We start from the raw sequence: 140,372 nt of genomic DNA, 5'->3' as shown, positions 1-140,372 counted from the left end.
AGCAGCACATCTATCTGTCTTCCAGGCTATCTCTGTGTCCATTTGTCTACCTATTTTTCTTCCACTTACTTCTGATCCTCCGAGAAAGAGAGAGGAGTTGATCTGAGTGTGCAAAGGTTTTTCTGTGGGGGTTCAGCTCCCCAAAGACCTGTCTTCTGTGTGGTGCACACGGTCTCTGTTCTGCATCCGGACATGAAGGGCTTTTTGTTCCTCGCCTTGTTCCTCCGCTCAGTGTGTCCAAAGCTCAGCGATGACACGAGGTCTCCAGAGTGTGCAAGGAGTATCTCTGACTATCTGTCTGGGGCTGCAAAGAATTCTCTTCTCCTGCATTCCTCGCACCCTGCTAGTGTCGGTATGTTGGGGTCGAACCTTGACCCGGCCCCACACGGGGAGCACAGCTCTCGGCTCCTGTCTGAACTGAAGAACCTGTTTATTTCATCCTTGGGGTGGAATTCTGACAGCGTGTCAGCAGAAGGGACTGCGGGGCGGGCGATGGGACAACGTACGGGGGTCCGATTGGTCCGGAGTTTGCAACAGTAAGAATCGCCACCTCCTTTTTCTCCCCCACACCAAACAGGCAGACACCCAGGGTCCAACTCCCTGCTGGCATAGTCATGCAGCTTTCCATGGAATGATGCCAACCAAGAGAGAGAGAGCGAAAAAAAATAACCAAGAGATAGAAAGACAGAAGGAGACTGTATGGATCAATGGACAAAAGAAACTCATAAATGCAAAAGCAGAGAGAGAGAGAGAGGGAGGGAGAGAGAGAGAGAGAGAGAGAGAGAGAGAGAGAGAAAGAGAGAGAGAGAGAGAACTGGGAAGAAAATGAGCAGTCAAGAGAGGGACGACCAGACCCACCTCTTGTTCATCATCAGTTTATTTATATAGACCACTTTTCCAGAAAAATTCTGTTCACAACATACCAATTGAACAATAATAAATACAATTAATATGTATCTACAAATATATGAATCATGTGTATTCATAGGACTATAAATACAGAAATCCATGCAGCATGATATAAAACATTACATAAAACAATACAAAAAGGTGTAGCCTAACTTATCAGCTCAGGAGAAAGGATGTCCATCACAAAAATAAACTTGATAGCACAGTGGGTACCTCAGTTTTCGAATGTAGTCCTTTCCGGAAGACCATCTGAGTTCCAAAATGTTCGAAAACTGAAAACTCAGTACGGAAGCCTCAATACGGAAAACTCAATATGGAAGCCACATGGCATGTTCAACTTCCGGGGCAAGTTCAAAAACCAAAGCATTTACTTCCGGGTTTACGGCTTTCGAAAACCAAGGTATCACTGTATACAAAATGGAGGGTTGGGTGCAGGTCACTCTCCCCAAAGGACATTAGATCTGTTCCTGCATCAAGGTAAGTGGCTGGGAACAGATGGCCTTTCTGTATTAACAATGGATTTTCATTTCTACCTCTAATTCATAGTCCCACCCATAAAATAAACATTTCTGACCTTTTTTTTGCCTGCCTAGTTTAAGAGAATTTAGGGATTAGCGATTCAGCCAGGGTCTACTTTGTCATAGATGTCATACTTTCTTGTCCTTTCCTCCCCAAAACGCTTTGTTTGGATTTCTGGAATAAGGATGTTTTGTTCACCATCATGAAATAGGGAGAACTTCAACAACAAGTCCTCAGCATAGTAGAATGCCTTATTATTGATTTGCTACTTAAATATATTTCAGACTTCTCCTTCAGCTTATCAGGAGCCCCACTCTTCACCATGCATAAAGGCTGTCAAAGTAAGAAGATGAGCTGTGGTTTTTAGATCCCTGAATATCCACCAAGTGAGCCTTCACCAACCTGGTGAAGGTCATGCAACCCCTACGAGCAGGTAGTGGGACCCATGGGGCTGCAAGAGAGAGGAGAGGAAGAAAAAGTCCTATTGCATGAGATGCCTGTTCCACTGGTGGATAGACACTGTTGGATGTCACCTACGGTCTGGATTTTCTGGCTGCTAATGTAACTTATTATTTATGATTGTGTAAGTCACCTGGTATGTGTTATGCCCTAAAAGGAAGGCTGCAGTAAGTACTGCGGTTATTAAAATTGTGCATATGGAAGCAATAGGATGACTAAAACCCTATTCTTCTTGGAATAAAAATTGTCCAGACCAAAAATATGGTTCCAAAGCTTTACTAACAGAACTTGTTCCAAAACAGACTTACAACAATTAGGATACATCCAAATAGTTGCCTAAAATCATGTGCTTGTCCAAGCATAGGCAGAACATCTTAAAAATATAAAATTACTTCAAACAGAACTGAAAGCAAAGTTCTTTCTCTCCGCACAGACTCCATTCAACCTGACTGTATTCTCTCCAGAAAAAACACCATTAGCACATCCTTCGTCTTTGGTGGCTTGAGAACAAAGACTTGGCTCACACAAAATGGTGATTTGCAACTGAATACCCCTCTCATGTGATTTAAGTTAAACACCACGTGAGAGAGTAGCAAAGATACATTCTCAGTTAATTATCCCTTTATTAGGAACTCAGAGAGTCTCACTTAGCTTCAGTGGACTTTTCTATGGTCCCTTTAGCCATACACATACAGAGTTATTTCCCTTTTAAATGTATAATTAAACAGTCATACTTAATGAGTGTATGTGTGTGTGTGTCACTGAACATTTATGCAATTTGACCTTTCATGAGGCTGCATATATCCTCTGAAACAGGGACACGTGTCTATTAGCCCTATTATTATGCCCAGAATCACTGCCTGATTCTGCTTCTCTCACTTTCACATTGTACCACTTAATGCAGGCATAGGGAACCTTTGACCCAATAGGTGGTGTTGACTTACAACACTCAACAACCAGCCAGGCTGGTTGGGGTTGATGGGAGGTGTAGTTTAGCAACATCTGATCTAAGGTATGCTATATCCATTTACTCTGCAATAAGCTGTGCTCAACTAAAACGGTGTGGGTTCCTTTTGTTTAAAGATATACTGGGGAAATGTTACTGGTCTGCAATATAGCTAATATGTCAATTTCTGTTTCTCTCCGTTTCTCATTTTTCCAATCGTAAATTTGATTTTCCACATTTCCAAGTCAGTTTGTGTTGTGTTTTTTTTTAAGTCTTCATGAAATTTCATAAGCAAATGTGCATTTTTTGCATTCAGTCTTGCCTAATATGCACATTTCCCCCCAAAGCTATTTCCTTAATATAATAGACACACCTCAACAGCTGCAATGTGTGAAAAGGTTTTCTGTATGTTGCATGATGCTTTAGTGCTCATGTGCAGGCATACACATGCTTTTGCATGACAGGCAAGACACACGAACAAGCACACTCCAAACAGATTCAGAGATTTAACTTCTAGAGATTCTGCGGAGGCAGCTGAACCCTGCAGAATGACATCTGTATTGTCTCCAGTGTACAAAATCCCTACACTGTGGTATTCTTCTTTATTTTATGGGAAATCATCTTAAAAGGTTTTACCTTAACCAAAAGGTAATAATTTATCATTATTGTGAACAATATAGGTGAACAATAATTGTTTTTTAACAACCGCATGTGACCTTTTTTTTTGCAGGAAACCAATCTGATTAAAAATCCACTTATGGGGACTGCAGAGTATTTATCAACGGGGATGCAAGCAGAAAATTCAATTGAATGCTGTCTCAAAGTCTTTAACTTTGGTTAAAATCACAGTCTGTACATCTTCAGGTACAAACAGTGCATTAATGTATGGATTTACTACACTGGAGACAATACAGATAGTAATTTTGCCATGGAAGGCAATGACTAACAGCCTAGTACTAAATAGATTTTTCATGGAATTTTCATTCTGTTTTGCCTCCCTTTCTCTGCATTCGGGCACCCCCACTGGCAGAGTCAGTATTCAAGTCTTCTGTGTTTACTGGTGTTGGGGAGAGAAGAGAGGCTGAACTCGGATGTCTTCCAGGACTTCTGCTCTGGAAGAACGCTCTGAGTAATTTTCGGGAAAAATCCCACTGAGATGAAAGGAAAGGCAACAGCAAAAGAAAGTCCCAGCTCCCGTGCACAAGCACATTTGCTGACTCCCCCCCTCCTGACTCATTCAGATTGCCCCCACGCAATTATCATCCACCGTCCAGAAAATGTCATGGTAAAGAAGGCTTCACCTATTGAATTTGCGCCTGCTACATCAAGAAGTCTCCATCAGAAAATAATAATAGGGGAGGAGTTATGCTTCGAATAACAAAGCACTTTGGACGTACTCACAGTAATGCCTCTCTATGTTATTACACCCTATATATATGTTATATCTCTCTCTCTCTCACACACACACACACACACACACACACACACACACACATATTCACATGTCGTTGTGGTGGGAATTATAAAATATAGCAGCAAAGGATTCTGGGAGTTTGGTTCAGTGTAGAGCTAAGAACCTCAAGGACCACCTCTATCCATATAAACCTATCTGGACCCTGAGGTCATCTTCTGAGGACCTTCCTCGTGTGTCTCCTCCTTGAGGCAACTATTTGGATGTATCCTAATTGTCCAAATGGTGGCAACATGAGAACGGGCCTTCTCTGCCGTGGCTCCCCCTCTGTGGAATGCTCTCCCCAGTGAAGTTCACCTGGTGCCTTCATTATACACCTTCAGGTGCCAGGCAAAAATGTTCCTTTTTAACCAGAACTTTCATTGATTCGATTGACATCCGGTGCCCTTTTAAAATGTGGTTCTTTTGGGGGGTTGTTATTAAGTTGTTTTTATTTTGATTATATATACTGTGGTTTTATATTTTGATTTTGTTCTGTGAACTGCCCTGAGACTTCCAGGTGTATAAATTCTAACAACAACAACTACTACTGGAGTGCCATGGTATTCTGGTCTAATCTGTCAAAAGACTTCATTTCTCCTGTGAAGACACTGTATATTTAACAAGGCAATGTCCGTGAGCAGTGATATGTCTCTAGCTTGTGAACGTGCTATTATACACATGTGAAATGCTTGTGCAACCTGAATGAATCCACAGGCGGTCTTTGCCGAGTTGCCTTTCTGAGGTGTATTTGTACATCATTCTGTCAGGCATTTGTGGCTGTGTGGCTTGAATGCGTGTGTGCTTTATCTGCCGAATCTACTGTTCAGAAATGTGTTGTTGTTGCTATTATTATTATTAGGGAACGAACACGACTCAATAGACTGTTATCATGCCATGTGCCCCTCTTGAGTGTACCCCTGTTTCATATAATATCTGTACCATTTATGAGGTGCCCTCTCCTCCATTCGTGCTGATGGCAGAGCCTCGCCCCACCCTTCTTCCCCTGCCCTCAGATGTCCCCCATGCACCTTGCTGTCAGTCTCTGCCTTCTCCTACCCTCAACCCCGTCTTAGGCTGGTCACCAGCTTGGCTTGAAAGGAGGTTATTCCTGGCTTGAGTTGTGTGGATTATACTGAGGGAGGGGGGAAGCATATGGAGGGGGATTCCTCGCCAGCAAGCCACAGCCTCAGCCAAAGCAAACTAGGTTGGCGCTGCTGGGTTTGTCTAACCTTGTGACCCTCCGGCGCGCAGTGTTCCCTGGGAGGGAAATGGGGAATCTAACAGATTCAAGCAAGAAGCCAGGCAGAACCTATCAAGAAAGGTAGTTTGGGCCCTGGGCAGGGCCTGAGTCACAGCTCAAAAACCTATCAAGCAGTAATAGAGAGCTTGTGCAGAGTGCATTTTGCCCATCAATGGTGGGTCGCAACAGGAGCCCTATCCTACCCTCCAAGTGTCCCGATTTCCCAGGGACAGACCCAGAATTACAGAAGTTGTTCCAGTTTGGGGTTTGATCCTGGAATGTCCTGGTTTTCCCTTTTCCTCCCCTCCACATCTCGGGGAACAATTAAAAGTGGTGGGGAGAGCTGACCCCGCCCCACTCATGTCCTTTTTGGAATAGGAGCCTCTGTGTCTGCGTGTGTGTGTGTGTAGGTGCAAAAACAGGGTCCTGTTTATACTGAAAATAAAATACCTGTACCACATGAAGGAAATTGTGACGCTGGCATACAAAGCCCTTCCTATAATTTTGAAGGAAAATGTAACCAATCTCCACTTTAAGTATTTTAATTACAGTGCCTCAGCAGCCAACAATTTTTAAGGAAACCTGTGGAGTGTTTATTCCTTCATTGTAAACTGAACCTTACACTGCAAGCCTTTACAGAAGTAAGTCCCACTGTGTTCTAATTTGCATCCATACATGTAAATTATCATATGCAAGGTTTACTGCTGGTCATCTCCCAATTCTAGCTCCACCTCTGAGTCATTGAGTTTTAAAAACACAAGAAGGGTCTAGCTGGGTCAGGCCTAAGGCCCATCTAGTCCAGAATTTTGTTCTTGTAGTAGCCAATCAGATGCCCTTTATGGGAGGGCCAAAAGCAGAACACGAGCTCTTCACCTCCGTGCCCCGAGGGATCCATATTCTTAAAATGAAAACGTGGCACAATGCTAAACCTGTTGGCCCGTTTAAGGGACTTGCTATTTTATGGTTCCTGCTAGAAAAATGGATGTTAAGTCTCTCAGGTTTCATTTTTTGAACCCCACACCCCATTTTGGAGTGTTTAAGCAGCTGGCCCCTGAAGACTGCTTGCATGATTCATCCTCCTCAGTTGTTTTTCATGCTTACAGCTCTCTCTTTTTGGCCCTTCTAGGAGGAAACCATCAAAGGCTGCTCAATTCATAGCGCCAAGTAGACACCTCCCTAAGCATGGTCAGCTACACTTTGGAGCACAAGAAGAGCTCTGTTTGGCCAGGCAAAAGGTATTTCTTGTTCAGAAGCCACAGTGGCCAGCCAAATGCCTCCAGGATGCCCTCTCCAAACCCTAGTTGCTCCTCAGCAACGGGCATTCAGTGGCCCTGCACCTGAACATGGATGCACCACATAGCTTCCAATAGCCACGGAAAGATCTATCCTCCATTAATTTGTATAATTTGTATAATCCCTCCCCTCTCACAGTGAACCCAGCTGGCAAGTGCCAGCAGGACTATAGCCAAAGTGGACCCACTGAGGAACAAGAGGGTGCGTTTGGAGAAAACCCAAAATTTGCAAAACTACACAAAAAAATCTGAGAGAAAAAAACCCCAAGAGGCCACTCAAAAGAGCCATATAAGGAGCAAGCATGCTCAGTGGCCATAGAATATTGAATGTCTTCTTTGGACAAGGGATGGAAAATGGAAGGGAAGAGAGGAAGGCTTGAGCAATTTGCAATGCAACATTTTAGCTCCTTTCAGGCGTTACCTGAAGGAGCGTCTCCACCCCCAGTGTTCAACCCGGACACTGAGATCCAGCTCTGAGGACCTTCTGGTGGTTCCCTCACTGCGAGAAGCGAGGTTACAGGGAACCAGGCAGAGGGCCTTCTCGGTAGTGGCGCCCTCCCTGTGGAATGCCCTCCCATCAGATGTCAAAGAGATAAACAACTACCTGACCTTTAGAAGACATCTGTTTAGGCAGCCCTGTTTAGGGAAGTTTTAATGTGTTTTTAATCTTTTGTTGGAAGCTGCCCAGAGTGGCTGGGGACACTCAGCCAGATGGGCGGGGTAGAAATAATAAATACTACTATTATTATTATTAATAATAATAATAATAATAATAATAATAATAATAATAATACAGCTCCCATGTGATTCTACACAGGAGCTGGGAGTGGAGACACACCAAACAGCCCTTCCCCCGGCATCTGCACAAAGAGCATGGAAAATTGTGGGGATGAAGCCTTTCCGTGTCCAGCATCTGCCTCTCTCTAGCCAACGGTAGGGCTGGCCCCAAGAAATCTGAGCATCCCATAGTTCCCCTGGTCAGGACATCAGCCTTGTCCAGAGTGCAGATAGACAAAAAAAAAAAACCTGGTCTTGAACTGAAATCACTGTGTGGCTCCCTAGTTTACCTACCTAGGATCCTGGGGTTGCACCTAACTTTGGCTGTATACACACTATACCTTCAAAGCATATTTGCTCTGGTTCGCCAGAAGCAGCTTAGTCCTGCTGGCCACATGTCCAGGAAGCTATACGCCGGCTCCCTCAGCCAGTAAAGCAAGATGAGCGCCGCAACCCCAGAGTCGGCCACGACTGGACCTAATGGTCAGGGGTCCCTTTACTTTTACGCCCCTCAAAGAATTCTGGGCACTGTAGTTTAGTAAAGGCCGCTGGGAATTATAACTCTGTGAGGGTAAACCAGAATTCTTCAAGGGAAAGGATGCGCTTCAAAGGTGTGGTGTGCACACAGCCTTTCTACTCAGAGTAAACCCATTGAAATGAATAGACCCACATTAGTAATGGCCAGTGGGCCTGCTCTGGGGGTGACTAACACTGGACACACAGCCTCCTGACTCCCAGTTATCCCCTTCCTTGTTCTTGTGAATTATTTTCCGATATCAAACCTGCGGTGCCTGGCACCTCGCAGAAGGTGTGCTTGAGCTACAGGAAAGGAGGAGACATGGATAACTTTCCTGCTTTCTTCCCTTGCCCATTCTCTCTCCACCTGGAAGCCAGACACAGTTTTGGGGGGTTTTTTTGTTTTGTTTTTTTTTGAGGGGAGACGGGGTAGTTGCAGACGGGGGTGGGGAGCAGAGAGAGGGATGCCTAGGGAACAGCTCATGTCATCCCTTGGCCGCCATTTCCCAAACCGGAGCCTGAGGACAGCGGGGGGCTCCCAGCCACCATGCCTGAATTCTGCACCAGCGCCAGCAACTCACAGGAAAAATAAACCAAGAGGGAACAGCAGCACTGGCACCAGATGTGGGGCAAGAAGCCCCAAACCTCCGCTAACAAATACTCAGCTTTAGAAAGACCAGGAATTCTGGATTTCAAACTGGTCCAGCCTTGGGGGGAGGGGACGGGACCATGATGGTAGTCAGCTGCCTGCCTGGTATCATCCTGCTGCAATTTTTTTAATAACACCAACTCAGACCATTGGTCCAACTGGCCAAGTATTGCTGGCAGCTTGCTCCACAGAATTTCAGGCAGGGAGTCTCTCCCAGACCTCCATGAAAATGCTAGAGCAGGGGTAGGCAAACTAAGGCCTGGGGGCCGGATGCGGCCCAATCGCCTTCTCAATCTGGCCCACGGACGGTCCGAGAATCAGTGTGTTTTTACATGAGTAGAATGTGTCCTTTTATTTAAAATGCATCTCTGGGTTATTTGTGGGGCCTAGGAATTTGTTCATTCTTTTTTTTTCCAAAATATAGTCCGGCCCACCACAAGGCCTGAGGGACGGTGGACCCGCCCACAGCTGAAAAAGGTTGCTGACCCCTGTGCTAGAGGTTGCATATATGTGGTGTAGTGGTTAAGAGCGGTAGACTTGTAATCTGGGGAACCAGGTTCGCGTCTCCGCTCCTCCACATGCAGCTGCTGGGTGACCTTGGGCCAGTCACACTTCTCTGAAGTCTCTCAGCCTCACTCACCTCACAGAGTGTTTGTTGTGGAGGAGGAAGGGAAAGGAGAATGTTAGCCGCTTTGAGACTCCTTTGGGTAGTGATAAAGCGGGATATCAAATCCAAACTCTTACAAGTATGCACCATCTTTCCTCCCCCTTTTATACTCACAACCAGTGGCGTCGCAAGGTGGGTGCGGGGGGGGGGGGGTGCGCCCGGGGTTCAATGTTTGGGAGGGTGACACAAAGGCACACTGTGGGGTGCTTGCACTGCCACCCTGGCCCTGGCAAGGCGGCGTGAGCAGCCATTGTGCCGCTGCAGACAGATGTGGAGGATCTTGTGGCTGCAGCTGCGAGCAGAGGACCCCACCACTGTCCGTGTGTCATTCGAGCAACGGCGGTGGCAAACCGCTACGTACAATGCATGTGTGGTGTCGCATGCATGCGCTGTACATAGCGGCACCACACATGTGCTGTACATAGTGGTTTGCCACCGGCGCCACATGAGCGCCATACGGACGATGGTGGGATGCCTCCGTCGCTGGCAGGAGCCGCTTACGGTGAGCCGGGGGCCTCCCAGCCTCCCTCTCTCCCCGGCTCGCCGTAAGCGGCTCCCGCTTTGCTGCTTTACAGCGAGCTGGGAAGGGAGGGAGGGGGACGGATGGGAGCCGTGGCTCCTGAGAGGACACAGCTTTGCCAGTGCCCTGGCAAAGCGGCATAGCTGCCCCCCTTCCCCCGACAGCTCGGGGTACTTGGGAGTCATGGGGCTGGGGGCGCAGAGGCGTAGGAAGGGGGGCAGACATTCAGTGTCCACCCGCGACTCCCAAGCCTACCCCGAGCTGTTGATGGGGGTAGGGTGACAAAAAATAAATAAATTGCACCAGATACCACCTGGACTTGCCACGCCTCTGCTCACAACAACCCTGTGAGGTGGGTTAAGCCAAGGGATGTTGACCGGCCCAAGGTCACCTGGTGAGCTTCATGGGGATGTGTGAGGATTTGAACCCGGGTCTCTCAGGTTCTAATCCAAAACACTCTAATTGCTACACCATGCCTATGCAGAGGAGACTCGCTGAAGCTAAGTTAGCCATGTGTATTAACTTCAGCAGGTCTGCTCTGAGTAGGTCTAGCATGGAATTTGGTGACTAATTCCACCCCAGTGATTGATCCTAAGACCTTTTTCATGCAACCACGGAGCATGTTCCTGGATTTGTGGCCCTCCCACTCTCACCTTTCAGGATATTTAATATGCAAGGCAATACACAACAGCCCTGTGCAGGGCCCGATTTAGGTTTGATGAGGCCCTAATCTACTGAAGGTAATGGGGCCCTTTATATGTCCAGCTGTCCTTTGTCAACAACAAATTGTCACTGTTTTTGTGTGTTGAATATATGCTATATGGTAATTTGTGGACCTAACAGGTATCTAAAGCCATTTGCACGTAACAAAATATGTATTTTATCAAAGTAACTTTTGAACTGAAATACAATTAAGAAGTATATTGGGGGCAGGAGAGTGGGGTCCTAAGCAAATAATAATAATAATAATAATAATAATAATAATAATAATTTATTTATACCCCGCCCATCTGGCTGAGTTTCCCCAGCCACTCCGGGCGGCTTCCACTCAAATGTTAAAAACAATACAGCATTAAATATTAAAAACTTCCCTAAACAGCTTGTTTAGCTTATATGTACGTAAATTCAGCACTGGCCCTGTGCGGATCTGGATGACAAAGCGAGGACTTGACCAAGGCCTGTCTTGCAAATACAGGCATGGTTTTCAACTCAGGACTCTCAAATGTACAGCTGATCAGAGTCCACACTGTACCATTTTGGCATTCAGACTGGCAGTGGACAAATTTAAATTTATATATGCCAATGAGGTATTTACATCAACACATACAAATATTAAACTGCAAGCCCCGTTCCTCCAGAAGAGGTTCCTCCCTTGAGAAACCCTTTACGGCAGCATGAATCAGACGCCTTGGCCAGACCCAGGCCAGAGAACCGGTTTTGGATTAAATGTGCTCTGGCTGGCCTCACCCGCTGTGAAAAGGCCTTGGCCTCTCTCGCCAGCCTGTGAACATGAGAGGGACCTTTGTTCATGGGCAGAGTTTGTTTTGCCACCTGTGTGTGACAAGCGCTTTGAGGTGAGGCAAGGGGAGTCTGGAAGACGGCTTTGATTTCACCTTGGTGTGGGCAGAAGGGGAAGCAGTATTTGCTGACAGGCCGAGGTGGGATGGGGGGGGAGGCAGATGCTGGCACCCAGATGTGTATTCAGAGGAATGGTGTGAGTGTCTGTGAGGGGCTGGGGAGGGAGGCAGACAAACTGCTGAAGCTGCACTCCTTCTTGTGTGGGGGCAAGTGGGGAGGGATTTACTTCCTCACAAGACAAACTGTAAGAGCTCCTTGTCAGAGCAATATTATATCATGTTGAAGAGTCATGGCTTTCTCCAAAGAATCAGTTTGTTAAGGGCGCTGATATTTGTTAAGAGACCCCCTGTCCCCCTCATAGAGCTACTATTTAGCTCTATGAGGTTTAACAGTTCATAGAATCATAGAGTTGGAAGAGACCACAAGGGCCATCGAGTCCAACCCCCTGCCAAGCAGGAAACACCATCAGAGCACTCCTGACATATGGTTGTCAAGCCTCTGCTTAAAGCCCTCCAAAGAAGGAGACTCCACCACACTCTTTGGCAGCAAATTCCACTGTCGAACAGCTCTTACTGTCAGGAAGTTCTTCCTAATGTTTAGGTGGAATCTTCTTTCTTGTAGTTTGGATCCATTGCTCCGTGTCCGCTTCTCTGGAGCAGCAGAAAACAACCTTTCTCCCTCCTCTATGTGACATCCTTTTATATATTTGAACATGGCTATCATATCACCCCTTAACCTCCTCTTCTCCAGGCTAAACATGCCCAGCTCCCTTAGCTGTTCCTCATAAGGCATCGTTTCCAGGCCTTTGACCATTTTGGTTGCTCTCCTCTGGACACGTTTTAGTTTGTCAGTGTCCTTCTTGAACTGTGGTGCCCAGAACTGGACACAGTACTCCAGGTGAGGTCTGACCAGAGCAGAATACAGTGGCACTATTACTTCCCTTGATCTAGATGCTATACTCCATTGATGCAGCCCAGAATTGCATTGGCTTTTTTAGCTGCCGCGTCACACTGTTGGCTCATGTCAAGTTTGTGATCAACCAAGACTCCTAGATCCTTTTCACATGTACTGCTCTCAAGCCAGGTGTCACCCATCTTGTATTTGTGCCTCTCATTTTTTTTGCCCAAGTGCAATACTTTACATTTCTCCCTGTTAAAATTCATCTTGTTTGTTTTGGCCCAGTTCTCTAATCTGTCAAGGTCGTTTTGAAGTGTGATCCTGTCTTCTGGGGTGTTAGCCACCCCTCCCAGTTTGGAGTCATCTGCAAATTTGATCAGGATGCCCTTGAGTCCATCATCCAAGTCGTTGATAAAGATGTTGAATAAGACAGGGCCCAAGAGAGAACCCTGTGGCACCCCACTAGTCACTCTTCTCCAGGATGAAGAGGAACCATTGATGAGCACCCTTTGGGCTCGGTCAGTCAGCCAGTTACAAATCCACTGAGTGCTAGCATAGTCAAGACCGCATTTTACCAGCTTCTTTACAAGAATATCATGGGGCACCTTGTCAAATGCCTTGCTGAAATCAAGGTAGGCTACATCCACTGCGTTCCCTTCATCTACCAGGCTTGTAATTCTGTCAAAAAACGAGATCAGGTTAGTCTGACATGACTTATTTTTCAGAAATCCATGCTGACTATTGGTGATCACAGTATTCCTTTCTAGGTGCTCACAGACTGTTTGCTTAATGATCTGCTCCAGAATCTTCCCTGGTATTGATGTCAGACTGACTGGGCGGTAATTATTTGGGTCCTCTCTTTTCCCCTTTTTGAAAATAGGGGAAATAGTTGATCCCTCGTCCCAGGGAATTCTGGGAACTGTAGCTCTGTGAGGGGAGCAAGGGTTTCCTAACAATTCTCACATACCCTCCAACATTTCTCCAATGAAAATAGGGACGTCCCATTCCATAATGATAATTTCACTATTTTATACCCCACACACATCTTACTGGTTTGCCCCAGCCACTTCGGGTGGCTTCCAACATATAAAAAAAATAATAAAACATTAAACATTTAAAAAACTTCCCTACACACTCATACCTCGGGTTACAGATCCTTTGGGCTGTATGATTTCGGGTTGCGCACCGTGCCGAACCCGGAAGTACCAGAACGGGTTACTTCCGGGTTTCAGTGCTTGCGCATGCACAAAAGCACTAAATCGTGTTTTGTGTATGCGCAGAAGTGCCGAATCGTGACTCACATGTGCCGACGTGGCGCTGTGGGTTGGGAACGCTGCAGGTTGTGAACGTGCTTCCCACACGGATCACATTCGCAACCCGAGCGTCCACTGTACAGGATTTCCTTCAGACAGCTCAGGGGTTGGAGAGCACAATTCTCAACTACAGTTCCCTGCATTCCTTGGGGAAAACCATGACTGCATCTGACCTTGAAGAGTTTGTGAGTAAATCATTTTTAACGTAGCAAATGTGTGGTCTTTTTCTATGCTAGGGGACATAGGAAACTTTGGAAATAAACTTTTTAAGGAACCTTTTGCAACTCACTTGAAAGGGCACTTTTTAAGATTCTACAGCTGTTGTAAACAAAAATTGCCCTTTTCCCTTATGGGGTATCCAAGAGCCCATATAGAGTCCTTACATAGGTTCCCTATTGGTAGGAGAAAATAACAGAGGCCAACCAGAGAATATTGAGAAGCAAAGCAGCTAGTAAGCTTGATCTTTATTGATCTGTTGCAACAGGGTGCTCCCCTCACCCACAGGAGAGGAGGAGGAACCCAGAACAATGGCGCGCAAGGCCTTATAAAGACTTTTGAAATTGCCACCCTGTAGATCAAGACCACCCCCAGAAACATTATACATACATCACAGAAGGGGTGTAACCTAAGACCACCCCCCAGATACATCATACCCACATCACAGAAAAGGCGGTCTAAAACAGAAATTTGAATGTTGTTTTGTAGCACCCTGCTTGTGGTTAACACTTAGCTGGAATGAAATATTCAACACAGCAATAGAGAAATTAAAATAATAATTTATTTGTCAGACAAATAAATATGAGGCACAGTGGTATATGGTTACCAAGCTCTGGCCTGGCCTCTTGCCATTCTGGCCAGCACTTATATTTCCTTAATCCAGCCCCCTTGCTCCTCCTGTGGCTGCCTCTGTCCAATCAGCCTGGTTGAAATTCCTATTGGTTGTTTGCTAGAACCAATCACAAAAGATACACCCATTTCCTATTGCCCTTTTTTGGGACACAAAGAGCTATCTATAAATGACAAATAAGTAGTAATATATCTTACATGTGTCTCAACAAGGAATCTTAATTACCAGCTCACCTCTTGCCCTCCTTGCCCTATTGCCTTCCAAAACAGATGGTTAATCTTGAATTTTTATCTTAAACATATGTCAAGGATTTTGAGTTCACATCAACATTGAGAGATCTCCTTCATTTGAAGGTTTCTAAACAAAAGGCCTGACAACCATATATCAGGAGTGCTCGATGGCGTCTCCTGTCTGGCAGGAGGGTGGTGGCTGATGGCTGACTTAATTTCAGGATAGTTACAACTCTTACAACTATATGAAATAAGAATCTAGCATTTCTTAAATCCTTTGCATAATTATATTTAAACTAATATATTTAATACATAAATAACCTTTTAAAAGGAAAAGAAATCTTAAAAGGATCTTAGTTTAAGAAAGAAACAGCTTTAGAAAAGACTTCCCAAAAATGTTCTCTTTCTGCCAGCCAGACCAGTTGCTTTTTCACTGCTCTTGACCTTTTTAACCTTAGGAAGAAGATATGGCTCATTTTACTATTTATCAACCCTTAATTTGTTGGGTCAGTGTAACCTTGGCTGTCAGCCTGTAATTCCCTTTTTACGACTTTGAGAATTGTTTTCTGCTATAAATCAGGGGGCCCCCTTGTCTAGGAGAAAAACATTTTGCCAAGGTTCTTCTAGGCAGCTGGTCTTCTGCCTGGCATAAAACATTTGAAAATCTTTAAGCTCATTTTAAAATACAAGCCCTGATTAAACATATAAGCTTTAATAAAAATGCAGGCTTATGATTAGATGCCTCAGTTTTTCTTCTGTTGTTGTTTATCTCCTGTCTGGCAGGTTACTTGATTGGATTGCCTGGGGAGCCTGGCCAGTCTTTTGTAATGATAAATACTTAGTTCCTGGGCCAGCTCACAGGCTCAAACCCTATTCATATCTTAAATGTGCCCTTAAGACAGGATTTGTGAGGAAAGAGACAATGGGGAGGTCTCCCACTTTGACCTTGCAGAGAAAACATTTGCTCAGTTTAGGAATCAAAATGGTTCCAGGTCGGTCTTCCTGTGCTGATCTATGTATGTGCTTGGTTGGTACACTTATGAACATTACCATATACCGTATTTTTCGTCCTATAGGGCGCACTGGCCCATGGGACGCACCTAGTTTTTTTGGGGGGAAATTAAAAAAAAAATTATTTCCTCCCCCCCAGCCGCGGGGCTGGGGCGGGGGAAGCCCGAGCTTCCCCTGACCCCAGCCCCCAGAACAGGCTGCTGCCCGCAAGGCTTGCGTGCCCGGCGGGACCTTCCACTGGGCGTGCAAGGCTTGCGGACCTCTGCCCGAAGCACGGGGCGTGCTCCGGAGCACGCCCCGTGCTTCGGGCTGCAGGCTGCTGCCCGCAAGCCTTGGGAGCTCGGCGGGCATGCCCACCGGGCTCCCAAGGCTTGCGGATAGCTTCCTGAAGCCTGGAGAGTGAGAGGGGTCGGTGCGCACCGACGCCTCTCGCTCTCCAGGCTTCAGCGAAAGCCTGCATTCGCCCCATAGGACTCACACACATTTCCCCTTCATTTTTGGAGGGGAAAAAGTGTGGCCTATAGGGCGAAAAATACGATATCCAAGACCTCAAAATTCCTATCACACTACCCACTTTCTTCATGCCATGCATAATTTTATAAACTTCTATCTTGTCACTTTTTGCTGACCTTTTCTCTAAACTAAAAACTCCCAAACACTGCATCCTTTGCTCACATCCCCTCTATCTTATCCTCCTGTTTTCATTTTTTTGCAAGCCTCAGGCCTGCATTTTGCCATCATTATGAGTAATTGCTTTGTAATTGCTTGTATTATCGTGGCGACTCCAGCTCAGAGGGTTAAGATGAAGGGGAGGGAAAGCGGTTGCATTCTTTTGCGCCCGGAAACTCAAAACTCCCCGCCATAGATGGCATCTCCACAGTGCCTCAAGTGCCCAGAGACCATTGAAGCCTGTGACATCTGTAATTGGTGAAGACAGCAATAACAGCCACATCCCAGCAGCAAGTATTTGCTAATTGGGAGGCTGCTGCTGCTGGACTCAAGAGTTGGATCTTACAAAGGAAGCGGGCAGAACAAACAGGACGAGGAGAAAAGGGAGGCAAAAAATCATGTGATGAGTGTGACAGAAAAGAATTGGATATAGATTTACTATATCTCAGAACAGAGGCTGTGCGAGGAGGATTTTACGTGGAAGAAAGCCAAAAAGATAGTTCAGATGAGTAGATAATTTTATTATGATGATGAGTTATTAAATTTATATACTGCCCTTCATCCAACAATCACAGGTCGGTTTACAGGAGAAGTAATTTAAGGTTGTTCATAACTTGAAAGCTTTAAAAGGTAGCGCACCCAGCTCTGTACAGATTAGGGTTGCCAACATTTCCCCCTAGTCTTCAGCCTGTGTCCTTAAGAACAGCCCAACATGAGGAAATTACCAGGCCATATCCAGGACATGATGTGGAGGCGCACGAGGCGGCAGCATTACTGATGCTAAGCAGGTCTGGGTCTGGTCAGTGCCAGGGGAACTGACCAGCTGTGAATCCCTAATACATGCTTTTGGAAATCGTAGAAAAAGGCAGCAACACACACACATGTAACAAATAAACAAATAAAGTTTTGGTAAAATGCTTGTTGGGATTGAGAAGGAGTGAGACTGGGATAGGAGAGAAGGAAACCTGCAGGTAGTGAGTTAATTAAGTCAGCACTCACGGCCCAGTGACATCAAGGAGGCGCCTTCACTGCTCTCTTTTCAATGCCTGCTATAAGCATTGTTGTTCAGGCAAGCCTATCCAGACCTGTTGACATGTAAATTAAACTGGTTTTTAGCTTATCATGAACTTAAATTATGTTTGGATTGTTGTTTTGTTTGGTTGGTCCCCCCCCCCTTTTTTAATTTATTTCGTTCTTCTTGTAAACCAGTTTGAAATACTTTTTTTTTTTTTTTAACAATCAATCAGTATACAATTTTTATGAATTAAATAATTAATTAGCAAACAAATGGTAGCTTACCCTAAACAGAGCTGCAGTTCCCAGAACCCTTAACAAACTACAGTTCCAAGGATTCTTGGGGTGGGGGTAGGAATGCACTTACATTCCATATGATTACATTACATATGATTTGTACGCAGCCTCAGAAGTGATTTGGGGTCTTCAAGGCTGCAGACATCGCTCAGCCTTGAATCTGGAAGAACGTGTATATGCTGAGATGACGGTTTCCAACCTTCCCATTTCCTCTGACAGATTTCTTAACTACCGTTCTTCAGCAGTGCTCATGATCTACCTTGAGTTGCGATGCCCTCGACAGCACAATGCTATGCGTGTCAGTTGAGAGGTAAATCCCATTGTTTTCGATGGGGATTACTCCTTAGGTAAGTGTGTACAGTATAGGACTGCAGTCTCACTGTACAACTCTACAATGTATGTTAAAGGCATTATAACGCAAGGTATAGGCAAATATAATCCAAGTACAGTGGTACCTTGGTTCTCAAATGCCTTGGTACTCAAACGCCTTGGTTCCTAAATGCCAAAAACCTGGAAGTAAGTGTTCCAGTTTTCGAACGTTTTTCGGAAGCCGAGCGTCTGATGCGGCTGTTGGCTATTGTTTCCGGGGCGCCTGCACCAATCAGAAGCTGTGCCTTGGTTTTTGATCTTTCGGAAGTCAAATGAACTTCCGGAACAGATTAAGTTTGGCACTTTTGTTTTTGCTATTAATTTAGCATTTTTGTTTTTGAGGCTTTTGCAGTTAATTTGTTTTTGTGACTATCATCAGTGCAGGTAAATTTTTTTTTTTTTTTTTATCATCTACGATACTGTCTTATTTATTTTATAGTACAGTACATTGATTATTGCTTTCATTTTATGGATCAACGGTCTCGTTAGATAGTAAAATTCATGTTAAATTACTGTTTTAAGGGTTTTTTAAAGTCTGGAACGGATGAATCCGTTTTGCATTACTTTCTATGGGAAAGCGCGCCTTGGTTTTGGATCGCCTTGGTTTTGGAACGGACTTCCGGAACAGATTAAGTTTGAGAACCAAGGTACCACTGTATCTGATGTTACGGCAAAATCTGGGTGCGAGGCTGCTCTGCCACCCAGCTCATCGGACTAAGTCCGTGGGTCCCTGCGGAGGAAAATGAGCTCAGCCGGAGACAGGAGCAAACAGCAGAAGATCCAAGTTTATTGCGCAACAGGTTCAAGGCAAGATTGAACCCCGAGAATGGGGCGACATAAACTTTTAAAAGTTCCCTCCAAGTCCCAGAATACAGTGCAGAAAAACGTCACGAATACATCACAAGAGGTGGGGTTACACAGATCAGCACTTCAGGAAGGTGGGTGGGGGTTTACACAGATCATCACTTCAGTAAGGTAGGGGTCGCACAGATCAGCACTTCAGTAAGGTAGGGGTTGCATAGATCATCACATCAGTAAGGTAGGGGTTGCATAGATCAGCACTTCAGTAAGGTGGGGAGGGGGTTGCACAGATCAGCACTTCAGGAAGGGAGGGGAAATATGCAGAGCTGGAGATATGCACAGATAAACACTTCCCGGGGATGAGAAAACAATGGTCTCAAATATGCATAGTCTGTCACCTGACATTGCCTGGAGGAAAGGCTGATCAGAGCCATTTGACAGGATTAGGGTCTTAACACCTTGCTTGAGGGATTATGCTGGACAGGGGAGGTGTGATGGAGTCCTAGAGAAATTGAGCAAACTGGCACGTTGATTTTCTATGAATTTTATAGATTTTAGTCCCTTTTGACATTGACAATTGGAAATAAATTGATATATTGTAGCGAAGAAGAAGGTGAAGAAGACATGCCCCCCCCTTCCGTATCACTGAGTAAACCTTGTTCCCTGCTGTCTCGCCTGAGCTAGCACCCCCACCTCACCCCAACTAGAGGAAGAAAAACCAAATGTGTCTTTCTTTACTAACAACCAATAAATTTCCCACAGGGATTAATTTCAACCTGGTGCCTGGTAGTGGCCATGATTTTCCTTAAGGTGAGGGAGGGGAGGTGGAGAGGGAAAGGGGTGGAGTTCTTAAGCATCTTTATCCGTCTCTGTGCTGGGTACCAATCTCAAAGCAGGCAGTCCTCGGACAAGAGGGAGAAGAAATAGATGCAGTTGGGAACAAAAGGAGTTTGTTGGGAGCTGTCTTGGGGTGGTGGATGGAAGGACAGACAGACAGACAGGCATTCAGGGAGTCAGAGAGAAGATTGCCAAGCGCTGATGCCTTTACTTGGAACTCAGCTTCTCAGATCTCTTCATCTAAGAACAGGTATGTGGAATTAGGAGCAGATCTGGAAGGTACTTCATTTAAATGGGGGCAACCGCTACTTATTCTGTTCATATGTGTACATATGTTGTCGAAAACTGTGTGAAGACTCGATCTGCCAAGAAGCGGGGAGGGGGGAAAGAGGGTGCCAAATCTACCCCAAGCCAAAAAAACACTACCCAGGACTTGAAGTAAGGACTGAAATCTCTTGAGGACTATTTTGTATCATTCCTTCTATTTCCAATATTCAGGATGTGAGAACAAATCCTTATGCAGCCCAAATAGCACAAGAGAGAGGTACCAATGGGCTCAGGGGGACCCAACATTTAAAGACATGCAATTGTTTTTCATGAAAAAGGTCTGTTGGGGTGAACCTACCAAAATTGCCCAGTGAGGACTGTGTGTGTTCAGAGGCAAGGAATGCTGGCAGGCTGTTAGGTGAGGGTCAGAGGGAAACTGAATGAAGCAGTTGGCATCCTGAATGCTGCACTCCATCGCCACTTTTTGTTGCAGGTCCCATTTGTGTTTTGCTAATCTAGAAATTAACGGTCACTTTTAAACCCTCAGCCAAAATAGGTTCCTAGTCCTTTCCTGGTTCCTTAAGGTGCAGATACAGCCTGGATAAGGACATGCGGTCTGAACAGCTCTATACCCGGAATAAATTCTGCACCATCTGAAATCACACGTCCAGCGGTACATTTGCAGACTAATTGCAAGTAAGGAAGCAATGCTATGCACAAGAAGCTGGTGTAAGTCAAGGCAGTGTCAGTTTAGTCAGGGTAGAGCCAAACCCTGTTCAGCTGCATCTTTGTTTTGCTGTTCACATGTGAGAGATGGAAGAGATGAATATACCTTTAAGGCTTTTCTTATAGCTTTGAACCCCGAAATTTGGGATCCAGCAATGTTGCATTTTTGAGTGTTAACTATGAATCCCAGTTTGATGTATCTGTTTGGGGGGGGTCTGCAAAACACGGGGCACAGCTTTGCAAAGCTTTGGCACAGGTTTGGAGGGGATCCCAAATTTTGGGGTTCATAGTTCATGAAGCTCTTCTAGCTTAGTGATTGCGAGGAGATAGGGAGAGAAAGGAGTGACATTTTAGGTGATCCTGTCTTGACTTAATGCTTCCAGAAGAGGTCTCTCTTGTTTCTATTTCAAATTTCACTAGGGATAAGGAAGGACGACAGAGATTTGCAGTGAAGGAGACAGGGATGGATGGGTTTAGCAAGAGATGTTGCAACTCAGTTTACTTGAAAAAAAAACATGCCATGACTAGGCTCCTCTAATGGGGGTTCTCTTCTCCCACCTCTCCAGGCCCAATCAGAGCTTCCTTCGCAGGTGCAGGCTACCATAGCAAAAGCGGGACTTTGCAGGAAGCGCTTCGTATCAACTCCTAACAAAACTGAGAATGCCACATGGCAGCCCCCTCTCTCAGCCTTCCGTGGCGCCTCCACGGCCCCTGACTTCATACGAGCGCGGGAGGGATCTGTGCACCTTTGTGTCAACAGCAGCATCCCACGTCATGCGCACCTTGCAGAGACCCTGCAGGAGCCGGCCCGGCAAGAGGAAAGTGAACCACCGGAGGTTCCTACAGAACCAGATTTGCAGGTAGGACATATGAAGGACATAAGAGGAGCCCTGATGGACCAGGCCAGTGGCCCATGCTGTTCTCGCCATCCATGGCCAACCAGAGGCCTGTGGGAAGCCTGTGAGCAGCACTGGAGGACAAGAACACTCTCCCCTCCCATGTTTCCAGCCACAGATATTCAGAAGCATTGCTGCCTCTGAACTCAACAGCTACCATCTATGTTCTCCCCACCACCCTATGCTTCTCACTCTAGAGTTTATTTGGGAGAAGGGAAGAGGAGTCTTGGGCAAGATGCCCTGAGTGGTCCATCTCCTCCTTGCTGATGTTCCTTCTGCCCGTTGACTTTCTCTCCCCCTCAGGGCTCAGTACATATAACCACCCAGAGGGCAAGTGAAGGATTCTGCTCTGTCCCTTCCCGCATGCTCAGAGAGGGCAGGGGAACAGGCAGTGATAGCACAGCAAGGGGGGGGGGGAGAGGAGCAGAGCCTGGAGGCTTGGGGAAAGGAAGGGCAACAGTGAGGGGGCCTTGGCAAATGCCTGGCGTTGCCTACCTCTCTCTGACAATGGCTCTGCTCTCTCTCCACCAAATGCCAAACCGGTGCCTATAAGCAGATTCAGAGGGCTGTTGTGGGAAAATATGAGATTTTTTGGGTGATAAGCACCGGATTGCTCAGTTGGTTAAAGCGTGCTGATAACACCAAGGTTGCAGGCTTGATCCCCGTGAGGGACAGCTGCATATTCCTGCATTGCAAATGGTTGGACTAGATCAGACTATGATCTACTCACAGTTAAAAACTGGCAGTGATCTACCCCATTTTTGGGGGTTCAGGTCAAAGTTGTTGAGCTTTTTTTTTAGGAAGGAAAGCCCCTTCTAACTCCATGGTAATAAAATAAAATAATAATAATAATAATAATAATAATAATAATAATAATAATAGTGCATCCCTGAGATAGAGGCATGCTTACAAACTGTGCTATAAGGCATGGTGAGAAACTCTGATGTATCCAGTGCTTTTTTTCCTGGGGGCGTGCAGCGATACACATTCCCCTAAACATAATCACAGAGCCTAGGGCTTGCCGATAGGAAGGTCGGCGGTTTGAATCCCCGCGACGGGGTGAGCTCCTGTTGCTCGGTCCCTGCTCCTGCCAACCTAGCAGTTCGAAAGCACGTCAAAGTGCAAGTAGACAAATAGGTACCGCTCCGGCGGGAAGGTAAACGGCATTTCCATGTGCTGCTCTGGTTTGCCAGAAGCGGCTTAGTCATGCTGGCCACATGATCCAGAAATACTGTCTGTGGTCAAATGTTGGCTCCCTTGGCCAGTAAAGCGAGATGAGCACCGCAACCCCAGAGTTGTTTGTGACTGGACTTAACTGTCAAGGGTCGTTTACCTTTACCTTTAAGTTTGGCCTCATTGAGAGGCAGTATTTCAATATGAGCAGGAAAATGAGAGTACCCCTAAACATTTTTTTTAATAATAAAAAGGCACTGGGTGTATCCCATAGTGCACTGCTTCAGGTAAACCCATGGCAGCCTGCAGGAAAACTCACAGCCTTTTCTTTTCTCCCCCAGGAGTTTCTCAGACATTGAGGCTGCTACTCGCCGCTTGGCCTCCTCCATCCTTTCCCAGGAGGCTCAGACACCCCCTGCAGCATCTCAGCAAATGAATCCTCCCAAGCCCAACATCCCAGCCCCAGCCCGGGCTCCTCCTGGCTCCTTTCTGGGCACAGCAGAAGCATTTGTGGCTCCCGACCCCAGCCCCTGCTGGGCGCTCTCCCTTGACGCCCTGATGTCAGGACCAGATGAACTTTTTGAGCCCATCACCGAGGAGATGGAACCGGCAAGCAACACCTTGTCTCTGTGTGGTCCCGATCCCTTAGAGTTGTGCCTGCTGGGATGTAATAATGCGCCATCCAGCCTGCCGTCCAGTGGAGAAGGTTCTGCAGCCTGTGGAGCTTGCCCAGTAGCTTCAGACCAGTGCTTTCCGGGGGCATCTCAATGCCCCATCCCTGTCTCCAATCCAGGGGCTCTGGTGGTTTCTGACTATGACAACTGCATGCCCTTCTGGGAGCTGGAAACATGGTGACTTGACCTCCAGTTTTTTGTTGTTGTTGTTGTTTTTCAAAAAAATTATTAATTTTCACAAAATTATAAACAAACAAAACACACAAACAAACAAACATAAATCATAACCTTGTTAAAATTACACTTATTAACATTGTTAGGTGACTTCCTCGCTTCCCCTTGGTTGAATTTCCATGGATATCCTTCTAACGGCTTTCCAAGTCCTAATTCTTATAAACCTAACTTTGTTCATTAACATCCTTATATCTTTTCAAAGACCTCCAGTTTTAACATCCATCTCAATGTCCTGTTTGGTCCAAGGTGGAGGGTTCATACACACATTTGTGTTCATTTATCCTCATCTTTTTGCCTAATGGATACTTGTTTGCAAGCCAGTTCCCGCAGTGCCATGCATCCTCCTTGTACATCATATTCATTAATATTTGCATTTTTGTATGCACCTTTCCCAAATAAGTACTTCAACATCTCTGTGCTGTGCTGTCCATTTAATGTTTCATAGAGTGAGTTGGGAAACTGGAAAAGTCTAGAGGAACCATTTCCTCTTTTCTCTCCTCTCAGCCATTTCTTTCCCATTTGAACCCTCTCCTTTCCTTCCTCTCAGGTAATCTACTGTACTCAATGGTTCTGAAAGAGGAACAAAACAACTTAATTAAATCATTTGTTGGCTTTATACATTGATCACCAAGTATTTTCTTCTTATGCTCAAGGTATGTAAATGTAAACTATGCTGGGCTGTTTAACTGATTCAACTGAAGAGCAGAAAGTTAATTATTGCTCTGCCTAAAACCGCTAATAATGTCCCTCTCTGAATTTTGTGCACCTGATTCAATGATGTGACTATTAAATGTTTGTTTCTTACTGCCACCTAGTGGACTGTTCGATTATTATTCATATCTTGCGCATCATGTATTCCCCACATTTAATCCCTTTAAGTGACTACAAGGGCCATGTGGCATGTCATTGTGCCACGAGAGAGACTGCCCCATCATGGCATCTGCTGCTGGGGCCTCCAAATGATGTTGGACTACAACTCCCATCATCCCTAAGCGTTGACTGCTGGCTGTGGCTAATGGGAATTGTAGTCCAACATCATCTGGTGAGCCACTGGTTCCCCATTCTTGTATTTCAAGTGATACCCCAGGCCCTAGGCTTTCATGGCTTCTAGAGCAAGTTAGTGGCTTTGCAAGGAAGGCTGTATGAGAGAGCGTGTGGTGTGGTTTTGATAGAGATAGATAGATAGATAGATGGATGGATATTAAAAAAGAGATCGCTTCGGTGAGATTTCTGTGTGCCTGCATAGCACAAATGCTAAAGTTGCAATGCATTCATGTATATCTACAACAACTCTGCAAAGGTACATGAGGTTGAGAAGGAGAAACTCCCTCACTGCCACCACTTCAAAAGAGTAGAACCCAGGAATTTCATAAATATTCTTCACATCCTGGCTGTGATGTCATACCCTGCTTTCAGTATACCAGCTGCTGCTATGTTTATTATAAAAAGGTAAAGGGACTCCTGACCATTAGGTCCAGTCACGATTGACTCTGGGGTTGCGGTGCTCATCTCGCTTTACTGGCCGAGGGAGCCGGCATACAACTTCTAGGTCATGTGGCCAGCATGACAAAGCCGCTTCTGGCAAACCAGAGCAGCGCACGGAGATGCCGTTTACCTTCCTGCCGGAGCGGTACCTATTTATCTACTTGCACTGGCGTGCTTTTGAACTGCTAGGTTGGCAGGAGCAGGGACCGAGCAACAAGAGCTCACCCCGACCCCGTCATGCGGATTCGAACCGCCAACCTTCTGATCAGCAAGCCCTAGGCTCTGTGGTTTAGACCACAGCGCCACCCACGTCCCTATGCTTATTATACAAGTGGGCAATTTTAAAATCTGGGAGAATGGAAATAAAACTAAGCTGAACTCCCATTTCCCGAAAGCATGTAAATTTTCTCCCATAAATACATTTTCTTGTGACTTAAGCTGTAACTCTCCACAAAGATCCCTTGATGTGAGTTATGTACATTTATTGCATGCACAGGTTAAACAAGGTGTGATCCTGTGTAGTTTTGTAATGCTTTCTTTTGCTTGGTTTTTTATTGTTGCTATGGCTTTTTAAAAAAGCATTCCTTCAGAGGAGGCAAAGGACTGCTTTTTTAAAAATAAAAAAATGCATCTTATTTGAAATGGAATGCAAATGCATTAATTTCACTCAAGTTAGAAAATTATATGAGGACCATGAAAGGGGATTAAGGCATTAACACAAGTAACAAAACATAGAAAGTCACTAGACTGCATTGCATCCATCCTATGTCTTCAGTCTAAAACAGGGGGAGACAACATGGAGTCTTCCAATATGCTGCTGGACTACAACTCCCATCCTCCTTGGTTGGCCATTGACCATGCTGGCTGTGGCTGATGGGAACGGGAACCCAAAAACATCTGGCGATAACTGTGCCCTAAAGTGTACTTTATGAGACTGTAAGGGCAAGAGATGTATTGCAAAGAGATGTGTGGAACATGCCAAAATTGCCAATTTGCAAAAGGATTTAATGATATTAGAGGGTAACTTAAAGTTGGCTTAATAACAGAAGTTTCAGCTATTGCTTATCTGTATTATGATTTATGGATTCTGCTCTTAGTTCATTTACCATTCATCTGTGGGCAGAGGCACTGGCCTCTTTATAGCCATTTAGTGTCCTCTATGTTCCATATACTTCAACATATTATATCTGCTATCCCCTTTCAAATATAAAATAAATAGCAAACAATGTGAAGATGTGGGAAGGGGGGAAGTTCAAAGAGAAAACAACTTTTAATAAAAAAAATTCTCATGTTCCAGTGCTAGACAATAGAAACTAATCAAATCAATAGTGGCTTAAGGGGAACTAATGGGTTACCTTAAAAATGTTGTGGGTTCCTTAGGGGACCAGGCCTTAAGCATCACAATAAAGAAAAGAAAAGGGGAAAAGACAAGTATGTTTTAGAAATTTTCTACGCCGTACAACTGAGGGCCTTTCTGTGCGAGGCAACTTCTCTCTGGGCCCAAAGTGAATGAATGAATGTGTTACTTGGCCCAGCTCGAAGCGCTTTTGCGCGCCACCGGCCACTCCGGAGACGGCGGGTCCCCCACCAGCGGGGCGCAGACCCCCCCGAGATTGGCCCGGCGCGTTTCTCGGGCCCCCGATCGCCGCGAGAAGTTTTTAATTTAGCCGAAAAGGGCCCAGATTTCCCGGCGCCAGGCGCGCCGAGCGGGACTTGGCCGCGCTTCGGCCTGGTTTCCCCGTGCGCGCCGCCTCCCCGGCCCGCGAGGCGGCCGGGCTCGGAGAGAGAGGCTCCCGCGGGTCCGTTTCGCCCGGGGCCCGGCGCGCTGCGAGGCGGCGACGCGGCGATTTGGGCCCTTTTGTGGCACTCAAGAAACACAAAGTTGCAGCGGGGACAGGAGCCATTTCTGGCTGCGGAGGAGAGCGCGGGGTCTGCGAGCGCACCAATCAGCGCGCAGCTCCGCCCCTATAAATAGCAGGCAGCTCCGGGGCCGCACTTCAGACTTTACTTTTCGGTTCCGAGAGGTTCTAGCCCGCCGCCTCCGCCTCTGCCTCCTCCTCCTTCAGCATCAGCCCCAGCGGAAAGCCGTCGCGAGCCGAGGCGACCATGTCGGAGACTGCTCCCGAAGCGCCCGTGGCCGCGGCGCCGGCCGCCAAGGCGCCGGCCAAGAAAGCCAAGAAGCCGGCGGGAGCCGCCAAGGCGCCGCGCAAGGCGTCGGGCCCCAGCGTGACGGAGCTGCTGACCAAGGCGGTGGCCGCGTCCAAGGAGCGCAACGGGGTGTCCCTGGCGGCGCTCAAGAAGGCGCTGGCGGCCGCCGGCTACGACGTGGACAAGAACAACAGCCGCATCAAGCTGGGCCTCAAGAGCCTCGTCAGCAAAGGCACCTTGGTGCAGACCAAAGGCACGGGCGCCTCGGGCTCCTTCAAGCTCAACAAGAAGCAGCTGCACGACACGGCCCGGGACAAGGCGGCGGCGGCGGCGGCGGCGGCCGGGGCCAAGAAGAAGCCGGCCGCCGGGCGCACCAAGAAGGCGGCGCCCAAGAAGCCCGCCTCCGGCTCGGCCAAGAAGCCCAAGAAGCCGGCCGCCAAGAAGAGCCCCAAGAAGGCGGCCGCCGCCAAGAAGCCGGCGGCGGGCGCCAAGAAAGCGGCGGCCAAGAGCCCCAAGAAGGCCAAGGCCGCCAAGCCCAAGAAGGCGGCGCCCAAGAGCCCCGCCAAGGCCAAGGCCGTCAAGGCCAAGGCTAAAGCCAAGCCCAAGACGCCCAAGGCCAGAGTGGCCAAGCCCAAGAAGGCGGCGCCCAAGAAGAAGTGAAGAGGCCACGCCATGCCCGCCCGCCCGCCCGCCAGCAGCCCTCGCCATCCCAAAGGCTCTTTTAAGAGCCACCCACTTCCTCACCCGGAAAGAGCTGACTTACGCACCACACGTTCTCCACGTACTTTGAAACTCACACACCCCTCTCGCCCGCTTCTTCATAAATCCCTGCGCGCACTTACACCCTACTAGTCTGCGCTAGCACTTCGGTGCAGCTACGCACAGGCTTGAGTGGTTCGCCTCTTTAGCCGTAGGGTTTGGGGTACCTCGTTTTACAGAGCTGTACCAGGCATCATAAGGGTCACGAGAGGTTTACCGTACTTGGGTGTTTGGAAAGTCACACGTCTCCCGCACGCCTCCTTTTTAATAAAATCAAAAATAAAGGGACGCTGCAATCCCTGCGCGCACTTACACAGTACAGTCGGCGCTAGCAGCTCGCCGCACGTCAACCCATCTGGCTTCAGGTGTGCCAGCTTTGCCCCGCGACCGTGGGCCCTAGCAGCGAAATTGTTGGGTGCCCATTCATGGGAAATTGTGTGGGTGCTCGGGAACGCAGGGAGTTGCCACCTATGCCTGGGTTCCGGGACTGGCGTTTGGATAGTCTGCCCGCACCCCAACCGCTGTTTAATAGGAGCGCACTCACTGACACTACCATAAGACAGCGCTGGCACTTCTGACAACTATGCACAGCTTCGTGGCTGTGGGTACCTGAGTGTGAAAGGCCGTGGCTTGTTTGAGCGGGATTACTGCAGCGCCATCAACTAAGCATGCATTTTTTAAAAGTATTAGAATTATCGATTCTTAAGACGCGGAGGACCTGTCTTGTTCCCACCAAATGCCCATCTAAGCTAACATCCTCCTTTAATAGTGGCCAAGAGTTCTGCGAGCGGGTCCCGAGTGCTAGAAACCTTGGTGTACGAGTTCCAGGGGTGTAGACACAATTTCCCGCTCACTGTGTTTCCCACTCCTTTCAAAAAAGCGATTAAGGAAGGGGGAGGGGCTGTGCGGCGAGTGTAAGTGATAGATGTTGGGACCAACGTATGGAGTAGTGCTAAACATTAGCAACTTTACTTGGGTTCACAGAAACAGAAGCGAGTCCCAGCTCTTCCGGAGGAGAATGTGGTGGCTCTCAAAAGAGCCTTTGGGGTAATGACGAGGCGCAAGGGGGTGCGGGGGGCTACGAAGTAGCAGGTGCTGCCTCACGCTCTTTCCCCGCGAATGCGCCTGGCGAGCTGGATGTCTTTGGGCATGATGGTCACCCGCTTGGCGTGGATGGCGCACAGGTTCGTGTCTTCGAACAGGCCCACCAGGTAAGCCTCGCTCGCCTCCTGAAGAGCCATCACCGCAGAGCTCTGGAAACGAAGGTCCGTCTTGAAGTCCTGCGCGATCTCGCGCACCAGCCGCTGGAAGGGCAGCTTGCGGATCAGAAGCTCCGTAGACTTCTGGTAGCGCCGGATCTCGCGCAGCGCCACTGTGCCCGGGCGGTAGCGGTGAGGCTTCTTCACGCCCCCCGTGGCCGGAGCGCTTTTACGCGCAGCCTTCGTGGCCAGCTGCTTGCGCGGCGCTTTGCCGCCGGTAGATTTGCGGGCGGTCTGCTTGGTCCGGGCCATTCTCTCGCCAGCAGCAAATAGACGGGACAAAGCAATACAGGTCTAAGACTGAAATGAATGAGCAAACAGAGCAGAATCGCGGATATTTATAGAAACCTCCTCTTGACCTGATTGGTTGAAAGAGCCATGATACATATTTTTTAAGTTGCCGGGCTACACCATGATTGGACAAAAGCTGCTCCTCTTCTATTCGTCAGAGCTTTTTCGTCATTGATTCTCATTGGAGCTAATGATACTTCCTTTCCATGATCTCGTTTCTGTAGCGAAAAAGCATCAGAAGATTGAGCGGCGCTGAGCTTTCTGTAACTTGTAACACTTAGGGAACAGGCCGTGAGATCCACATTATGTATCTTTTAAAGCGAGGCTTCCTCGGAGTGCTGTGGTGGTGAATATTAAGAGGGGCTCTGTGTGGCTTCTCCTAGATAGGAAAGTACGATTAAGGAACATTCGAGCATTTTGACATCCGTGTGTCTCGATCGGCGTCGGATATTACACTGAAGTGAGCCGCTGGGAAAAGAAAGCAGTTAATACTAGAACGGCATTTTAATAAATCATTTCCTCGACTCGGCTATTATTTAAAGCGGGCGATTAAAGTGGTACCAACCGATTTCTTGCCTCGCCACTATTACTCCTGGGGCTGATACCCACTTACTGGGTGGTACGTAAAAAATTGCCCCTTAAAAGCAAAATGCACAAACCTGAATAGAACAATTTCCCTGTATGAATTGCATATAATTTCGCCTGCTAAGCATCTTTTACTGAGGCTCCAAGCATACCCAAATAACGTGAAATAAGAGAAAAATCTGATTGGTCAGATTCAAACCCTCGCGGCTTGATTGGTGAAGAAGCCGAGCTACTATGACGAACGAGCTGACGGAAAAGGGGCGTGGTGAAATCAGAACACGCCCCCTTTGTGCGGGTTTCACTCAGGTCGGGCTCAGTGCTATATATACCCGTGCCGTTGCTCCCGCAGCTTCATTCCTTTTTTCTTCGTCTGAGAGGCAGGGACTCGCTCAGCAGAGATGTCTGGTCGCGGAAAGGGTGGCAAAGGCCTTGGAAAGGGAGGCGCCAAGCGGCACCGCAAAGTGCTTCGCGATAACATCCAAGGCATCACCAAGCCTGCTATCCGCCGCTTGGCTCGCCGCGGAGGCGTGAAGCGTATTTCTGGCTTGATCTACGAAGAGACCCGAGGCGTCCTCAAAGTCTTCCTGGAGAACGTGATTCGCGATGCTGTGACCTACACCGAGCACGCCAAGAGGAAGACCGTGACTGCCATGGACGTCGTCTACGCTCTGAAGCGCCAGGGTCGTACTCTGTACGGTTTTGGTGGCTAAACTTTTCAAAACCCTTCATATACTTAAGAACCCAAAAGGCCCTTATAAGGGCCACCCACGCTTTCATAAAAAGAGCTGCGCTCGCTTGTATCTTAAAAAAGCAACGTTGTGATAAAATGGATGTGTTGCGATTTTTCGGTAGCAATGTAGCCTTGTGCTTGTAGACTTAGGTTGCCTAAAGAAACATGATTACAGTTTCGGAACTTGGGCCGGTTTCCTGAATTTGATATTTTCTTGTCACATTTGCGCTACTTTTGTAGTGACCGACTGAGGTTTCCTCTTAAAACTCAATACTGTACGTAGTGGGAGCTTGCGAGCTTACTATTGCCTGGGTTAAAATCCCCACCCCCGGTTTCCCGTCTTTGTTGAATTTTTAAGCCCCATGTAGAACGCTAAAAAAAGGAGTAATACTGGTCGCCATTTCCTTTCTCAAGGCTTTTTATAGCAGATCTCGCAGCTACTTCCCCCAGATCTACGCGTCTGCAAATAGGTTTTCCGTTTTCATCTTAAAAAGTTCTGTATCCTGCCTCGTGTGTTTCTTAACATAACACCCCTTTTAACGCGTGATTTAATCGTCGATTTAGCTATACTGCAATTTGGGGAGTGGGAGGCGCATTTATATATGAACAAAGGAACCAGAAATGGCATAGAAAAAACGCGGGATTTCTAGTAGCTATCCAATTGCAGAGCAACGCGGGGATTTTAGATTGGTTCCACTCTAACGCGTCACAAATCACGTGATTTCATTCTTATCTCCTTTTGCCCCGCCTTCCGTGCTGACTACGCAGATGCAAAGCGTCGCTTTGTATGCTGGACGGAGCATATAAGAAAGTAATTGAGCTGGCCCCTTAACTCTGAAAAAAAATGTTGGGGAAAATGATGTACCGGTAGCTTGTTGGTGCCTTAGGACAGGTGAGCGGTTGCTGAGCAATACCTTTTCATGAGTACCAGTTATTGAAATCAGAAAGACAAAGCTGTTGAGTTCATCAGAACTCTATCAAGAACCAGCTGTTAACAGTTTCCTCATGCACACACATAGAGCCTATTTAAGTTAGAGAGCAAAAGTAAAGAGAAATACAAGTAAAGTGTATATTGATTTTAGTTGGTTACACCAGGTATACAAATATATTCCTGTTTATGTAGTGATAATTAGTGGTTTGGCTTGAGTAGCAATAAAAATAGTATCAGAGCCTTGCCTGTTTACTTTCACTGCAGATTCTTAGAGACAGGAGAAACAAAATGGACAAAGTACATATTAGGACACTTTTTTGGTGATGCTAAAAATTGTCATGATTCCAAAATACATCTTGTTATGTACTGAGTTGAATAGGATCCAAAATGCAGCAGTCTGATTGGTCCTAGAACAATATGATCCAGAATGCAGCAGTCTGATTGGTCCACAGGAGCCACCCAATCCAGCTCCAGGAGGAAGTGAATCTGCAGCCTGATTGGCCTACAGGAGAATCCTAGAATTAGCCAATCATGTGGGGCCCATTGTGTAAATAATGTATATAAAACAGACATTCTGGTGGCACTTCCATTCCTCCTCACTACTCTGAGCTGAAATCCACTCTTGACTCTGAGTATATTTCACTGGCAACAATGATGGGATCCTGCCAAGCTGATTGCCACACACAGCACTGCAGCACCACCACCTGCTGCACCGCTGCCTCGCACTGTGTATCCAGGCTGTCGCACCATTGCCTTGCACCATGTATCCAGGCTTCAGCTCCAGGCCCCAAGGAACTCAGAATGGCAACTGACAGCAGCTTCTCGCCATTCAACCCAGCATCTGGAGACTGGGAAGCATATGCCTCCCGTTTCACCTTCCTCTTAGAAGCCAAAGGGGTCACCAATGAAGAAGATGCCAAGAAAAGGGCGATATTCTTCAGCGTCTGCGGAGAGGAGACGTTCGAAATTGCCCGGGCTCTCCTTGTGCCTGAAGACGTCGCTACTGTTCCTTACAAAACAATAATGGAACAGCTGAAGGGGCACTTTTCGCCGCAGCCCTCTGTGGTGGCTCATCGAAATGCCTTCTATGCAAAGCGGCAAGCCCCTGGGGAAACCATAACTGGGTTTGTGACCTCCCTCCGCCAAGCTGCCCGGTTCTGCAACTTCTCAGAGTTGGAGAACATGCTTCGTGACCGCCTCGTCGGTGGCTTGAAGGATGAGAAGCTGCAACGACGCCTCTATGCCAAGAAGGACCTAACGTTCCAGGTTGCTCTGGAGGAGGCCCTGGCAACTGAAGCTGCCGAGAGGTCGATGCAAGAGGCACGGCCGAGCTTGCCGCCCCAACCGAGGGTCCGCCACAAAGACCTCACCGACGACTCAGGATCCAGCAGGGAGGAGGTGCACCGAGTACAGCAGCGCACTCAAGCAGCCCACAGACCATACCTGCTTTGACGAGAATACACTGATTCACCACCCTGGGAAGGCGATGGGCCATGCGGACGCCCTAAGCAGGCTACCACTACCCAAAACAGGGCCTGACCCAGCCCCTGTGCAAGAGGTTATGAGCCTGGAGTTGCTTCCCAACCGCCCCATTCAGGCACAAGAAGTTGCGCACCATTCCAAGAAAGATAAGGCCATCTCCTGGGTCCTGGACTGGGTGTGGAGGGGATGGCCCAGCAGCAGCCCCGGACCAGAATTCGCAGGCTACACAACCCATAAACCTGAACTGTCAGCCCACAAGGGGTGCCTGTTATGGGAAGCAGGGTCATTATTCCCCATCCCCTCCACAAAAAGGTCCTCACATCCCTACATGAGACACCCAGGGGTAGTGAGAATGAAGGCCTTCTCCAGGAGTTATGCGTGGTGGCCGGGGATTGACAAGAGTGATAGAGGCCTGGGTCAAACACTGCCAGGCCTGCCAAGATTCCCGCCCATATCCCCCAAGGGCCCCAATCCAGTCCTGGGAGTCCGCCCGAGCACCATGGTCACGCCTGCATATGGACTTTGCTGCATGTGGACCTTCAGGGGAAAACATTCTTCATAGTGATGGACTCCTACACCAAATGGCTGGAAGTCGCACTGGTACTGCCCACTTCAACCCAGCCATCTGGGTACTACGTGGGCTGTTTGCAACCCATGGGCTCCCTGACACTCTCGTCTCAGACAACGGAACCGCATTTATGTGCAGAGTGCATGGTGCGGACCATGAAGGACACCCTCTGCCGCATGATGCAAGGGGATTGGGAGTACTGCCTTGCCATATTCCTTCTAGCACAGCACAGCACCCCCAGCTCAACTACTGGCCAGAGCCCCGCTGCACTACTAATGGGCTGGTGCCTTGCAACCAGACAGAGCTCAGGATGAGGTAGTGGCAGGGGAAGGCAGGAACCCCCAGACCTTCGTGGCCCAGGACCCAGTGTACGCAAAGAATTTTGGGGCAGGCCCGGCATGGGTACCTGCCACAGTCTCCAGGGTCACTGGCCCTGTATCGTGCGAAGTGGTAATGGGGGGGGGGGCAATGCTGGCACCACCACTGCGACCAGATACGGCGACGATTACCAGGAGGACAGGTTAGAGGAGTCCCAAGGGAACAGTGGGGCAGTGAGGCCCGACCCGTAGAGCAGGAGGGGCCAGCAGGGGAGGCAGAATCAGTAAATACAGAGAGGACCCGCGAGACCGAAAGGACACCGGAACTAGAGCCACAACTGAGCAAGCCAGTTGCGCCAGACCAGGCCGCAACGCACATGTAGGCAGCCGGCTACCTTGAGGACTATGAATGCAACCTCCCGGGCAGCACTGGAACTTAGAGGGGAGGGGTGTTATGTACTGAGTTGAATAGAATCCAAAAGGCAGCAGTCTGATTGATCCACAGGATGTGAATCCACAATCTGATTGACCTACAGGGGAACACCAGAATTAGCCAATCACATGGGACCCATTGTGTAAATAATGTATATAAAGCAGACATTTGGGGGGAACTTCCATTCCTCCTCACCTCTATGAGCTGAATAAAGAGCATAAAATCCACTCTCGACTCTGAGTTAATTTCACATCTAATGGATGTTGGTGTGGGCAAATGGAAGTTGATTAGATGTGCTTGTTGTTATTACATCAACAAGCTCTGTTCAGGCACCCAGAATAATGTCAGTGAGCATCAAGTGTGTAGAGGAAGCTCCTGCTGAATCCCACCAGGAAGCCCCCCCCCCCTTTCCTGAGGATAAAATGGGAGAGCAATTCATGCTGGCCACTTTCAGTTCCTGGGAGGAAAGGTGGGGTAGACAAGGGGATAAAAAATAATAATCAGTGGTGACAGGGGCTGATGGAACACAACCATTTATTTGGGGTGGTGGTTGGGGGTAGGGAACAGGTTCCTCATCCCTGTCCTACACAGTTTATATGCCTGTGAAAATCTTATTGAATACATGAGGAGGGCAGTTCACAGAGTATAAAAGGGCAAGTCTGCCCCTCATGCAGAGAGCATGTCCCAGCTGTGGTTTCTAGCCCATCAGCCCCAGCTGATGAAGTGACTCAACTGCAGTGGCAAAATGTTGGCATAAACAGCTGAGCACACAGCAGAGTTGAAAATCACTTGTGCCACTGAGAAGTGGGGAGGAGTGTGCATTTGGTTAATGTATTAGGTAAAAAGAACCCCTGACCATTAGGTCCAGTCGTAACCGGCTCTGGGGTTGCAGCGCTCATCTCGCTTTATTGGCTGAGGGAGCCGACATACAGCTTCCGGGTCATGTGGCCAGCATGACTAAGCCGCTTCTGGCGAACCAGAGCAGCACACGGAAACGCCATTTACCTTCCTGCCAGAGCGGTACCTATTTATCTGCTTGCACTTTACTTTGATGTGCTTTCGAACTGCTAGGTTGGCAGGAGCTGGGACTGAGCAACAGGAGCTCACCCTGTCGCGGGGATTCGAACTGCTGACCACCTGATTGGCAAGCCCTAGGCTCTGTGGTTTAACCCACAGCGCCAACCACATCCCCCTGCTTAATGTATTACTCATCCTCTAAAGCAGTGGGCAGCACATTTCACTGTCAGTGGGCCACACTCCTTTGTGGGCAGCCCACTGGGGGCCACATGCAAGGGATAAGTTGGGGCAGAATTAAAAAGTGGGTGGAGCAATAGGTGTGGCTGACCTTCTAGGCTACCTTCTAGCCATGCAAATGTCAGAAATCCCTACATGTACACACATGCGCGCACACAAGCATCTCCCTCCATGCAAGCAAGTTGTATCTATTCCAACCAAGCAAAAGCACAAAGGCGCCCTAGTGACCAATGTGGCCTGGGGAGAGTCCCTAGGGTTGGTCGGAGACCTGAAGGCCTGCATTTGACCCCATGCCAGAGTAGGGGATTATTAACTGCACATTTAAATGAATAATTTCATGGATTTTAATACATTATGTATGTATTGCCTTATCGAATCATAGAGTTGGAAGGAATGCTTTAGTCCAACCCCCTGCAGTGCAGGAATATGCAGCTGTCTCTTACCAGGATAGAATCTGCAAGCTTGACATTATCAGCACCACACTCTTAGCATTGAGATGGTACTGCACCACCCCCCCCCCCCACCTTTTTTGGCTGTGCTGAAATACTAGGAACTTTAGACTCCTCTCCAAATTTTTCAATTCCTCCTCTTTACTACAAAATTTTGTTACTACAGTGCATGATCTTGTTTTCCCCTCTTCCATCTGCATATTTGGTGTTCCTTCTCTTAAAAAATGGGCCACCTTTTTCTGCTGAAAGGTGAGATAAAAATCATTTTTTGGGGAAGGGGAAATATACGCTTGTCAGTTTGATATGAATTACCTCGACGATATAATAGGGATTAAATGTGCCACTGACAAGTTCTATAATTAGGGAGCAATCCTAGCTCCACTTAACAAGGGAGTAATTTCCATGGAGCTAGTTCTGCCCCACCCCCTCTGAGTGTGCTTAGGTTTTGCAGCTCTAATAAAATGAATGCTAAGGTTATTCATGTTGAATAACAAGGGAGAATGCGCACCGGAGGGAATTCCTCCTTGCGCTATGATTCCTCAGCACAACACAGCAGCCGTGCGCGTTCTTTCCGCGTGTGAATCTGTGAATCGTTGCGGGATGTGACTGGGCATGGCATGTTTACTGCTAGAAAGCGAGAGGCGGCCCGGAGGGTCCTCACTCCAGAGAACAAAGACTGGGCGTGCGAGAAGGAGGATCAACCAATCGGAAAGCTTTTCCATCACTGGTCCAACCAGGGCAGAGCCCGGGATATTCAAACTTTTTCAACGGCTGCGTTGCGGACCTCAGCCAATAGGACCACGAGGATTCGGCTATAAATACCCGCCAGCCCAGCCGCTGCCTTCATTGTTTCGAAGTACTGCAGAGAGGTTAACTTTGTTGCTGACTTCCTTGGAGAGATGGCCCGGACCAAGCAGACCGCCCGCAAATCTACCGGCGGCAAAGCGCCGCGCAAGCAGCTGGCCACGAAGGCTGCACGTAAAAGCGCTCCGGCCACGGGGGGCGTGAAGAAGCCTCACCGCTACCGCCCGGGCACAGTGGCGCTGCGCGAGATCCGGCGCTACCAGAAGTCTACGGAGCTTCTGATCCGCAAGCTGCCCTTCCAGCGGCTGGTGCGCGAGATCGCGCAGGACTTCAAGACGGACCTTCGTTTCCAGAGCTCTGCGGTGATGGCTCTTCAGGAGGCGAGCGAGGCTTACCTGGTGGGTCTGTTCGAAGACACGAACCTGTGCGCCATCCACGCCAAGCGGGTGACCATCATGCCCAAAGACATCCAGCTCGCCAGGCGCATCCGCGGGGAAAGGGCTTAAAAAACTACAGAATTACAATTCATTTCGGCAAACTCGTAACAACCCAAAGGCTCTTTTAAGAGCCACCCACTCCTTCACTTAAAGAGCTGGTCGCTGCTGCAGCATTTTATCGGGGAGAAAATCTGATCTGTATATTAATACTGTCCAAAATACATAACGGGCTATCCTTGGTATGGCTTCTGCATTTGTATCTTTAAATAGGCTTACTTTAAACAAAACCCGTTTTTTTAGAAGCTGAAGTAATGGGCTACGATTTCAAGCTTTGGTGTGGCGTAACCACGTAAACATTTTAGGAAAGATAAAAAGTGAAAAGATTGGAGGGCGGAATGGGCACTGGTGGGTGCATGGCGGATAGGGTTTAGCAGAATATGGCAAAGGGGGCCTCACTACCCTATTCTCTTGAGTTTATACCGGAGTCAAGCACTGAATTATTGACAAGGGTGGCGGCAGCTCCTTCAGGCTGCAGATGTGGGGGATTTAAGGATCTGGGAAAACCTGACTAGTGATGACTGGCGCAAGCGCGTAATGGAATTTCAGCGTTCATTCTTGTGGGCGGAGTAAGGAATATACCTAGCGGGAAATTGTGTATCTACACCCCAGGAACTCGTATACCAAACTTTGTTGCACTCGAGTCCCCCTCGCGAAACTGTTGGCCACTCTCTGAACCAGCGAAGACTTTTATTAAAATGCCCTCAATTTCCGCTTAGCTGACAACACAGGAGTTAGGCACAAGAGTAATCCCGTTCAAGCAAACTACAGTACACTACTGCCCTGTAAAACGAGGTACCCCAAACCCTACGGCTAAAGAGGCGAACCACTCAACCCTGTGCGTAGCTGCGCCGAAGTGCTAGCGCAGACTAGGAGGGTGTAAGTGCGCACAGGGATTTATGAAGAAGCGGGCAAGAGGGGTGTGTGAGTTTCAAAGTACGTGGAGAACGTGTGGTGCGTAAGTCAGCTCTTTCCGGTTGAGGAAGTGGGTGGCTCTTAAAAGAGCCTTTGGGATGGCGAGGGCTGCTGGCGGGCGGGCGGGCATGGCGTGGCCTCTTCACTTCTTCTTGGGCGCCGCCTTCTTGGGCTTGGCCACTCTGGCCTTGGGCGTCTTGGGCTTGGCTTTAGCCTTGGCCTTGACGGCCTTGGCCTTGGCGGGGCTCTTGGGCGCCGCCTTCTTGGGCTTGGCGGCCTTGGCCTTCTTGGGGCTCTTGGCCGCCGCTTTCTTGGCGCCCGCCGCCGGCTTCTTGGCGGCGGCCGCCTTCTTGGGGCTCTTCTTGGCGGCCGGCTTCTTGGGCTTCTTGGCCGAGCCGGAGGCGGGCTTCTTGGGCGCCGCCTTCTTGGTGCGCCCGGCGGCCGGCTTCTTCTTGGCCCCGGCCGCCGCCGCCGCCGCCGCCGCCTTGTCCCGGGCCGTGTCGTGCAGCTGCTTCTTGTTGAGCTTGAAGGAGCCCGAGGCGCCCGTGCCTTTGGTCTGCACCAAGGTGCCTTTGCTGACGAGGCTCTTGAGGCCCAGCTTGATGCGGCTGTTGTTCTTGTCCACGTCGTAGCCGGCGGCCGCCAGCGCCTTCTTGAGCGCCGCCAGGGACACCCCGTTGCGCTCCTTGGACGCGGCCACCGCCTTGGTCAGCAGCTCCGTCACGCTGGGGCCCGACGCCTTGCGCGGCGCCTTGGCGGCTCCCGCCGGCTTCTTGGCTTTCTTGGCCGGCGCCTTGGCGGCCGGCGCCGCGGCCACGGGCGCTTCGGGAGCAGTCTCCGACATGGTCGCCTCGGCTCGCGACGGCTTTCCGCTGGGGCTGATGCTGAAGGAGGAGGAGGAGGCAGAGGCGGAGGCGGCGGGCTAGAACCTCTCGGAACCGAAAAGTAAAGTCTGAAGTGCGGCCCCGGAGCTGCCTGCTATTTATAGGGGCGGAGCTGCGCGCTGATTGGTGCGCTCGCAGACCCCGCGCTCTCCTCCGCAGCCAGAAATGGCTCCTGTCTCCGCTGCAACTTTGTGTTTCTTGAGTGCCACAAAAGGGCCCAAATCGCCGCGTCGCCGCCTCGCAGCGCGCCGGGCCCCGGGCGAAACGGACCCGCGGGAGCCTCTCTCTCCGAGCCCGGCCGCCTCGCGGGCCGGGGAGGCGGCGCGCACGGGGAAACCAGGCCGAAGCGCGGCCAAGTCCCGCTCGGCGCGCCTGGCGCCGGGAAATCTGGGCCCTTTTCGGCTAAATTAAAAACTTCTCGCGGCGATCGGGGGCCCGAGAAACGCGCCGGGCCAATCTCGGGGGGGTCTGCGCCCCGCTGGTGGGGGACCCGCCGTCTCCGGAGTGGCCGGTGGCGCGCAAAAGCGCTTCGAGCTGGGCCAAGTAACACATTCATTCATTCACTTTGGGCCCAGAGAGAAGTTGCCTCGCACAGAAAGGCCCTCAGTTGTACGGCGTAGAAAAATTATTTCTTTATTTATTTTAAATTATCTCACTCCTTTTCATGGCCTGACAATATATATTGATCCTAACATATAGTTCTGAAACCACCCGTGGCATTTTATGGCGCTAGCATTCTACCTGCCACACTAATGGGTGCTGGAGGTTTTTAAGTGTCTAAGGACTGGCTCACCTTCTCGGAAGTATCCTATGCCTTCTTTTCACTCCATTCTGCAGAGTTTCATTTGTATATGATGTGCAATGAGACAGCCTGATTTCTGACCCAGGTACCTAATTGGGAAATTGCAATAGCAATTTATTAAATGCAAATAGAGCATATCTTGATCAAAGGGCACTGGCGGAGGAAGGGAGTGTGGATTTCGCAAAACTCGGTTGCTAGAATACAAACAATCCTCTTGAATTCAGAGTATAACAATGGCAGAACAATCTGAAATGGCTGGAAGGAGTCAGTTTGAGTTGATGGCAACTTTATAAATTCATAAAGCGTTAAGAAGCCCACTGGGCACAACCTGACTTGATGCTGAATAAACGTATATAGGACTGCACTGGTCATCGATGCTCGTACATTTTCTCCATCTCAAAGTTCTCCTCTGTGGCACCAGCTTTCAAATTCAAGCAAAGGATGTGATGCCCCAGCAGACACTGGTCAGTTTTCAGTGGACCACTAGGTATCAGCTGCTGTTTGCTGTGATTTCTGCCAATGAGTGGACCAGGGCTTGATTTTGCAAGGAGTGTCCACATATAAATCAACCCAGGGACTTTTCATTGATATGACTCAAGACTTTTAGGTCACACTTTCTGATGCCAGATGCAAGTATCCTGAGCTGCTCAGTTTGTGTTGGGTTTTTTTTTAGGCTGCACACACACAGAACATTTAATGCACATGGCTCCCTGCAAAGAATCTTGGAACTGTAGTTTTTTAGGGTGTTTGGAGCTGTAGCCCTGTGAGGGTGAACCACAGTTCCCACAATTCTTTGGGTGAAGCCATGAGTGCCAGATGAAGCGATTCCACCACATATGAAGTAGTGTTCCAGTAGAACCACAGCCTCTCCTTTTCTGATTTTAGATAAACAGTGGAGTCCAATGCCATCTCAATAGCCTTTTTAGAGTGGCTTCTTTTTAATGGGGACAGCAACATCTCCCAGTCATGTACCCCAGTTGCTCTCCCAAACTAGTCTCAGTCCATGGGATGAGCCACATTCTATATTGAGTAGAAATTTGTATTATTTGAAGCTTGGCCACTTCAACTGGAGATTGCATGTGAACAAAAAGGTTTTTTTAAAAAAGTTGAGGAACGGAGCCCTTCTCCTTTATGGAGTAGGACTTGGACAAATGAACTTACTTGAGTTGGAGTCTGTTATAGGGAGACATGTTTTATTTTATCCTTAAGCAAATTTTCTGCAATAGGTCAACCTTTGGACAAAATCTCTTTTCATTTTATGGATTCCTCTTTTTCTGCACAATAGGAACTGGTGATACCTATCATCAAAGCAAAGGCCAGTTGATCCAAAATAGGAGTTAAAGGTAATGACAAATGAGCTAAGTGCAACTGCCATTCACACCCTGTTCAGAAGCTCTGCTGTAGAAGCAGATTACTTATTTTGCTATTGTCAGCCCATGATGTTTTCAGGAAAGATAAGGCATTAAAAGAGGGTTGTGAGGATTCCAAGTTCGATTTTGACTGATGGATTTAAAGCTGAGTTATTAATCACATGTGTCAACAATTTTAATTGCAAAACCTCATAATGCTGCTTAAGATTTGGGGCACCAAGAGCTCCCTTAGTTCTCGGTCGATACAGGGTTAGTCAGTTCATCCTGCTTCTTTTACCTCCTGAAATAAAAATATTAATAATCAAATGTTGCCATCCATCCAGTTGAGGATGAGGGATATGTATGGGCAGTTTCAGAAAGAAAAATAGAAATTTAAGAAGCATTCACATCTTCACTGCTGCAATGTGGCCTAACCAACTTAAGTTTAATTTAAATGCTTCCAAGAGCAGAGCTCTTCTGTGGTCTTTTTATGGAGATTCCCTAAATTTCTTTGACAGAGTACCTTCCTTTGGTATAATTACATCAAGATACCTAAATAATCCATATAACACTTTGGGATGGTATCTTTGAGTCCCCTCCAAGCAGGCAGTTTTGTATTTGTGGGGTGGGATTCTGTAGCAGAAGGCAATCAGGCTAGTCCTTTTAAGCACCCCTTTTTTACATATCTAAAGATTTAGTCAAATACAGTGGTACCTTGGTTCCCAAATGCCGAAAACCCAGAAGTGTTCCAGCTTTTGAATGGTTTTCAGAAGGTGAACGCCCGATGCAGTTGTCAGCTATTGTTTCCAGGGCGCTTGCACCAATCAGAAGCTGCACCTTGGTTTTCGAACATTTTGGAAGTCAAACGGACTGGATAAAAGATCCAAACAATGACTATCATCAGTGCAGGTAAGTTTTTTTTTTAATCATCGACAATACTGTCTTATTTATTTTATAGTAAAGCACATTGATTATTGCTTTCATTTTATGGATCAATGGTCTCATTAGATAGTAAAATTCATGTTAAATTGCTGTTTTAGGGGTTGTTTTTAAAAGTCTGGAACGGATTGAGCTGTTTTGCATTACTTTCTATGGGAAAGTGCGGCTTGGTTTTGGAACGCTTTGGTTTTGGAATGGACGGATTCACTTTGAGAACCAAGGTACCACTGTACAGCTATGTTGCCATAGAAACAACTAGCAAGTGATACCTCCAGAAGGAGGGGATAGCAGGGCTTCCCCACCACATCATTCTAGGGATAGGAGGGTAGGAGAGCAATAGGTCATGTGAAAAGTCTTTAAGATAATGCAAGGCTATCTTTAAAAACCAAAAAACAACCCATTTACTTAGCTGTGTACTGGAGCTTGTTTATCTCACTAGGCTCTTGCAAGGAAAATTAATATGTAGCTGATGAATTATATCCACCTGGGCAAGTGGAAACACTTCTTGGTCAAGCATGGCAGGGCATCCAATTTTTGCTGACTCCCTCCACCCCTCTGCAGTCCCTCTTTGCCATATCCCATCCCAAATTACTCTGGAATATTCTCCAACTCTCAGGATCAGCTCTTCCGGGTCAGCATGGCTCTACAGGGGACAGTGGGCACCACACACACAACACAAATACATACTTGAAATGTTAAGAACCTTTATAACAAAGGGGCCATGACATAAGACATTCAACGAACTACAACTTTCAAAAGAACACACAATATCTGGTTTGTTTGTTTGTTTTTTTAAAAAAGGGGTGTTTCATGAAATTGGGATCACCAACACACAGCCCAGCAAGAATATATTGATGCTAGTTAGTTAATCAAAACACACAGCAAGCCGTCTGTGTTCCAGTTTTAAGAACATAAGATCATAGCTGTGAACATTTCCCTTTTTTAAAGGGAAATTCCCTTATTCCGAATCAGTGGCGTAGCGTGGGGGGTGCAGGGGGGGGGCCCGGCCGCACCAGGCGCAACATCTGGGGGTTAGGGTTAGGGGGCGCAAATCCACAGGTTAGGGGGCGCAAATCCACAGGTTAGGGGGCGCAAATTACTTGCCTTGCCCCGGGTGCTGACAACCCACGCTACGCCACTGTTCCGAATAGGATTCCTCGCAAGAAAAGGGAAGTTGACAGCTATGCATAAGATCAACCAATGGGTTCCGTGTTTCAGCAACACCTGAGCACAACAGAACTCCCCTCTCCGTGCAGTTTCCAGCAACTGACATTACTGCCTCTGATCAGGGCTAGTAGTTTTCTTACATAACATCATTTTTAGCCCTTTTCTTTCTTGGTGGTTGGGTTCTTTCTGGGTTTTGTTTTGGGTTTTTTTTTTAAGCAAACGAGCTTCTTGCAATTTTTGCTGCCATCAGGTGGCAGTTTACACTCATTGCAGAAACGCCAGTTTTAACTCATGCGAGATTTTGAATTTCCCGCGCCGCCGAGTCGTTGTGGCGGGGAATTAAACCACGCCCTTCCACCTCCATCTGCTTCTCTTTGTTCTCCGGCCAGCATGGCGGAAGCCAGTGCAGCATTCAAATCTCACGTTTTTTATCTAAGAGTAGGTTTAAGCACAGCTGAAGATTTAAAAGAGTGCTTAGGAAGAACCAGAAAAAACCACTTGAGGGGAGGCTATATTCCCCAAGCGCAGAAGCACCAATTATTTTCCTGAAAGAAAATGGCGACCGCTTTCTCTCAGAAGGCGCTCGAGGGTGGAATTGCATGTTAAATGGCATAAATCATTCGCAGGTAGCAAACAAAGCGGTAGGGTTAAACCAGAACTTTTATAAAGCGGTTTAAAGTTACTCTTAATAAAGGAAGCCAATCCTAGGTCGGCTGCAACGCTCGACTCACTTTTATGAGAAATCCTTTTCATTTACCTGTGAAACGATAACGAAGGTAACAAAGTAACTCAGAATTATTTCCACATGCAATGTATCAATATCATAGATTAGGTGGTTCAGCACTTTTCAAGGAAAAGTGGGTGGCCCTGAAAAGGGCCTTTGGGGTTTTTTGTTTTGTTTTAAGTGGTTTCAAGAACGAAGAAATCCCCTTAGCCACCAAAACCGTACAGAGTACGACCCTGGCGCTTCAGAGCGTAGACGACGTCCATGGCAGTCACGGTCTTCCTCTTGGCGTGCTCGGTGTAGGTCACAGCATCGCGAATCACGTTCTCCAGGAAGACTTTGAGGACGCCTCGGGTCTCTTCGTAGATCAAGCCAGAAATACGCTTCACGCCTCCGCGGCGAGCCAAGCGGCGGATAGCAGGCTTGGTGATGCCCTGGATATTATCGCGAAGCACTTTGCGGTGGCGCTTGGCGCCTCCCTTTCCAAGGCCTTTTCCTCCCTTTCCACGTCCAGACATCTTCTCAGCAGAGCAGAAACCAAACTGTACCGCGAAAGAGAAGCTGCCTGCAACTTTTATAGTCTGGTATCGGACCAGAGTGGAAACCTGCACGAGAATTATATAGGCTCCGCCTCCCACTTGTTCCCAGCATGTTGTAAACGCCCATGAATTCTCAGTAACCAATCAACAGAACCATGGAAGCTGTCCAATCAGACCTCGTGGAGAAGTATCCAATCAGAGCTCGAGCCAGGGGAAAGACTTATTCATGCTTGGTTATTGCGGGCTTAGATTCCAAAAGCGTCGCTCAGCTCAATGAATGGGGCGAATGCAGCCTCCAGTGTGCTTCCTAACAGCTCAGTTGCACGGCATGTGTTCAGTGGGGTTTACAGTCAGGTAAGGATTGCAGCCTAGAGATAGAGGAGCCTGCCTTCTCGTCTTCGGCCTGGAAACTCCAAGAAACTACGTGGCTTAATTCTCCCACGCGTCTGACATACATACCGGCTAACGCGGCAACGAAGCTCCAGCCCCGAACACTCCGGGGGCGCCGGGGTTTTTGCGAGGCAGCGATCTTGAAGCAGAAACTTTAACATTGGAAATGAGTCTCCTGCAGGAGCGCTAGCTTGGCCCCGCTGCTGCCGGGGCCGTGGTTGCCATGCAGCGTGCATTGCCCGGGCGCCGAAATTTGTGAGTGTCTGGGCCCCTTCACGGGGAATTTTGGGGGTGCTTGAACACCCCAGAGAGCCGGCACCTATGGTCTTCTGTGTGTTTTTCTTAAGGGGAGGAGCGGATAAAGTGGGTTTTTAAAAATAACCTTATCTCACAAAAGAAGCGACCGGGGAAAACCGGACGGTGGCTCTCAGCAGTGCCTCTCCCATTTTACATGAAGATTAATTGAATATTAAACTCCCCGCGCTGTGATCATTCGGAGGAGAAGCCGAGAGATCCTACGGCCAATCACATCAGGACGCGGGATTTTATTTTTTAAGGACCCTTTTCTTTCGCATTTTTTATTTTGTCTGTGCCCTTCCTTCCAGGCGGACTAGTATAACCACCCTCCCTTAACAAAGGGGAGCCGTTCTCCAGTCGCCATTTTAGCCTGCGTTTCATCAGCTGTTCCCAATCCTATTCGCTCACACCAGCTCCCTTACTCGGTTTGGCGTGTCGTTGCGCGATCCTGATCGCTGATGGTGGTTTAATATATAATTGGATGCAAATTTGTTACCCTCTACATACATGCAAGTTATTTTTCCCACCCATAGGGCTTTCACCACTTTTTTTGGTCAGCCTAGTTTGCTATTCCAGATATTTTGGACCACAACTCCTGGCATTCCCTACCACTGCCCATGCTGGCTGCTTGGGACAGAACATTCTAGAGCAGCCTTCCTCCATCTGATAATGGCTAAGACACTTCGGTACAAGAACTTGTGTTTGTTATAATTTTGAGGAAAGTATCTGTATTAGTCAGCTGCAGCAAAATGAGTTCTGTGGAACTTTAAAGACTAGTATTGCCATAATAGTTGTGTTAGTCTTTAAGGTGCCACAAGACGTGTGTGTGTGTGTGTTTCTGTGTTGCAATAATAAAAAAGCACTACCATTGATACTTTCTTTTCTTTTTTAATTACATTGCTGTGAATTTCTTCTTTACTTTACAAATGAGTATATCTGTGCCCAAATCATGCCCAGAAAGAAGATCCGTCGTTCCCCACATCTAACCTCCCTTTTCAATTCATAGTCCCCTAGGCTCTTCTTCAAAACATCCAGTACCCCATAATCATGCTTCCCCAAACACTTGCAGTCCTTTCTTCAATGTAGCCTTTCACATCCTGCTCCCTGGCATGTTTAAGATGTCTCTTCCAAAATGGTGCATTCTTTTTCCCCACCAGAAGGTTCTGAGCCTTGGTCCTAAATGTACTGTATCAGGGAGTCCCTAACTCATGCCCAGCACCCTCTAAAAAAGGAACATTGTGTATTACATTCCTATTTCCTGATCTCTGTAGCACAGTGGTTTTCAACCCGTGTGCCGTGGCACCCTGGGGTGCCTTGAATGATGGTCAGGGGTGCCCCGGGCAGTGCTGGCCTCTGTCCCTCTTTCCTCCCTTCCTCTGAAGCCCTCTTGCATCTCAGCCTCTCAAAGGCTTGCACAGCTATTGCAGCAGCCCAGGCTACAAGGCAAGCTTCCCAGGCAAATGATGCCTCTGGGGCTGGCCCGGGGGTGTGTCTTATGCCCTTGTGGGGCATTGTGAGGAGGCACCTCCCCTTGGGGCAGGGGGACAGCTCAGAGACCAGGGGCAGCAATAGCAGCTGCCTGGAGGACTCACAAGGTGAGGGAGAGGAGTGTGTTTGAATTGGGGTGAGGGGCTGCCAGCTCTGCAGCAAAGGGTGACATAACTGGGCTCCTGGGGTGCTGCAGAAAGAATGTACAGTCATACCTTGGATCTTGAATGCCTTGGTACTTGGACGTTTTGGCTCCTGAACACCGCAAACTGGAAGTGATTGTTCCAGTTTGCAAATGTTCTTTGGAACCCAAACGCAGGGCTTTGGCAGCTTCCTGCAGCCAATCGGAAGCAATACTTTGGTTTCTGAACGTTTTGAAAGTCGAACAGACTTTCAGAACGAATTCTGTCCAACTTCCAAGGTATGACTGTAGTTTGTCAAGGGAGCTGTGGACTCAAAAAGGTTGAAAACCTCTGCTGTAGCAACAGGCCTCATAATTCATTTTGTGCTGCTTGCCAGAGAAAGAGTAGGTCCTGTTGTAGAACTGGCAATAGGAGGAGGGTGACATCAAACAGATGACACCAAACTGGGAGGGGTGGCTGGCTAACACCCCAGAGGACAGGATCACACTTCAAAACGACCTTGACAGATTAGAGAACTGGGACAAAACAAACAAGATGAATTTTAACAGGGAGAATTTTAACTTGGGCAAAAAAAATGAGAGGCACAAATACAAGATGGGTGACACCTGGCTTGAGAGCAGTAAATGTGAAAAGGATCTAGGAGTCTTGGTTGACCACAAACTTGACATGAGCCAACAGTGTGACGCGGCAGCTAAAAAAGCCAATGCAATTCTGGGCTGCTTCAATAGGAATATAGCATCTAGATCAAGGGAAGTAATAGTGCCACTGTATTCTGCTCTGGTCAGACCTCACCTGGAGTACTGTGTCCAGTTCTGGGCACCACAGTTCAAGAAGGACACTGACAAACTGGAACGTGTCCAGAGGAGGGCAACCAAAATGGTCAAAGGCCTGGAAACCATGCCTTATGAGGAATGGCTAAGGGAGCTGGGCATGTTTAGCCTGGAGAAGAGGTTAAGGGGTGATATGATAGCCATGTTCAAATATATAAAAGGATGTCACATAGAGGAGGGAGAAAGGTTTTCTGCTGCTCCAGAGAAGCGGACACGGAGCAATGGATCCAAACTACAAGAAAGAAGATTCCACCTAAACATTAGGAAGAACTTCCTGACAGTAAGAGCTGTTCGACAGTGGAATTTGCTGCCAAGGAGTGTGGTGGAGTCTCCTTCTTTGGAGGTCTTTAAGCAGAGGCTTGACAACCATATGTCAGGAGTGCTCTGATGGTGTTTCCTGCTTGGCAGGGGGTTGGACTCGATGGCCCTTGTGGTCTCTTCCAACTCTATGATTCTATGATTCAATAAGGGAAAAAGGCAAGAGAGGGAAAGAAGCCATTTCGCCATTGACCTGGTAGCAATGAGGTTCCTTTCTCTGCAGCATTCCTGAAAGCAGAATCCAATTTGATAAAGAAGGGCAGCCTTTGCTAACAAAGAGATAGGATCTCTCTTCACTTGGATGCCTGAAGGCATGTTGTGGCTGGTTTTGCAAGGATTCCTCTTTCAACTGTGCTTTCAACTGTCACACAACAAGGCAGGACAAAATGTCCCGAACCATACAAAATCATAATACACAGATGAAAAATTACCACCAAAAAAAATGAAGCATATCACAATATAAAATCCCAAAATGGTTTGTAGCTCCTCCCCATGGCTACATACCGTTACGGAGGTGGTTTGTTTGTTTGTTTGTTTAGCAAAAACCAAAGAGGACAGGGCTATTGCGCCCTCCCTTCGTCTTTAATGTGCCACAAGAGTCTATGTTGCTTTTGCCACCTTACAGGGTTGTTGTAAGGGTAAGAAGTATCAGGATGTAAGTAAATAAAAGGGAGGGAAGGAGTTGGGTGCTACTACGAAGGGATTCGTTGTTAAGTACGGGGAATAGCAAGCTGAAGAGGTGTGAGGCAGAGCACGACACTTGGGGGCTCTGATAAAAGAGTAGAATCTAGAAGATTTGGAGAGGTGCTTCAGGATTCCTTGGTTCCCCCCCCCCTTTCTTTTAACTCTCCTCCCGCCGCCCAAAGAGTGGGAAAACTGGAGAGGGCGAGGGAAAGGAGAGTTTAATTCCTGCTTTGCAAAGCTGAGCAATCAGATCAGAAAGGCGGCTGGTGATTACTGTACTAGTGTATCCGGATACGAGCGCTTGGAGCGCATCTCCATCCGGAGTGAGTACTGCATGTGATCCCCTCTCCGCCCCTCCCCAATTATCCATCATGCTTTGTTTCCAGCACGTTTCCTCCTGTGGAGAGCAGGAGAGATCCCTTTCCCCTGATCTCTCTCCTGCAATGGAAAAGCTCCAGCCGCTGCCCTATCTCGCTTGCTGGCTGGGATCCCCCTTCCTTGCCTGTACCGCTGCTGCTGCCCTGAGGGGAGGCGCCGGGGCTGCAGGCGGGAGCGGCGGGGAGTGGGTTGAGTTGACGCCTCCAGGTAGCCCCCGCGGTGAAACACACCCACTTCCCTCCCTCTGCCATCTTCCCAGGGGGCGGGGGGGGGGAGGGTCCTGCAAATAGTAGGAATGATAAACTTCGGATACACTTGCACTCCCCGCTTGTGCGCAAAAGCTTCCGCCACGCCCCCTCTTGAAGATCAACAATGCCCACCCCCGCGTGTCCCTCCACGCGCCTTCAGCGTTTGTTGGCGTCCACACCGGAGAGCAGAACCGCGATGGTCGCTGACCGAGCACGCTTCCTCCCCCTTGTAACAATGCGCACGCCGACATATACAGTGGTACCCAGTACTTAATTCGTTCCGGAGGTCCGTTCTTAACCTGAAACTGTTCTTAACCTGAAGCACCACTTTAGCTAATGGGGCCTCCTGCTGCTGCTGCACCGCTGGAGCACGATTTCTGTTCTCATCCTGAAGCAAAGTTCTTAACCTGAAGCACTATTTCTGGGTTAGCGGAGTCTGTAACGTGAAGCGTATGTAACCTGAGGTACCACTGTACATATAGCAGGTGTCTGCCTGCAACTCCGGTGCTGCAATCAAGTTGCAGGCCAGCAGTGCAAACGCACAAGCGAAGTTTTGGTTTTTCCTGACTATAAAACTATAGGATAGATCTATAGGGGAGCAAAGGTGGGGTAGCGAGGCAGCTTCACCTGCTCAGAAGAGGAGAGCGCAGTTCAGCCAGGGGTTTGGAGCAAGGGGGGCTTCCTCTGAGGGAAGTCATAGAATTGTAAGGCTGGAAGGGATCCCAAGGGGAATCTAGTCCAACTCCTGGCTCCAACTAGGTGTAGGTTTTAGATCTGCTTTGCAGACCAATTCAATCCAAAAATTTGAACATGCCTAAAATTCAATCCCTCCTGCCAACCTAGCAGTTCGAAAGCATGTCAAAGTGCAAGTAGATAAATAGGTACCGCTCTGGCGGGAAGGTAAACGGCGTTTCCGTGCGCTGCTCTGGTTTGCCAGAAGCGGCTTAGTCATGCTGGCCACATGACCCGGAAGCTGTGCGCCTGCTCCCTCTGCCAATAAAGAGAGATAAGCGCCGCAACCCCAGAGTCAGCCACGACCGGACCTAATGGTCAGGGGTCCCTTTACCTTTAAAAATTCAATCCAAAAATTTGAACATGCCTAAAAACGGCCAGGGGACGCAGGTGGCGCTGTGGGTTAAAGCCTCAGCACCTAGGGCTTGGTTCGAATCCCTGCAGCGGGGTGCGCTCCCGCTGCTCGGTCCCAGCGCCTGCCAACCTAGCAGTTCGAAAGCACCTCCGGGTGCAAGTAGATAAATAGGGACCGCTTACCAGCGGGAAGGTAAACGGCGTTTCCGTGTGCGGCTCTGGCTCGCCAGAGCAGCGATGTCACGCTGGCCACGTGACCCGGAAGTGTCTCCGGACAGCGCTGGCCCCTGGCCTCTTAAGTGAGATGGGCGCACAACCCCAGAGTCTGGCAAGACTGGCCCGTACGGGCAGGGGTACCTTTACCTTTACCTTACTAAAAACGGCCAGATCCTTGCCACCTGTCCCTGGTGTTCAATCTAGATGAAAGACCCTTGGGCAGAGTGCCTTTGATGGGGTCCCCTCCTCTTTCCAAGGCATTGTTGCCCACTCACTTGCATCTGTGCCCAATGCACCCAACTCTTTGATGGGGGTGGCAGGAATGGGGAGAGAAGGTCATGTTCCTGGGGGACTTGTCACTTGCTCTTGTCACTGCTTGTGTGCTTGGAGAGGACAGGTGAACAGGTCAGGTGGCAATTGCAAGCAGGAAGAGCAAAAGGGCCAGGAGGCACAAGAGTGACACTGGGCCCCCTGGGGCAGGTGGCCGCTGGCAGGTGCCTGACTCTGCCTGCCCCTGACACCCATGAAGCTTATACCTTAGGATAACCTTGCTCTCCGTGACACACAGGCATGGAAAGATAGACAGACACGCACACCAAACCAATGCCCAGCTACAAGGCTTACATTCCACAGAAGATAAGGAACTGGAATTTGGTCAGGAGCAGGCTTTTATTAGGTTATTTTCAAGGACCTACCAAGGGCTTAAAGAGAGAGAGAGAGAGAGAGAGAGAGAGAGAGAATAAGACTCAACTACTTGCCAGTAAATAATTCCACAGGGGAGAGGGCAGATACTGCTGTCGATACTGGAATCTGACTTAACGGGGCACATAGGAACCAATCTGTCCTGCCAGGAGGGCACTAGGGTGGGCACAAGCAGACAAAGAAGAATGGAGCGAGGGCAACAGGACTTTGGCTTAAAAAATAAAATAGGAAAACTGACAACCCTAGCTCTCATCATACTTTTTCGGCTTATGAAAGAGGGTTTTTCCTCTCCAGTGTGTTCTCCAGTAGCTTATTTGACTATGGGCAAAGTCTATGCAGGTTCTGGGCTCCCAGGAACTATCAAGTGCATCATTCTTGGAGACCACATTTAAACACAAAGACACACAAGCCTAGGCAACACCTGAGCCTCCTCCGTCCTGTCCCCGGACAAGCCAAACATAAGGATACATTTCTCCAGCTCCCCAATATATTTTTTATGAAATCCAAATCATGTTTGCTGAAATATTTCGTGAAATGTTGCCTTCTCCAGAAGATCAAACTCTTTCTGAGGGCTGAACCTTTCCATGAAAGCAGATGCATCCCTTTTAAGCCTTCAGAAAAGAACATTTGCTAGAAATAAACCACACTTACAGCTGGCAAATTAAAACCAGGGGAAATGGTATAGCATCATGAGGGCAGAAGAAAGGGGAGGTCAAACAATGAGCAGGTCTAAGAAGAAACCTGCTGGCTTCACTATAAGAAAGAATGCTTGGTTTGATGCCCCCAGTGCCAGAGGAGCCAGAGGAAGACGATGGTTGCGAGCGAATGCATAGGGAACCGGTTCCAGTGCAGGAACAGGCCCCCTTGCAGGAAACAGTGGTTTATTCTGATGTCCAGAGTGGTGTTCAAGCTCAGGAGTCAGATGAATCTTCTTTCTGAGCTTGAAAAGGGGGGAATGAGGCAAGGAAGAAGGGCTACCCCTATGCTATCCATATAATCAGTTATCAGTAATCAATATATTCATATATGCTCACACATAATCAGGGCTTACAGTATTTTATAATCCATTTTGAATCAAAGGGAAACTGTGCCTTAGCTAACTGCATACTGCTTGAAATGGCAAAATTAGGAGCCGACCTTTCCCCTACAAACATCAGTGTACCCTGGACAAGGGGAAGACGTGAATCAGAGATTCTGGTACAAAATCCCCTCAGATACAGGCTAAATTAATCCACAGAACAGGAAGAGCAAAACCACAAAATCTCCAAACTCCCTGTCCTGTCATAACTAGGGGAGAGGTTAGACAGAGCGTCACTGCAAGCATCGGAAAGCAGAACTAGAACTCCGTGCTTGACCAGTGCTTGACCAGGAGCTGGAAGCATGGCAAGAAGCTTGCTAATTGGCTAATTTTCGCTGATAATATCGTGACTGCCTCATGGTTGTCTCATGATCTATGATTTGCTGTGATCTGCTCAGGTATAAAGACCTCTGGATTTCTGTCAATTGGGGTCCCAGTTCCTTTTGGAGGAGATTCCAAACTGGGTCCTTATTGCCTGGAAATAAACTTCACCTTCTTATTCTCCATTACTGAGTCTGCCTGATCCTTATTTAACACCAAGCAAGTACCTGCTTACGTTCACGTGCTTCAAGCCTACAGATAAAATCATGCAGGCACACAAGCCTTCAGTTCATCTCACAGGTGGCTACTGCTCTACAGCCTGCAGGCAGAACCTTGCCTTCAAGGCAATTTTGCTCTAGCCAATGCTGAGCCAAACATGATAATATGGACATCTTAAAAAAAATTAAATTTATAGTCCTCATGATTGCAAAAAAAATAATTCTGGAAATAAAAGTAGCAATTTTTGAACCAAAGCTAAGAAAACAAAAGGGCAAGTAGAAGAACCTCAGTTTTGTTGTGAATCTTTGCAATTTTTAAGCAGGGTATTTAAGGACATGATTCTTGTTTGTTTGGGTTGGGTTGTTTTTAGCAAATGCAGTCAGAAATAGGGATACTAATGATAATAATAAGCTTTCCTAAATAAACTAAAACCTTTCTGGGCATCCCTATAAAATACAACAGGTGCAGTCCTGCTTCAAGCTTAAATTGATTTTTAATGGTTTGATTATACTTTCCCCACACTTCCCTCCAAGGAAGACTTAGAAACCATAGTTTTGTGAGGTTGCTGAGAACTCTCTGGTCTTAATCCACCATCACCTCTAGGCCATATAGAAATACAATGCCTAAAATTCTTTGGTGAGCTGCAGTTCTGGAAGTCAAGCCCATTGGCTTTGGCAAGGACAACATGCCTTTCAAGTTGAAAGGGAAAGGCAGAAACGTCCCCTAACTGTGGCCACTCTTGTCCAGGGGCAGAGAGATCAGAGGGAAAGGGAACCAACCAAGTCACACAACAGGATGTTGCAAGGTTCCTGCAGACTAGTATTTCTATTGCCCAACAATGCTGTCTGCTTTTCCAAAAGGGAAGACGTCCTGCATTGCAGCAAGTCAATAACTCTGCATCCTGGTAGAATGTCTGAGCGCACCTCTCCCATGACAGCTAGGCAGTCCCTCCTTTACATTCCTGGGAACCACAGAGCACTACAGCTATTGAGGCAACATCATCTCAGCTTGGTCAAGCTCACTTGGACATAAGTATCTCCGGGGGAGGGGGGGGAGCCTTGGCCCAAGAGTTGCATTTCCTGGCACGTCTTCATTATGCCCGGGAATATTAGGGGTCTGAATCCCAAAATGTTCAGTTACCTGTCTAGGCACAACCAGCCAGGTATCCTACCCCCAACCCACCGAAGACGTTATAACGGTCAAGCAAGTGCAATGTACTCTACCAACAGTAGTGGGACATTAGTAAAATAATAATAATAATAATAACAACAATAATACTTTTCTATCAGCTCACAATTGTAAATTCCTGCCCTACAAGGAGGGCGGGGAAATCAAAGTTCTAGCCGCATCGGGCAGAGTGACACCTCCAAAACCAGATCGCCTCTGGCAGGATGGAGGTAGAGGAAAGCAGCGTTGGGAGAGGAGGGCGTTTATTCTGAGAAGGGGGCTCCCCGCCTAGTCAATTCCGCGGTGCAGCTTGAGATGGCGGGAGAGGTTGCTCAAGGTGATGAACCCTTTGTGGCAGACAGTGCACTTGAAAGGGCGCTCGCCACTGTGCAGCAGCCGGTGCCGTTTCAGGTAGCACTCGTGCCGGAAGAACTTGCCGCACTCGGTGCACTGGTAGGGCTTCTCGCCGGTGTGCACCAAGACGTGGCGGTCCAAGTCCCGGGGGCTGCGGAAGTACTTTTCGCACTCACTGCATTTATAGAGTTTCTTGCTGGGCCGGGCGGGGAACGCACGGAGGTCCAGCTGCGGCAACAGGTGGCGTTCCAGCTCACTGCCGGGGCCTGACATTGGGGAAGCAGCCACAGCGTGGCTCAATTGGTGCTCCTCCAGTGTCTGCAAGTTCACAAAGGGCTGGCCGCATATCCCGCAGCTGAAGGAGGGCTCGCCGCCATGAGCAGTCAAGTGAGCCGCCAGGGTGTTGCCATTGGCGAAAAAGGTCCCGCATTCACACTGGTACAGCGTTTCGGGGGGCCGCATGTCTGGAGGGTGGCACGTGGGGCAGCCCCTGCTGTGCTGCTGGGCCTCTGTCCCCCCATCTCGTGGCTCTTCTTCCAGGCCCCGCAATTCCAGCATCCCATCGCTTGGTGGAACCTTCCCAGAGCACACTGGGCAGGGCGGGGGCCTGTCCTTGGCATGCGTGAGCTTGTGGCGCTCCAACAGCGCCGCTGCGTTGAAGTCCCGCTCACAGTCGGGGCACTTGAAGGGCTTGATGTCAGTGTGGGCGAGCCAATGGCGCCGCAGTTCGGATGCCAACTGGAAATGGCGTCCGCAGGCCCCGCAGCCAAAGGGCGCGGCCCGGCCTCGCCCAGCGCTGCAGAGGTGCCCCAGGGGGCTTTGCTCTTTCCCGCAGGCCAGGCAGCGGGGGGCGGGCGTCTGAGGGGCTGCGGCAGCGGGGGAAGCGCGGTGCTGCCGCTTGAGGTGGCGCCCCAGGCTGCTGCGGGAGGAGAAGCGGAGCTCGCAGACGTTGGCAGCAGTAGGGCTTCTCCCCCGTGTGCACCACCTGGTGGTGGAGGAGCCCCGTGGAGTCTCGGAAGCCTTTTGGGGCACATGGTGCAGCGGTAGGGGCGCTCCCCGGTGTGGCTCCGGATGTGGTTCACCAGGTTGAAGGAATGCTTGAAGCTCTTGACGCAGTGAGGGCACTGGAAAGGCTTGAGCTCGGGTGTGCCGGGCAAAATGGCGGCCGCAGGTCCGAGCGGTAACGGAAGCTCTTGTCGCACTCGGAGCAGTGGAAAGGGGCCCGGGCACCCGGCCCATGGTCTGTTAGGAGCGACGGGTCGTCCTCCGCGTCCGAGTAGAGAACAGCACACTCTTCCACGGTTCCAGTGGCAGCCCGGACCCCACCTGGGGCCTGAAGGGAGTGCTGGCCCTCTGGCCACTCTTCATCGCAGTTCTCCATCTACCCAACAGTGCTTCTACGGGACAGAGAAAGGACAGTGAAAGAATCAGAGTGGGACTCCATGGCCGCCGAGCCCTCCCAGTATAAAAGCATTCCCTCCCCCTGATTAAACCCCACTATCCGGAACAGGGAGCCAGCGTGGAGTAGTGGTTAGAGTGTTGGACCAGGAACTGTGAGAGACCAGGGTTCAAATCCCCACTCAGCTATAAAACTCACTAGGTTACCTTGTCCAGTTGCTGTTTCTCAGCTGAACCTAGATAAAATGGGGAGGAAGTGAACCATGCATGCCACCTTGAGCACATTGGAGGAGAGGTGGCATATACCAGCAATCAATCAATCAATCAATCAATCAATCAATCAATCAATCAATCAAGCCTAGCACAGAAGGTGCCTGCAGAGCACACACTTCTCCAAGATGCCAAGGCAGGAATCTTAGGAATCTGCATGTATGTGAAAATGGCTCTTCATGTAGTCAGAAGGTTCAGCTTATAGCTTTTTGCTTCCAGAAACAGGAAGTGAGTCAAAGGATTTGGGGGATTCTCCAAACTTTTCAATTGCACAAGATAACAGAGGGTGGCAGACAGTATGAAGCACGTGAACGTAAGCAGGTACAGTGGTGCCTCGCAAGACGAAATTAATCCGTTCCGCGAGTCTCTTCGTCTAGCGGTTTTTTCGTCTTGCGAAGCACGGCTATTAGCAGCTTAGCGGATTAGCGCTATTAGCGGTTTAGCGGCTTAGAAAAGGGGGGGGGGGAAGGAAAAAAACTCGCAAGAACTCGCAAGACGTTTTGTCTTGCGAAGCAAGCCCATAGGGAAATTTGTCTTGTGGAACGACTCAAAAGACGGAAAACTCTTTCGTCTAGCGAGTTTTTCGTCTTGCGAGACATTCGTCTTGCGGGGCACCACTGTACTCGCTTAGTGTTAAATAAGGATCAGGCAGACTCAGCAATGGAGAATAAGAAGGTGAAGTTTATTTCCAGGCAATAAGGACCCAGTTTGGAATCTCTTCCAAAAGGAACTGGGACCCCGATTGACAGAAATCCAGATGTCTTTATACCTGAGCAGATCACAGCAAATCATAAATCATGAGACAACCATGAGGCAGTCACGATATTGTCAGCGAAAATTAGCCAATTAGCAAGCTTCTTGCCATGCTTCCAGCTCCTGGTCAAGCACTGGTAAAGCACGGAGTTCTAGTTCTGCTTTCCAATGCTTGCAGTGACGCTCTGTCTAACCTCTCCCCTAGTTATGACAGGACAGGGAGTTTGGAGATTTTGTGGTTTTCTCTTCCTGTTCTGTGGATTAATTTAGCCTGTATCTGAGGGGATTTTGTACCAGAATCTCTGATTCACGTCTTCCCCTTGTCCAGGGTACATGGATGTTTGTAGGGGAAAGGTCGGCTCCTAATTTTGCCGTTTCAAGCAGTATGCAGTTAGCTAAGGCACAGCTTCCCTTTGATTCAAAATGGATTATAAAATACTGTAAGCCCTGATTATGTGTGAGCATATATGAATATATTGATTACTGATAACTGATTATATGGATAGCATAGGGGTAGCCCTTCTTCCTTGCCTCAAGTACAGTGGTGCCCCGCAAGACGAGCACCTCGCAAGATGGAAAACCCGCTAGACGAAAGGGTTTTCCGCTTTGGAGGCGCTTCGCTAAACGAATTTCTCTATGGGGTTGCTTCGCAAGACAAAAAAATCTTGCGAGTTCCCGTGGGTTTTTTTCGCTCCCCCCCCCTTTCCTAAGCCGCTAAGCCGCTTATCAGCTGTTCCGCTGATAAGCCGCCTCTCAGCTGATCGCTAAAAGCCGCTAGACCGCTAATAGTGCTAATCCGCTAAGCCGTCAATGGGCTTGCTTCGCAAGACGAAAAAACCGCTAGACGAAGAGAATCGCGGAACGGATTAAGTTCGTCTTGCGAGGCACCACTGTACAGTCAACCTTGGTTGTCGAACGTCTCGGCTGCCGAATGTTTCTGCTTCCGTTTTTGAGCATGTCTCCCAAGTCAAACAGCTTCCGAGGTGTGTTTGTCAATTTCCCCCATTGAACTTGCTTTGATCCTCGGTTTTGGAAGTCAAACGGACTTCCAGAACGGATTACGTTTGAAAACAGAGGTCCCAATGTACTAGGTTTGGATGTGGGAAATATTCCAGATCTGGATCTGTGCCCAGCTAGTGGTGACAATGGCTGGGCCGACCTTGGGGGGGTGGGGGGTGGAATCATGGTCTGGACTCTCAACCTAATTGGTCTCACCAAGCTGATATGTGCCTAAATGAGATGAGGATAAAGGGCACAACTGTAAAGATCACTCTGCAGATGGAAGCCCCATTAAGTCCAATAAATCTTACTCCCAGGAAAACATGTATAGGATTGCAGCTAAAGCCAGTAGGACATGGATAATAAAAATAAGCCCACTCACTATTTTCTGCAGCAGAGAAATGTAGCACACTCAGAAACATGCACCCCTTGAATTTTTTGAATGAAATGAGGGGGGGTGTCCTAGTTTTTTTGGGGGTAGTCAGTGAGACCTTGGATTGTGTTTAAAAGGTTAGAGACTAGAAGTGAAGCCATCCCTTTCCAAAGTACCCGGAAGTCCCCCAAATCTGTGAAGCCATTCTGTCCTAAACTCCTAGCTTCCCCCACACCCCAACCCCAAAGTCCTGACTTTCAGCCACACTTGGCACAAAAGATGTTCATATGCATGGCATATGCCAGCAAGCCAACAGCCAACTCGGCGTCTCTTCCACATTACAGTTCTATGATTCTATAAACATGTAACACAGAAATTTGTCCCAAAATTGTAGGTGGATTTAAATTTGCATTTAAAATAATATTTAGGTGAAAGCTTAATTGCTACTGCAATGCTGCCAGTTGTGAAGTGATCTTGTTTGAGGTAGCAGAAAAGACAGAAGGAAGTTAAGCCATGCATTCCCTCTTGGAAGCAAGTGTCCCTTGCCAGAAAACCCAAAAAACCAACCATCACGGATTCCACTTTCCCACCTTGGCTGCATAACAAGACCACATGCTTATGCATTCTGTTAATTAATTCAGAATAACTACTACTGCTCAGGTTCCAGAAATCCAAGTTGTTAATGAGTGTACTCCCACATCAGTTGTACATTGTGGAAGACATTAACCCATTTATCCTGACTGACTACAAGTAGAGGAAAAAAGATGTTACAGATAACTTGTTTTATTTCCTTCTTATAATTCTTTCTATAAATACATAATCCATATAAAAGACACTTGATAGGTAGAAGAACATAAACCATGACAGCCATGTATCACACTAATAATACACCGTTGTACATGAAAAAGTCTATACTAAACATCCACCTTTATCTTTTCAATATGTACTGCAATCAACACTAATGCTCGTTCATATCTTAAAACAAGCCCCCATTCTACTTATTACTATTACTGTACTTTATCGCAACGTTCTATATAGCTCATCCTGCTTCCTAATGTTCATAACTTCCTACTGATGTATCAGGTTACGGAATCCTACTTAATTATAATTTAATTAAATCCTTCCTTTTAATTTAAAATCACTGGCAATTTTATATTATTGACTTGTTCTCTAGTTGGGTTCAGTTTATGAGATTTAATCATCCCCCCTCCCTCCCGAGCTCAGGCACATAACATTCCAGTAGCTGACAGAAATGTAAAGAATTTGGATCCGGATATGATGTTACAATGCTCTTCTTTACATAGTTTAATGAACAATAAAAAAGCTGATCCCTTTGGGGATTTGTACTTGAAATAAGGTGTTACGGAGAACTAACCTGCCTTAAGTGATCTTGAATAGGCACCCGTACAGAACCCATGAGTTCTGGCTTCCAGCATTTCCCAGCAATGACCCCCCACCCTAACTCTGTCTGCCCCCTCCCTAAAGAACCCAGGCGCCCCCCCCCCCCGTCTCTCCTTCTTGGCCTCTTTATCCCACCTGCATGACCCAGTTGGCTCAGGCACAGAGGCGGCCAGTACCAAGGTGTCAATCACGGGGTGGGTGAAGGGTGGGTCTGTTTCTCCCCTGTGTTTCCCCACCACCACCACCTCAAAGTCTAAGGGGAATCCCTCCCCCCCCCCCGTCTGCTCCCCACCCACCTCCCCGGTACTCACAACTTCTTATAGGTGCCGACATTTTACGGGGGGGTGGGGGGCCACTTCTTCGGAGGAAGGGGACAGAGCCTCTCCCCCGCCCCCAACCTCCCATAGCAGCAAGCAGCCAGGCTGGTGGTGGGGTGTTGACCTCTTGCGATAGCCTGTCCTCTCCACCCTCAAATCCAACCCCTATGGAAGTTCACAGGACACCCCACCCCCCACTCCGCCCCCATCTTTTCTGTGGGCAAGGAGGGAGGAGTAACAACGGTCGCATCTTCGCCATCTTTACTGTGGGCACGCAATGAGGGACTGGAGGCTCGGTGAAGCGACATTTTTTGTGTGGGCAGCCGGCTCAAAGGTGTGATATGTTCTGATATTCACAGCACCGTTCTGCAAAATCTCAGGGCCATACTAGCAAGACTCTTGGTATTTTTAGTGTAGGAAACAGGTTTTTTATTATTATTGGTTAGAAGGGAGGGGGAGCGCGAAAACGATGGAAAGCACCCATCTTTCTTACTGGCAAAGGGAAGTGCTGCGAGGCCGCCATGTTTGCGCCGGGCAGTAAGCGAAGAGCTGAACGAAGGGACATGTCTTTGTTGTTACTACGGCAACTTCCCCGCACCATCCAATGGAGCCGCCATATTTGATGTGGGCAAAGAAGATTAAAGGTCATTTTTGACACTCAGGGAGGCGCCAAATTTTCGTTTTGAAATGCATAAACTAAAACAAAACCAAAACAGGTTTATCGTTCGCGTGGTCAGAGAAGCACCATTATTTATTGTGAGGGAAAAAGTAAGAACAGGAATCCATCAGTGATGAGGTGAGGAAGGAGGGGGGCTGAGGGGATCCCATATTTTAGTCTTTTCTTGAAAAACTCAAATGGTAAGTAATTGCAGTGTTTCTGCATCACTCACAGATTTATGAGGCTTCAACAGTGGAAAGAGCCGTAATTTGTCACCCCCTACGCTGACAGAAACTCCACAGGTGAGGCTCCTTATGCCATTATAATTCTGTGAGGCAATTTCTGCCTGTCATAGTGGGGCAGGGAAATTAAGTTAATTCACCTTAGCTAGGTGAATATGGGAGAAGGAAATTATTGCAATAAGGGTCAGGCTTTCCCAGTCAGCATCCATTTATACATAATTTTCACTTTACTAATAAGGTTCTCAAATGGAGAGCCAGTGTGGTTAGTGTCAGCAACTAGGACCTGGGAGACCAGGGTTCAAATCCTCATTCAGCCATGAAGCTGCCCTTAGGCCAGTCACTGCCTCTCAGCCCAGTCTACCTAGCAAGGTTGTTGTGGGGATTGATTAAGGTGGAAGGGAGAACAGATTGCATGGCTACTGCCAGAAACATCAATCCTGGGTCTCCACCTTGAGCTCCTTGGAGAAAAAGGTGGAATATAAATACAATCAATCAATGTATGCCAGAACAATGCAAATGTGTTTAAAACAGGGGGAAAGTTCTGTTCTAATCTATTCATATTTTAATTAAATTAAATTTACAGCACAATTTATCCTGACAACTTAGAATGGCTGACAGTGAAAAAGCCTCATAAAAAAAAAAAAAATCACTGCCCAGTCAGTGTTGATTTTTAAATCGTATAATGTAATTTTTACATGTTTTCATTTTGTTATTAATATATACTTTTGTACTGATCTATTTTGTATATCACTTTGTGTTTCTTTTGCATATAAAGCAATTAAGAAAATTTCTAAACACTGTTAAGTAAAATTTAGACAGTGGTACCTTGGTTCTCAAACTTAATCCATTCTGGGAGTCTGTTTTGACTGAGGAAACCATTCAAAAACTAAGGTGCAGCTTCTGATTGGCTGTAGGAGCTTCCTGCACTCAAGAGGAAGCTGCGTTGGACGTTCAGCTTCTGAAAAACGTTTGCAAACCGGAACACTTCCGGGCTTGCGGCGTTCTGGAGCCGATTTGTTTGGCAATTAAGCCGTTTGGGAACCAAGGTACCACTGTACTCCTTTGCTTGCTTTATTGTGTCTCCACTCCAACCCCCTCACAGCTTCTATTTATGTTGCTTTTTAAAACACACAAACATGCTTTGTCAGGTGAGTCTCGAAGGCAGTGCAGTTCCATGGATTGTGTTATGAGTGCACTCTCAGTTCATCTTAAGGTATCTTGGTGGGACAGGGCGTAAGAAGGGAAGGGCTATAGTAGCTCAGTGGTAATTTGCATGCAGAAGGTCCCATTTCAGTCCTCATGCAGGGATGAATGTCCCATGTGAAACCTTGCATAACTGCTGTTAATCAGTGTGGACAATGCATGGTAGTCTGAAGAAGTGTGCATGCACACGAAAGCTCATACCTAGAACTAACTTAGTTGGTCTATAAGGTGCTACTGGAAGGAATTTTTTTATTTTGTCTCAGCATAAAAGTTTCCTAAATCCTTAGGTGTTCTCTAAACTGTATTGGACCAAAGCTATTTAGCATCTTGAATTGTGGCTGGAGGCCTTTTGCAGAATTTGGAAATTGGTGCATTTTTTCTGGTAACTTCCTCCTTTTAGTTCAACAGTCTTCATGGTCAAGCCAACATGTGATTTGTAGCCACATCACAAAGAAATGAATGATGGCTGTTAGATCTGTACATAGTCTTTGTGAGATAACCAGCCTCATACAACCAAGTCTAATTAATACACAAAAGGATTGAGATCATAAAGCAAGCTGTCCTTAACCTTGGGAGGGACTGGGTGATCAATCATATGGTTCAACCTCCAGTCTACCTGATGAACTCAGCATGTGAGGTCTGAGTTGGTTGCTGTAGCTCAGACCCTATGGCTCTTACAAGCTACTCTTGAGTTCCTATACTAATAATTTAGGATTTTCACCATTGTAAGTGAGTCAAGTTTTACTGACTGTGCAACTTTTTCTAAATGCTGTATGGAAAAGTACATTAATCTGACCTTTGGAGAGTTTGTAAGTAAACCATTTTTTTAAACTTATCAAACATGTGGTCTTTTTCTACGCTAGGAAAAGAGTGCAACTTTGGGGAAAAAACATCTTGAGGAGACATTTTTGGAACTCACTTTAAATTAAGGGCATATTTTAAAGGTTTAACAACCTATTTCCACATTTTACTTTGCTGCATGTTTTGTGATTTCAAACCTCTTGATCATGGCATCCAGGAATTCTCCTTTTTATATACCTATATTTCCTTACCACCAACAATCATTTCATCTGGAGAAACAAGTGTTTTGTGACTGAATCCAGGAGTAATCAGAGACTGAATGTCCTTTGAAGGTGAACTCTCATCATTTTGTTCTCTAACTACATTCTCAAAACCAGAGGCAATTGGCACTTTTGCTACACAAAACAACATGTATTTACTCCAGGTTAATTGAGCAAGGGGACGCAGGTGGCGCTGTGGGTTAAAGCCTCAGCGCCTAGGACTTGCCGATCGAAAGGTCGGCGGTTCGAATCCCTGCGGCAGGGTGCGCTCCCGCTGCTCGGTCCCAGCGCCTGCCAACCTAGCAGTTCGAAAGCACCTCCGGGTGCAAGTAGATAAATAGGGACCGCTTACCAGCGGGAAGGTAAACGGCGTTTCCGTGTGCGGCTCTGGCTCGCCAGAGCAGCGATGTCACGCTGGCCACGTGACCCGGAAGTGTCTCCGGACAGCGCTGGCCCCTGGCCTCTTAAGTGAGATGGGCGCACAACCCCAGAGTCTGGCAAGACTGGCCCGTACGGGCAGGGGTACCTTTACCTTTACCTTTTTAATTGAGCAAGGATAGCTAATGCCCTTTGATTCTATACTGCTGCTCAGTAGCATTAAAAAAACCTGTTTCTCCCAGGTGACATCCTCCCCTTTAAGCATTCCTTAATGTACTCCTACTCAGCATTTTATTGTGTGATCTGCCTGAAAACTTTATTTGTTAACTGCTGTTGGTTGTACAGTGGAACCTTGGGTTATGGCAGGGATCTGTTCCGGAGGCCCCGCCGCAACCTGAAAATGATGCACACACATCAAAGTGCCGCATCTGCACATGCACGGTGCGATTTAGAGCTTCTGCGCGAGCCGCAAACCCGGAAGTAACCTGTTCCGGTACTTCCAGGCTTGCCGCGGACGTTCACCAAAGCGGACGCAAGTGGAGGCAGACGCAGAACGAGGTTTGACTGTATTGTTATTTTTACCTTTTAAGGTTGAATTTTCATTGTATTTTGTACTATGTTGGTTTTGAGTAGTGTAGCCTTGTGTACTTAGGGTTTTGTTTTTACAAAGTGGGGTAGGAATTCATTAATAAAAGTAAATAGTGGTTGTGTTAAGTGATGATTCCATATTGATATTTAAATTGAGCCCTGAAAAGGTACTGCATTTTACAAATGCAGTTTCTGACCCCTGCAGAACCTTGGCTCCTGCAGCTAATTGGAAGCTGCGGAAGTCGCATCAGACGTTCGGGTTCCAAATAATGTTTGCAAACCGGAACACTCACTACTGGGTTTGCGGCGTTCAGGAGCTGAAACGTTAGACTTGCAAGGTGTTTGGGATCCAAGGTATGACTGTACTGAGCTGCACTGACCAACGGTCTGACTCTGTATACAGCAGCTTCCTACTGGGGGGGGGGGGGTGTGTGTCATTGATTCTCCATCTCTGCCACAGCTTGTACAACGTAAACATATAACTTAGCTTCTTTATTTCTTAACAAAGCAACTTTATTTTTTCTGTATATCAGAAGACAGGTAACAAAGTGTCACTGTTCAAGAATGGTTATCTAGTCCTGTTTTCTCACATGGTACAGTGTTAGTGAGTTAGGAATTGTTTGAAGAGACATCAATTTTCCAAACAGGCCCCGCTCCCATTTTATAATATTTGATCCCAAATGTTTCAGCTACAAGAATGCCCATGTTTATATATTGTCAATCAAGACTTTAAACAAAAAAATCCTCACCACTCTCATTCTAGGCCAATCCACTTCTTCACCACGCTTAGGATATCTCCTGCTAAAAGCAGCACCTCCTTCTCCTTGCATTTAAGGAAAGCCTCATTGGGAATGGTGGGTGAATTGTGGTAGCTGGGATACTGCGTTCTCTTGTCATCCACGCCATGCTGCCGGAGTTCCTCAATCTGATCAGGCAGCTTTTCCAACTCCTGTCCATAAGAAGCTACCTTACTAGCCAGCATTGGAAGAGTCAGATTCCTGTCAAAGCGACCTCCCTGGTAGTATTCAACTGCTGTCAGGGCTTTCTCCACTGCCCGGTAAGTCTTGTAAAGAAGCCATTCAGTGCTACCCTGACCAGCATTACTGGCTGCCGCCTTCAGATCACACTTGGCTTGCCTTAGCCAGCGCCTGGCCTCCTCCAAGCAGCGAAGTTTTGATTGATCCTTTGAATACTTTGGCCCTCTCTGATGGAAGGACCAGAAGTTGTAGTTGCAGCGGCCTCCTTCTCCTCCTCCTCCACCCCCATCCCATCCTCCTCCACCCCCACCCCATCTTTGCCTGGTGAATTCTGTACGCCTCTCTTGATGCTGATGAGCTTGCTGGTCCCATTCACCCCAAAATTCAGAGCTCCTCTTGTAGGAACCTCTACTTTTGGGTCCCCCTCTGGAGCCACTGGGCGTTCTATTGTTCTCCATCTCCTTGATCTTGTCTTTAAGGTATTTGAAAATTTCATTGGCAGAATCCTCTTGACCTATGTTTTTATCTGGGTGGTAGCACAGATAGAGTCTTCTTAAAGCCTTCCTCCTCTCATCCTCTGACAAGCTCCAAATTTCAGCCAAGCAGGCATCCACTTCTTTCTTTATCTTACTCAGTGGTCTCTCGTACCAATTGCCACTTGTAAGTGGTCTTGCAGTACTGCTAGCACCAGGGGAGCCTTCTGCCAAGACCACAGCTTTACTCAGATCAGATGCAGAGTTATTCCTCCGGAAATGGTAAAGGTCATAGGCACTGACTTCTGCATGCCGCCCTCCTCCCAAGTCAACAAGGTATGTGTGTACTTGGCCAGTACCGCTCTGCCGTGGCCCAAGGGCTTCAAGGACCACAGCGTAGAGGTAATGCTCTCTGGGCTTGGAAGAATCCAGGTAACCCACGTAATCTTCTGGCAGAAAGGTGTGGAGGATGCTCATGTCCAGGCTGTCATACCATTCCTCAGGGATGTCCTCTCCAGGAGGAGGCAGGATATAGGCATTTAGATTTGCTGGCAGCTGCAAGGGGACTTTGTTTTTCTCTAGCACCTCAGCAATTTCCTTAGGCCTTTGGCAAACCAAAATCTGCTCAAGGACCATCAGGGCATACAGTTTAAATCTTTGTCTTTGTCCTAAAAGCCTATTCAGTTCTGTGGCTAAATTGCCAGAGAACTCCACACCCCAATGTGCATCTTTGCTCTCCTGGTGTGCAAGGTAAATCTGCAGTTTACCATCTGGCATTGTTGCAACATACACTGTCCTGGCACACTGGGTTCCTTCCACACTCTGCAAATTGTGCACCATGGTTGTGCACACTTTTTCACAACAAACCACTTCTAGCCGCTCCGGTGAGAAGCGTCCTTCAAACATGCATTCCACTTCCTCTACTTTTGTCCCACCCTGCCATTTAAGCAGTGCAACCAGAGCATGCTGGAACTCGCAAGACATGAGTAGTTCTTGTAGCCAGTTTTGGAACTCACAGTGTTCCCCATAGGTACAGAGTTTCAGAGAGGACTCTTCCAGCTGCTCTTCAGTGATATCTGACAAGTTCTTGGGGCGCAAGGCTTCAGGCAGCCGATGCAGAAGCCTCTGCTGCTTATACTTGTCGTAAGGTAGATTACATATTGAGAGATCTATCAGAAAGCGAAATTTGCACTGCAAGCCCTGGGGTTCCTGGCCAGGCTTGTAAAAACTAAAGATGAGGCTGTTTGATGGATATAGCTTCCCATCAGCACAAGGCAGATGCAGTTCTTTCAGCTCTGAGAAATCCATTTGATCCTTTGCTTCATCTAAGAGCTGGAAGAGGAACTGAGTGGCCCTGAGCACTGTTTTGGTGAGGTTGGCGTGCAGTTTAGCCTGCCTTACAGTCTCTGCATGAATTCTGGCCAGAACACTGGCATAGTGATGGATGCTTGCCTCATCTTCCACTCCCACTTTCTCCAGGATATCCATATAGATAGCTAGCTTTGGTGGTAGCTTGTAAAGATATGGCCGGAAGTCCTGTGGGTATTTTAATGAGACCACCACATTTTGGGCCTCTGCTACCTCACCGCCATCCACTAGTACCACAGGGAATCCCTTTAAGCAGCCAGTCTCTAACGTTTCCTGTTGCAACAAGTAGCCATAAGCTGACTTTAGGACATCCTCTCGAGTTTTCTTAGCTTTTGGAGTGTCACATGGTGCTTGGCATACGTTTCTTAGATTCTCCAAGACTAAATGGGCTGGCAAGGTGCGCAGCACTCCCAGTTGTTTTAGGATGGTTTCTTTATTTTCTTTATTTTCCCCAACATATTCAACAGAAGGCAGAATGACCGCTGAAGTCCACACCAGGTCTGCTTTCACAGTTAACAAGGAACCTTGGGGTGCCACAGGAGTATTACACGGCACGTATGGCGAGTGAAGGCAACACAGATCTTCAGAGATCTTCTTTGGCAATAGGAAACGGATCTTGGACACTGTTTCCAGGAAGGCCTCTGAGAAGGTTTCACTGGAAAGCAAGTAGCTCCAGAGTGCTCTCCTCCTTTTATCAAGATCATTCAGTTCTCCAGCCCTCAATGCTTCTTTTGCAATTTGGGTAGCCAACACTAGAAAGTATTCCTCAGAGATCTCTTGCCGCAAGCCCACATCAAGTAAGAACTCTTTCAACTCCCATATATTCTCTGGCCACACTGCATCATAGAATTTGCGTGGCACGAACAGAGAATCCATTCTCAACTCCTTGAAACACATTTTCTCCTCATAAAAGTAGGACACAGGACGCATCACACCTTGCTTGTCCCGGATGAAGGCAAAAGACTGGAATGTTGTCACCACTGTCTTTTTCTCGGCCTGATATTCCTCAGGATAATGCCTCTTGATAAGGAGGAGTAATCTCACAGCCTCCAGTACACGAGCTTCGGGGAGATGGGACAGCCGAGGCAAAAGCTGCTGTACAAACTGCTGCAAATCGTTCATTACACCAATATTCAAGCTCTTACTGAGATGTCGGTTCAGCGAGCTATCACTCAGCAGGACAGTCTTCTCATCTACCTCATAAAGCTCCTGGAATTTCTTGGTTTCCTTTGGAATCTTGGACTCCAAGATGTAGATATTCCCGTACGAAGCCAACGAAACGTGCTTCCCTTGGTGTGTTTTAAACACAGGCAAGGATTTCAACTTGCTTACCAATCCACAGTCATTCTTCAGCGTCTTCAGTTGGCTGCTTAGGAACCGCAACAGCGCTTCAAACTCCCACCCTTCAAGTGCATCCCAACACAGGCCATGATGAGCTGCCAGTTGTTTGAGCACTACTGTAGGATTCTCGATCTGCAACACACATGGCAGAATGCAATGTGCAGCGAGCTTTGGAGGCAAAAGAGAGGAGTCCAACTTGGAAAAGCCCAGTTTGCGGAGAACTTCAGTAACAGTACCTGCTTGACCAGGCATTATCGTGTTGAGGGACTCAAGGGGAACCAAGAACTTAGTGCAGCCACAACACACAGGGAGCATGGCACAACCTTTGAAGAGGAAAACTAGCTCTGCAAACATATTTTTCATCGTGTCTGAATTCACAGTCATGCAGATCTGGTTCTCAAAGAAAGCCCACAATTCACGGAGCCATTCCCGGCCTTTATCAGTACTGACCCTGATGTCCAAAGACAGCATCTCCTTGATGAAGGCCACAGAATCAGAGAGTGTAAAATCCTTTAGGAACCCCATCTTTACTAACAGCTGCCTGGCCTTTCCATCAATTTGGCAGCCAAAGAAAGAGTCCTGATGATGTGGGAAAAGATGGTGCACACTGCTATGGTATGGAGGACACTGCTGAGTGAAGCACCTCAGCATGTTATCTTGGGTCACCAGCAAAGGGAGACCTTCCAGGCAGCTTTTGTCATCAGGAAGAAGCTTACTGAGGCAGAACTCGAGGAGAGCAGAACAGTAACAGCTATTCTTCACAGGTGTCAGATGAAGTGGGCAGGGCAGGAGAAAGTTGGGCAGGTTCTTGAGGAAGCAGCAGAGGGAAGGAGAATCGAGGGTTAGGATATCAACTCCTGCCTTGACAAAATGGTCGCGTACCAATTGCAAATGTTGGAAGGCAGGGACAAAATTCATGCCCAGACTCTGAAGAGTAAGCTCAAGAACCTCACTTATCTCAGACTGCAGGAAATAGGGATCACTGGTTGGGTGGCCCAGTCTGGGTGCACTCCAGTGCACACTCACTTCTTCCATCTTAAATCTATGCTTGAAATTAATTTTCTTCTGGTACACAGGTACCAAGGGAAGTTGCTCCATGTATGCCAGTTCATACACACGGGTCACCAGCTGTTGCCATGCTGGGGGGACATTCCTTGTCACAAATGGGAAATACTGCAAATAGTTTGATTCCAGCCTCTTCTCACATGCAGTCAGGGAGTGAAACTGCAGTGGTCTATCATTCAGAGCCCGGCGCAGCTCATAAAGCAAGTGGCAGTACAATGGGGCAATGAGACACTGCAGCAGCGAGTTATTCCAGGACATATTGGCACCACCTTCACCATCATCCTTCCGCAAGCCACGGCGAGCAGAGTCCACAGCAAAGTTCCCATTGATGTGGATGGGAAGGCCTGTTTCTTCCAGAAGCGGCAGTGTGCAGAAGGCCCTACCAGGTGGCCGTCCGTCAAAACAAGCTGCCACACCCCCACACGCCAAGTCCATGTTTTGCACGGTATTGTCCCTCTCAAGCCCAATCTGCCTACCTACCAGCCAGTTGCTGGAAACATTGGAGATACTACTCTTCACCTTCATTCTGTAGAAGACTCTCATTGGCTCGCCATCATCCATTCCACCTGCTGCAGCAGCCTGTTGGAGACGCTTCTGGTATTCCAGTCTTTCAGGCTCACCACCTTCAGCCTCTACCCGCAGCACCTCCTTCGGTGTCCCTCCCCTCTCACTTATTATAGAGAAGACCACGCAGCGAACATGGTTGAGGAACATCACAAGGCTGTCGGCTTCTTCAATGAGAGCCACCACAATTTTCTTCATGTCTTCCTCGGACACAGAGCTCTGGCAGATACGGGATGAGGCTGCACCATCAGGAGTACGTAAGGGTAACCGGAAAACTGTTCCTTGTTCCAAGTTAAACACATCAGGTAAAAAGGTATTATAAACATCACGGATGGTGTCTTTGACTTCTTTAGCAAGGTTGTACATTCCACCAGGTGAGATCTCATCAGAATCAGGGAGGTAGTGCAACATGGGGTCAAAGACACACAGAGCAGTGTCCCCCGTCACAAAGGCAGGGCAGTCAGTCAAGTGATAAACTGTATTGAAACCTAGTCCATATTTGCCGGTAGCATCTCTCCTCCCACCTTTGCCACCAGAGCCCAAGCGCTGGATCCCTTCTATGTCACACCTCTGGAAGTTGCGGTCATTGTAGATGCAAAGTGCCGGGCCTTGAAGTTCATTCCACTCCTTGCTGAAGACGCGATCAGTCGGGTGCCGTCGCCGATCCCAGACAAAGTGGACAAGATTTGCTCCAGCATCGTCTGCGTTCTGCAGAAGCTCCTTTAGCACATCCTGTGAAGAGGAGTACTCACGGAGGATGTTGGCCAGCCGGGTACAGATTTCTTCCTTGGCTCCAAAATCTGTGGCCCAGGAAGAGAGACCCTGAATCCGCTGGCGTGACAAGACACGACCTTTTGTGGTCTGAATGCCACAGCGCATAGCAATTTCCCGCGGAATCATGGCATGACAGAGCAGGGTCCCTTTCTCATGCAGAAGCCATGGCGTGTCATCAAAGAGGAGCTTGGCCAATGGTCGAAGGACTTTGTGTTTGTCTGGGAAAAATACACTCTGGGCTTCATAAGGACTCAACTGTTGACCCTCTGGCAGGGCCTCGGCCAGCCCTACAGTGATCAACCTGACAACTAGGTCCAGATGCCCTTTGGAAAGAGACTGTCCAGCTCCCTCCTTGGCCAAAGTCTGCAACACAGTGGCATAGTCCTTCACTTTGAAAGTCGCAGGCAACCCAACACACTCCCACAGCATCTTTTGCTTCTGGTACTCCTGAGGCAGCTGGAAGAGGTATGGAGCAGCATCAAAGAACAGGCAATGGGCCACACTGCACACTGACACAAAGCCAGTGTCCATGAAAACAAAGGGGAATGTGCTTGCCCTTTGGGACACCTCCACCTTGGACAGAGGGTTCATCTGCACTATTTCATTCAGGAACGCATAGCAGATTTGTGCTATGTTTCCCAGCTCCATTCTGGACAGGGCATTGGAACTACGTGATGCTTCCTCCAGTTGCGTCAGCACTGTAGATATTGGTGGCTGGCGATTCAGTCCTAGGAATTCCTTTAGCTCCATGGAGAGCTTCAAGCCTTTACCCAGGGCTGTCTTGTCCAGGACAGGCTCAGTCAAGCCTACCAGGGGGTGCAGCTTATGGTAGTAAACCTCTTTGGGGCAGCAGAGTTTGCGTTGGTTAGCAGGTAGTACTGCTGGCAAGAAGGGAATGTCTCTGAAAGTAACCTGGGTAGTGTTGCTGTAGCTTTCCTGCAGGTGGTCCTCAAGGAGCTCTAGGATGCAGCGAGCACGCTGGCAGGCCTTGACTGGGTCATGACTCCACAAGGCTGCCACAGTTCTGGCTCGGGCTATCAGTTCCTCCATTTCTACACAATCTTTGGCCATGCCAAGATGCTCCAAGCGCAACAGCCTCTCTGGTTCCAGAAACCCTGTGCCCGTGGGGAAACGGCCATCTTCAGGAGCGTAGAGAGGTGCAGCGCAGCCCCTTGGGTGTACAAGTTCTTTAATGTTTCTCAGCAAACTATTGGGGACAGTTGGAATGCAAGGCCAGGATGTCAGGATCTTATTCACGCCAGCATCATTCATATCCAGAGCATGAAGAATGAGGACATCGCGATCAGGCACTGCCAGCTGAGCAAGATTGGGCAAAACAAGCTCAGAGAGGAATCGTGCCCAATTGTAGGTGTTTGGCAACAGGACATCCCCCTGGATGCAAGTTCTGAAGTTCATCTTCACCCAGTCTGGAACTGACACCGCCATCTTTGGCTCTGGCAAAAGTAAAGAGAAGACCCTGAAAGCTATAGGTTCCAGATGCTCCTGACAGGTAATGTCAGAATTGAGGATACAGGCATCCCGGGCTGGGCACCATTGCTGTCCATCAGAAAAGAGAACTGGCTGTTCCCCATCAACACCATTGACTAAGGCTAGGTAGAAGGCCTTGACTGTTTCACTGAATGGGTGCTTGGCACTGCGCACGTCAGGCCAGAAAGCATGGTACTCATAGTCCTCCAGCAATCCTTCCTCGTACATGTCCCGGAGCAGGGACAGAGCTCCAAGCCAGGCACCCAACACGGAATCCCGTAAGAGCGCCTTGTTCCATTTCCCCTTCTCAGTAGCTTCCCAGAGTCCTTTGCGATTACTCTGCACAGCAAAGACTGCCGTGAGATGCAACGGGAGTCCAGTTTCAATAGGAAGAGGTAGAAAGCAGAAGGCACGGCCCTTAAAACCATCTACATCTGGAACCCATTTTCCAGCAGCAGTGGCGGGGCGGAGGGGCAAAGCAACGCTAGCAACAGGAGGCGAGAAATGGACATCCTTTTCTTTTCCCTGTTTGAAGACCTGAAGGGCTTCTCCTTGAGCAGAGCAGGAGTGCAGCAGGTAATGGCTGGTGACCACACTCGACTTCCATGTTGCTGTCAACTGCACAATAGTGGACGTACCCATCCTGACAAGTGCTTTCCTGCTCACTGTGGCTAATGGCTGGGTGGTTTCTGGGGAACTGGAACCATGAGGAAGGTGGGTCAGTGACACCTCCTGCACTTTTCTCAGGAAGATCAGCAGGTACTTGTACATCTCCCGGAAACCAATTTGCAAGGATTTGATTCGACTGGGTCCAAACGGATCACAGCAGATCTGAGAGTCCTCTGCCTCTTCCTCAGTGCGGAAGGGCAGGCGGAGGAGCGTGCCTTGGTAATCATCTCCAGGTTGACAGCCAAAGATTCCTCTGAACGGTCGAAATTGTTCTGGAAATCCAGCGGTGACTTTTCGGTTCAATGTGAGACGCATGCCTGGTTGGCCTGAATTACGGATATGCTTCCGAAGGTGGGTGATGTTTGGGTCAAAGATGAGCATGGTGTGGCCACTGAGAAGAGAGGGCACATCAGTGATGTGGTAGACAGTGCAGAAGCCCAGCCCAAAGCGACCAATCTTGTCATCCTGCCGTTCCTTGGTAGCTGCACCTAGACGGATGATGTTGGAGAAATCTGTCTCGGTGAAGAACGCATCATTCTGGGCCCAAAGTGCGGGGCCCTGGCAGGCAGCCATGCCCGGGTCCAGGAGCCCTTCAGTGGTACCGTTATGCTCACGGAGATCGACTAAGAAGCGGCAAGTTTGGGCACCAGCATCCTCAGCATTTTGCAGCAGTTCCAGGAACACATCTGCATCCTGGTTGTATTCACGAAGAATGTTACGGATCCGGAGGGTGATTGGCTCCGAAGGACCCCACGCCTGAGCCTCCAACACTTCCAAGCCTGAAAACCGTGTGCTGAGCATTTCCACACCATGGAAGGTAGCAGTGGCAGAGGAAACAGATTCATGCACCAAAGTAGGTGGGTCGCCATCCAGCTCAGCAAGGTGTGCCCGATCCATGTCACAGTACAGCACAGAACTGGCCGGGCGTAGAACAAAACCGGACAGTCCTTGAATCCGCACAGGCACTGGCATTTCCCTTTCTCCATGGTAGCCACGAGCGCACAGCCAGTCCAGGACAGCTATCACGAGGAGCAGTTCAGCATGCATGCCGCCTTGTGGTCGGGCATTGATTTGATCTGCCAACTTCTGCATTGCTTGGCACACTTCCTCCTCTTTTGGTAACTTATGGACCCCCCATGCTGCAAACAGCTGGCTGTAACCTTGGAAGTCCAGAGGCACTCGTGACATCAAGGCTGTAAGGTCTAAGCCATCAGGGTAGGCCAGCACCACATCTGCAGCCAATGAGAAGCCAGTCCCATTCCACACCACAGGTCCCACAGGTGGCTTCTGGAAGTCCCTCAGGTGCTGTTGCATGTGCCGATAGATGCTGTGCAGCTTTGTAGTTAACACAAAGGCCTCCTCAGGGTGACATCCCTGTGCCAAGGCAGCTAGATTCTCCATCACTTTCTCTGGTGGAGGAGAGTTCTCCAGACCCAGTTCTTTTGCAGCTTCTGGCCGAAAAGCATTAGTCAGTCCCATGACCAGCCCGACAAGAGCAGCATACCTCTCCGAGCGAAGCAGTTCAGGTGCCAAGAAATCTCCAGCTGCCGCCAATGTGGAAGTGTTGGTGGCAGGCACCCAAGGCAGGGACCGCAGCCGCTTCAGCTCCTTTAAGGAGAAGCGTGAGAGTAGAGGAGTCTCATTGCAGACCCGGATGAGTGCCTGTGATTTGGCACTGGCATCTGCAGCCTCTTGCAGTTGACCAACTTCCTCCGCAGCCATCAATGCATCTGCTGGACAGACAGCACTGAGATCAGATTTCAGGCCCAGGACACGAAGGGTTCGCAGTGCTGCTGGCTCCCGGAAGGGCCCTGTGGGGAAGCAGCAAGGTCTCAATAAATCCTGCAAAGTGCGATTCTCTGGATCATAGAGGTCACTGGGCCTGCCCAACCTTCCTGATCCGCAATCCAGGAATGGCAGCTCACGACACAAAGTTTGCAGCTCTCGGCTCTGGCTGAAGAGGGAGTCCCCATTGTGCAGCACCCACAGCATGAGCCGCTTGGCTTCCTGTGCCCAACTGGCATATGCCCCTTTCTTCATCGCCTTGATGCACAGCAGGCACAGATCCGGCGTCCCCAGGAGCTTCTGCCCGATTAGCAAGAGCAGGTGGCGTTCAGCTTCATTATGACACAACAGCACAGGCTCTGGAGTTAGCAGATCCGAGGGCACTGGTGGAACCAGGTTCTTCTCTAAAGCCAGGTGGTGCTGGGCTGGCACCAAGCCAGACCTGGTGGGTGGAAGGAGGGAGGGCATCTTGAAGAAGAGCGGCAACCCAGTTAGGACTTCGGCTTCTTTGGGGGAAAGCGACGCAGCCGTGGAGAAAAAAGCACTCAGGCTCTTGATCTGGCAGGTGGGCAGAGATGCAACGTGACCAGCCACTGATGCCACCCCTAAATGGGCAAAGACCTGCAAGACACTCCCAGGCGTGGGTTCTAGGACGTACTCTCTCAGCTGGCGGTGGCACCATTCTGGCTGCCAGCTCCGGACCACAGTGCATCCCAGTCTCTCCAGAATGCCAGCCACTTCGTCTGGCAGAAAACGCCCCTCGTGGCTCTGGAACAGCAGAGTAGGCTGAGGCAGCAGCCGTGCCAATTGGATTCCACTGTGGGAGTTCTGTAGAGGAGTCAGCGGTATCAGGGGGCATCCCTTGAAGGGTGCCAGGGAGGGAGCATAGCGACTCAGGAAACTCCAGAAAGCAGAAAGCCACTCAAGTGGGGGCTGTTTTGGGTACTCCTTTGGGCACCAAGATACAGGAGCAGGGTTGCTGCTGACCCAGTCCTTAGGGAGAGATTCACGAAGGTTCTGCTCAATGACATTTTGATCCATGGAGACAAAGTTCCTGAATAACCCTGAAGGAGAGAGGGAGAGAGAGGGGGGGGGAGAAATCAGCAACCACCATTTGTGTGCACTTGCATTTCCTGTTGGGAGCAAAGTGGCAATGTATACACTACTTCTATGCCCAGCACTGAAAAGTACTTTGGATGCAACTGAACTCCAATATGTATAGGTCTGTGAATGATTTGGTATCACAATGATGCTACAGCACTGCTGAAGCAAAGTGAGCCTGAAACTGATCAGCGTACCGAAAACCAGCGTGGTGTAGCGATTACAGCAGGCAGATGCAAACTGTGGCCCATCAGATATTGCTGAACTACAACTCCCATCATCCCAGGCCATTGGCCATGATTAAGGGAGCTGGTGAAAGTTGTAGTTCGTCAACATCAGGAGGGCCAAATGTCGCCTGCCCCTGGATTAGAAAATAAGACTAAGGCAAAGGGAAACAACCTTCAGCCCTTGCTCTAATTTCATGCAGGTGGTGGAGGACAACCCAACAGAGAATGATGGAAGGGTGGCAGAATCCACTGCAAGCGATCAGATCAGACCTTTGACAAGAGTGATCCATCTCTACTGGTGGCTGGGGGAAAATGTTCCCCAACCCTGTGCTTAAGGGTTCAAATGCCCAAACTAGCTGTGAAGTTAATTTGTTTACTTGGAGACAGCCACTCTACTGCTATTTGGTGTCACGCTCAGTATCTTTCCACCCACTCTATTTTACAGTGTTGCTGGGAGGAGAAAATGGTGCCTGTGTGTAAAAAGCATGTGTTTGTACATGGTAGAACATTTACACTGGTGGCAGCCAGCCTGGTGCCCTGTGGATGCTGTGGATTACCATCCCCGTAATCTCTGACCATTGGCCATGCTGGCTGAGGCTGAAGGAAGTTGAAGGTCTAGCATGGCCAGTGAAAATAGGAGTTGTAGTCTGAAGGACACCAGGGTGGGGAACCCATAAAACACCAGAAGCTGATCATGGGGCACCCAGGAAACTGAAAGTCTCACCCTTTTCTGCAATTGTTTGCAGATGCTTCAGCAGCTCAGGGTTTAGATCCTTGGGCAAGAACCGGTGAGCCAGGCCAGGCAACAGGATCCTGCAAAATCGGCAGAAAGAAACCACAGGTCAGTTAGGAAGGACAAAGGCAGGGTGACAAAGAAAAGGGATGTACTATGGAACAAGCACCCAGTTAATGCCACTGGTTTATTTATGGGGCTAACCATTTTAGGGAATCAAAGAAATGCAGCATGGGCCTCTTTCCTGTAGGGCAGTATTTCTCAGAGTGAAAACTGGGTCTCAAAGAAGTGCAGGCTGGCGCTAGGGGAGACACTGAGCCGAACTATGCATATGAAAAAAGTGCATAAGGGCCTCTGTCTCTTGGTTTGGTGCAATGTCTGAAATGAGCCATAGTGAAGACATTTGTGAACTGCCTTGCAAGGTGTGTATGTGTGCGTGTGCACATGCGTGCATTAACCATTATGCAAGTCCATTAATTGGAACATCTAATAGGGCGAGGACATTTAACTGTGGTAGGGCGAAAAGGACAATGCTGGTTTACCCTGGGGATCATATGTGGTAAGACTGCTCACCTGGGGAAGTTGTGGTTATCGAGGAAGACCGTCTCTCCAGAATCTCCAAAGCAGGTAAAGTTTCCATTGGCTGTCGGCAGCAGTGGCAGATTCTTCAGCTCCTGGTAACACCCATCTCCAACCAAGTACTCCAACAGCATCTGTTTTTCTGTCAAGGATATCCCATGCCACACACTGGTAGTCCGTCGCAGGGTCTCCCTGACAAACTTCGGTGTGGCCTCTTGCACCGCTGCCCTGCCTTTGGCACCCCACACCAAAGCTCGCCGCACATGGAGAGGAGCAGCTGCAAGCGGTGATCCTGCCAAAATGAGGGCCTTCTCCAGGGCCTTCTCTACTGGTTTACCACTCACTACCTCTGGCAAGATCACGGCTTTGCAGGGGTGGAGCAAACGAGGTTCCCCACCCCCGACTCGTACCAAGAGTTTCATGTCCATCAGTGTCTGGCATATCTGAACCACTAAAGGCTTGTATCGGAGTTGTTGGCTTTGGTCTGGGTCTGGCCATGCCCCATATGGGTTGTCCGGACAGGTAGATGCCAGCAGTACCATTTGGCAATAAGCAACAGGCAACATCTCCTCCATAAGCAAGTGATTCCAACGACCATCGGCTCCCCTTGCCTGGGACCCCTCTTCAGACCACTGCACGTGTCTTCGGTCATCTGTCAGCTGGAAAGGGGCACTGATGTGCAGTGGCAATCCAGTGGTGTTTTCCTCTGTGGCCGGGAGCGGCAGGACGCAGCTGAGGCGTCCCATGCACTTGTCTTGCAAACAGTAAGCCAAGGACAACACAGGCTTAGAGCTGACCTTCACTGCGAGATCCCACAGTTCTGGGAAGGCATCCTTCTTCGCTTCAGCAGACAACACAAGCCAGTTGCACTTGCTGGCCTGTCCAGTCCCAGTGCCACATAGAGTAAGTGTTTTGATGTGGACACCCATGTCCAGTTTAGTGCCCATAGCATCATCAACAAGGTTTGCCTTTCCACTACTGCATTCTGCAACTTCAAGCACACCTTGGCTCATGCCCAACCCATTAAATGGGTGAGTGGTGGCCTCAGCCTTCAGCAGCTCGCGGATGGCACCATCGGACTCAATGAGACCCAACGTCAGTTTCTTGATGTTCCTGAGGAACAGCAAACTAATGGGGGCATCATTCACGAACGAGAGCAGCAGTTTCTGCACCCGTTCTGGACTGTAGAGATTTTCTGAGATCTTTGATGGACTCTGTCGTAGCGGGAAGCGAAACAGGGTGCCTGGAAAGCGGCCCTCCGCAGTTGGGCAAGGCTGGCCCAGAGACTTCAGTGCTGCCCAGAATGGTTGGAACTGGTCGGATGCCTCTTCCCATTCACTCACCTCCCAGAGCTGACCCCCGTCATGTAATGCCATCTGCTGTGGGTCTAGCACCCCCAAACATTCATCAGAAAGTATAGACGGGAAATCTAAACAGAGTGAAGGGGAGGAATTCAGCCATTAAAATGTGGTTGCCCCAGACTTGGTTCCTTTTCTCCCTTCATGCTATTTCAATTAATCTTTATCTCTCTCAATTTCCCCCATCTCAATGATGGCATTAGGCATATTTCGCCGGGGAGAGCATTCTACAAATGGGGAGCCACTGTTGAGAAAGCCCATTCTCCCATTCCCTCCCCCTCAGAAGAAGTACACAGACAAAGGTCTCTGAGGATGATTGCAGGGTCCAGGTATGCTGATGTGAGGACAGAGAGGTGGTCCCTGAGGTCTTGGGGTCCTGAGCTGTCTTCTAGGCCTTTTCCCTATAATTCTTATGCCTTCCTCCCAAAGACATCTCGTTTTGAAGACTGACAATCTCCCAAATTGAGCCAGGCAGAACTTCTCACCTGTGATATGGTAAACTGAATTGAAGCCCAAGCCAAAGCGTCCAACTGTAGAAGGGTCATCCTCCTTGTGACTGATGCCTGGACTCTGGATCCCTTCCCAGTCAGCCTCAGAGAATAGACCGTTGTTATAGGCAAGAAGTGCAGGGCCTGAAAAAGAGAAATGTGGTCATGCAATTTTTACTCAAGTCCCTTGATGATGGTTTGATTCACAGTGGCACTCCCAAGCCAAATTTGACATGGCACAATGTCTGAATTGCAAACTAGGGTTTGTGATCGGCCAGCAAACCAAAACAGAAATCATGATTGAACGTTTTGTGGCACGAGATCCTGTCTAATTTAGCAAACCGTGGTAACAGCCACCTCCAGAGGGCTGTGGCACCAGAGAGATGGGAGCAGGCTAATAAACCCGATTGCTATCAGAAGCAGACCAGGTCCTATAAACAAGGGCTGGAGAGCCCTGCCACCATCCCTGACCATTGGCTATAATCACTGGGACTGATGGGAGTTGGAGATCAACTATATCTGGAGAGCCACAGCCGCCACCCCCCATCTCTTTTCTAGATTAAGATTTCTGCAAACCATGATGTGATACTGGAATAGAGCCAATATATTGAATATACTGGAGGTGCACTCTCAGGTACTCACATCATTTGTTTAAAGCACATTTATACGACTTTAACAGTCACTGTGAGAGCATATAAAGGTAAAGTTAAAGGTACCCCTGCCCGTACGGGCCAGTCTTGCCAGACTCTAGGGTTGTGCGCTCATCTCACTCTAAAGGCCGGGATCCAGCGCTGTCCGCAGACACTTCCGGGTCACGTGGCCAGCGTGACGAAGCTGCTCTGGCGAACTGGCACCAGAGCAGCACACGGAACGCCGTTTACCTTTCCGCTATAAAGCGGTACCTATTTATCTACTTGCACTTAAGGGTGCTTTCGAACTGCCAGGTGGGCAGGAGCTGGGACCGAACGACGGGAGCTCACCCCGCCGCGGGGATTCGAATCGCCGACCATGCGATCAGCAAGTCCTAGGCGCTGAGGTTTTACCCACAGCGCCACCCGCGTCCCCTGTGAGAGCATATATAGCCAGTGTTTTCCATCTATCCCAAAATGGATATTGTAGCACAGAAATGAGAATGTGGGAAACTACTGTACAGCCATATTTCCCTCCCACAAGGCACCTGGAAGGACACTACATCATTGCAGCTTTCCTTGTTTGCATTGTGGGACGAAATGGCCCCAAAGTAGAGGAAGTTCACTGCTGCTTTCCCAGGCACAAAGAATCATTCTGGTGTCAATATAAGGAGAACTTAGAGGAGCCTTGGTTACTGACTGCTAAAAAGGAAGCCTTTGGCCCTTGAAAGCATCCCTGAAAAATTATTATGAATTTCATCCAGCCAACCTCCTCCCTATAGGATACCTTGTGATTTCTTTGCTGGGGCCCCCAGAGCACCCACCATTGGGAGCTGTCTAATCCATACCTTGGGTGCTTGCCAGCCCCTCTGAGAAAAGGCTCTGGGTTCCAAAACTCCGTGCATCATAGAGCAAGATCACCTCTTCAGCCCCCGCATCATCTGCGTTTTGGATCAGCTCCTTCAGGAAGAAGAAGAGAATGAGAGTAGGAATAAATGCCAGGGGTCAACACAGACACAACTGTGGAAATTGCTACATGGATGCCAGCCCCACATCCCATAAACTGCTAGACATATACAGGGGTCATCAATATCACCCCTTTCAAACTTTACCTATTTAGAAAAGGGAGGGCAAGCCATCTCCTTGCTGCTGTCCCACATCTGTAAAGGCTGGGAGACCTGGCAGGCTTCTTTGCTGCAAATCTGTACCTTCTTTAATATTGCACTAGAACTGGCCATTCTGATGTTTTTGACACCCTTCTTTGGTACCCCTGCACCCAGCCACTCCCACAAGCCGTCCTTTGGGCCTGCGCTTCAGAGCAGCTTCCTGCTCTAAACTTGCAATCTTACTTCTCTTCCCCCAAAATCTGGGTGTTTGACTGCCTCCTCTCTGTGAACACGCAAGTTGTTAAATCCCTACTTAAAATGCAATCCATGTGAAATAGCTTCGCTCTCAAAAACGGCAAATGCAAAAAGTCCAGGCCCAATGCTTAAAAAACTTACTTTTAAGATCTGACCCCCATCTGGGTACTTGCGGAGGATACCCTGCAAGTATTTGAGGACAGGAGGTGATTTTTGTCGAAAGCCCTTCCTGAAAGAAAGGCAGACGGTTACAGTAGTTAGAGTATATGAATAGAAACAGAGAGACTTCAATCTAAGCAGGACCAGGCTGTGGGGTGGGGTGGTGCACCTGGGCAACCTTGACCTCACTGCTGACCTGCCCAACCCTTGCACTGCCCAAGTACACTGTAGCAATGGTGTAGCAAGAGGGGTTGTCCACACCAGCCACTCCTAGATTTCAGTCTGGAGTAGGGAATTTTTTTTGGCCTGAGAGTCCAGGGGCGAAGGAAGGGGGGCCGGTGGGGGCGGTCCACCCCGGGTGTCATCACTGAGGGGGTTGATGTTCGACACACTGCCCGCCCATGACTCCCAAGCATATCCCAAGCCATCAGGGGAAGGGGCAGAGCTGCGCCGCCTTGCCAGCGGCCTTCCCCCCTTCCCCCTTCGTTTTGACAGCTCGAAGGAGGCTTGGGAGTTGCGGATGAGCAGCTCGCCATTGCCCCCCCCCCGCTTCCTTTGGGGGGAGCCTCTCCTGAGCTGTCAAAAGGAAGAGGGAAGGGAGGAAGGCTGCTGGCAAAGCGCCGTGGCTCCCTCCCTGTCCCCACCCTGCCCAGGAAGCAACCTGCCATGGGTGGCTTGCTTCGCCCCCCTAGGTGTCTCGCCCCCTGGGACTCTTGGCGCAGGCGGCGCCCCCCTGGGACACTCGCCCTGCCCCCTGGGTGCACAACATGTGCGCAGCTCCTGGTGCCGCAGCAGCTAGCTCCACCTCTGTGAGAGCCACATTCCCAGTTGTGTGTGTAGCCACCAAATGCACAATAATACAAGCATACACAGGTGTACATGCATATACAGAGAGAGACAGAGAGATGTATTAACATGCACAGCAACTGGGGTTGAAAAAAGCCTTCTAACTTTTAGCAAGCCTAATTGCCAGGAGAGAGAAAGAGAGAGATTCCTGGAAATCTCAGCTGAGAAGAGAGATGGGTTAACCCTTCCCTCTCCAACTGCACTCTCTCTGAAGATCATCCCTCTCATACAACCATTACGGCAAAAGAAGACTTCTTTTAAAATACATTGTGGAGGGTTTATAAGTGGGGAGAGAAAAGGATTAATCACGCTTCTGGACCCAGCTGCAAACCCACCACCCTAAAAACAACACAACCCAATTGAGCTTGGGGAAAAGCTTATTATTGGCTACAATAGAAGGCCTTTGCAACCTTAAGTTTAGCAGGGGTGAGAAACACTATAATCAGAATAAGGAGGCAACTGGCCCATGGTCCGAAGGTTCCTAACTCCTAGTTTAAATCCTCACTCTGCTGTTGGGTCTGTGTGCAGGTTTCCCTCCTGAGTGACACTGCATTGTTGTGCCTGGACAATTTAGTATTCCAAGGACCCTGGGCTGCCACTACTGACCCAGCTTGGCTATTGGATCCTACTGGCCAGCAAAAACTGTAAGTGAACTTCTTGTTCCAGGTAAGGTTTGTTCAAGGCTTGTCTACCTGACATCTCGTGTATTATTATTATTATTATTATTATTATTATTATTATTATACAGTGGTACCTCAGGTTAAGTACTTAATTCATTCCGGAGGTCCATTCTTAACCTGAAACTGTTCTTAACCTGAAGCTCCACTTTAGCTAATGGGGCCTCCTGCTGCCACCGCGCCGCCAAAGAACAATTTCTGTTCTCATCCTGAAGCAAAGTTCTTAACCCGAGGTAATATTTCTGAGTTAGCGGAGTCTGTAACCTGAAGCGTATGTAACCTGAGGTACCACTGTACCCTATACCCAGAGGTCTGTAGCCTTTTGCTCCTAACTTGCTTCTTCATCCTGCATCCTCATTTAACTTTTGGTTCTCACTGCAAGCTCTCACCCCAGTCTGCTGCCCACAGCCTAACCCTCAGAGCCACAGAGCTCACTGGGTGACCTTGGGCCAGTTCTTCACACACTCGTTCTAACTCTGAGCTCCTTGGAGGAAGAGTCAGCAATGTTTTAAGCAAGGTGTTATCAGATCCCAGATAGATTTGGTTCTGACTAAACATCAGAAAGAACTCTCTGGTGGTAAGAGCTGTTTGACATTGGAACAGTCTCCCTCGGGAGATTGTGGACTCTCCTTCCTTGGAGGTTTTTAATCAGAGTTGGATGGCCACCTGTCATGGATGCCTTAGCTGAGATCCCTGCATGGTAGGGGGTTGGACTAGATGGCCCCGATAGGTCCCTTTCAACTCTACAGTTCTATGATCAGCACATCCAGCACAGTCTCACTGGCATTTTTTTGTCCATGAGAAATCCCATGGATACACACGCACAGCATTTCTCACCTCTTCTGCCCCTGAGACATGTTGATACCTGCAAAAGTGAGGAGAAAAATGCAGAATGAGGAAAAAATGGAGTATATAATCTCACCAATACGATTTGCACATTGGTCCCCACTGAACAAAAAAAGAGCTCATAAACTATTGTTCCTTCTGTAAATGGACATTTTTTAACAAAACAGACAAGAGGTATCACTTACCATGATGTTACAAACACTCCCCCCCCCCCCAGTCATCTCTCATCCAAGGGATTTTGGAACAATAGAAAACCCTGCCAGGCTGCAGTTTGTTATGTGTGCTGGAAACTGTAGTTTATGTGAGGAAGAAACTACAGTTCCCAGGATTCTTTGGGGAAAACCAGGTGCTTTAAATGTATGGTAAGGATGTGACTTCTGTTACCAAAGGCAAAAGCAAACAGTCCAAGCCTGCCACAAGCAGTGTGGCATCTTTCTGTGTCATCTGCTTCCGATCTAAAACACGTTTACTAAATTATTATTGCTGTAACTTATTAAATTTGTATGCTGCTCTATACCTGCAGGTCTCAGGGCAGTTCACAGGATAAAATCACAATATAAAAACACAAAGTACATAATCAAAAAAACAACTCAATAACCCCCCCCCCATCACTTTTTAAAATTAAGTCCTTTTAAGCCATTGGGCCCAACTCACTTTAGAGTAAGCTTACTTAAGATTGACTGTGATCTGGAATGTGCTTTTGTAGCCAACAGACTGTGCAACAATTCTATGAGGTGGACAGGAAAGGTGGACGATATTTATTTAAACCGCTATTTTGCCAGATATATATTTTGCCAGATATTTTGCCCATTTCTCTGTCCACTTTTTGCTTCTTGCCATGCCCCCCACAGGCATGTGATGGCCAGAATGTGGACTTTGGGCTGAAAAAAAGGTTTCAGTCAGAGCACATCCTCTCTTATCAACCCTTGGTAGGAAACACAAAAATTTCTCCGGAAATGATGAGCCACTATTATACCATTTTAACAGTCATGGCTTCCCCCAAAGATTCCTGGAAACTGTAGTTGGTTAAGGGTGCTGAGGGTTGTTAGGAACCTCTAATTCCCCTCACGGGAAGACAATTGCCAGAGTTCTCTGGGAAGAGGGATTTATTGTGAAATCACTCTTGAGATTTGTAGCTCTGTGAAGGGAACAGGGGTCTCCTAACAACTCTCAGCACCTTATCAAGTTCCTTGAACTCTTGCCAACTCCCAGTTCTTGTCCTGTGTCAGTTCATCTTTTATTCATTTTCTTATGCAGGCATACAACCTTTTTACTATTTATTATAGTTATTGTTTATTAAATTAAAACATTTGACACCAAAAGCATTCCAAAGATTACAAAATAAAATGAACATACAAATAAACTAGACAGTGTATACAAAGAATCAAGCCTGCACTGTTCTTTTCCTGAGAGTATGTTGCCTTTGAACAAATAAAAGTTACATAATCCAGATATTTCTAAAGACCAGTGGCATAGGTTTCACACCACCTTTCTTGTGTACATAATAAAAGGCCACCAAAAATGTCTCTCTTTTTTACCCTAGGTCAAACGTACCCTTATCAATACGTCAATTAACATGATTTCCCATGCTGTGTTGTACTATTTTGCTGTGTTTCAACTCTTGTAAGTCCCCCCCTCCAAATCTCGTCACTGAGATTCTTGGAGCCCCACCAAGAACTTGTTTATGTAAGCTTTTCTGATTTCCCCCTGTAATAACAGATCCAGTTCAGGTGCTTTGGGGATCCCTTCCCTGCCCCCCGACAATTATTGCTGAGGTTTCATTAAAAATCTTTCCCCAAAATTTGGCAACATACTTACAATCCCACCACATATAAGATCCAACTCCCCAACAGCCCCTCCAACAACACTTTTTACATTTTTTTAATTGTTACAACTTAAAAGGTGTTAAAAATCAGTTCTGCATATTTTAAAGTGATGTTTCCCTAAATTATACTGAAGTATTATTGTATGGGAACTTTCCTCCCAAGGCTTTCCACTGTTCACCTCCTAATATTCCTGTCTTTTCTCATGTTTCTCAGTCCAGCTGCATTTTGCATAACCTAGTAGCGTGGACCCTACTAATAATTTATCAAATATCCCTGCATCATTTCAAACTACAGACCCAACTGTAAACTTGTTCAGCTCCCCTAATTTTAAGGGGAGCACTTTGGAAGAATGGATCACAAACACGTAAGGGGAAGAGACACATCCCCTGGTCATCACAGGTCACTGAGGTTATTTGGTTCACTCCTTTTCAGCCATCAAGACAGCCAAACACACAATAAACAACACATTTACAGAGCCAGAATACAATGGAAGCACATGATCCGTTACAACTATTGCAGAATCATCATTTCCAGAGAAATTTTTGTGTTTCCTACCAAGGGTTGATAAGAGAGGATGTGCTCTGACTGAAACCTTTTTTTCAGCCCAAAGTCCACATTCTGGCCATCACATGCCTGTGGGGGGCATGGCAAGAAGCAAAAAGTGGACAGAGAAATGGGTGTGCCTCTTACCCTCATCAAGAAGGAAACATCCCAGCAAACTCAACGCTAGAGGCTTCTAGATGGACACAAACTTATATATCTATGCAAACAAAAGGCATTATCAAAAATGTTCAAGGACACCTTCCAAGCCAGCCAAAAACAATGGAGGAGGATGCAGAGCCCAGATGGTGTCTGGGGTGAGTGTCAAGAAAGCAAAGGGGAGGGGTTTACATTTGTAGATTCCCAACTACAGTTTTATAGGAATTGCTTGGGTACCAGAACAGTGGGGCTGCTCACTTGCCACCTCACATTCTTCAGCCTTTCTTTTAATTGCTATATGCAGGGAAACAAAATTCATTCAAGTGACAAGGTCTTCCCTGATTATCACTGCATCCAGACGGTAGGGAAAGTTTCGCCTTTTGAATGCCTGCCAGCCAGGCCAACTAGACGCAGGTGGTTCCCCAGAATGCAAAACGGTGGTAATTTCACGCAGTACCATTTAGAATACAGCCATATTTGTATTTCTACTGTATAGTCACACTATAAGCCAAGTCTACACTAGGTGAATGAGGTCTAAGAGCCCAGCACTGCACCATTTTAGTCGACAAGGCTAAACGTCAAGGCAAGTCGACGTTTTAACTTTCCCTCCCAAGTTTTATAAGAAGAAAAGGCGAGTTCCCTGCAAGTAGAAATTAGAGCGATAGGAACAAGGCCGAGCTATATATTTTTCTCCCCCGCCTGAAGTATTAGCTTTTTGCTTCTGCGGGGAATTTGCTAGGTGAGGAAAACCTCAAAAGCGATGGCTCGCAGACGCCAATCTCTCAGCCTAGCCTACTTCCCAGGCTGTTGGGAGGATAAAATGCGAACGAGGCACCTTGCGCTCTTTGGAGGAAAGGTGGGCTAGAAGTGTCTGTATTAACTAAGCAAATGTGTTTAGGATCAGAGCATTTCGCTGTGTTTCCAGAGACGCTCGTACTTCTTCTAAGCCTGTTTAAACCCCGTTACTCCTCCCAAGGAGCCCAGGAGTCCTGTTGAATCGGTCCCCATCACCTGCGGTCTGTTATTACTCACCGCGTCTCTTGGAAGATGCAGGTGCGAAGATCTCCGCGCAGCTTCCCGGCCGACGATGACTAAGGACCAAAATAGGTCCGCCGCCCTACCTCGCCTCAAGGCGGAGGGCGGGGAAGCAGCGGCTGCTGCGCTTTAAAGATGCCAGTCGCTTTTGATTCCGGCGAAATGGAAACCGAAAGCGATTTCGCTCCGTTTGGGAAAGAGGCGGGGAATGTCTCGGAGCTGAGGAGTGGGGCGGGCACTTTTAGAGGGGGATGTGGGGCAAAGACGGTGGGCATTCAGTCCCAAAGGCGGAGAGGTGGAAGAGTCGGTATCTGATACACTACAGAAGGGAGTGGCCAAGATCCAGCCCATCCAGAGACAGCTGTAGTTGGCAGGATTCCTGTCTTGCAAGGGGGTTGGGCTAGATGACCCTTTGGGGTCCCTTCCGACTCTTCGATTCTAGGATCCTTGTGATCTACGATCCCTAAGTTACGGCTGGCTCCAGAGAGACAGATATGGAAATGCCTCCCCTGCTGCCTCAGCGAAAGTGCGTAGTGACTATAGCGGCAGCTCTCACAAGGAAGTCCCACTGAATTCAACAGAGCTTACTGCCAGACAAGGTGGTGTTAGGATTGTAGCCCAAGTCTTTGGGTTACTTTGGCACATACGGTGCACTGAAATCATACGCCTTCCCCCACAAAGAATCCTGGGAACTATAGTTTGTAAGAGGTGCTGGAAATTGTAGCTCTGGGAGAGGAAAAACATAGTTCCCAGGATTAGGGGACCCAATAACTATTAAAAGTGGTGTAAAGCTGTCTGCAGTAGGGTGGACTTTGAGGTCCCTACCAACTCTTAATACTGATTCTCACCTACCCCTCTTCTCTTCCAAAGAAGCACAACCAACCCACTGGGTTTGATACTTGCTATCATTGGTTTTCTCCCAAGAAGCAGGCATCTTTTAATTTCGTGACTGCTGTCACCATCTGCAGTGATCATGGAGCCCAAGAAAGTAAAATCTCTCACTGCCTCCATTTCTTCCCCTTCTATTTGCCAGGAGGTGATGGGACCAGTGGTCATGATCTTTGTTTTTTTGATGTTGAGCTTCAGACCATATTTTGCACTCTCCTCTTTCACCCTCATTAAAAGGTTCTTTAATTCCTCCTCACTTTCTGCCATCAAAGGTTGTGTCATCTGCATATCTGAGGTTGTTGGTATTTCTTCCGGCAATCTTAATTCCGGCTTGGGGTTCATCCTTTCGCATGATGAATTCTGCATATAATTTAAATAAGCAGGGAGACAATATACAGCCTTGTTGTACTCCTTTCACAATTTTGAACCAATCAGTTATTCCATATCCAGTTACCCCTTACGAACTACAATTCCCAGCACTCTTAACAAACCCCAAGGGTCAATGAGTCCAACCCCTGGCAATGAAGGAAGCTCAGCTAAAGCATCCATGACAGAGGGCCACCCAACTTCTGCTTAAAAATCTCCAAGGAAGGAGAGTCCACAACCTGTTCCACTGTTGAACAGCTCTTACTATCAGAAGGCTCTTCCTGGTGTTTAGTTGGAATCTCTTTTCTTGTAACTTGAAGCCATTGGTTTGAGTTCTGCCCTCCAGAGCAGGAGAAAACAAGCTTGCTCCACATGACAGCCCTTAAGGTAGTTCAAGATGGCTATCGTATGAGAAGCAGCTCTCATCTTTTCTTTAGTCTCTGCCTTCTAATCTGTTGGTTCTGTTATGGCTATTAAGTACGGACAGGTGCAGATTGCTGTGCCTGCAACTTGGTGTTTTGTTTTGTTTTTAACGATGCCTCCACACCAAGAAATGTGCAAAAGCACACAGTTTGGCAATTGTGAATTCGCAGTTCCCTGGCTTTGAGTAAATCAGGAGAGATAAAAAGTGAGGGATCTTCCTCCCTTCCCGAGCACATCAGAAATATTTAGAAGCACAGCCAAAACAGAAATGAAAGCTTTGAGGAGTGTGCAGGCATGGAAAAAAGAAAAGCAGAAAATGACAATTGGTTCACATACCCCGAGTGGAGTGTTTAGGAGCCTGATGTTCCCCCAAAATATCAGATTATCGTCATATCAGGCATGGGCATAGGCGGCGGGGGGGGGGCAGCTGTCCCCCCCAGTAACTAAAAATAAATAAAAATACATAAGTAACTGAGATTCTGTCCCCACAACAAGAGACCTGCTCCCCACCACCACCAAAAGGCCTGGCTACACCCATGATAGCAGGTAATCCCAAATTTATAGGTGGGGGGGAGCATCAGGATTTGTGTTTTTTGAGGACTATGGATGTGGGCTATGCAAATTAAATGGGACAAGCCCAAGTCCCTCACAGAACTTAGTTTCTCATCTTTCTAGTGTTAAAGGAAACTGCTGCAAAGGTTAAGTCCACATGCATTTTTTTCTGCAGAAGTGAAAGTTTCATTTCTCAGCTTGGAAGTCGAAGAACAGAAACCAATAGTGCTGCAGTCTTGCTTCATCGGTGAAAATAGGCTAGACATGAGACTGGAGGCGAACCAGCTGGGCTACTGGCCCCAGCCAGGATGTGTAAGATAGGGCCCTTTGCCCTCCTTCTTAAACAGAGGGTCTTTCTTTCATCTCTAGCTGGAGAAGCCAGGGATTGAACTTGGGACCTTCTACAAGTACTTGTAAAGCAGTTGCCTTACCACTGAGCCATGTCTTTATGTTCCCACCTGAGTGTTGTAAATAATGGGTTGACTCTGGCGCAGGCACTGTAATACTGGTTGGCATCTGACTGTCTCAACAGGCAATGGAGTGTGCCTCCGAGGGTGAAGTCAATCTGCGGTGTTAGCAGTACTGAAGTGCTGGGTTTCCTATATTGGCAGGGGGGTTGACTAGAGACCTTTGAGGCCCTTTCCAATTTTATTATCTGTGTGCCGACACATAATAGAGAAGAAAATGACCTGTCCCTGACCCCAAGAGGTTTGCAGCCTATGAAGCAACATGGGGGGAAAGAAGGGAAGGACACTGAGACTAAGGATGTGGAGGAAGGTATCGGGAAGTTGCTGCAACCTGGCCTGGATTTTAAGCAAGTACATACCCTCTAACATTTCTCTGATGAAAACAGGGGCGTCCCATTCCACCATGATAATTTGACTATTTATACACCACACATCTTAATGGGTTGCCCCAGCACTCTGGGTAGCTTCCAACATATACTGTATAAAAACATAAGAAAACATTAAACATTACAAAACTTCCCTATACTGGATTGCCTTCAGATGACTTGGGAGTCGGATAACTCCATATCATCCAACATTTCTCCAGTGAAAATAGGGACATCCTACCATACCCTCCAACATTTCTCCAATAAAAATAGGGACAGTCTGAAGAAAAGCAAGACATTCCAGAATCAAGAAGAAGAAGAAGAGTTTGGATTTGATATCCCGCCTTTCACTCCCCTTCAGGAGTCTCAAAGCGGCTAACATTCTCCTTTCCCTTCCTCCCCCACAACAAACACTCTGTGAGGTGAGTGGGGTTGAAGTGTGACTAGCCCAAGGTCACCCAGCAGCTGCATGTGGGGGAGTGGAGACGCAAACCTGGTTCCCCAGATTATGAGACTACCGCTCTTAAACCACTACACCACACTGGCTCTCAAATCAGGAACTGGGACGGCTTCTCAAAATTAGGGATGCCCCTGGAAAATAGGGACACTTGGAGCATCTGCAGGTAGGCAGGCAGGTGGGCGCTGCTTGAGGACAGAATCAGGTAGGTGGAGCTGTGCCCCATTTGCACTAATGAGCTAGGTTGCACTAGGCATCTTGGGGGAAAGGGCTGGAGACACTGCTTGTCCAATATGGTATTGTTATTGGAAGAAAATGTCTGGAAATGTGTGTGTGCGTGTGTGCATGCGCGCACAGCACCCACCCACAGCATGAGTCTATGACTCTGCTGCTACTGCTACCACAATAGAAGAGAGAGGAGAAGGAGGAGGAGGCGGAGGCAAGTGGCAGGTGTTTGCAGGTGACTTAACATTCCCATCCCTATTTTTCCTCTTTCCCTTTTGTAACAGGCAGCAAAAAGGGCAACAGAGTGGTGAGGATCACAGCACAAGCCTCAAGGGGAGAGAAAGTGCTGAAGGGGTAAGCAGCTGTACTACTCCAGACATTTTTCGATTGGGCAGATTATCTAGATCATATTTTAGTTTTTTTTAAGAGGGCACATAGGGGGACTTGGGGGCCACAAAAACATTTTCACAAAGCAATTGTATCAAGGGGAATGCAGGAGTAGTCAGTTTTAAAGTAGACATCTAAAAATAAATTAAAAGCATTTTTAAAATGGACAAATTAGGGGGTCTCAGAAAATGTTTGGCATCTCAGTGAAGCAGTAAGGTGGAATGAAACATTATTAAGTTTTTTATATTAATAGACAATGGGGGTTCTTGGAGCACCAGAAAAAATGTTTGGTGTCACAGTATCAAAGCAAGGAAGCAGACAGCAATATATATTTTTGAAAATGTGGGGAGCGAACTAAAATAAAATATTTAGGCAGGTTGTGGGTTTGCTGCCCTGATCTAGATCCATTTTAATCTGGGTTCGAGACTAGGTTCCATGCTAAAAAACACCTTGATCACCCTGCTGAATGACCAGCACTGGGAGAAGACATGCAGACAACTGTGATCCAGTCAGTTTTCTTAAGCATCTCTGCAGATTTCAGAATCACAACCACAAGTAGCTTTCTCTAGCCTGGCTGTTCAGGATGGGAGCTGAAGCAACTTTGCTACAGTCGTTCTCATCCTACTTGCTGAAAGACTGTTTCCCAGAAGCTGGTGCTGGAGGAACTTTCTGCTGAGGCCCACAATGCATGTTTTGTGAGGTTCCGTAAGGCTGTGTCTTCTTCCTCACTTTGTTTCAGCATTGCATAAGTCCACTGAATGAAGTCATAGAATTGAACAATTCCCTTGAATTCCACTGCTTATAACTCTTTCTCTCCCCACCCCCCCTTACGTACGTGTGTGTGTGTGTGTGTGTGTGTGTGTGTGTGAGAGAGAGAGAGAGAGAGAGAGAGAGAGAGAGAGAGAGAAGTTTAAGTGAGGCTTACATGTCATACATCTGGTGACGTGGGTCCTAGTCCATGAAAGCTTATGCCACAATAAATGTGTTGGTCTTCTAGGTACCACAAGACTCATTGCTGTTTTGCAGCAACATATTCTGCTGCCCCACTGGGAAGCGTTGATATTTCAGTACTGAATAATTTGAATAGCTATTTTAATTCCTCCCACCAAATGTTTTCTGTAGCAAACAGCAGGCTAAGGTGCCACCTTTTTCTTTCTTTTTTAACAGAAGCATGTTTTTGTTCCTGTAACAACTGCCCAACAGACAGAATGAAGAAGAAGCCCTGCTGGATCAGACCAAATGGCCATTTAATACAGCCTCCTCACAGCGGCCAACCAGATGCCTATAGAACATAAGCACAAAAGCCCTCTCCCCATTTCTGCTCCCTGGCAACTGATATTTCGAGAGACCATAAAGAAGAGCCCTGCTTACGGATTGAGCCAAAGGGTCTTTGGGTTGCCATACTTTGAAGAGAAAAAAAGAGGACATATTTGCCGACATCTACTTTTAACTATTTGAGGGATGCGGGTGGCGCTGTAGGCTAAACCACAGAGCCTAGGACTTGCCGATCAGAAGGTCGGCGGTTCGAATCCCCATGAAGGGGTGAGCTCCTGTTGCTTAGTCCCTGCTCCTGCCCACCTAGCAGTTCAAAAGCACGTCAAAGTGCAAGTAGATAAATAGGTACCGCTCCGGCGGGAAGGTAAACGGTGTTACCATGCACTGCTCTGGTTCAACAGAAGCAGCTTAGTCATGCTGACCACATGACCCAGAAGCTGTATGCTGGCTCCCTCGGCCAATAAAGGGAGATGAGCACCGCAACCCTCAGTCACGACTGGACCTAATGGTCAGGGGTCCCTTTACCTTTACTTTTAACTATGGATCTCTAAGGCAACTCTCATAATGAAAAAGAGGACCTGTCCTGGAAAAAGAGAGTATATGGCAACCCAGCATCCTGTAATCACAGTGGCCAACCAGATGCCTGTGGGAAGCAGGGAAGCAGAGCCTGATTGTAGAACATTAGCCACAAATAGCATGCTCCTCCATGGATTTGTCCAACTCACTGTTTCAGTGTATCTGAAGAAGTGTGCATGCACACGAAAGCTCATACCTAGAACTAACTTAGTTGGTCTTTAAGGTGCTACTGGAAGGAATTTTTTTCTTTTATTTTGTTTTGACTATGGCAGACCAACACGGCTACCTATCTGTCACTTTTAAATGTTGGCTTTTTGCAGTTTAGTAGCGCTGGGGAGACCATGCATTAAAAAGGGACTCAAAAATAACTTAAACAAGGTTTTAATAACAAAAACAAAAACTCCTTATACACTAAATACATCAACAACAAACCAGACCCAACCACCAACCCATCCCCCAGGGTAATGGGAGAGCTAGGTGCTGCTCCTTATATATTACACCCAATTGCTTACACACAGCTTGATTAACACAACTCAGCAGCACCTGCTATGTTTCACAGCTGTAAGACTGGGTCTCGTTATTTGCCCTGGCCCTGGCCCTTAAAGACATACACAACTTGTGAAACAGTAATGAACCTTCACATTTTAAAGTGACCATTCAACATTAAAGCCATCCAGTTTGGTGTTCTCCTGTGGGAGTGAATGCCAAAGTTTAACTATGGTATGCTTTGTTCAAGAAGTATCATAGAATCCTAGAGTTGCAAGGGACCGCGAGGGTCATCTTGTGTAACCCCCTGTGATGCATGAGTCTTTTCCTCAATGGGGGCTGGAACCCACAACCCTGAGATTAAGAACCTCAGGCTCTGCTGACTGAGCTAGCCTTTTGTTTGCCTCGAATCTTCCAACATCCAGCTTCACATGGACCTATTTTATGAGATCGGGAGGTAAACTTATCGCTGTCCAGGTTCGCAAGATGCATATATTTATATATTTCTACCATGCTCCCCGCACCAAATGCCCTTTCCTCCTAAACTAAGAAGCTCAAAGCACTCCATTTTGTGTGGGGGGGGGGGACGGGACTTTTCAAGCTCTACATCTTGTCTGAGTTGTGGAGACCAGAACTCTACACGGTGTTCCAAGCGAAGCTTTTCCCAGCATGGAAAGGGGGGGGGGGTTCTGCCCTTAACATCATCAGCGCAGGCGGCCAAGCGACGAGGAGAAACAGAAAGTCTTGGATTTCCACGACAAAGAGTCCTTTGGCACCCAAAAGACCAGCTGATTTAGTGTGGCGCTATCTGTCATGGAAGAAGACCACAGCTCCTCCGATGCGTGAATCCTCCTCCCAAAGAGGCGTCGAACTGGAATTGGCACACGCGCATCCCCTGTCCCTTTAAAAGAGTTGCATAGAAGGGAGCATTCTGTCAGACGCTGTTTCTCCCAGCACTGCAGCGCTGTGGTGGGAAAAGCCACGTCGAGGGTGGGGGGAATCTCCGTTCTCTGCAACTCTTAAAGGAACAGAATGCCGACAACGACTCAACACCCCCCCTGCACTGAGCAGGCAACCCTGGTTTGGGCTCTCCCAGGTCTCTCCAACCTTCCCCGGGGGGTTCTAGGCACTGGCGGGTCGGCGCTGGGACCCAGGAGGCGCTTCCGACTGGCGCGCTCGCCTTCTCCGCCGGGTCCATCTGCTGGGTCCGTGCGCCTCCCGGATGCCCGGCTCCGACCAGCCCGGCTCTTTTGTTCTGCAGCGGCCGGGCGGCGAGAGGTTTCCCACCGGACGCTCATCTCCCCACCCACCGCCGGCCCATTGAAACCTTCAGTTGCCGCAGATCACAATGCAAAACAGGTAATAGCCGCTGCCTATGCCTCCTGGTTTGGGTGGGTAGCTCTCTCCCTCGCCCCCCGCTCCCCCTTCCTGCCCAGCCTAGATCACAAATGGGGCGGGCGGGGAAAGCTTTGCAGCTCCGGGCGCCAGGAGGAAGGGAGGGAGCAGGACCCTCGATCTGCGAGGTGGACGAGAGATGGTTTGCATTGCAACGGGTCTGCTCCCTTTAAGCGAGACTTGTTTGCGTTTAAAGGATCGGGGTCGAGCCGGGGATTGTTGTGATGAAGATGATTTTAACGCAAATGGTTCTTCTAATGCATTCCTCCCCCTCTTACCGTTCCCTATCCAAGGGGAATCCAGCTCCCCTAGAAACCCCTTCTGTTTGTTTGTTTATTTATTTATTTTTAAATAATCCCAAATGCCTTCGGGCTGGCTCGTGATGGGAGTGAGGGAAGGGCACTCAGCACATGCCCAGAGGTGCCCTCTTCCCTATAGTCGAGCAAAATCAGCCCAAAAACAAAACACAAAAGAGGGGGGGCACTCAGGATCGTTCTAGAATCTGTCGCTAGATTCTGGAAGATTCATTGGCCTAAGGCTGCCAAAGTCTCAGTTCAGATTAAGCAACGAAGCTGGTTCTTATGTTATGGCTGTGACAGGGACTTGGTCACAGGAATTTAGCTGAAAGATTGTGCATGACTCCCTTTTATCCAGTGTTAACAATCTGTAAGATTGGTGGATTGTGGAAATGAAATGAATTGGATGTTGCTGATGGGGGAATCTCTTTTCCTAATTCATATTGACAGCAACATGGTGAATTTATACTCTCCCTATTCATCTTTTCTTTTCCCCCTTAACATTTCCAGTAGTGGATGCTCTTGGACTTTAGCATTTGTTTGTTTAGAAAAGTGCAAAAGAGCTGGATTTGGCAACTTGATGCATAGCATGATAGCTTTAAAATGAATGAACCAGGGTTGTTTTTTAAAAGTATTTCTCAAAGTTAAATTTTGAAAGTAGGGTTAGAAAATGGTCAGAATTCAAACGCAATCCACTGAAACATTGCCAAGCTTCAGATCTGTGCAAAATGTAATTGCCGTTCTAGTCGGTTCTATTTTGTATTTCAACATATTTCTGTAGAACTGGACGAGCAGCATCTGGAGAAAGTATTTGCAGAGAAGCTGGGAGACTGCTCTTTATCAGCAGATACCAGTTAAAAATGTATTAATATTCTGCTTAGACTGTTTTCTAGGGCTGTTTGGAAATGGGTTCCAGAGCAGAACAGACTCAGCTCTGAGTCCTGCATTATAGCTGTGCCAAGAGATACCCGCTAGGTTTATCTCCTGGTAATACAGATCTACATCTAAGTAATGGCAAGAGGTAATTCCCAGCAGATAAGCAAGTGAGTTTCTGCAGCTGACATCTGCTGTATCTTGGGGATAGACGGCAACCCCCAAGGAGCCCTGGGAATTACATAGTTTGTGTGAACGATCTTTAGGGTACATATTCAGATGTCCTAAGCGTTCCTCCTGAATGTCTGTAAACAAGTCTGCTCTACTTGCAAAAATGTGATGCACATTGCAATAAGGGATATAAGGCAAGGGTCACACATAGAATTGCAGTCTCCTTCTTTCTATCCTTGCCTCAGAGTCAAAGCCCCCACCTCCTATGCACGATCAAACTTGGTTTCTTCTCAGTTATCTGGAATAGCTACCCAGTCTGCATCCTTGGAATGGCTAATTCAGTTTAGAATTCCCACTTCACTCATGAGTGCATATTGAAAGCTGGAGGAAAACTGCACGCTTCATCTGTTCTGGGTATGGCAGGATGGTTAAAATTAGATTATTGGTGTTAACAGATCTTAAGTATGAGTATCGCAGACCCTCTTGCTGATGCAGTGCATGTTCATATATGAAGTTAGGGTGCACTGGCATGCAAATGTCATGAATGTACAGTGAATAACTGTACACACAGTTATTCACAGACGTAAAATGCATGTCTTTGTGTATATGTTTTTGCTCACAGATACCTTGTAGACATATGCATGTTTGCATTCCCATCCACAAGGGAAGATGTTATCTGCAAGACTCTCTTAAGACCAATTTAGACTGTGCACATGTGCAGACACTGTGCACCATTATATCCATGCACATACAGATTCAGGTAAGTGTGCACAGAGTGCACATATACAGTTAGGGTTTCTTTGAAATGTTTTAGATTTCAGCCCAATTTGGAGGAGGCAGTAACTGGTGAGGAGGCTGGGGAATTGGAATCTCATTCATAGTTTATGTAACTTGAGGGTTAACCCTGCTGAGTTCAAAAGGAATCACTTCCGTAAATGTTGCACTCTTGATCTCTAAGGTGCCCCAGTGCTTTTTGCCACTGTAATTTAAGGCGCCTAGGGTACTAGCCAAATAAGTCACACTCCGAGTAGACCCACAGAAATCAGTGGGCCTACGCTGAGTGTGGCTCAGTTGGCTATCACCCCATGTCTTTTGGAATGAGTACTTGGATGTATTCTCGGGGTCTGAAATGCAAAGATGGTAGTGGCGCTTATACTTTCGCAGAAGACCAAATGCATTGCTGGGGTGGCGGGGTCTTCCTGGTGGGCTTCTCTGTGGTTCTCACTGTTCTCCCGTCTCCGCAGCGATGTCCCTGTAGCTGAACGCGCTCTTGTTCCTGGTGCCCAATGGAGCCATCTCACAGGTGGCATGTCGACAGGGGTGATGGGCATCCAGCGGAGCTGCAGGCAAAGGCTCGGGTGCTGGTGCCAGGCGGGAGTAGTTGGCCACGAGCGGAAAACCATGGCAGCGTCGGGCTTGAAAACCAGGTGATAGAAACCTGCCCCCCAGTTCCTTGGGCTCACTATATGCAGACCCCACTCAGCAATGACAGCCCCCAGAACCACACGGCCCTAGAGGACAGGCCTTCTCATCCCGAGATCTACAGCATTGCCCTGTGGGGGCCCAAACTGCATTCGGCGCTGACCAGGCACAGAGGGGGGCAGTCCAATGCACAGGCCTCCCCTCCGGCCTCCAAGCATCTTGATCCGCCAGGAGAGGGAGACGCTGCAGATGAAGGGTCCATGGTGTTGATTGATGCTGAGGGGGTGCCCCACACTGTGTCCCGCCAAGAGGTCGAGCAGGCTGGGCAGATGCAATCCTCTGAGCCCGAGCTATTGGCATCAGCCCCGCCACCCCGGCAGCTGTACTTCTGCCCCATTTGCCTACGGACGTTCCTGTACCAGTCGGACCTGGAGCGCCACAGCATCACCCATTCGGAGAGCAAGCCGTACGTGTGCCGTGAGTGCGGCAAGGCTTTCAAGCGCTCCTCGCACCTTCAGAGGCACAAGCACATCCACACCGGCGAACGGCCCTTCAGTTGCCCGGTCTGCCGCAAGGGCTTCCGGGAATCCGGGGAGCTCCTGCGCCACCAGCGAGTCCACACCGGGGAGAAGCCGTACCAGTGCCAGATCTGCCGGTTGCGCTTCACGGAGCGCAACACCCTCCGCCGACACGCCAAGCGCAAGCATGCCCGTGAGACCTACTACCAGCGCTCCGTCGAGGAGGGAGGCGGCAGCTGGACAACGGCAGGAGACTGGGAATCAGAAGTGGTGGCGGGAAGCGGTGACTGGGGGCCGGAGGAACTTGGGAGTGGCTGGACCAACGAATCAGTGGAGGACTGGGTCGGGGATGGGAGCCACTGGGGAGAAGCTGCAGAAGGCGGGGCAGGAAGCACTCCAGTAGCTATGTCACAGATACCAGAGACAGAACACAGCAAGGACAAAGACAAGCCTGGGATCCAGCCCTCATAAATATGCAAAAACTAGGGGGGGGGGGCGGGGGGCACCAGGGACTGGGACATGTACTCTGCCCTGCCACTGTCTAAAAGGACTTAAACCTCTGTAACTGCATTGAGACTTTTCCCGCCCCCTCAAGTGAGGGCATGAGACTGAGGATAGGACCATTTCCTAGAGCTGCTCTAGAATATTATGGCCTTTGAAGTATCAATGGGTGGGCATCACCAAAGACTGGAGAATGCTACTGGTGGACAGGGAAACATGACTGTCCCCTCCTTCCAACAATTATATCATGACATCTGGAGCTGTTGAGGGATTGGAGAAACAGTGTTATGTGTTAAACTCTGTAGCAGAGTATAGCAAATGAAACTGGGGAATTTGCTGTTTCTTGTGGTTTCCCAGAGGAATGGGCACTGGGTGATGTGTGCTCCTCTCCCGGTTGTACCAAACAAAATGCCGATACACGTTGGTCCTCTGTAAGATTATTTGCCCCATTCTGAGTTGCTTTCTTGGCTCCTCCATGCAGTGGGGCATTTTCAAGTTTGCAAACTTTTCAATGAATTAACATATGCAAAAGAGCAGTTGTCTCCTTTTTCCTCCTTCCTCGTTCTTCCCCTGCCCCCATCTTTCCAAAAAGTGTGATCTAAGGTTTGGAGATCTCTCCCTCAGCCCATAATGTGCGTGCTTGAGTCTAGAGTTTGAGGGAATTGAAAAATCTGGGTACATGTGGAGTTCTATGTCTTTGTGTATATGTGTGTGCACTTCTCGATAGGTGTGAGGCAAAATCCTAATGTGTAGTCAGAGATCCAATTTGAATACATGTCTGGAAGTGAAGGACTGAAAGGAAGGACAAAGGGAAGCACAACAGGCCCCAATCCCTCCCTTCTACACACTGCAGCTTTCTCCCGTTTCCCTCTCAACATCCAGAGATGATGTGCACTTAATACCTCAGTCCTAAGCACATACACTTACAAGTAAATTGCATTCAAATCAGCCAGAATTACTTTTAAATAAATGTGTTTAGGTCTGAGGTGTTAGGCCATCATCTGGTCCAGAGTGCCACATGAAGCAAGATCTTGACAAAGAATGAGCAGGGCAGATGTGCCGGTGCTACCACTGCACCACAAAGGTTAAAGTCTTGAGACATCAATGTTTTGTGAAAAGTGTTGAAAATTCTGTGAGGAATCTCAAGCCCCTTCACAGAACTTACATTTCCCACTACTGTACTTGTAGACTGTTCAACCCATATACTTTTGGGCTTCTCATCTAAAATTTCCCCCCTAGCAAATTAAAAGAAGTGGGAGGCAGCAAGTTTACATAAACTCACAATGTTCTCTTTGGGAAAGAACATGGCTGCTTTCAGTGGAGGCCCCCATTAGGGCAAATAGGGCAACACCCCACCAACCATAGTCTGCTTCCTGCCAGCTGCCAGCCGCCTGCCTTCTTACATACAAGCAGCCTGGGGTGGCTGTAGCAGCTTCCTCCTCCTTAGTCTCTGTGTTCGCCCTTGTAGAACTCACCAGGGGAAAGGAATAGGGACAATTGTTTGGCTCTGGCTCCATCTACTTTTGGGCTCTCTGCTTTCTGCTGTACCAGTTCCAGTGTGCGGCAGTCACCACTGGCTGTTTTAAATGGTTCCAAAAAGAGCTAGCCCTACCATTAGGCAGAGTGGAGCAGCAGATTATGGGGAGATAGAGTGGCATCGAAGTGTTGGAGGTCACATCTGTGTGTGGCATACAACCTGCTCTGCACCTTCTAAACTAGCCTACTGACCTCAAGCATGGTAGAGGCTGCCGCCCCGTTAGTTGCCAGTCCACTTAGTGGAATGAGAGGAGGCGCCATCTTGTCCTTCACCTCTGGCAGCAAATTGCCTTGTGTTGGACAGTGTCCCAATCAGGATATATTTGGAGGGAAGCAAAAGGGGAATTTGAGCTTTGGCAATGTCTGTCTGACAATTTGAAGGCGACTTCCCTAATCAAACACAAGGCATCTCTTACAGGGCAGAACACATGGGAGGAAGAGTATGAGTGAGCATGCTGCAGATGGGAGAGAAATCAGCATGGTGATTCTCCATTATTTCTGTTTAAAAAGTGTAGGCTTTTGATACAAGTAATGGTTAGAATCCAAAAAGGGGCAATGTCTGCAAACTGAGACCACGCTGTAATATTACCGTGACCCGGAGTTTTTTAATTATTTTACATATATTTGGCATGTGATGTACATGAGGGTTGGATGTTTTCTCCTGTCTTTATGCTGTTGCACTTGATCTGAACTGAGATTTGCCCAGGTGCGTGATTGCACAAGCATTCAATGACCTGCTTACAAGGTCACATCCTTGTACTCTGTGTTACGTCAATATGAAAATAGCTAACATCCCCTTTCTTCCTTCCTCACAATCATAACTGCAGATTGAGTCTCCCATTTCATTTATGGCTGCTTCCTTGCAATTCCTTTCCTAAACCAAGTTCTTATTACACAAGTAACAAGCAGTGTAGAAGCAGCTTGAGAAATTGTTGGCTGCTCAGTCACAACTTATGAATGCACAGTGGCTCCCCATATGGATCTGCCACTATCAAGTGGTTTTCTTCATGGCACTGCAAAACACTCCTACCAGTGGTTTACAGCAGCTCAGAGAGAAACAAGAGTGGAGGTCCACTGCTCACTGTTAATGACATAATTCCGTTACTGATTCAGTTTCAAGTGGTGTGTCTGACAAGGTGTCTGTCCAAGCTGATGCTAAATGAGAACTTTATGAACATCCTTGTGGCAGTTGGAGAAAGCAGGGTTGGTTGTATCACTCCATGCTACTGAAAATGATGTGGACCCCCACCTTTCTAAATTGCAGATGATAAGAGGTGACATGGGTTGAACAGTCTGCATGAGATAAGGAGCTATGAGAGCACTCAAAAATTCATTTTTGTAGATACCACTGCTTGCACCTCCAGAATTTCTCTTGAAGCCTAATTTCCTGTATCAAAAGCCTAACAGGGAGCAGAGAAGGCTTCATTACAAGTGTGTCGTGTGAGAGAGAGAGAGAGAGAGAGGGAGGGAGGACAGAAGCTGGGATAACTCAGTCAGTAAATAATCTCAGGGTCATGGGTTTGAGCTACGTGTTGGGCAAAAGATTCTTGCATTGCAGGGGGTTGGACTAGATGGTCCTTGTGGTCCCTTCCAACTCTACAATTCTATAATTCTATGAAATGAGTGGACAAGAGGGTGCATGTATGTGTGAGAGTGCCTATTTTCAGCAGAATGGCAAATTAAAACTAGCAATGTGGCACACACACACACGCGTGCACACACACACACGCGCACACACACACACACACACAGTCTCCCATCCCTACTCTATTAGTCACACCTTTTTAAGCTTTAAAAAGGGAAGCCAATATCTAAAATCTTGCTCATGCTAGCTGTACTGTTATCAAGGTCATTTCTATTCTCTATAGACAACACTACAAGAGGCAGGGGAAGAATGTGTAAACACCCGCTCTGAAAATAATCATCATCTCGTCCTCCCTTCCACTGATGTAGCTGGCCCTGGCAAGCCACTCAAAATTGCAGCTGGTGGATAAGCAAGCAAACTTTGTTTTCCATTTTGCCCCCTGAAACATATGAGAGAGCCTACCCACTTAAAGCCCTTTCCCCCAGCTAATTTCCTCCCCCTAGTGCCACCAGAGATGAAGACAGTGTGTTCCAGGTCTGAAACCTGACTAGCATTGTAAAATATGGCGCCCTGTCTCGTGGAGGCCTTGCAGCCCATCCAACAAGATTGCCTCTCTTCCCATCAAAGGCTCTCCCTCTCTCTCTCTCCGCAAGCGGCATGTGAGCTGGAGGAATGGAGCCAAGCTTTTGCCTTGAACTACCTCCAAGGCTGTCTTGTATGCCCAGGCCTCCAAGTTATCTTTGTTGCCATGGAGACCACCTTGAGCACACAGTTGGGTTGTTACAAGCAGAATCTTTGTTAAGAAGGGCCTCAAGGCCTTGGCTGTCGTGAAGGCTGAAGGATTAAATGGAAACACACTGTCGCATCACTGTTTTCCTTTTTAGCCACGGGGATATGAAGCTCTTAAAAAAGAGAAACAAAATTATGGAAGCTAGGATTTGGGATTCTCTCATTGTAATACTCCATGCCAGTATTATTTATGCTAGCTGGGTTTTCCCTCCCCTATGGGAGATAGCCAGAGACATCTGTTAAACCACTGGTCCAGTCCACACCACACCTCATGGTGGCTGCTGGTTTGGATTATTTGGGGGGTTTTGTTTTGGGAAGCTAATGCCACATTTAAAGATAGACAAATGGCCCTGTGGTGTTCCCTGTGAGGATGGAACTGACACCATGAGGACCTTTATCCACACAACATTGTCACTCAAAATGGCAGGCTGCATGGGAGGAGGTTTGCTCACAAACACCCCAGCCCATTATCTGTTATTTAATGGCACTGTGTGAAGTGATATGGAAGTTCTGCCTGTGGTTGTTTGGCTCACTGATTCACACATGCAGAGTTGATGCTCCAGTCCTCAGATGATAAATAGGCATGTGTGTCAACCACGCCTTAAAGAGAGAGACAAGAGTCCTAAGAGCTGGAGGTGAGGTTATCCGTACCTTTAGTACTCTCTTTCCCCCCCCCTCCTCCAACCACACGCACAACAAAATCCAAAGAGAACCATTCAAATTAGAGCTATTTAAAACCTAAAGGTTCTGGTCTGTCCCTTTATTATACATTTATTGTATTTATAACTGTATTTTTATTTAAGAAATTATGTAATCTGCCTTGAGGGCCCAGTTTGGGGACTGAACGGTGGGATAAAAAAACAACAACCCTTAAATAAACAGACTAAATAAAATTCCCCTCAGGTTTCCTGTGTTTCTGGATATGGAAGACTGAGTGTTGGTAATACACATATTTAATATAAAAATAGCGGGGTCAGGGCTCCTTGCTAGATGCCATGCCTGCAGATGGTTTACAAGCAGTTGGAATTTCACTGGGCCAAAATTACGTAAGAGTAAGCTATATAACTAGAATTTTTCTTCTGTGTTTTATCTTCCTGCTACTTTTTAGATAGTTATCTTTCAGAGAAGGGACGCTTCCCCTCACAAGCATCAATGCATTTATTAAAAAGTACCTCCTTACAGTTTCCACATGCTTAAAGTGCTATCAGTAGTGCCAGCATTTCAGAGCAGAAAATTGGGCTTCTCTCCTAACCTGAGATAATGGTCACAATTCAGGGACCAGTTCTGAGGATACAGTGGCAGTGATTACAGAGGTTGAGGCTAACTGATAAGGTGGGCTATATCTGTATCATACATAAATGTGAATTGTAAGTTTCTGGAATTTACCAAACCTTTGTGGAGTCTCCAATGGAAATCTATTTAGCAACTTTATGGGCCAAAACTTCAAAACGTTTAGCATTGTGAGCCCTTTTTCCATTCTAGCACACAGTGGCACCTCTTAAGGTGAGGAGAGTAAAGTAGACTGAAATTTGCTGTTCTGTGTGATTAAGTCTGCTTTTCTGAGGATGGGGACATAGTCTGCTCCTCCTTAGTCCTCCTCTGTGCACATTAGCAGCCCACACTTGGCAGTACTCATCAAACTGAAGTGGAGTTGATGTTGCAGAATGAAAAATCTGTTGGGTGAACAATTTGACTCTCCAATTCACTTGCTTGAATGCTGGTTGGTCATTGAGGGCATTAGATTTTATTTTTTTAAAAGAAGTACTGGTAACTGAAGATTACATTTTTGTATTAAGCAGGATGTATCACACTGGTTCATTGTGTGCCTGTTGAAATGTTATTTTGCGTCAGCTGTTGTGGCAAAAGCTCTTAAGGTGCCACAGGTCCTTTTGCTGTTGTTTTCCATGAAGTGCTCTTAGTAATTTGCAACACAATCCTAACCACGTCTTCTCAGAAGTCAGTCATATTGAATCCAATGGGGCTTACCGCCTGACAAGTTTCTATTTAGAAAGTACGCAGACATTTACTTTAGAGCCAGTCATGCCCCACAATATTCATTTACTTAAAATATTTGTAGCTAAATCAAAAAATTCCAGGATTGTGTCCAGAAGTGTGAATAAAACCAATTCACAGGCAACATACAATTAAAAAACTCCAAGAAATAAACATAATAATATAACTCAGCAAGACAACAACAAATTAAAACTGCAACCCCATCCTTCCTATCGCTCACCCCAATTCCCGTGCCGTTTGCCGGTTGCCTGGCAGGCAGATATATGGCAAATACGCGGCTTCTCAGCGCTTCGCCTCCATGTCAGGAAAAGCTTTTTCCTGCTGTTTTCTGCCTGTCAAGCAACCTGCTAAAGGCGGCGAGGCTATGCCCAGAAAACACGCACACCAACACCGGGCAAGCTGGCAACCCCAACAGGGCTGCAAACAGCCGCTGCGGGGTCGGGCCACGCGCTGAGGAGCGCCTGACGAGGCACTATTTCTGCATGGCATTGAATTGCAGCAGCAAAGGGGAGCGGGGAGCGGGGAGGCGGCAGGATACGACGCTACCCCAGCAGCAGCGGAGGAGGAAGCCGAAGCCAGCACGCGCTCGCGCTCACTCGCGCGCAAAGGCCTCTGGGCCACGGAACGGAGGGAGGGGAGGTCGGAATGCGGAGAGGATTGTGGGTACGAGGGGAGGGCAGGAAACGGCCTTCTTCCTTGGGGAGGGAGGTTTCCGGTTCCGGCCGGGCCTGTGTGAGTTGCAGCCTGGCAGTGCCCCCTCCACCCCCCACCCCAGTGGGACCAGAAACGCCCCCCGCGTCCGCTGGGGGCAAGGCGAGGGCCAGGGGGCTTCCCCCCAGCACCAATCCTGCCGCACAAGGAGCAGCCCCTGCCGGGGGCGCGGAGGAGGCTGGGGCAGCGCCACACACCGGTGAGTGCGCCGTCCTGGAGCCAGACCTGCTCGCCCCCCCCCCGCTCGGCCGCATAGGTTGGGCCCCGGGGCCTCCCCGCCAGCCCGGCCCCGCTCCCTCGCTTGGGTTAACTTCCGCCCCATGATTCGCCGCCCCCCGCCCCGCCCGGCCGGCCCCTGCGAACGCGGTTCGCCCCCCTCCCGCCCGGTTCGCCTGCGCGACCCGCTCCCTCCGCCCCCTCCCTCTTCTCCTCCTGCATCCAGTAGCCTCACAGCTGGCCCCCAACCAGAAACCTGCGTTATGTCACTTTTCTCCCTTCGCTCCCCTCCCCGCCAACTCATATTCACATCCAACCTCAAGCTGGAATTGTCATCCCATCCATTGACTTTTATCTTTAACCTTATAACCTAGTACGGATTACTGTTGCCTTCAAACCTCTCGTGTATCCGCTGCTTTCCCCATAGATGTAGTCAGATTCCCACCCCATCCTGCATTTTACCTTGGTGGTCAACTCCACATTACTAATCTAGCTCGACCCCAATATAGATGGGGGCTCTTCTACTTACTGCAGGCTTGCAACCCTGCTGCCTCTTGCAAGCACCTTCCCTCACACTGTTTTCTCGTCCTGGTTCTCCCCCCCATGCTATTTTATTAATGTCTAGGAAACTGCCTGACACCATTTCAGACTATTAGTCCACTTAGGTCACAGTAGTGGTTTGCAGCAACTGCCCAGAGATTCAGATGGGTCTTTCCCAGACCTCCCTGAATATGGAATAGGTTGATCCTGGGACTTTTTCATAGAAGAAGAGTTGGAAGGGACCTCATGGGTCATCTTGTCCAACCCTTGCAATGCAAAGTATGTTTTCTGTGTCTGAGCCATGACCCTTCTCTTCCGATGCTTAAAAAAAAATATGGATGAAGAAAGTGTTACTCAAACCTGAGTGATAACCACCTTCCCAAACAGATTTATTTCTGGCTCCATCCACAGATTGCAGAGGTATAACCCTCACAGCGTGACTCTTGAACCTCAACACACTATTTTTACCCACCACTGACTGGTAAATGTGTTATATTTCTCCTGCCCCCACTGCAGGCCCCAGGTGCATCTTGTACCCTTCCTCATCAGTGTGAGGAATGACTGGACTTCCACAGTTTCTGTTAGAGCCCTCTCTGCTGCCTCCCACCCATTTCTTGCCCAGGGTTATGCAGTACTTTGCTGCCCTGAACTGTAAACTGGCAGAAGCTCTTCGGGTTATGAAGAAAAGGTCATTCTCAGGTCTGCTTAACCAGATCCTTCTGTAATGGGAGATGATGTGATTTTGCACACAAACACCCCCCCCCCAAATTGCTGCACAAAGAGTTTTATCTTGTGCCCCATTGGCATTAAGCAAAATTCCTTATCTGTGCATCTTTTTATGACTAACTCTGTTCCGCTAGTGATGAGGAGGGATAAGGATCTATACAAAACATTGCAGGCTTGATATTGAAATTTCTGCTTGGCCCTCTATTTCTCTCTCTCTGGCTATGTCACTGGGTGTAGCCCAAACATCTTAACTACATCTGCCTCCTCCCTGATTTGTATGTTTTTCGTACAGGATGCAATTATCATCTGGGAATGTAGCCAATTGAAATATTCTTCATTCATTCTTTTCCCTGTGCCACCACTTGAAAAACTTTCAGGTGTCTCTGTCCCTGCAGCACAACTGCTTTGCCTCAGTTATTGTGTGTTTGAATTGACCCTTTGTGGAGAATTAACAGGCAATTCCTGACTTGGAAAGTGTTCAGGGGAGGGGGATGAAAATGGGGGGAGGGCTTTCTTGGAGTTATGGTGTTTCTTAAAAATGCCTTCTACATGTGGGGTTTAATGGGAATCTCCCCTCAAAAGAGAGAGGTAGATTCATGACATTTCCAGATGTATAGGGTTAAACCAACAATGGAACTTGGCTGCCAAGTATCTTAGCAAGCTTAGTTACATAACCCAGGAGTTCTGCCTCCTAGTGCTATGGGTTTAAAATGATGCACCAGACTCCCATTTCCTCTCTCAAGGACAGAGGAACCCTAGTTCACAGCCCTCCACCCTCAATCTCCTTGGTTTCTTGTCCTGCTGCTATATTCCTCCATTGTTGTCATTTTTTCAGTCCAGTCCACACCCCTGAAATCCACTAAGGCCCTCGCAGCCCTCTCCTAGATGATCCTGGTCTCACTTTATCCATGCCTCCATTGTTACCTCCTTTTCTTTACCTCATCCTTGGTACAGTGGTACCTCAGGTGAAATACGCTTCAGGTTACAGACTCCAGTAGCCCAGAAATAGTACCTCAGGTTAAGAACTTTGCTCCAGAAATGGCACTGTGGCGGCGCGGCAGCAGCATGAGGCCCTATTAGCTAAAGTGGTGCTTCAGGTTAAGAACAGTTTCAGGTTAAGAACAGACCTCCGGAATGAATTAAGTATGTAACCAGAGGTACCACTGTATTCCATTGTTCCCAGACCTCTGCTTCATTGCCCCATTTAAGGCAGACACTGCACTGTTACTAAAATCCGTATTTTTAAATATAACTCCAGCGATAGGCATTGGGATATGTAAGTGGCTGTAGTAGAATACTCTGCCTCCTTTCAGAGAACTTGGCTTCCATTGTTTCCTGTTGCAGTGCATTCCACTCCTCATGTATGAGAAACATGGAGACCTGAGGTTGGATCCAGACAAAGTTAGTTGAACTTAAGTTCCATTGTTTTCAGAGGGAATTAAGCATGTCTGACTATCTTCTCCCATTGATTTCAGTGAGACCTAAGTAGGTTCAGCTAACATAGTCTGCCTCCAACCCCTGGCTTCTAAATCTTACATCTGCTGCATTATAACCCACCACATTGCCATTTGCCGAATTAGACCAGTTTTCTTTTAAATCTAGGGCAGTTTGTTAATGGAGGGGGTTGGGCTGGAAATGGGTGGTGATAGCAGTGCTGTGTCCTACACAACTTCTTATCTTTGTCTTGCATGGAAAGAAGGGAGGTGGAGAAAGGGTGGGTATTTGGGATTCTTATCTAAGTATTTCCTGATACTTTAAAACTCTGAAAGTTTTCTCTCTGTGTTTAAGTATATATGCAGAAAGTTGGTAAACGCAAGAGGCATTGTAAGTAACTACAAAAATGAGGCAAATTGAAGAACCCACAAGAAGGTTTTTATTTTTTCACTTTCTGAAGTGGCTGACTCCCCACCCCTCCCCCTTTTTCTTGCAGGGGTCTCACATTTGACCATTCCTTTGTGGAAAGTGCATATTTGGAAGAGAAACTGTGAAGCTTGTGTCCATATAATCAGATGTGGTGATCTTGCATATCACATTAATTGTTGGTTGTACATACACTCGAAGGCCATAGCATTCCAGGGTGTGCACATGGAGATGAATATATGTGTGATCATTATACTGGAGGCTATGGTTTCCTGCTGTGTCTGTACGAAACAAAACACATGCGTATGTGATCATCATATGTGATGATTTACATCGGGTTTCCTGCTTCCTAAACAGAAGTGCCTTCCAGCCTAATGTGCAAGGCAGTTCTTGAGACGCCGTCCCCCCAAGAGTAAGTCAGCCAGTGCAGTGGGACCGCTCTAAAACCCTACATGGCTTGGCCCCTACATCCTCCAGAGGCTACCTGCTTTTCTGTATCCCATTGTGCTCCCCAACATTAGAAGAGGATGGTAACATCCATGCCAGACATTTAAAGCATATGGCTTCCCCCAAAGAGTCCTGGGAACTGTAGTTTGATAATTGTAGCTCTATGGTGTTGAACTACAGTTACCAGGATTCTTTGGAGGAAGCTATGTGCTTTAAATGTATGGTGTGGATATGACCAATGGTGACAATGATTTACCAAATGGTAACTTACTGCGGTGGGCCTGGGTACATCTGTAGTGTCCACCTACGTGGTCATGAGACTCTTAGGACACATTTGAAATTGAAGGGAAGTGGTGAAAACCTCTTCTGTTCATGGCTAGATGCTGCAGAAGACCATGTGTTCCCCCTCACTGTGGTAAGTTTCTGCTGGGTAAAATGGTGGCCCATGCTCCCCATCAGTGCCCTCTATTGATGGTCATCAAATGCACCTTTATGGAACTCCCTTCCTTTGTAAAGTTACCAGAGACCTAACTGGAGCAAATATTGACAACACTGCAAGACTTTTCTGTTTGGAGAGACACATGATAGCCCGAGATAGGCAAATAAGATGTTACATATGGATATTCAAATGGACCTTTTACAGTAGTAACTCGGTTTTCGAACGTAATCCATTCCGGAAGATCGTTTGAGTTCCAAAACGTTCAAAAACTGAAAACCCAATACGGAAAACTCAATACGGGAGCCGCGAAAACTGAGGTACCACTGTACTTACATTTACTTACCTTCCCCTTGTCTTATCAGAAACAGATTGCCGTTATGAAATATAAAATATTCACAACTGGATGAATTTCCATAAGTCATACAGGTTGCAGAATTCTGCATTTATGGGGGCAGAATACGGGAGGATCTTGAATGCAGAATAGTTTGTATTTTATTATTAAGGCACACACTGTTCTAGATAAGATTGGCAAGTAGGAAAGCATTTAGCCAGAAGGGATGAGAAGCCCACTTCCTTGAGGTAGAATCTTTGACGCATCAACCCTATACACATTTTAGTTTGTATCCCTTCATGACCCCTCAAGCCTACCTTATCTTACAGGGTTGCCATAAAACAGGTGGGGGAAAGCTCTTCAGCTCAACAGTTATGTTCCCTCAAGGGGTGGGGCAGGTAAAAGTGCCATAGGTGTGCCTCATCTTCAAACAGTTGGCTATATACCAGCCATGCAAAAGCACATCCACCCATCTCTGCATCTAGGCAATTGAGACATTACCACAGTGGCAGAACACCTTTCAGCCAAGCAAAAACCCTTGAGGAGGATGCAAATAAGGACTGGTGAAAGGGGCGTGGCCCCAGGGAAAGGGGTGTGGCTTGGGTCGAATTCCAAGGGCTGGGTGGAGAGGGCAGTGCTTGGCCTCTGAGCCTGAGTTCCCCCCATGCCTGTTATAAAATGTGACAGCCCCATGTATGTATGCATGCCTAGAGGGGCATGTATGGGACTATGCCATTCTATAACAATCCTGTGGGGTAGGTTAGGCAGAATAAGAGTGGCTGGTTTTAGGCGGCATGAGAAACCTTTTTAGCTGAGTGGGAAGATGGAGTTTTCCATCTTCAAACTTTCTACACTGGCTTTCAGCCCTGGTAACCTACATTGGCAGAGCCCAGCATGTTCGAGCAAGGAAAGCCACTTTGCAGAGGAGTTTGTTTTAAATACGCAAACCCCAAACTTCAGGGACAAGCACGGGCTTCTGAACTCCCCAAAGCGAGCCTTGCCTTGGAATGCTTTGTACCTGTGACCTCTGAGAGTCCCATTTTTTAACCTCTGTTTAATACCAGGACTCCATAAATATTCAAAGAACTAATGCTTTAGCTGCATTGGAGCCAACTAGCACTGAATGGGTATAAACCCTGCTTGCCACTCAAAACCTGGAGGATTGTCAAGCTTAGGAGAGTGAGTCACCTGTGCTCTCATTGAGAGGAGGAACTAAAGCTGAGAGGCAGCACCGGTGGTTTGAGACATATCCTGGTTTATTTTAAGAATGTTAGAACAGGTAAATGCCATCCATAAAAGGTTTGTGGGGCTAGAGAAACACCCCATGAAGAAAAGTTACAATATTTGGGCCTTTTTAAAAGCAATTAAGGACACAATTGAGGTGTGTAAAATGATGCCAGCATAATACTATAACCCAGGGTCTTCCAATGAAACAGAAGGGTAGGAGATTTAGGACAGACAAAAGGAAGTACTCCTTTACCCCACGTGTTCTCTTGGGATTTCCTTGGTGATGATCACCGATTTAGGCGACTTTAAAATTAGATTAAGACAAATTCACAGAGAATAAAGCTCTCCGTGGGTAGCTGTCATGATGACTATATACTATTTTACCACTTCTGGGATCAGAGACAGCATGCCTCTGTATGCCAGTCTCTGATGGACAACAGCAGAGGAGACAGGTCTTGCCTTCAGGTTCTGCTTATGAGCTCCGCATATGTTTCTGAACAGCCACTACAGAGACTATATGCTGGAATATTTGGCCTTTAATCTGATGCAGCGAGGTTCTTGTTCTCATACCTGAGACCCTGGAGAGACACAGCCAGTCAGAAGTAGACAATATTGGGTTTGGTGGACAAGTCTGACTGAATATAAGGCAGCACCATGGTTCTTTGCAATTAATTTTAACAACTGGCACCTTTTTCTTTTTTTAAATCAGAAAATTCTTGACCCATCCCATTGTGTAAATGGAACATATCAGATTTATTTTTTTTAATGGAGCCACCATAGCAAAGAGTGCCGGTGTCCTGGATATGTCTGGCATGTGTCTACATTGGTATCCGGTTTCTCTCCTTTGTCTAGGCAGTGCCCCCTCCCGGGTGGAGATGGAAGCCAATGCAGCAAGCGACGAGGGTGTGCATTTCCAGAGCTACCCCTTCGACTTCTTGGAGTTCCTGAACCACCAACGCTTTGAACCTATGGAGGCCTACAACCACGAGCACGCCAAAGCAGTCGCCGCCCTCCCCTGCCCACAGCCACAGTACGACTACACCCAGCCGCCCGCTGCCGCCCCACCTGCCCACTTTGACCGTGTCCCCACCGCTGTTGGCACCTCCAAGCCCAAAGCTGAAGGCCCATCCTCCTCTTCCTCGGCTGCCTCTTCTGCCAACGTTCAAGTCAAGAAAGCCGAACCGGGGGCTCCTGCACCACCACAGCAGCAACAGCAGCAGCAGCAGCAACAACAACAACAGCAACAGCAACCACCCTATACTGGTCCAGCAGTGGTGCCAGCAACAGGCCAGCCTCTCTTCGATAGTACAGCAGCAGCTGCAGCCGCTGCCGCTGCCTACAACACTCCTCAGTGGGGCATTGTGGACCTTTCTGGCCACCAGCACCTCTTCAGCAGCCTGAAACGTGGGCAGGCCCCGCCCCCAGCTACAGCCACTGTTGCTACTGACAGCCAGGCGGGCAAAGACGACAAGAACTACTTCCGGCGCTTGAAATATTTCATCGACCGCCGTTTCCCGTGCGGCGTGTGCCAGAAATCCTTCAAGCAGTCATCCCACCTTGTGCAACACATGTTGGTACATACAGGCGAGCGGCCCTACGAGTGCACCACCTGCGGCCGCACCTACAACCACATTTCCAGCCTCATCCGGCACCGCCGCTGCCACAAGGACACCGAGGATGCCACGGCGGCTGCCAATGCGGCCGCTGCTAACGCAGCCGCAGCTGCAGCCGCTGCTGCAGCAGCTGCCGCAGCTGTTGCCACCAACGCAACTGCTGCTTCTGGTGCCGAGGGAGCAGCTCAGCCTCCTACTCAGAGCGGCAACCCTCAGGTGGTTCCCGCATCCGCTGGGACAGCAGCCGCCTCCGCCCTCAGTGCTGCCATCGCTCAGGCGGAAGGCCCGTTCACCTGCTCTCTCTGCTGGAAGGTGTTCAAGAAACCAAGCCACCTGCACCAGCACCAGATCATCCACACGGGCGAGAAGCCGTTCTCATGCTCCGTCTGCCAGAAGAGCTTCAACCGACGCGAGAGCCTAAAGCGGCACGTGCGGACCCACTCGGATCTCCTGCGAGTGCAGTGCGGGGTTTGCGGCAAGGAGTTCCGGGACGCTTCCTACCTTCTGAAGCACCAGGCTACCCACGCGCCACCTGGAACCTTGCCGCCACGCCCTGAGTACAAGTGCGACATCTGTGGCAAGGGCTACGTGGCTCCCCAGAACCTCCTGCGCCATCGGCAGCTGCAGCACGAGGGAGCCCAGCTGCCCAAGGACGGCACCAACGCCCTGTCCTACCTGCCGCCGGGAGCTTATCTCCTCCCACAAGACCCGCAGGCTACCGGTTCTGACGGCGACACCAAGCCCACATCCTACGGGCTGTTGGGTCACCCGCTGCTGGTGGGGACGGCAGCGGGCAAGAACTTTTGCTGCGGGATCTGCGGCCGCGGCTTTGGGCGCCGGGAGACGTTGAAGCGCCACGAAAGGATCCACACCGGGGAGAAGCCTCACCAGTGCGCTGTGTGCGGGAAGCGCTTCCGCGAGTCGTTCCACCTCAGCAAACACCACGTGGTGCACACGCGGGAGAGGCCCTACAAGTGCGAGATCTGCGGGAAGGTGTTTGGCTACCCACAGAGCTTGACCCGCCACAAGCAGATCCACCGGCTGCAGCTGCCTTGCTCTTTGCCACCCATGGGGCCCTCGCTGGCACCCATGGGTCCTTCGCTGCCACCGCCTCCCGAAGGGCTGACCTACGGCTGCTCTGACTGTGGAGAGCGCTTCCCCGATCTCTTCCACGTCATGAGCCACAAGGAAGTTCACGTGGCCGAGAAGCCGTACCCGTGCGACGTCTGCGGCAAGTGCTTTGGCTTCATTGAGAATCTCATGTGGCACAAGCTGGTCCACCAGGCTGCCCCCGAGCGGCTCCTGCCACCGGACGAGACGGCCGCGGCGGTGGCGCCTCTGGAGAACGGGCTGGCCAGTGGCGACAACATGACATCTTTCGAAGACCACCACCCTACCTTGCCCAGCGGGGAGCGCTTTTCCTGCTCCATCTGCGGCCAGACCTTCAAGCATTTCCTGGGCCTTGTGACCCACAAGTACGTTCACCTGGTGCGGCGCACGCTGGCCTGTTCAGTCTGCGGGCAGAGCTTCGCGGGGGCCTATGACCTGCTGCTGCACCGCCGCACCCACCTGCAGAAGCGGCACTTCTCCTGCCCGGTGTGCGGCAAGCGGTTCTGGGAGGCCGCCCTCCTGATGCGCCACCAGCGCTGCCACACCGAGGAGCGCCCTTACCGCTGCGCGGTCTGCGGGCGCGGCTTCCTGCGCTCCTGGTACCTGCGCCAGCACAAAGTGGTGCACACCGGCGAGCGGGCCTACAAGTGCGCTCTTTGCAACAAGCGCTTTGCCCAGTCGTCCAGCCTGGCCGAGCACCAGCGCCTCCACGTGGTGGCTCGGCCCCAGCGCTGCCCCACCTGCGGCAAGACCTTCCGCTACCGCAGCAACCTTCTGGAGCACCAGCGGGTGCACCTGGGCGAGAAGGTCTACCGCTGCGACCGCTGCTCCAAGAGCTTCTTCTACCTGTCCTCCATCCTGCGCCACCAGCGCTCCCACGATGCCAAGCGCGAGCTGCGATGCGGGGCCTGCCTCAAGCTCTTCAAAGACCCCAAGTACTTCAGCAAACACGTCCAGGCCCACCAGGGAGGGCGGCCGTTTAAGTGCAGCACCTGTGGAGAAGCCTTCTCCAACACCTATGGCCTCAAGAAACACCGCCACATCCACAAGATGGAGCGCTTTGCCGCCATGGGAGGCCACAAGGAGCAAGCCTAGCGCTGGGGGCAGGGGAAGAAAATCTGGGCGGTCCTTTATCCTGGTACTTGAGGGTGGGAAGAGGAGGCTAGTTCCTGTCTGTTGCAAGCCACAAGGGCAGGCGTTTCCCTGTAGTAAAATGGCAGTAAGATGCTATGTTTGGGGAAGGATATGGGAGAGTCCTCAAGTCACAATTGCATGGGGCAATCCACGGAGAACCAGGGATGCAACACAGGATTGGTTTACGTAGGTATCCTCCCTGGACCTTGGTTTTCCCCAAACAAATAGCTGTTGCCCTGTCTATCCTGGATTCCCTAATCTAAACTGATAGGAGAGGATGGCTGTCATAGAAATTACCTTTCTTACCAAGAACGGATGGACATTTATTACCTTTTCCAGGAAGTGGGAGCAGAGGAATGATGTTCTTGTGGAATAATAAGCCTAGATACTGAAAGAGAGAAGAAGCCATCTAGGTTCCCATTTGCAGGAAGAGATGGCTCTTCCTTTCCTCCATTTAAGTGTTAGAGCCAATTCATAAATTTCAGTAGAGGGCAGGACATGGTACAGTCCTTCAGGAGCGCTTGCCAAATTTTACTGTGAACCCAGCCACCTGATCTATGCTATGTAGGTCTTGCTTCCTTTCTGGAGGAAAGACATTGATTTGGGTGCTTCCTTTACCTCTGACAATGGGCTGCTTTTCCTCTTTCAAATACCTTAGTTGCCCATGGGACCTGGTTGCTGACAGAAGATAGTGTCCCGTCCCCCACCACCATTTACCTGTGTAGGAAATTAGAGGAGCTTGCTTGAACTTTGCATATCGTACAATATGATCTAGATGCTGCCACACCATAAAATATCTACATGTCTTCCCACCTCCAGGACAGTTACCACTTCATGATGCAGCTGGAGGATCATAAACCCGAATGCTCCCTCACTTTAAAAACAAAACACTCATAGGAAACAAGCGAGTCTGGAGGGAAGGTTCTAGCCTAGCCTTCTCCCTGATACCTTCCACATGAAGGGAATACAGTATTGAATATGAAAGAGCATTCAGATAGGTCATTTCCCCCCTTATGTATCTTGAAGTGGTGTAGGCCCAGAAAGACTGTACCATGTGGTCTTTTCCCGAATTTTCAAATTGACACACCAGTTAGCTAGTGTGTGTTGCCTTCTTCCTCCTGCCAGAACCTCATATGGTTGTGGTTGCGTATGAAGCTGAGAGAGAGGAAAGCAAACGTACCTGGTGGCTCTGCATCCCACAGTGAGATATGTTGCTTTGGTTTGCACAGCACATCCAGTGCTTCACCCCCAGTTCTTCCACTCCCACAAGCCCACCCTGTTCTTGGCAACACTTTTGGCGCCCTCACATCAGATAAATGGCAGACTTAACTAGTTTGTGGCTGGAGTACCCCACGGGGACTTTTTCATCCTCAGTCTTAAATCATGGACCTTCTTCCCCCCCACCCAAACAGGAATATTGGTCAGGTATGGTCAAAAAGATTCTTCCAAACTCTCTAGCTCCCTGGCGTGGCTCCCCAGCACCCTCTCTGGGCGCTGCTCATCACCCTCTGGTTCTGAACAGGCAGAAGAGGAAGCTGAGTTACTACATGCAACCAAAGAGTTCTAAGAGCACGCCCCCTTGTGGACGGTGGACACCAGGTGGTTCACCTCTCCCTGTCCCTCGTGATCCAAGTTGACCTTCTGCATCTAATAAGACAGTTGTGACGGGAAACGTTACTGCTTTTCCATGTTGGAGCATGAAGACTTTCTTTCAGGTGGCAATACCAAAGGTGCCTCCTTGCCATTTCTGGTCTACATCCCTGCATCTGCATCCATAGTTCCTACTTTGGTGAGATGGACGGTCCAAGGATAGGAGGACCCAAAGATGCTTTTATTATTCCAGTGTGGTTGCCCAGTGCCTGGAAGAAGAGGGAAAAGGGGATGTTGCCAAAGTTGCAGAGTTGCCTGGGGATAGAGAATTGTGATAGAAATGGACTCGGCTGGGGGGTGGGGCGTTCCTTAAAGGAAACCTCGCGGAATTTGGTGACCCTGTGTCCTATTTGACGAAGAGTGTGAAGAACAGAAAGGAGATGGGAAGAGGGTTCAGCCTGTTACTTTCCAGCCTCGGTTCCACATTTCCTATGTTGGGTCAACTCCAGGGGGAAACTCTTTGTCCATGTTGAGTCAGGCCCAGTTATCTTAATGTCTCTGACAGACTGAAATACTACTGACTAATGTCCTGCCTCCATAAGTGGCTGATACTGGATGTTCTCTTTCTTGTTTTATCTTTATACTAAAGTTTTAAGGCCTGAACTTGTAGCTGAAATTCAGTGGATTCTCCCCATGGTGGTGGATATAACTCTCCCTGCCTTACATGGAAACTTTCCATATAGAATTTTCCCTCCCTGACTTTGTAATTTGCCAATAGAGCTGAGTTTAATATTAGATTCTCCTTCCTCCTTATGAATACAAGTGTATCTTGTTTATACCATACCTGCTTCGTAGGAAGAGCTGCTTCTGCGTTGAGTTGAGCATGGTTTCCACGGAAACCCCACGGAAAGACGTGGTAACCCCAAAACTGATGACCTGTTCTCACACTAAAGGCTGTTGTTTATACCATCTACTTTATTACCCAGGAATAACAAGCGAGTTCACAACAACTAATCTAGTAGATGATTTGTCTGTCAAATTGTTTTAAGTGTAGGTTCCCAAATGGACGATGGAGCATGACAGGGTGAAACAAGTCTTATGCATTCCCAGGTGACCTAAGACAAAAATACTATGTTTCGAAACCACAACATAACATTGTCTCACACATAACAGGATTTCCAATGGATTTTTTCCCCTCCAGAATAATTTACAGGCCTAAAATATAGAAGACAAATTTCCACACAGCTGTGGAATTCCTGTTTCAGTCACAAAATTTATGCTAATATATTCAGCCAGGCCTTGCCTATGAGAATGGTGTTCTGTTTCCTACAATTGACAAAATGTAGTCTCGACTTTCATCCTAAGTTTTTAAAAGTTCTTTAAAAAAAAAGAAAAAAAGGTTTTAACGTTTTCTGACCTTAGAAGAGCAGTTACTCCATCTTAACACCCCTTAATCACCTCCTGTGTTCACAATGATTAGAAAGTAGCAAGAGAGAGTTCGCTTCCCCACTCACCCTTTTAATTTTTTTATTTACAGGTGAAGAGGGAGCTGAGGGCAAAATGGCTCTCTTTGCTTCCAGCCAAAATTCTAATGCCAGAGAGCAGAGAACTCTGCTCATCTGCCTGCTGTCACTTGTAAGATCAGGTTTGCTTAAGAAATGAAGCTTGTGCCCACTCTTCATTCTAGGAGTGGTTTGATTTTTCCAAGTATGTTTCCCTGTTCTCCGTTGTAGTTTGGTTTGGATAGTTGGTGCGATGTGAAATTGTCATGCCTCACTCTCATGTGAAAGATGCTATTTAAAAAAGAGCTGAACAGCACTTCTAATTTTCCTCTATAAGAGGTCATGGGATTAGAGAGTAAGAGGTGGCATTCTTTGGCTTGAATTCTGTGGGAAGGTTCTGTAGGGACTAAGGTCAAAGACAGGTGTTCCAGGTTTTAATTCTGGTTGGGCAATGGGATCCTTTTGAAGACCCAGTTGGAGTGTGCGATCAAGACTTGCCAACTAACCTTCCCACTTCACTGCTCTGCCTTTTATATAAATATACCTGGATGGATTCTTAGCTCTGAAGTGTGTGCATCACTAGGATGCTGGCTGTCCTACAGATTCTCATCACCCCTGATGCCTTGCCTGCTGTGAACGGGAATTGTGAAGATCCTCCTGTCTTTTCCAAGCATCAGACCTGACGTTTTAAGATGCCGCAAGACACACAATCATCTGAACTTCCATCAGCCCTCCAGTTCATTGGGGAACATGGATTCTCTGGTTCTGACAGCGGGCGATGTTTTCCCATGCTCCCCACTCATCCCAAACTGGGAGATGGACATTTTTGAGACAGGACTCAAACATTCCCAGACCAGTGACTGTTGTGATCTCTGAAGAGAGTCCTGCCGCAGATAGGATCCAACCCATTGCAATCATGTTAGCAAGATGACTTTTTATATTAATACAGATCTATAAATACATACGTTTATATATAAATACTTCTTTTTCTAACTACCCCTTTCTCCCATTGGCCATAGGAAGTGCAGTACTTTTGGTGCCAAGATTCAAGTCCCTTATGATAACGTGTACTAAAATATAATATGTATAGGACCCCCTCGTTGTCCATGCAGCTGATGGGCCTGGACCGATATAACCTGTCCCGTCCTCCTTGGTGGTGCCCCTTTGGGAACTGTACAGCGTGTGTTTTTCTCAGTCGGGGTTAGGGGAATGGGAGCGTGTGTTTGTGTTTTAAACCAAGCTATTGTTTTAAAGGTGTCTGATTTACGATGTACAGACTAAACAAACATTAAAAAAATAAGAATTGGAAAGCGTATGTCCCATGCATTGAGAGGGCTCCAGATTTGCTTGTTTTGCTAACTGTTGGTGTGGAGGGAGCTTCACTTTAAGAATCCCAAGTAGCTAGACCACTGAAGTGTTGGGACTATGTAAAGGGCAGAAGAACATGAGGGCTTGTAGATCCCAAACAACTGCAGCAAAAAAAGGAGATGGATACCCACAGTGGCTAGTATCAGGTTATCAGAGCTTGAAACTTTGATACAAGCTGGGCTGTGGGAAGAGCAGAATCATATACCCAGCCGCAGGAGAAAGATCAAGGTGGGTTTGCCAGAAATCTTGCAGTCTTCTATTAGAAGGGGTTTTATGCCGTCCTGGGGTCCCACCTTCCTCCTTTAGCCAATCAGGGCAGTGGGTAGGGCTTTCTCACTCTTAAGTGAGGTGCCTCGGCTACATGAGCCACAGCTCTCCAACAAGTTGGTATGAAGAAGTAGGCAAGGCTTGGTGGAATCTCACTGACATTTAAAAAGAATGTTGAGGTCATCCCTAGAAATCAAACATTCGGAAGCAAACTGTTGAGTACCAGCATTTCCAACTCTCTTCTCTGCCAGTTTCGTATAGGCTACTGGAGATGGAGAAGGCTCGGATGATCCTTGGAAGCAAACTTGCTGGCAATTTCAACAGTTTTACACACATTCAAGTGTTGCTGTTGAAATTGATTTTTTTCTTAAGTCCTAAGGCATTAACAAGACAAGTATCGGCATACCAAGCAGGATGCTTTTCTCTCCCTTTTTGCATTTCAGGAACAGAGCATTCCAATGGTATCTAGAAGCTGGGTGAATTTAAATCAGAATGTTAAACTTTGCAAGCAAATAAAGCAAGGAAGAATTGTTTTTGAGAAACCTTTCCTCCTTCCTTCTTAACTTTATAGGGGAACTGCTTAATGCCAGATCAAGGTGTTTGTTCATGTAGCCCAGGGCGGCCCAACTTTTCAAACCAAGTAGGCCGCAGGCGTACTTGGACAGGGAACCCATGGACCACAAACTTTGAGAAGGCAGCGCAAGACCCAGTGGGGAGGGGCATATGTTGCTGAGGGCCACCAAAAAAAGTATTGAGGGTTGTGAATTGGACCACCCTGATGTAGCCTGTGTTGTCTCCTTTGACTAGCAGCAGTTTTCCAGAACCCTCAGGCGAAAAGACTTTCCTCACTTACTATCCAATCCTTTCACACTAAGATGTCAGTAACTGAACCTGGGACCTCTGTGCAAAGTCTGCTCTACCACTTGAGCTAGGTTCAATTTTGGCTCATCCCTACGAGGATGGGCAAGTTGGAGAAGCTGGAGAGCATCTGGCCCAGAAGACTGCATTTGGCTCTTGCTTCCTTTTTTCTTTTCCTATTATGTATGTGGGAGGGTCCTGGATTAACAGCAGGTAAATCTACATGATCTTGTGTGACAGACATTTCTGTGATGCTCCATTTTGAAGGAGATACTTAAAATATATCTGCTATCACAAATGGAGCTCAAACACTATGAAGAACATTGACAATTTAAACTGGAGGCAAGTAATACTTCCAACATGGAATTTTTTTCTCTTGTGAAATTGGTACAATGCACCCAGCTCAGACAATGAAGCAAAAGTGCTGCATACAGGAAATGGCTGTTAAAACCCACCCCTGGGAGGAGACCACGTAAACTTCAAATGTTTATACTGCAAGATCTGCCATGAGAAATGCAGAACTGAGAATGCCTAGTCTCAGGGAAAAGCTAGAAAACAAAAGAATTCATAAAGTGTTTGTTGTGCAATAGAGGTCTAAACTGATGATAATATTTGGAATGGATATTTAAGGTAGCTGTTTAGTGGAACTATCTTTGGTAACAGCAAGTAGCCTGAGAGGTTGGTTCAACAATTTTTTCTACCTAAATTTTTCCATTGGGGTTATATGCAAATTCAACTATGTTTAACAAAATATTTTTTAACTGGCTAGTGCTTGCAAAGCAAAATGTCAAGAATAATTTGGTTTAAAACGTGGCTACAACAACTTTTCAGAAGATTTTATTTCTACCTTTGGATTTCTGCTTACAACTTTTACAAGACCGGGGGACCTTTCTTCTAAAGACCTTTTCCCCAACTTCTTGTAACATGAACAAATCTTGATTTTCATCTTCTTTATTATAGCTTTTTTCAAATGCATTTTAAAAAATCATTTCAGATTTGCCCTCCTGAGGGTAAAAACACACATTATAAATTGTGGGTTATGATCGCTATGAGCAGGACCATGCATCTGCTTTTTTAAAAAAGCAACAACAACCCAATACTGCATCAGTATACCTAGTGTTGGTATCTATCAGTACAATCCTATATCTACTCAGAAGTAAGTCTAATGCGTTCATTGGGCTTTCTTCCAAGAGAACGGATATAGGATTACAGCCCAAACCATCTGCACTCTAGCACTTGTGTAATTACACAAATGAAGTAAATGATAACTTGCTTATTTCATATAATACCATTTTTCTTCTGCTAGCAGTGGGAAGGGCCAGACACCTGTACAAGGCACTGGTTTCTAGAAGTGCTCAGCTACTCCTTGCCCCAATTTCAGAAATGTTACCGACCGTTAGCCATGCACTTTAGGCCTCTCTCTTCATTAGTTTGGTTCAGATGTAATGCCCAAACCAAGAAAAGTAGTAAGATTTGGTTCACAGGTAATTGCAAACAAACAAACAAAAAGAGCTGCAAGATCCTAGCCCTCAAGCCTATGGCTACATTTAGATGGAATGCCAAACCACACTTTACATAATCAAGCCTTTAGACTTACTAATACAGGGGTGTCAAACTCAAATTCATCGGGGGCCGCATCAGCAGTTTGGTCACCCTCAAAGGGCCAGTTGTATCTGTAGGACTTTATCAAAGTTATTTTTCCTTAGGCACTGGTGTGTGTTGTCTTGAACCTATACACTATTTAATATACCTATTCCAGTACGATTTTAAATAAGAATAGAAGAAGAAATAATAATGATTTTTTAAAAAGATGACGAGATGGGCTTCCAGGCAGACTGGAGCTCCAACGGGGAGGAGACAGGAGCCTGTCCCAACAGAGCAGAGCAGAAGCAAATGTTGCCTCCCCCCGCCCTGCCGCCGCACTCAGAAGTCGGAGGATACGGAGCTGCAGTTTGGACAGCAGCAGTTTCTTCCTTGCAAGGGAGCCCCAGCGGCACTGCGGCCGTGGGTGGCCAGGATGTCCTGCTGGGGTCCCAAGCTGCTGCAGTTGCTCCTGGGGAGGGGGCTATCCACCAAGTCCTCCAGCCCGGAGAAAGCCGATGTGTTGGCATGGGGAGGGGGGCGGTGTTTCGTAGCCAGGCTCCCACAGCCAAGTTGCTGGCAGGCTCCCACTTTGCTCCAGCCGCCCAGATGCCGGCGCGGTCCTCTTCGGGGTGGGAGGCGCCCCTGCTTTGCGGTGTGGCACACCGCCCGCCCGCCCGGCTCCCTCCACCCCACTCTGCACAGCTGAACCGGCAGCAGCTTCGCCTCTCCCAGCCCAGCCGGGGTGCGCCGCCTGCGGCAGGACCTGCACCGGGTCCCCGCTCTCCACTCGCCTCCGCCGTTCCCTTCCCCGCCTGCCTGCCTGCCCCGCTACTTACCCACCAGGGTGACCCCCAGCCAGCCCCTGGCCCCGCCGCCCGCACCCCCGGCCATCTCCTCGCCAGCTGCAGCGCCGCAGTGGCCTCTTCTTGCGGCCCGAGCGAGTGAGCGAGCGACGTCCCAAGTGTGGCTCTCGCTCCCTGCCCTCGCTGCCAACCTCCGCGGCTCTCTCGGGCTCCAAAAGTTGCCGTGCGCGCGAGCAGCCGCGCCTGGGAGCCTCCAAGGGGCAAAGGCAGCCAGCTCCGAGCTCAGCTTCGCGGGACCACCTCCTCCGCAGCGAGCCCCAGACTGGACCGAGCGAGCAGAAAGCCTCTTTGCCCGGCCCACGAGGCAGGCAAAAGTTGTGGGACCGGCCGGTAGGCAGTGCCGACGGGGTGCGTCGGTTGGAGCCCTGTCTGCAAGCAGGCAGGGAAGGCTGTTTGCGTGGGTCACTTTTTAGAAAGGCAGAGAGCCTCCGCCGGAGTGTGGACCCTAAAATCTGGGTCGGGACCCGTAAAAAGGACGAGAAGCTCGCTTCCTCGCCCTTGATGCCATAGGCCACATGACGAGGTCTGGCGGGCCGGATTTGGCCCGCGGCCCTTGTGTTTGACACCCATGTACTAATACATCATTGTTATACCTCACCCTTCCAATAGGAGCACAGGGTGGCCTAAAGCTACAAATAAAACAAATGTTGCTGGCGGTGGCAGCAGCAACAGCAGCATACTACCTTGAGAATTGCAAAACTCAAGTTTGACCCCAAAGCCTGGATAAATAAAAGTGTTTTCAATTTATGTTAAAAGATTTCTCCTGTAGGGACCAAACAAATATCCGATGGGGGAGAGTTCCACATAGAGTGTTGCTGCATAAAATACCCTTTCCTGAGTAACTGCACGACCGACTGCTCCCTCCCCGCCCCCTTGCTCCAATTTCCTCCTGTACTTTGTTAACTTTGATTAAATCAACCATATTTTACTTGCAAGCCAGAATTAGAAACCATGGTTTGATTATAATATCTAGGTCTAGTTTGCAGAAAATCTCTTATTTTCAAAGAACCAGAAAGAACAAGAAGAGGGGGTAAGTAACCCACACCCAAGGCTTGATCATGAAACATATAACCATCGTTTGGCATTCCCTCAGAAACACACCTGTGGCTCTAGAACAGGCTTCCTCAACCTCAGCCCTCCAGATGCTTGGAGACTACAATTCCCATCATCCCTGACCACTGGGTCTTCTAGCTAAGGATCATGGGAGTTGTAGGCCAAAAAAACATCTGGATGGCCGAGGCTGAGGAAGCCTGGGCTAGAAGCTTGCTGTTTTCTACAAAGTTAAAAATGAGATTCTCAAAGACGCTGAAATCAGCATCTACTGTTGCAACGGTGCAGAAGTACATGCAGCTCTGCCAACAGCTACAGTATGCCATCTCCCCATGGAGAACTTCCTCCTCAAGAGTCACTGTGACTTGGCACTCCATTGGTCTTTCGCCACCCCTTTACCACCAGGCCCAGCACCCTCCTGCCCATGAAGCCGGCGATGCTTGGCAAAATTGGAAGAGTTATTGAAGCGCCGGCAGCACACGGCACATTCAAAGGGCTTCTCCCCAGTGTGCAGTCTCCGGTGAGTGGCCAGGGCTGAGCTCTGCGTGAACCTCTTGCCACAGACAGAACACCCAAAGGGCCGTTCGCCCGTGTGCACCCGCAGGTGCTCCTTCAGATCTGTGGCACGACGGAACTGCTTGGGGCATGCAAAGCAGAGGAAAGGCTTGGAATCGAATGCTGACTGAGAGGGCTGATCATAAGGCTCGGGATCTTGGAAAGGAAAGCAAGGTGCAGAGCCCCCCTCTTCCCAGTGCTGAGTGGTGCTTCTAAACTCCTCTTGTAAGGAGCCATGACCAGGAGATGTGGAAATATTGTAAGGCAGAGAACATGGCTCAGGGCTCTCCAGTTCCCAGGGAGATACACCAGCAGGCATGTCTAAGGGAGAGCATCCTTCAAATTCCCCCCTTTCGCTTCTTGTCTCCAGATCGGTCTCTTCCCAATCAGGACAGGACCAGACAGATACTTTTGCTGTGAAAGCATTAATCTTCCCCGGGGCACACGCTTGAAATGCCACCTCTTTCTGCTTGTTGCTGCTGCCATCTTGCCTCAGCAATCTGAAGTGGCCAGCACCATTTTGTCTGAGGCCATGGGCAGCGATTCCATGGTGGCCATTTTGTCTTGGCGCTGAGGTGCTGAGGTGCCTGCTTGGATTCAGTGTGCTGACAGGGCATTCCCCTCTGACATTCTGCTTTATGTGGGCACCAATGCTCTCCCCACTACTATGCTTTGGGCCCTTGAGGTAGTCTTCATTTGTTCTCCTTACTAAACAGCCCACAACTCCACTCTCTTGACTCAGCTTGTGGCTACCAGCTTCCAAAAGGCCTTTCCTACAACTGCCGTCGTCTAACAGTAGCTTGCTATTGTGGCTGCCGACATGATGCTTCTGTTCTCCCTGAGTGTGGCTTCCCTCTGCTCTATTTTGCCTCAGGCCTATCGTGGGATTTTCACCACCAACGTATTTTTGGCGTCTGAAACTGTGGCCATTTTGCAACGGTCCCTGGCCAGTGCCACCATTTCCCCCCAGTCCACCTTTGCTATCACTTGCCTGCCTTAGACCCTTAGAATGGCTACTTTGCCTCAGTTCACGGTTAGGGCCACAACTAGCATTATCTCCCCTTAGTCTAATTTGCTTGAAATGGTCCACATCATCACCAGGTTGCCTCAGGCTGCTATCTTGGCTAAAGCAGTTCACATAAGGGCTGTTTGGGTCATAGCCTCTCTTGTTCTCGCCTTCCCTCAGTTCTTTGACGACCTGGCAGCCATTTTGTCTGGGCGGCAGGCCGGGGCTTATACTGTAGCCACCTTGTCTTTCTGCCAGCTGGCTCAACTTCTTCTCAGGTAGGAAGGCACAGTCCTTCCCGTCGCCTGCCTTGTCGCTGTAGCCAAACGGTTGCCCGTGGATGCGCTGGTGCTTGCGGAAGTTGGAGCCGTTGTTGAACGACTTAAAGCAGACACCACAGCGGAAGGGCCGCTCGCCAGTATGAATGCGCATGTGGCCAGAGAGCACTGAGCTCTGAGTAAAACGCTTGCCACAGATGCCACAGCCATATGGCCTTTCGCCTGTATGTACCCGCTCATGATCTCGTCGGTCTGAGGCCCTCTTGAAGCGCTTGGGGCAGAAGGAGCAGCTGTAAGGCCTCTCGGCAAGGAAGGACAGGGCCTCTTGGTTGCCAGGCAACCATCCCCGGGGCTCGACCAAGAGGCTTTTGCAGCCATGGCATTGTGGAGCCTGCCCTTTGGGCCCAGCAAGACTCGGCAGCTCCTCCTGGCACAGCGGGCAGACGGGGGGCAATCCTGGAGTTGCCTCTTCTTTCACTCTAACCAGCTGGATTTCCATCAGCGAGTCCACACCAGCAGAATGCCTGCCTCACAGCATCTTCCCCTGGAAATAGCAGGAAAGGCAGAGATGTAAACAGAGCGGGTACGGTGGGTGGGCAGATCAAATAGCCAGAGCTTCAATTACACAGGGAGCAGTAGAGGCCTGGTTTCCTTACCTATTGCTTTTAGAAAGCTGAAGAGATAGATGATTCGGCTAAATCCTGAAGGAATCAGGGAATGGGGCGCTGTAAATGTAATTCACCTCTCTTCCCTAACCCAAGACACATGCTGGTTTCATTTAAGTAAATTTGTACTCAATCTTTCTATCTAAGAATCCCCAACGAGGCTAAAAGCAAAATATAAAAGCAACATCAATGTAACCAAGTTAAGCTGGCCAGTTGAGAACAATATGAAAACAAGACAGCAGCAGTTAAAACACTGAAGGAAATAAAAATCCTCCAATTAAACAAATGTCAGCTGGAATTGAACTGTCTTAAAGCAATGGCAAAAAATTATCAGAGGAAACACCAGAAGGGTCTCCTTGGGCAGACAATTCCCCAGACTCCATGTGGCCACAGAAAGGTTCGCTCTTGTGTGATCCTATTGAATCTTTCTTTCTTTCTCTTTGTTTATGCATTTTTACAACTTATATATACACCATAAAATATTCATCATTATTTATTATCCTTGGACTTCTCCATGGCGTTCTAGGTAGTCTTTTGTCGGCTGCATAATCTATTATTCCACCCATTTTTGTCACAAATCTTCCTTTATTTAATGTTATCTGCTGCTCTTATGTTCATTCCTACTTGTAGGTTAAACTGACTATTATACCCTCTGAGATACTTTTCAAAACACTTCCACTCATCTCTTATCCGTGACTCATCCTTATTTCTTAGTTTCACGGTCATGGTTACTAATTTTGTGTATTCTATCAATTTATTCTGCCATATTTCTTTCGTGGGAATCTTTTTTTCTTTCCATTTCTTCACATATACCACTTTAGCTGTGCTGGTTGCATTTAAAAAGAGATTGAGTGCCTTTTTCAGGATATCCTAATAGAAAGGCCTCAGATCTTTTGGGAAATGTGATCTGAAGGATCTTTTTTTAATTCTGTATTAATCATCTCCCAGAATTCTCTAGCATAGTTCCAATTGAATTTCAGCTAGAAGCAGAACTTACTACGAAGCCTTTACAATGTGTTTTAATGTGCCTGAGTTGGGTACAAATACTTTAAATGAATAAACAAGCATGTCTGGTAGCCCAAGCTTAAATCAGACCTCACTCTACACCAGGGGTCAGCAATCTTTTTCAGCTGTGAGCTGGTCCAGACTATATTTCCTTTGCCCCACAAATAACCCAGAGATGCATTTTTAATAAAAGGACACATTCTACCCACATAAAAACACGCTGATTCCCAGACCATCTGTGGGCCGGATTGAGAAGGTGATTGGGCCGCATCTGGCCCAACGGGCCTTAGGTTGCCTTCCCCTGCTCTACACCCAAGGATGCAGTCTCCCCCACAGTCAGTGTGTCCTGAACTTCCCAGATAACTTGTTCAGCTCTTAGGTCTAACCCAAATCTTTCCCTGGTTTAAATCCTCGCCCAAGGAATCCAGGCTTCCTGACCGCCAAGCTGACTGGCTGGACTTCACTGTTTTCAATGCTCATCCGAAGCATCCCAACTCCAAGTCTGCTGCTCCCTTCCCAGACAACCCAGGATCACTGCAGGGAAACTCCATGTGAAAAGGCTGTTTACCTCTGAATCAGAGGTGCGGGTGGCGGGTGGGAGGTAAACAAGAAACGGGAGGGACACCATCATCTTTATCCAGCCCCTCCGGATGGATGAGCTTTCGGCCTGGCCCAGAAAATGCCATTCTTGACCCAAGCACCCCCCCCACCTGCCCCAAATCTTGCTTTCTTACCTCCTAGGCCCCTTTCGCTGGAGCCTCTGAACCAATCAAAGAGCCCAGCCCAGCGTCCCGGCTCCCGAGTCCCCCTCCTGGGCTCTTAACCCGCCCCAATCCTTCCAAGCCTGGCACCCAAGCCGCCTGCCCTCCAAATTTCACCGGCCCCCTCCCTCCCGGGCATCCTGGCTGCCAGCCAAAAGCGTCCCAACCGCGTCTAGATCTCTCCCCCCCCCCCCCGCTGCGATCTCCGAACAGATCCCGCTCGTCCTCTTCCCTGAACGAGTCCGGCTTCTTGGCGAAGAGAACAATAGCCCGGAGCTGGGCGAGCATGGCCAAAGGGGGAGGGCAGGGGACCCGCCGATGGCCAGGGGGCCGCGGGGAGCGCCATCGGCGGTGCTCGTGCTGCAAGCCCTCCGCCCCGCGCCTCTGGGTTGACTTCGGGGTCCCTTTGTCCCTCCCTCTCCCCCCCCCCGTCTGCCCCCCCCATTGGCACGCGAGTCCCCTACTCATCCTCGGGCATTGCACCCGGCAGCCGCTCCTGGCCGCTGGCATCCCCTCCTCCTGCTCCACAAAGGAATCCCTCACCTGTACCTGCTCCATCCAGGCTGGTACCGGGGAAGATTCTGCAGCGCCGCCGCCGTCCCTGGGCAACTTTCCGCCTCCTTCAGGGGGAAGAAACAGTTGGGAAAACTCCCCTCCCCCTTTTCCCTCCTCCCCATCCCGAATGCGCACCTCCCCTTTAAGTGCAACCAAAAAGGAAATTAAAGGGAGCTGGGAGATGGCCCTCGCTTTCTGTCTGCAGTCAGAAATACAAGCAATACATGACCACTCTTCCCCCGCTCCCGCGCCCCACCTCCTTCCCCTCGTTTAAAGACACAGGCGCCCCGCTTGCAAAGTAGGGAGAATCAGAGGCTGGTTCTGTAATTTAGCTTAGTTCAAATACGCTTTATCCGCGGTGTAATAAACCAGGATGAATTAGGAAAGGGTCTGTTTTGCAAAGCACTTTTTGCGATTCCAAATGCTCCAGTTGCAGTTAAAAATCGCCTTTGCATCTTTATTCTCAAAAGAGCATAACTCCCCCCCCCCCGTCCATATCCTGTTCTTTCAGTGGTGAACTAAATGCCATTGGGAAGACCACAAGCAAGGCATGAATGAAACAGCCCTCTCCCCTTTTGTGACTGGTATTCAGAGACACACTGCCTCCAACACTGGATGGTAGAACACTGCCATTGTGGTTAGTAGCTATCTGTAGTTTCATCCTCCACAAATTTGTCTGTCTGGGTTGGTGGCTAGAACTTCATACTGTGGGAGCAAACTCCACAGTTCAACCAGGCACATGCACCTTTCTGGAATCTTCTAACCTTCTCAGGATGGCCCTGAGAGAGAGGTTTTTCCTCTCTGTCCACTTCCCCCACATCACACACAATTCCATACAACTTCCTCATGAAAAAGCAGGTTTAAAAATCTATTTCTAACATATACTATCATACCAGCATCTCAGCTGTAACAGCTTTTCTCTTTTCTCTCTAGACTGGGGAGCAGGATGTCATCGAACCAGTATGTACACCCTAAAACATATTCTGCACTGATGTCAGTTTGCTCTGAACAATTCTGTATGCAGTTTTTCAAAGGAGAATTTGCATTTCCAAGCACGCCTGCTTTCATTCCACCTCCCCTCCCCCAAAGCAAGGTTCTGGACTGCTTGGCCAATGTATGGGTCAAGCTGGGAAAATGAGCATTTACTCTATTCCTTCTTCGACCTCTGCGCTCATGTTCCTGTACTGCTTTATCCTGGTAGGTTAACATACCCAGCTTTTAAAACTAAAATAATAAGCATTCCAAATTCTCTGGAAATGCAAATGTTGGGTTCATAATAAAGCAAGTAGCTGAGAAAGCTTATGCAAAACAAGTGATATACTTACATTTTATTGATTTACATATTTTGAGTACTCGGCTGGCAGATTCTTGATGGATATTTGGTTTTTGTAAAAAAAAATAATCATAAAAAGGATGCTATGTTCAGTGTGCATCCCACACTTCCTCCTTCAACAAAAACTCTTTAGAGAAAGCCGAGACAGACCACTGAGCCATCTGTTTTGTCCACTCCACAATGACAGGCAGCAACAATCCATGGTTTCAGAGCGGAGTTTTCTCTAAGCCCTACCTGGAGACATCAGGGATTGAACCTAGGACCATCTGCAATGGAGAGCAGCTGCTCTACCCCTGAGCTATAGCACCCACCCCCCTTTCTATGTTCAAGGAAATCAACTGATTCTCCACATCTTGAGAAAAGAGCTTTTGCAAATGTCTAGAGGTTACACAGCTGAAAGGCACTCTTCTCAAACCCAGCAAAGGACTAAATTCTTGCCAACGGATCTACATCCTCTCAACGAAATGGAAGCAGCACAGCAGAACTTTATTCGTTTAGCACACAAAGATGAACCAAAACCTCAGAGGATTGTTTTTAATTAAAAAAAAAAAGGAAGACACACACAGTTTAAAAATTCCACACTAAATATGAAGCAGAGGAAACATGATCCAGGAATCTCCCTGGCAAGCTTTGGAGGTACCAGGCTAGCCGATACCTTGGAACACATGCCTGTATATCGATGTCTCCTGATTGTTTCTCCCTGTCGAGGAAACAGAGATTCTATGTTTGTTAATTATTGTAGGAAACCACAGCAGTCTTATCACATACATCCCACAGGCAGTAAGCCTGGGATGAAGACCAACATTTTCTGTTGCTGCATATCTGGGGCTGAAACCCACCCACCCCATAAGTATATAGACCGTGGCCTGCAACTTTTTGGGAAGCTGGTTGAAATGGTTCTAATTAGGGGGCAGAAGAAAACAAGGCCTGACCAGAGTTGATGGGTCCACACATGGATCTGATCTGGAGGCTGGACTACCAGTAGCAGCAGCAGCCGCTGGAAGGAATGTAGAATCACCAACTCTGTTTCCCTGGAAAAATCTGGAGGGTTTGGAAATAAGAGACTGTTAAGGCTGGCAAGTTGGGGAATATCCCATATTCCATCCTTCAATACCCATACTCCCCATCTAGATTTTTAAAATAATAATAATAATGCAGAGCCAGAATTCATTAAAGCAGTGCTTTATAGATGGAAGGGCAGGTTAGGAGGAGCCTTAAGGAAATGCAAAAAAAAAAAAGCCCAACCCCGGACTCCTCCTAATTTTAGCCAAATTGTGGTCCCCTGTAGCCTTCAAAAAGCAGTAGCCAAGGGGGCTGCTGCAACAGGTAAAGGGTGCCAGGCCCTCTCTGGCTCTCCTGTAATTTGGGCACTGCCTTAAAGAAAAGTGACTTTCTTCCTGCACATAGAATTCAGCTGATGTTCCACCCAGCCTTCTCTAGCCTCTTGCTTATGCTCCTTCAATAGGCTCTTTATTGTAAGCGAAGGAGGGGGAGAAATTTGGGCCCAGGCGTTCTTGAGGTGGAATGTCAGGATTCAAGGCCACAACCTCCTTTGTACACCAAGTAGCCATGCAGCTGTATGAGACGCTTGCAGGGGACTCAAAGAACCAAAATTGGCCAGATTTGATTTGAACCTCTCGCTAAATTCAACTGGAAGCCCTGCATGGCTATTGTAGAATAAGGAAAGTTCTCTTCATGGCTGCCCACCACCTGCTCTTAATCTGGAACCAAATTCTGCATGAAAGCAAAGCAGATCTTCCTAAAATAGGCATGCACTAGTTTTCCTGACAGGTTGAGGTCTCCGTACTGTGTCTGTGGGTCACAGTGCATACATGAGAGGGCTACCTCCTAGTAGATTTGAAGGCCAAGTCTGCAGATGAGGAGGTTTTAACAGGCATGCATTGTCATTCTGCATGATAGCATACCCTTCAGGCATACGCAGAGGGGACAGTGTCTGTGCCATAATGCAGGTTCTAGGCAGGGTCTGCTGGAATCCTCCCTCCACATATCCCCACTATGCCACAATAACTTCTCCCTACAACACTGTGGCAGAAACAGATGCTAGCAGGCAATGCTCTGTGTTGCAGAGCTCGGCCCGTGAATCCATGCTGGATGTGAGTGACCTACGGGGGTAGTGGAAACTCGGGTGGGGACAAAGCAGGAGGCAAAGAATCCCCCTGCCAGGTTGCGAGGAGCACAGACAGATGGGATAGACAAGGTTCTACAAAAGGCGGAAGGTAGGCCAGTGTGTCCATACCAAGTCCTTGCGGCCTGAGAAGGCAGGAGGGACCTAAGCTGGGATTTTGCAATCTGGCTATCGCATCCCGGATAGTTTGTGGCATAGGTGGGCGAGGTTCTCCATTCCCATTTTCCCCACGCAACAGCTAGTCCTTGGGCCAGCAAATGGAGAAGTATCAGGTCCGTAAAGACACGGGGAGGCATTTGCAGGCCAGGGTTGCTGTCGCATGGGTGGGTGCTAGCTGCGCCCAGGTGGTAGATGTCTAAGGCCTGGGTGGGCAGCGAGGTTCTCATGCCGATCCTCTCGTGGCACAACTTCAGTCTCGAAAAGGCCGGCCTTTACGGCGTCGGGAGGAGCTGCAGGCGGTGCTTCCGGCGGATGTGCCTCTGGAGGGTGTTGCGCTCCCCAAAGCGCATGTGGCAGGCCTCGCACTGGTAGGGCCGCTCGCCCGTGTGCACCCGCTGGTGGTGCGAGAGCTCCCCCGAGTCACGGAAGCTGCGCTGGCAGATGGGGCACTGGTGGGGCTTCCGGCCCGAGTGGGTGTACTTGTGGCGCTCCAAGTGGGACGTGCGCTTGAAGGCCTTGCCGCACGCTCGGCAGACGTGGGGCTTGCTCTCCGAGTGGGTGATGCTGTGGCGCTGCAGGTAAGACAGGTACTCAAATGTCCGCGAGCACACAGGGCAGCTGTACACCTTGCGCAAGGACCCTCCGCTCCCACCCCCTTCCGGGTCCCCTGCCGCTCCCACCCCCTCTTCCACCAGCACTGTGTATGGCAGCCCCTGGCTGTCAATCAGCAAGTAGCGCCCCAATCGGGAGGGTTCCCCTTGTTCTGTGCCTCCTGTCCCTCCAGGAACAAGTGCCCGCCTCCCTGCTCCTGGCAGCCCATTCAATCCCTGAAGGAGGGCGCTACCAGGAGATGGCAATGGCGGGCGAGAGAGTTTAGGAGGCGATGTTTGGACACCCCCTCCCTCACCCCCCAGCTCCAGCTTGATGGGTTGTCCCACATGGCTTGCAGGCTCTTGTGGATTGAGGGGTTCCAAGGTTTCTGGTTGTCTTTGGGGGTCTCCTATAGACTTGGAATGTCTCTGCAGCTCCATAAGTATCTCCTTATGTGTATTCCCTTGGGTTGGAATGCCAAGTCTGCAATAAGAAAGAAAGCACATTACTTGGGGAAAGTGTGAGGGGGGAACCATATGGGTCACACAACTTTTAGAGCTGCAATTATGTAGGGCTGCCAGTAGGGCTGGGCGATATCTGGTTTTCAACACTGTGATGTATCACCAGCTAAACATTGCAAAACATACTGATATATCACAATGTCTGAAATAAGGGTGACGATATATTAGCTTGCATCACAGCTTTTCCCGCATCGTGATTTTTGCATAACGCACACGCACAGAGGATTTGTGATATACTGTCAGATCAAAAATTATGAAACGGTTATCATGATATGGACTTCAGCCCTAGCTGCCAGCCAATTAAAAGAGCTGTACTGCAACTGATTTGTCACCCACTTGTCTTCTTTTTAAAGAAACAATTCCATTAATAAATAGCATATAACCAACCCTCAATATAGATGCTTTTTAGAGAGACTAATATAGCTCTTTAGAGAAGCCAAATATAACTAGCAGCATAATAAAGAACAGCTACCGCTCATTGTTTAGAATTAGAGGCATTTTGAATGTTTTCTTATTCATGCATGTTACACCAATATCAGAACCACAATACCTGCACATAATAAATCACTGCATCCTTACTGTACAACACTATCCAACAACTTTGGTGTCGACAGCCCAGTGCCACACATGCGTACATGGAAACAAGACTTTGTTTGATGGGACTTACTCCCGGGCAGGTCTAAGGCTGCAATCCTAAGCACACTTACTTGGCAGTAAATCTACTTGAATTTGGCAAACAAGCACAGGACTGGACTGCAAAATTTTAGCTGGTTCCTTTATGAAGCTTACAGCCCCAGCAAATAAAGCTACTAACCCTGCAATCCTATACACATTTAATTAAGTATTGTTCCTACTGGACATTGCGGGACTGAGTTCACACTTGCCTGGGCTGCTCCTTCCCTAGATTTGGAGATTTCACACATGTTGAGTTCCAAGGAAGCTTCCTAGCAAAACCCCTAAAGACACATACTGTACAAAGTAGCATGTGAACGCAACCTTTGTTTTTTACCATCTGTGGAAAGAACCAGATCTTATTGAGCTGTAGGCTACAGGTGGGTGATTTAAAGCCCCCAACATTGTTTTATGGGGCTTCCAGCTTCCTCTGAACTCTCATACTTCCACCCCCCCCCCAGGTTCCTCCTTCCTGCTGGCTTCTTCCTTATTTTTTTCCATCTTTTGTCTCTCCCTCTTTCTCTTCCTCCTCCCCTTACAGGAGTGCCTGGCATGCTCTGGTCCATGGGGTCACAAAGAGTCAGACACAACTAAACGACTAAACAACAACAACAGAAGGGAAAAGATTTTGAATGATACATATAAACTAGTTTTAATTTTTTTTCTGGCTGTATCATCATCATCATCATCACTTCCTGAATTTATATGAATTTATACTGAATTTCGACAGTGGAATTTGTTGCCAAGGAGTGTGGTGGAGTCTCCTTCTTTGGAGGTCTTTAAGCAGAGGCTTGACAACCATATGTCAGGAGTGCTCTGATGGTGTTTCCTGCTTGGCAGGGGGTTGGACTCGATGGCCCTTGTGGTCTCTTCCAACTCTATGATTCTATGATTCTATATCCCCCCCTTCCTCCCGAATGAGCCCAGGACGGCAAACAGATATACAATTCAAAACTAAAAACAAAGTAGAAACAGATTAAAACATTCTAAAAATAATTGCAATTAAAAGCATACTTCTATCCAATGTTCTAGTATGCCAGTATTCAGTGTACAGTTTGAGGAAATGCATTCCAGAACATTAACTGTATTGGTTTGTTGTACTGTACAGTACTTTAAAAAAAGTATTTGTATACTTATTTGAGAATAACCCTATCAAACCCAGTAATGCTTATTTCTGAGTAGACCTGTGTAAAGGTGGTAGTTTAATTTGAAGTAAAAGTGGTGAAAATAGAAGCAGAGTGATGTTTATTCCAGATTAGTTAAGCTCTTCCCATCAATTATGGCTCCATCTACTGCTAGCATTTGGCCACCCTGAAAGATGACCCCTGAAGGAATGTGGCCCACAACAGAAAAAAAAAACCCTGCCTACCCCATCTATAGCAGGTATATATAATACCATCAACCATTACAGCAGAGCTAGATGGCAGGGGATTTATCTAAATAAATGCTGTCTAAAAGGCCACAGTAGGAAAATGTGATAAGATTTCATCCTCTACTCAGGCAAGGAGGGAGGAGAGGTTACAACATGGAGAAGGAACCACTAAAAATGGAAAGAACTTAGAAAACGTGGAAATGTAGTGCCAGAATCTAGGTCTATAGTATCTATACACCTCTTCACTAACACCTAGAAATTTGTGAGAATCCCTGACCTGAGGCTGTTGGGGGGAAAGTCATTTTATTACTACACCTCAGCTATACCAAAGTATTGCAAGCAGTTTGTGTTGCAGTGGGAATGTGTGGTCAAAGGTGGGGTTGGGGTTCACACGTCTCCTCTGCCTGTCCTCCATTTCTGGTTTTGTCCAACATTCTGCTAAATGCTTCTGGGAAGCTTACAAAGCAGGGTGTTTAGAGGCATACTGATACTGAAGATCAAATTAGCTATCATGGTCATTCATATGGTCAAAGCTGGGGTGGAATAAATGGGAATGGCTCTGGTGGGTGGAGCTGAGGGAAGATATGGTGGGAGGGACTTGGAGCACTTCCACTTTCTGTAGGCATCAGCTGCCTCCATCCCCAACTCTGGGGCTCTTCCATCAACATGCTAATATAGGCCACCTGTCATTAGGTTATGCAACAGCTTTCCCAAACTCCTAGTCTTGCAGACTTACACACAGCCTAAGGACTGGCATCAAAATTCCAAAAGATCTTTCTTGGCAGACACCCAAGTTACTTTCTCTCTCAGTTAGCCCCCTTCCTCCATATGCAGAACTGGATCCAAACTTACCCTGCTTGGGTGGCGTTCCAAAGTCTCAACCTCAACTCTCATTTCTGCACCAAAACCTCATGCCAAGGTGAGGCAGGCACCAGAACATGCCCTTTGCTTCCATCCTGGAGTTAATGTAATGTCCAGGTGGAGAACAGAGGGGTCTTCCAGTCTATGATCCAAGACGGCAGTATTAGCTGGCAGTGGATGGTACGGATCCGAACGAAACAGTTAGCGACACCAATCCGAGGCGCATGTTGGATCGCAGCCGGCAACAGAACGTGGCCCAGGTCCAAAGTTACCATGAAGAGGAAGGGATTGAGCAATGCCACCTTGGCACCCGAGGCACGGCAGGCGGACCTAGAAGTAGCAACCAAAGAAGCAGCAAAGTTGCCCGGCAGCAATGATCCAGAGGAAGCGATATATGGGATCGGTGGCACCTATCCAGCAGGCACGCACGTTCTGGCAAAGGTAAAAGGATCCAAGCCTTCAGGTTTCGGGGAGTTGGCATCCGGCTCTAAACGTCAGTTTAGCAACAGCAGCAACAGCAACCTCCACCCGCCAACCCGCCGCCCCGCTTGGTAGCAGAGAGGGATATTAGGCTCCCCAGGTGCCCCTCCGCTCCCCCCAGAAAGCAAAGCCGTGGGCATCCAGAGCCAGGTGCCCTCTTGCCCCGCTGCCTCCCTCTGCAGCTGCCCACCAGCAGCCCAGGCTCCTCAGGGGAGAGAAGGGGAAACTGAGGACGGGGGGGGGAGACCCCGGGGTGCCCTGAGGAGGGGGGGAGGGTCTCTGTCAGGGTGGGGCTGAACGAGGGGGGCTTCTACCTCGCTCTTCCTGGGGGGAGGTTGGAGGTGGTGGGGGAGGAGGAGGAGGAGGAGGTGGGTGTCGCAGCGAAAAGTGTCCTGACGGAAACGCGGCGGCTTCTCCCACCGGCTCACGCCGAAGAGGTTCCCAGATCAACGTTCGTCCTCTCGCGCACAGGGGTCGCGGGTCGCGGAGGTGGCTTCTCGCGCAGCTTCTGGAGAGCCGAGGGGGATTCTGGCTCACCCCCTCGGGCGAGGGCGCTCGCCTCCGCGACCCACGGAGACCCTGCCTCGCCTCCCTTCCCTCCACCGCCTTCTCTCCAGAACTTGGCGCAGCCCCTGAATCTGCGCTCAGCATTTGGGAAGCATTGCAGGAAGCGATGCAATTAATGCATGCATGTGTAAATATACGTATGATTTATGTATCTTGTATGCAGGACCCCCCGACTACACACGAGCCTTTAGAGCAGCCTTTCTCAACCTGTGGGTCCCCAGATGTTGTTGGACTACAACTCCCATCATCCCTGAGCTCTGCAGGGCGCGAAGGGAGAAGATTGTGGCCCTTCTCTCCTCCCCGAGGACGCCCTGCTTAGACTGAAACCCTTCGCGTGCTTTTGCTGGACGAAGTTAAGCCCACGGACTTCAGCGGGGCTCAGCTTTCATGAAAACAGACGCGAGTAAAGAGCTGCACGAAGTTAAGCCAGTCCTGTCCAGCGAACCCAGGACCAGGAACACCGGTTTTTTTCCTGCTCTCCTTCAGGTCCTTCACCACCCGGGCTTAGCCCCAGCTCTGCCTTCTCCCACCACACAGTGAACCCAGGACTGATGGGTTCAGCTTCTGCCCACTGATCCCCCAAGCTTCTGCTACCTGTACACTTGCTTCGGGTTATCTAGGTCCTCTCCACACACACACACCCTCCACTTTCTCCTTTGGTGTTTTCTGCCCTGGTGAAGTGTCAAACCCAGCAGCTGAGGAAGAGTGATTTTACATAGATGCAACAGATGAAGCTTCTCCCAGAATGGAGAAGGTGTGATGGGGAATGATGAAATTCCTCAAGGAAAGCCATTCCCATCACTGCCTCTTTATTCATGGTGCACACGAAGAAGGCCTCTTCATGTCATAGCTGTCAACTTTTCGCTTTTCTTGCAAGGAATCCTATTCGGAATAAGGGAATTTCCCTTTAAAAAGGGGAAACGTTGACAGCTATGCTTCATGTGTTCTTAAGAGGTACATCTTCACTGTTCTCCTAAAAGAGTGTAACATTAAGGCAAGATGTAGCTCAGTTGGTAGATCATTCCACAGTTTTGGAGTGCCCACTGAGAAAGGAACACGGCACTGCCAATCTCATCCCCTTCAGGGACAAGGAGCACATCACAATTGTGATGAAACTGTGAGATCCACAGCTGGGCAGTAAGTTTATTAAAGCTGACCAAAATATCATGAAATACTAGCAAGCACTCTTCTTGAGTTCTTCACTAGGCAAACTATTGCATAAAGCAGAAGTGAGATTGGGGTGGTCTAGGAAAAGTAAAAGTACAGAAATTAAGTTGGGTGTTGTAGAAATCAGATTAGTTTGTAGACTAAATTCCAAGGTGGAGATTGCACACCAAACTCCAAAATCCACAGTTAGCGATACTTGAAAGCTTGCTGCATTTTGTGATATTTTGGTCAATAAAGATTGAGACTAACTTGTCACAGAGTTCTCCAGATCTCTTCATCAGCTACATAGAGTGTTGGACTAGGACAGTTCAAATCCCCACTCTGCCATGAAGCTCACTGGGCGACTTTAGGCCAATCCCTATCTCTCAACCCAGCCTACGTCACAGGGCTGTTGTAGGGATTAACTGGGGGGGGGGGAGTATCATATATGCCACCCTGAGCTCCTTGAGCAAATAAAAGTGGGATATAGATGCAATAAGTAAATTTAAAACAAAACAAAACACCCAAAGTACAAAAAAATTCTGCTGACCTCATGGCTACATCATCTGCTTAACTTTTGTATTTTTGGGGTTTTTTCTCATCTTACTCACCCGCTGCTTTGTATAACATCTTCCCTGTTGAAGAGTTCTAGAGAACTCAAAATCTTGCCACACTTTGTGACATGTTGGCTGATTCCATCCTTCTTATAGATGACCAACATTAAGAAAAAAGATGGCAGCAAACAGCATAGAATCAACAAGAAATTTATATTCATAAAATACAGTAAGTGCATCACAAATTGGTAGATCAGGTTAGGACATCAACAGATCTGGATCACCACTCGGGGGAAAGTTGGCTTGTACTAACTGTTCCACAGCAGAAATTTCATGTGAATTCTACACACAAACATCCATTCTGATTACCCGGACAAAAATGCACAGATGCAGAGGGAAACACAAATACACAGCTACTCTCCCCCAA

General features: G+C 48.3%; 13 protein-coding genes across 19 annotated transcripts; 6 read left to right on the top strand and 7 right to left on the bottom strand.

Annotated features, from left to right (window-relative positions):
- Positions 1 to 21,423: 21,423 nt before the first annotated feature.
- Positions 21,424 to 23,727, top strand: LOC307201620 (uncharacterized protein C19orf85; the record flags this gene model as incomplete). Its single annotated transcript, XM_079950899.1, has 2 exons — positions 21,424 to 21,663; positions 23,214 to 23,727. The coding sequence occupies exons 1-2, from the start codon at positions 21,464 to 21,466 to the stop codon at positions 23,725 to 23,727; spliced, it is 714 nt and encodes a 237-aa protein (XP_079807025.1). The 5' UTR covers positions 21,424 to 21,463.
- Positions 23,728 to 27,315: 3,588 nt separating this feature from the next.
- Positions 27,316 to 28,238, top strand: LOC307201692 (histone H1.3-like). Its single transcript, XM_079950991.1, has one exon. It carries the CDS (start codon positions 27,372 to 27,374, stop codon positions 28,071 to 28,073), a length of 702 nt encoding a protein of 233 aa, XP_079807117.1. The 5' UTR covers positions 27,316 to 27,371; the 3' UTR covers positions 28,074 to 28,238.
- Positions 28,239 to 29,125: 887 nt separating this feature from the next.
- Positions 29,126 to 30,496, bottom strand: LOC307201301 (histone H3.2). Of its 2 annotated transcripts, none has more exons than XM_079950362.1 (2): positions 30,382 to 30,496; positions 29,126 to 29,940 (listed from the first exon to the last, which is right to left on the bottom strand). In XM_079950362.1, exon 2 carries the CDS (start codon positions 29,681 to 29,683, stop codon positions 29,273 to 29,275), a length of 411 nt encoding a protein of 136 aa, XP_079806488.1. In that variant the 5' UTR covers positions 29,684 to 29,940; positions 30,382 to 30,496; the 3' UTR covers positions 29,126 to 29,272. The 2 variants fall into 2 exon arrangements, with proteins under 2 accessions (XP_079806488.1, XP_079806489.1); XM_079950363.1 differs by having other exon boundaries at positions 30,336 to 30,476.
- Positions 30,497 to 30,705: 209 nt separating this feature from the next.
- Positions 30,706 to 31,281, top strand: LOC307201302 (histone H4; the record flags this gene model as incomplete). The annotated part of the gene is made up of 1 exon (XM_079950364.1): positions 30,706 to 31,281. The coding sequence occupies one exon, from the start codon at positions 30,706 to 30,708 to the stop codon at positions 31,015 to 31,017; it is 312 nt and encodes a 103-aa protein (XP_079806490.1). The 3' UTR covers positions 31,018 to 31,281.
- Positions 31,282 to 36,541: 5,260 nt separating this feature from the next.
- Positions 36,542 to 37,933, top strand: LOC307201308 (histone H3.2). The gene has a single exon (XM_079950367.1). The coding sequence runs from the start codon at positions 37,371 to 37,373 to the stop codon at positions 37,779 to 37,781; it is 411 nt and encodes a 136-aa protein (XP_079806493.1). The 5' UTR covers positions 36,542 to 37,370; the 3' UTR covers positions 37,782 to 37,933.
- Positions 37,934 to 38,671: 738 nt separating this feature from the next.
- LOC307201765 (histone H1.3-like) lies at positions 38,672 to 39,582 on the bottom strand. The gene has a single exon (XM_079951179.1). It carries the CDS (start codon positions 39,526 to 39,528, stop codon positions 38,827 to 38,829), a length of 702 nt encoding a protein of 233 aa, XP_079807305.1. The 5' UTR covers positions 39,529 to 39,582; the 3' UTR covers positions 38,672 to 38,826.
- Positions 39,583 to 44,653: 5,071 nt separating this feature from the next.
- Positions 44,654 to 45,183, bottom strand: LOC307200253 (histone H4). Its single transcript, XM_079948665.1, has one exon. It carries the CDS (start codon positions 45,065 to 45,067, stop codon positions 44,756 to 44,758), a length of 312 nt encoding a protein of 103 aa, XP_079804791.1. The 5' UTR covers positions 45,068 to 45,183; the 3' UTR covers positions 44,654 to 44,755.
- A 6,633-nt stretch (positions 45,184 to 51,816) lies between these two features.
- Positions 51,817 to 60,829, bottom strand: FIZ1 (FLT3 interacting zinc finger 1). Its single transcript, XM_079951112.1, is given in 6 exon segments — positions 51,817 to 55,958; positions 55,960 to 56,034; positions 56,036 to 56,149; positions 56,151 to 56,171; positions 56,173 to 56,404; positions 60,513 to 60,829. Coding segments are annotated over 5 exon segments (1,443 nt in total). The 5' UTR covers positions 56,389 to 56,404; positions 60,513 to 60,829; the 3' UTR covers positions 51,817 to 54,941.
- Positions 60,830 to 65,136: 4,307 nt separating this feature from the next.
- On the bottom strand, positions 65,137 to 82,869 carry LOC307201619 (sacsin-like; the record flags this gene model as incomplete). The annotated part of the gene is made up of 7 exons (XM_079950898.1): positions 65,137 to 76,216; positions 77,205 to 77,293; positions 77,787 to 79,221; positions 79,636 to 79,782; positions 81,116 to 81,227; positions 81,770 to 82,057; positions 82,864 to 82,869. The coding sequence occupies 7 exons, from the start codon at positions 82,867 to 82,869 to the stop codon at positions 65,403 to 65,405; spliced, it is 12,891 nt and encodes a 4,296-aa protein (XP_079807024.1). The 3' UTR covers positions 65,137 to 65,402.
- An 11,909-nt stretch (positions 82,870 to 94,778) lies between these two features.
- On the top strand, positions 94,779 to 101,360 carry LOC307201752 (uncharacterized protein). Of its 2 annotated transcripts, none has more exons than XM_079951145.1 (2): positions 94,779 to 95,542; positions 98,163 to 101,360. In XM_079951145.1, the coding sequence occupies exon 2, from the start codon at positions 98,205 to 98,207 to the stop codon at positions 99,327 to 99,329; it is 1,125 nt and encodes a 374-aa protein (XP_079807271.1). In that variant the 5' UTR covers positions 94,779 to 95,542; positions 98,163 to 98,204; the 3' UTR covers positions 99,330 to 101,360. The 2 variants fall into 2 exon arrangements, with proteins under 2 accessions (XP_079807271.1, XP_079807272.1); XM_079951146.1 differs by lacking the exon at positions 94,779 to 95,542 and adding an exon at positions 95,658 to 95,706.
- Positions 101,361 to 105,917: 4,557 nt separating this feature from the next.
- On the top strand, positions 105,918 to 120,038 carry ZNF865 (zinc finger protein 865). Its single transcript, XM_079951078.1, has 2 exons — positions 105,918 to 106,192; positions 112,632 to 120,038. Exons 1-2 carry the CDS (start codon positions 105,928 to 105,930, stop codon positions 115,595 to 115,597), a joined length of 3,231 nt encoding a protein of 1,076 aa, XP_079807204.1. The 5' UTR covers positions 105,918 to 105,927; the 3' UTR covers positions 115,598 to 120,038.
- On the bottom strand, positions 118,610 to 127,056 carry ZNF784 (zinc finger protein 784; the record flags this gene model as incomplete). The annotated part of the gene is made up of 1 exon (XM_079951091.1): positions 118,610 to 127,056. One exon carries the CDS (start codon positions 127,054 to 127,056, stop codon positions 125,074 to 125,076), a length of 1,983 nt encoding a protein of 660 aa, XP_079807217.1. The 3' UTR covers positions 118,610 to 125,073.
- Positions 127,057 to 131,397: 4,341 nt separating this feature from the next.
- Positions 131,398 to 137,777, bottom strand: LOC307201764 (uncharacterized protein). 5 transcript variants are annotated; one of them, XR_013832753.1, is made up of 4 exons: positions 137,190 to 137,777; positions 133,134 to 134,255; positions 131,809 to 131,917; positions 131,398 to 131,576 (listed from the first exon to the last, which is right to left on the bottom strand). XR_013832753.1 is itself a non-coding variant. In XM_079951178.1 (2 exons), exon 2 carries the CDS (start codon positions 134,210 to 134,212, stop codon positions 133,454 to 133,456), a length of 759 nt encoding a protein of 252 aa, XP_079807304.1. In that variant the 5' UTR covers positions 134,213 to 134,255; positions 137,190 to 137,777; the 3' UTR covers positions 131,398 to 133,453. The 5 variants fall into 5 exon arrangements, 1 of the variants encoding a protein (XP_079807304.1); XR_013832751.1 differs by having other exon boundaries at positions 131,809 to 134,255; XR_013832752.1 differs by having other exon boundaries at positions 131,398 to 131,917.
- Positions 137,778 to 140,372: the final 2,595 nt, after the last annotated feature.

The sequence above is a fragment of the Podarcis cretensis genome (genome assembly GCF_951804945.1).
Source record: "Podarcis cretensis genome assembly, chromosome: 13".
NCBI classification, from domain to species: Eukaryota; Metazoa; Chordata; class Lepidosauria; order Squamata; family Lacertidae; genus Podarcis; species Podarcis cretensis.
The sequence above is the reverse complement of the archived record's forward strand: the minus strand, read 5'-3'. Positions and strand labels throughout refer to the sequence as shown.

Coding starts and splice junctions, on each gene's coding strand:
- LOC307201308 (XM_079950367.1), top strand. CDS start 37,371: ATGGCCCGGACCAAGCAGACCGCCCGCAAATCTACCGGCGGCAAAGCG.
- ZNF865 (XM_079951078.1), top strand. CDS start 105,928: ATGCGGAGAGGATTGTGGGTACGAGGGGAGGGCAGGAAACGGCCTTCT. Junction 106,193..112,631: donor TGGGGCAGCGCCACACACCG/GTGAGTGCGCCG, acceptor TCCTTTGTCTAG/GCAGTGCCCCCTCCCGGGTG.
- LOC307201692 (XM_079950991.1), top strand. CDS start 27,372: ATGTCGGAGACTGCTCCCGAAGCGCCCGTGGCCGCGGCGCCGGCCGCC.
- LOC307201301 (XM_079950362.1), bottom strand. CDS start 29,683: ATGGCCCGGACCAAGCAGACCGCCCGCAAATCTACCGGCGGCAAAGCG.
- LOC307201752 (XM_079951145.1), top strand. CDS start 98,205: ATGGAGCCATCTCACAGGTGGCATGTCGACAGGGGTGATGGGCATCCA.
- LOC307201764 (XM_079951178.1), bottom strand. CDS start 134,212: ATGGAGCTGCAGAGACATTCCAAGTCTATAGGAGACCCCCAAAGACAA.
- LOC307200253 (XM_079948665.1), bottom strand. CDS start 45,067: ATGTCTGGACGTGGAAAGGGAGGAAAAGGCCTTGGAAAGGGAGGCGCC.
- LOC307201765 (XM_079951179.1), bottom strand. CDS start 39,528: ATGTCGGAGACTGCTCCCGAAGCGCCCGTGGCCGCGGCGCCGGCCGCC.